Source organism: Macrobrachium rosenbergii, chromosome 42 (genome assembly GCF_040412425.1).
Source record: "Macrobrachium rosenbergii isolate ZJJX-2024 chromosome 42, ASM4041242v1, whole genome shotgun sequence".
NCBI lineage: Eukaryota > Metazoa > Arthropoda > Malacostraca > Decapoda > Palaemonidae > Macrobrachium > Macrobrachium rosenbergii.
In genome coordinates, this window is record NC_089782.1 from 39,024,933 (window position 1) to 39,169,111 (window position 144,179).

Below are 144,179 nucleotides of genomic sequence, written 5' to 3' on the forward strand. Positions count from 1 at the left end.
TTTTTTTCTCCCAGCAGGTAAATTATTTCATTAACTGATTCATGTAAAGTTTTGTTATTTTTTTTTTGTATTATTTTCAAAATTCTACATCGTTTAGGTATTTCATTTTATTAGTCTGTGATGTCTTTCATTATGAACCACTGCTTCGCTGTTAACCAAAAAAAGAAACTATTTTGGCGAGAAAAGATCCTAAAATAAAAGATTGTCTAGTTTTTTTAAGGGATTGATTTAAATTGTCTAAAATCAATTTAAACAAAAAACTAAATTATGAAGAACAGAGATAATTTTTAACTTAAATTGAATATTTCTATGAAAACATACAGATGAGAAAAGATCCTAAAATAATAAGGATTCTGTCTTGGGTTTTTTTAAGGATTGATTTAAATGATCTAAAAGCAATTTAAAAAAAACTATATTTTGAAGAATAAAGATAATTTTTTAGGTAAAACTGAATATTTCTATATAAAACATGCTGGCGACAAAAGATCATAAAATAAAATGGATGGTGTCTCGTTTTTCGAGGATTTATTTAAATTGTCTAAAAGCAATTTAAAAAAAATCTATTTTTGAAGAATAAAGATGATTTTTAAGTAAAACAACATTTCTATAAAAAAAAATATGCTGGTGACGAAAGATCCTAAAATAAAAAAAATTCCGTCCTGTTTTTTTAGGGATTGATTTAAATCGTCTAAAAGCAATCTAACAAAAAAAAAAGACTATATTTTGAAGAATTAATATGATTTTTAAGATAGAATACCTATTCATATAAAAACACGCTATCGAAGAAAGAGTCTAAAATAAGAATAGTCTGCCGTATTGTTTAGGGGCTGCTTCAAATAGTTTAAAAGCAGCATCTGTGATAGAGATGGAAAAAGTGCAACCAGACATCTGTTCCCGAAACAGAAGCGAACTCTCGCAAGTGTTTCTCTACGCGCTGTGTTGTTAACAAGCAATAACTCGTGTAAGCACTTTGAACGAGTTCGAGGTTTTTCAACCTCATTAGAGCACATGTGGGCTGAATGACAGGGGAAAAAATGAAACAACTTCGTTAATGATATACACTGGTTCGAAGGTCTGATTTGATTGTGTGTGTGTGTGTGAGCGTGTGTGTGTCTCTCTTTCTATGATACACACACACACACACACACACACACACACACACACACACACACACACACATATATATATATATATATATATATATATATATATATATATATATATATATATATATATATATATATATATATATATATATAATAATTCACAGACACATCCTTATAAATTGTCCCTGCGAAGGTTCCATGGAGGACGAAACTGTCCGGCTAAACTAAACCTTATCGTTTCTTTTCACACTCCTTTCATGTGCATTAATTGCGCGCGCGCACACACACAAATATATATACTGTACACACACACATATATATACAGTATATATAAACAGTATGTGAAAACTTGGTAATTACAAGGGCACGTATATTTCAATAAATAAATTACTCTTCTGAATTGCAGAAGGTTTAAACTTCCTATAATATATAACAACCCTGCCGGTAACCCCAACCCCAATCCCCCGTTCTTTTGCCCTTCAGTTCCGTCACAATCCCGGAACGGGGTTAGATCCATTTCACCTCAACCCACGCTGTATCAGAACCCGTACTCCGCTATTTACAGGGACAATCTCCAATACATGAAACTGTCAACGAACTAGTTTACAGTTTAAATCACAGTTAAACTCGAATATTGATTGGTTTAGATTAAGCCGGTACTTTTCCTTGCAGTAAGGCAAAGGGGTGCTACTCTGGCTTGTTATCTACGCGTCACTTACTCTGAGGTGCTAGTACTAAACAATATCCGAAGAATACCTTAGCTATTAGTACTAAACATGGCGGAAGCTCCTGGGGATGCCGTGTTTAGCACTAGTCCCTCGGGGATCAAAGTATTATATACACCCATTTCTGTATTGTTTGATCGACAAATTATCATATTAATAAACGATATGTTCGGGCGGCCGTCTACTTCACATTTACCATACGGTGTTTAGTACTAGCACCTCGTATTAGGTGACGAGTTGATAACAAGCCAAAGTAGCATCGGCAAAGGAATCAGATGCTATATAAAGTTGAACAATTTCTAGGGTCATATCCAATGTAAACCAAAAAGTTATGTTATTTGCCATTTAAATGGTCATAGCACTGTACACAATCCATACTTTAAGTTTCTACCTCATATCGAGATCGAACTTAGACCACACATATGAGGGGAAAGGGCACCACCAACTGATCCACACAAGTCAAAAATGAGTTGGACTCATTCAACACGTATTCTTTTAAACCAATGATTAGGCATGTCAGTGTTTAAAGATAGATGATTTCATCTCTCTCTCTCTCTCTCTCTTTCTCGTGAGGGAAAGAAAATTAAGTGAACATACTTCGGTTTCTCTGCGCGATCGAATCAACAACTGACGACTAACAGAACTTGGTTGTACCGTCAATATGAGAGAGAGAGAGAGAGAGAGAGAGAGAGAGAGAGAGAGAGAGAGAGAGAGAGAGAGAGAGAGATTAGAACTGCAAATGTTCACAGCGTAATTGCTTACACCAACTTTCAAACGAAAGCTTCTTCACATCCATCCATATTTTGATTAGATCTGGGATGAAATGTAAAGCAATTTCTTACCATAATAAACAACACTCCTCTTTTCTAGATAAATAAGACTTCCTCTTCAAAAAACTGTCTCAACGAACTTCTGACCAAGAGCGCAAATCATCGAAGTTTTCGTGAGAATATAGGTCTAATCATGGAATACTTTACCAGACTGTTAGGCCTAGCGATGTTTTCACATCTATGAACCTCATCCATAACTGCAATATTTGTTTATTAGTCTCCCAGAATAATAGTCTAAAGGACAGAGAACCAAAAAAAAAAAAACATTTTGGAAGCGAAAAGATTTATTTTTTGTTGTTAATGATGTATTTCTAACAGAAATAGGTAAGGTATGTGGCCTTTAGAATGGCTGCGAGTGACGTGGACTTTTCTAAGGGGCACTCTATTACCTGTACTACCTGTACGTATTGTTATTATCTTTAAAGCCCAGATCCTGTAAAGAAAAATTTGGTAAATTAAATCCCACCATTTTAGCATAATTGTTATTAATACTTAGTTTAGGAGGTAGCAGAATATGAAATCAATAAGGTTTTTAATATTTTATTAACTTGTGTATCAACATGATGAGTCTCAAATTAAAACCATTCTACCCTAATTGTATAATGCAAAAAGAGCAATCATAACAATGAGAAGAGTATGATACCGAAGAAAATAAAGGTATGAAGATAAAAAGATTAACACACACGCACACACACACACACACACACACACACACACACACACACACTATATATATATATATATATATATATATATATATATATATATATATATATATATATATATATATATACTGTATATGTATATCCACCCCTACATGTATATGCACATACGCAAGCTATTATGTTATTCATATTTATACATGAATGCATACAAATGCACAATTTATGCAATTAAAAACTACATGCAAATGAACGTACAATATTGCAAATATATTTATGCATAACTACATGTGGCTCATGAGAGAAAAATACAAATTGTACTCGATCGAGTTCACTTGTGAGATCAGTATACCAAAAATTCTAAAAGAGCAGCGTCGGATTCCTGCCATATTGAAAAAAGGCAATGAATTGAATTTTCTCAAAATATAATATTTTTATAGCTTCATGACAGTTTAGTGTAATTGAAAAAAATTATAATATATATTTAATCGATAAACAATAACTCAGAAGCAAGATGTATATGTATATATTTAGAAGTATTTCACTCTTACTGGGTTCGCGCTATCTGGCACTTTAGCGTAGGTAGTCTCGAACGTTCTTGATTTAGAAATGATGTGTACTTTCAGTGACGTACAGTTCGGCGAGACCGATTAAGAGCTTAGTGTTTATGTACACTTGACAGTCGGTGTTCGTGAGGTTTGATGACCTGTGAAAGTTACCTCTTGCTGTGGACTTGTATTGAAAGTTGAATGAGAATTTTTAACGTTAATCTGAAGGTAAGCCCTGGAAGTTTCCGCAGCCTTTCAAGTCGGCTAAGATAGGATAAAGAGACCTGGCCATGATAAGTAAAACAGTATCCTTGAAGTATTAGGAACTGTGTAGGATTGTGGAGGCGGCTTGTCCACTTATACAAACCGCCCACATCAAAATATAAAAAGGTCATTCAAGCTGACTGCGACGGACCAGCTAACTGTATTCGTCATCAAATTTTAATCAACATAGTTCAAGCAAACTTTTACTGTCTTTCAGTAAGATAATTTCTATCTTACTTTCCACCAGCTCCTAACAATTGTTGCATAGCGCAACTGCGAGTTCTTCCTTCTGTTACCCCCTTTAAAACCTTCTTAACCACCTTCTTTGCTCTCTCTTGCCCTTTATTGACCTCGTAGGTCCCAGCGCTTGAGTTTTGGCCCAAATTGTATATTCCAATTCCAATTCCAATAAGAAAATTGTAGCAAGTTCATTGACTGATTCCACCTGCCGAGCAGAGTCCAGGTTTGTTTGACTGTGAATTAAAGGAGTATCTTAGGCTAGGTTAGCCCAAATCAGATTGTATGGGCTGCCTAAAGGCTTCAGTCCTTTAAGGCTAGTCTGTTATAGCCTACTATATTCCATGTCAGTGTGTGGTATTTCTACGTAACAGCTCTGCACGAATTATTACCTTGGAAATTGACTTTTCCTATACTTTCAGTGTTGCCGATGAAGGAGGTGGTGTTGTTTATTGTCGGTCAACTTTTGTTAACATTCAGCTCTACCCAACAATGTTGGGGACCCTGTGGTAACTCGGGGTTTTGGGTGGTGAAATATGCTAGGAGAAAACCGGACTGTCATGTTGGTCTTATGGAATGGTTCCACACATTCGCAACTCATAAGGGAGTCATACGTTCACGAAGGGAATGGCCAAGGAAATCAATTATAAAAGGAGCCATACTAACCTAATGTACCCTAATCTAACCTCACCTAGTAGGCCATGTTACTTATCAGGGGGGCTCTGCCCCTGGATCCCCAGTGAAGGAAACTCCACTTTTTACGAACTGTCCCCCTATGGCACTGTGCATGTGTGATAGCATTCCAGCCTGGCCAGCATACAATAACATATCAGTTCTGAGGGTAATTACAGGTTAATTACAGTCGACTGACAAAAAATAATGGTAAATTCTTGATACTGGTAAGCAACCAGAATACTATAGGAAAAATAAATTTCCAAGGTAATACAGTACCCCATGTGGAGTTGTTCCATAGTTCTACCCAGTGTGCTATTCAGTATCAGGAATTTTTGAGTGATTTTTATTTTGAAGCATTTTTGGAGTAGCCTAGGCTAGTAGACTTCAGAGAACAGCCTACAATGGCTTTATCGTTCACAAATAGTGTAGAATAATAAAAGCTATTCAGCCTGTGTTAAAGCCTCAAAAAATACAATACCTGGTCAGTTATTCAGAACCAGAGATTTCAATTTTTTTTTCATGACCTGTAATTTTTCTGTTTGTCATTGATGTGAAGGTAGTTCACATCAGTGACAAACAAGACTGCTGTGTTCCAAGTTCTTAATATGCACGACAGATGGCTGACAGGCTGCCAGGATTGCGAGTCAGAGAGAGATTGTTCAGATACATGCATTGGCCTTGGCTTTTATCTCATATAACTCAAAATTATCCTCAAAGATATATTTAAATAGGGATACAGCCACCCCACCCCCACCCAGAGGGGTCTGGATGAGCCAGGTCAAGGTGTGATGAACTAGGAAAGACTAGATTGTGGGAAGGCTAGGATGGGATGCATCCTTGTTGAAATATGTGTTTTTAAGTGCTACGCCTTAGGATAGGTTAGGTTAAGGGAAGGTTAGGGGAGGATGTATTCCTGTTGAAATTTGTCTGTAAAGATAGTTTTCTGGTGCCTGAGAGAGAAGCCAAGGCCAGTGCATGTGTTCGAATGATCCAGAGTAAGTTTCTGTAGAACAGTGGCAAGTCAGAGTGTGTTCATCCTTGTGGAACAGCAGAATAAGTGTCGTTCTGAGAGCTTTTAGCAATATTTCCATTTCTGGGTTAGCTCAGAATTTGAAAAACAATGAAATTAGCTGTTTTTGTTCAGCATAAATACTTAAAATGCAGTGATGTTATTGGTTTTGTTTTGTTTTAAAATGCAATGATATTATTGGTTTAATTTTTTCTTTGGTATTTTAATTTAATACAGGTCCTGATATTGGAGCTTGTATACTTTGCTCATAAGTCTCCTTAATATACTTAATACAAAAATCTTTACAGAATCTTTTGCAGCTTTATGCTTACCAAGATATTTACTGAAGAATGTTGTTATTACCTACTTGGACTGTTTCAAAGTCCAAGTGGAGCAAAGATTCATGGTGTCCTAATTTGATGTGACCTACTCCTTGGGTTTGAAAGAACTGTCTCGAATGCCTCTAAATGCATGAAGGGCCTTCTGGTTCCTGGTTTATACATATATGATATTATTGTAGAGGTTTCTTTTTTATAGGCAGTTAAGTCCTCCAAGAAAATTAGGTGTCTTTGACTTCTAAGACAAGAAACTCTCTCTCTCTCTCCACTTCATGTTGAGCATGGAAGGGTTGCCAGGGTTGCCAGCTCTAACTCCCCTATCTTAGGACTTTTTATGCACCCACGGCTTTCATGATGGGTTGATCCTAGATTCCTACCCACAGTATTCCCTCTGGAGACCAGTCACCTTGTTACCATTCATCATCAACTGTTTCATTAGAATTTGGTATTTTTTTATCAGAATTGTACCTTTATTTTGTCTTGTATTTTATGTTGTAGTGCATATTCATAGGTATCAGCATACTATGCAGTTTATATATATAGCCCAAAGCTTTTTAACAGGGATATGCTGCTTCTGTTGAGTAAGCATAAAACATTGCTGGATTTTTGCACTAGCAGTCATGTTATAAGTTTTCCAAGTTTATATTCACTTGTCCCCTTTATAAAAAGGAAAAGTGCGTAAGAAATCAACCAGTTTCTTGTTGGTAGCCTAGGGTTATTTACCAGTGTGATACAGTACTATCCTATGTAGCCTCAATGATTTTAATGTTTTTCTTTTGTTTTCCCTTTACAGAAATGAATTTGACATTTGTGGTGCTCTTTGCTGCTAGCTTCCTTTGCACATTTGCACATGCCGAGGATTTTTATGAGATGCTTGGCATCACAAAGAATGCAGACCAGAGAGAAATACGTAAAGCTTTCAAAAAGAAGGCTCTAGAACTGCATCCTGACAAAAATACTGTAAGTTTGTATTTCATTGCAAAAGTCCTTCCAAGTGTGAGGAAACTTGTAGTAATGCTCAATAGATTTTTGCATTTTCTTAGTGAAGCTTTTTCTACATTTTGTATACTTTTTTGTTGTGGTAGAGAATGTTGTCTTTTTTCAAAAACGAAATACTTTGACTGGAATATTTCATGACTCATTAAACTAGTTTTTAGTTACTCAATGGAAAGTGTAACTTAATGAAACTTGAAAATACAAATACAACTGTAGAAATTTTTTATCAGAAGCATATATTCTCATAAATAGAAATAACTTGGAATTTCAAGATGTACAATGCATACTGATACTGTAGAAATTTTTATATTTTTAGAAAGCTCTGTGCAATCATTTTTTTGTAGTGGTTTACTGTTTTCGTAAATTTTGGTTTTGTATTTATGCTCAAAGTAAACTTATGCTAACAATAAACATTACCAAAGTCTTCATACAAAAATTACATATTGTTGTGAATATGTTATAGGTAAAGAATCTATGAAGTTTATTATTTAATTGATGAACTTGCTTGATATAAAATACATAATTCATTGCAGGATGACCCAGAAGCTCACAACAAGTTTGTTCGAATGAACCGAGCCTATGAAGTTCTTAAAGATGAAGAATTGAGGAAGAAGTATGACATGTACGGTGAGGAAGGCCTTGAAAGTGACAGGTGGGTTCTTGCCACTTAATTTTTTTTTGGTTTGAAGGAAAAAATAATGTAGGAAATTTGCTTTCATTTCAAGTTTCATGGATTATCATGTCTTGTTTAGGAAGCCCCATGAAATCATGAAGATAGGGGACAGATGACAACATAAACCTAATGGAAGTTCAGGCAGAAAGAACTTAGGACAGAGAAGAGTGGAAAGAACTTGTTTCACTTCTAACCTCTTGAAGGGAAAAGCAATGCAAAGACATTTATGATATGATAATGATGATGATGTGTAAGAATGTGTTTTAAAAATCTGTATACAGTACTCCATCATTTATTGATTAGAATGGGTTTTAGAGATGTTATATAATGTCATAGTCCAGTTAGTACTTTAGAGAAATATGAGTTAATGTTGAAGAGTTGAGCAGAAGTAACATATTTTGTGTAAATGGGGTACATAATTTTTATTTTAAAATATATTCTTATTAGGGCTTATATTCTTACTAGGGCTATAATATCAATGATAAATGTTAACATAATGGCACATTCACTCATATGAGTGATTGTAAGTGATTAAGAGAAACAGAAGTCTCCAGTGATTTCTATGAAATTGTGAAACTAAACTAACAAAATTATACTTACCCAAGTCATTGTTAGCTTTCCATTGGATGTTGGGAGGTGAGGAAGAAAACCTGAAAAACTCACTCTAGATATTTTGATTCAAAACTGGAAAAGCAAGTTGGGAAGAATTGAAACCAAGGTAATCATTTTTCACTGTGGTCTTCATAAAAATGGCATTCTTGTGCTCAATGATTTACATCTGTTAAGAGCTGATATTGTGATGTGAACACTCCTTGTTGCTGGCACAGTCAACCCAAAAGTATTAGCTCTTTTGAAGCCATAATAATGATGATTTTATATTATGGAGGAAATGTTGAACTGTGACCATGTGAAGGGACTTATCGCCACCAAGTGCAACAAACAGAATTTTGAACTTTATCAACACTTTGAACCAAAATGAAAGGTTACCTAAAACAATGGTGTGTTCTTTATAAATACTGTATGTATATGAAAGACTGGATCCTTGTTTGCACATCTGCAAGCATTTCAAGTTTCTTTTAAGATAGGGATGTTTAGCCTTTGATGTACTGATTGGTCTTAAAAGCTTTGGTATTTTCAGTGCATGTCAGAAATGGGACTTTTGGAAAGACAGGCTCCAAATAGCAATTACATTGTTTATTGCTGTTGAACTTTAATTTTTTATGTTGCTAAATCTTTGGACTTAAAATTCATAGGAAGTTTGCTTCACTGTACCTAAGTATGATTATGGATTGATCTAACAAATCTTTGCTCATTTCAGGTCTGGACACCAGTACCATTCTTGGAATTATTACCATGATAATTTTGGCATTTATGATGATGATCCAGAGATCATCACACTTAATAAGGCAGATTTTGGTAAGATAACATTGTTGGAGGTGTTAAAGTTTATAAGATTGTGATTTTAGTTAGTCAGTTAAGATAATTTTTTTCCAGTGGATATGTGATGTATTTTTAATGATGGATAGGTTTTGGATTTATTGTTTACTTCATATATGTAATGATAACTTGGTAAACACATTTAAAATAGAATTTTTGAAATGTTGCTTTTATTCATGAGATGTGTTCATTTGCTGTTGTTCCCTTCAACAGAGCAAAGTGTCACTGGATCTGAAGACATATGGTTTATCAATTTTTACCACCCTATGTGTTCACATTGCCACACTCTGGCTCCAGTGTGGCGTGAAGTTGCCCGTGAGCTTGAAGGCGTTGTTAGAATTGGAGCCGTTAACTGTGATGATGATTACCATTTATGTAATGCACAAGGAATTGGATCTTACCCATCACTTATATCATATCCAGAGGTTAGTATTGGCATAAGTGAGTTATTAATTGTTCAGGTATAATATTAGTACAGGTGTTCCTTATTTCTCGTTTGCTAGTTTCCACAGTTATTCTTTGCATTTTATCTACTATTGATGTCAGTATGGCTTCTGGGCAATTCTACAAAATGTAAAGTTTCATATACAGTAGGCATAAACGTTTAGGAACTAAAATTGTTATTAGATGAAGATTTCGTGACATTCTTGTTATAAGGTAATTTTTCAGTGTTTTGAAAACAATTCTTTTAGAACAGCAGTTTTTCTTATTAATACTAAGTTGTTGTAATAAAAACATTGTGCATATGTGACAAAAACTCCAGATTTGGCATATATGGATGCAAAAGTGTGGAAATTTAATTCATTTAAGGGACCACTTTAGTTTACTGTATGACAGCTATTGCAGCCATTTTCCAAAATGATTCATATATAATCCTCAGCATTTACAAGAGCAAACATTACTTAAGGTCAGCAGAACTTTTTAGTTTGAATAGAGCTAAATTAACATTAAAATGTGCATACATTTTTAAAAGTGATGTATGATGGCTATTTCCTTGTATGAATTATTTGTTAAACAAATAATTCATACACTACAAAGCCAACAGCTTAACGTGATATGAAACATGAGTCCAGCCAAACATAGTAAATATATTGAGCAAGTTAACCATGTTGTATTGATTTACAGTTTACTTTTGTATAGGGCAGTTTTCAATATGAGTCATTTTAGTGAGGAACTGCCTTGACAGATGCAGAGTTGTGTCTATGGCAGTCATACACAAATAGTGCTGTCCATAGAAATTATACATATTTGTATATGCATGACTTGTGCAATGAGCAGGATAGATAACCTCATAGTAGTAGTGTCCAGTATGCCCCATATGTCTCTTACAGTTATAATTCAGTCAAAGTAGGCTGCAGAAGAGAAAGATATAAGGAGACAGTGTAAATGTCTTACCTTACTGTATACCCCCAGTTAGACTATTCTTCTAAAGTGGCTTTGGTTGGTGGAATTGGCTGGCCATTGTTTTTCTGGCCAAAGAGTTTGTGTATGGCGTGGCAGTGTCTGTGCATGTGCTGACTCTGTCGTAGATCAGAAAAGTATATTGTCTAACAGTTATGTTGGGGATTAATAAGTTTAATCAAAAACTGATACATCATCCCCTAATAGATTGTAAATTTACTGAAGGCAGTATTTTAGTGCATCCATACCTTGAAAAGATTAAGAGGATGTAGGTCTCAGTACAGTACAGTATAGGGGCTTTCTTGTAAATACCAAGGTGGTTCTTTCCTTGGGCAGATAGTTCAGTGGCCTCTAATTGTTGCATAAGAGGTTATTTAAAGCTCAAACACAAGGTTTTTCAATTCTTTGCTTATTTCAATATATGGTTGCTTCTCTGAAGTATGATGGGTAAAGCAGAAAAGTTAGAAATATCACTTTCATTAAACAAACTACAACGCCTTTTGTTCAAACTCTTCTGGTAAGTGGTTAGCACCACTTTATAGAAAATGGCTGCTAATCCTGTCTTTGGCTATATTTGAGGTGACTAACAAAATTTCCATGCCACTGACTAGTGCACATGTATGCTAACTTTGAGGGTTGTCACAGTATGTACATTGTTTATGATATTTTTTGCTATGTTGCCCCCACTATGTTATACTGTAAATGCCATTTTGGTATGGTCTTAACTGCACAGATAAGTGAAAAGACTTGTAATTTCAGAGGACGTACTTCAGGCAAGAGAAGACTAAAGAAAACTTGATCAACTACATGCTGCAGAAAGTGCAGTCCAAAACTTTTAAACTGAGCTCTGGCAGTTGGAAAACTGTGATATCAAGAGAAGATACTTCCAAGAAGCCTTGGCTTGTCAATTTTTATGAGTATGCTGACGAAGAAGAGGACTTTTGGATTACACAAACTAAACTTAGTGCTATTTTCGTAAGTACTATATTTATATTTGCTTCTAAAAGTAAGTTCAAGAAAGTTTTTGAATGTTGGAGGTATGATCCTCTGGTGAAGTGTATAAAAAGGGTCACATTTAGTAGCTGGGTATTTGACATGAACTACAAAAAGCATATGTTTGCATATATAGGACCAGGCAAATATTTTTCCTTTGATATTGTGAATGGTTGCTGTTGTGAGATGGTAATGCAGTGCTACGATAAAAATATGTAGACCAATAGGAAGGGGTAAATCACCAGTAAAGTAGCCTGTGATACCCATGTATTCAGGTGTAAACTCACATTGGTAAGTATACAGTGAACCCCCCCGTATTCGCGTTCTCATGATTCGCGGACTCACATATTCGTGGGTTTCTCTGTGGAACATATCTAGCCATCATTCGCAGAAAATTCGCCCATTCGCGGTATTTTTCACTGAGAAATATTCACTAATTACTGCATTTTCATATAATTTTCATGAGTAAATGCACTTTTTTGTGATGAAACTATTAAAAAACTCAGTTATATGCATTTTTACAGGGTTTTTCTGTGTTTAAACTATCAAAATGGGCAGTTCTAAATGTTTTTAGAGGGGCTTTAAGTATTCGCCAATTTTAGCTATTTGCAGGGGGGTGTGGGACGCATCCCCTGCAAATATGGGGGGTTCACTGTATTGTCAATGTTACAATTAAAATATAGTACTGTAATGTATATGAATTTAATTAAGGACTTTTTCATATATGCTGATGCCTTAATGGACAGTTCAGGGGTCTGGCCTCCCTATTAGTAATGGAATCTGTTAAGTAATGAAGATCCAAGACTCAGTAGTATAGATTACACAACACCCCAGATTCAGCATAGCAGTTTTGTGAAAATCAGACCCATTCTTTCTTTCCTTTCTTGCTACACAGCATTATTTTACTGTAAGTTTGTAGGAGGGGCTTGTAAGCTTTAAATTCAGTTATGAATACAACAATGCAAGTAGGATTATAATGTAGTTTAGTATATTCACGTAAAAAATTTAATGAACATTCGTTCAAATCTTCAAAAAAATCTAATGAACACTTGTTCAAATCTTAATGCTTGTGTGGTGGGTTTATAAAAGTTATATTATGGTATTGTTATTTGGTATGGTGTACAAAAATTTACAGGATCCTTAAAATGTCCAAAACCTTTCATAAGTTACTGATTTATTATTATTATTAAGTAGATTAACCAGACCACTGAGCTAATTTATTTAGCTCTCACAGGGCTGGCCCAAAGGATTTGTCTTCATTAGTGATAAAGAGTAGATTTTATTTATAAAATTAAAGTTTTTTAAAAATGCTATAATTGGGTAAATTAAAAATGAGAGATTCTGAAAAATATTTCTGGTTTATTTTTTTCCCAAACTTAACATTTGTTGTGATTATATTTTAGACATTCATGCAGATTTGTTTTGGAAGATGTTTTATGGACAGATGCCTTTCCTGACTCCAACCCTCCTTATCTGGGTTGGGAAAAATAAAAAGCATAATCACTGCTAAGAATAGCAGTCCAAAACTATAAATCACAAACTTAGGGCTAGTCCAGTCCCCGAGGCAAATTTCTGCCTTACACATATAAAACAATTCAGCAAGGCTTCGCAAACCAAATTTCTCACAATCACCTGAGTCTCTTTCATGCCCAAATCCCCCATCCATCACTTTTCTTTTTATTTTTAGAAGCCACGTCAAAGGAAATCCTTGATCCCAGTGCTATTACAGTACAGTACTGTAGAGTATCCCTCAATTTCCTTTTCTTGTTCCTTCTTGGGGTCTCTTATAAGCCTTTATTACTTGTTTAATTTCTCCCCCTAAATGGCCACGTACTCTCTCGTCATGATTTTTTTTGAAGAATCGGTTTCACTTTGTATGGGCATGTGACATCCTTAGTCCTTTGTTCTTTTAGGGCAAGATAATCATATTTTCTTTCCCTCAAGTATTGAGCAGAATTTTTAAAATCTAGGCTGAAGAGTTTAATGTCCTTTGGCCTTTGGCAAATTCATAATATCATTTATGAGTACTGATATTACTTGCTCAGCTTCCAGGGCATGTTTCAGGAGGCCAAAGATACTGATATACATAATTACTTTTATTAGATTTCTGAGGGTTGTAGATGAATATCTGATATTCATGCTAGTGAACTCTAGAAGTCCACTAAAAGTTCTTCTCCTCACAAAACTCAGCTGATATTCCTGTTCCTTACATCAGCAGAATTTTTGTAGAAATGTCCAACACAATCTAATCATTCAACTTTTCTTCCGTATTAAAACTTCTTGTTGTTAACTAAGAAGTACACTGTAAGTTTGAAATTCATTCTTAAAGAAAAGAAACAAAATGGTTGTATGAATGTCTAGTCAATGAATTTTCCCTTGCACTTAACCGGAAATTAAATCTCTTTATAAGGCCAGTGAATAAAAGAATTTATCTTCATGTAAATAAGGATATTATTCATTACTAAACGAACATTAAAAAAGTTTGACTACATATTCAGTCTTACAACAGAGAAAATGTAGCACAACAAAAACACACTTACACCAGACTAAATGAGCCATGCCACTATGCAGGAAATTACACAAGACATAAAAGATAACATTTTAATAAGAAGTGCAGCCTTTTTGCAAGGCAACCAAATGCATGCTAAATGTTCATGTGAGTGGGAAAAAGGTACAGATGAGGTCTTGATGGGTCAGTTACCCTGAAGACAAAGAAGCCACCTTACAATGTTAGACCTGCAGTTATGAGTTGTGTTCATTTTAGCATCCTCTATGTCTCAGTATGCCTGCCAGATTATTCCATTAAAAGTGAAATACAGGTAGTTCTGTTTTTACAGGCTTGGACATATCAGATAAGTAGCAAAATCTGATAAGTTAAAGTCTGACAAGCTAATGTCCCTGTGTACTGGCTAGGTAATTCAGTGACACTGTTAGCAAATACTGTTTCAGTTCTGTTGAGTTATTTTACTCGAGTTAGAAATAAGTAATAGTAATCATACTTTATGGATACATTGCTGTGAAACAGTTTTAATTCTCAATTTCAGATATATTTATTTATTTAGAGGGTAGAAATAGTGTGTTTATGATTGGTCTTTTAAGTTTTCAAAAGTGGACTTCGTGCTACTAAATTTTCCTTTCTTTCAGGATGGATTAGTTAACATTGGTCATGTTATTTGCTCCAAGGACCACAAACTGTGCTCCAAATTTGACATGAAGTCTGGCCTGAAGTTCTTTGATGTTGATAAAATAGAATCTGGTGATGGAAAGCTAATATCTAGTCTCGATGCCCAAGAAATTGCTCGAGAGATACTTGCTCTTCTCCCAGAGATGACCCTTCTGGATGAATCCTCTTACAAAGTAAGTTCTTTTCATGTTTATTGTACTTTTAATAATGAAGCTTAACCCATGGAATTTTTTCTTGTGCATAATACAAGTACACTGTACTCAGTAATGAGTACTTTTCTTTTACCTTGATTTGATTGTAGTAATATCGTGTTTGTTTTATTCTCTTTATGTAGTAGAGAGAATATACTGATATATGTTAGAATATTGTATGCCAGTAAAAAGATGAACTTGGTAATTAACATATTTGCATATATTACTAGGTATATATGTATTAAATGTAAGCTTTGACAATAGAAAGCAGTAAACAGGCATGACAGTGGACAAATTTTGGGGCCAGTAGCAAGAAGCAAGTCATGGAATACTACTTGGAATGTGGGTAATCCCACTTGACTTGTGACTAAGGACAGATGACACTAGTTCCTTGCTTATACAGTTTTAGTTATTTTATCGGATTCCAGCTGGCACTAGAGGATTAGTCCGAATGTTTAGACCTCAGGTTTGTTAGTTATGAAAAATAAAAATTAATTTAATAAATTTGTCATTTTTCATAAATCAGAGAATCAATAGCAAATGTTCAAGATGCAGCTCATGCATTTTCATGTGTGTGAAAGATATAGATACAGAATTTTAGAAGGTTAATCTGAAAAAAATAAGAATAGATTGAACAAAATTTTTTATTCTGAATTAAAACTCTTTTAAAAATATAGTCCCAATCTACGAGAAATTCTGAAATTAAAACCAGGAATAAAGGAATTGTATATCCTTGTAAATAACCCAAACTTTTCTATGTTACTTCACAGAAGAGTTCATAATAGCCAGAGCCCTTTTAATATTTGAAGTGAATGTTGTTTTATCATTACCAGCCTAAAATGCAAGTGGAGGTTGGATATTATACAAAAGGATTGAGTGTTGAGGTGAATTGTGATGAAAACAGACAAACTCATCCATGTGCACATTCTCAAGCTCCTACCCTTTGTTGAAAGTAGAAAGTACAGAGTTGATACTGCATGTAAGGTTTTGAAATATAGGTTTTAGTACAAGAACAGTTTTAATTTTCTTTGTAAATTTTCAATATACTGTATTTTTATTTCACAGAACATAAGGCAAAAGCTGGATTCCAGAGAAGAGAATGTGTCTTGGCTTGTCCAGTTTAGCAGTGGCAATGACGATGATACACTTGAGGTAAGGTAATACTTCTTATAGGAACAGATTGTAAATATTTGTAGTGGGAAATGCTATGTAATATCAGCTGATGTTCCATTGCCACTTTCAAATTCTGCAGTAACTTGGGGTAATAAATGGTGTAACTGGTTGGTGAGACTTATTTTTGGATGGAATATCTCAATGTCACTCACCAACTTAGTTCACCTTTTATGTAGTCTTTAGCAGCAGAAGTTACCTTCTATTTTCAGTTACTTTACACAAATGATAATAAAATTTGAATCCAGCAACTTCTTATGTCAGCATTACTGCTATTGATTTGTCCTCCCTTCTGTTATTTTATTTATACAAATGTTTCATCGCCAGAACACCTATTCATACTTTTGTAAATGACATTCTTAACAATCAAGTCCCTCTCAGAAAACATTTCTGCAAGAGTCCTCCAGTCATATTTACTCCAGGCATTCTGTAACCGTAAGCTATAATGTCAGTCTCTTTCTCTCCTGCCAACTTTTGCACTTAAATCACCTGGATAACCTGCCCTTCTTTTTTTCAAAATCAAGTCAGGAATTAATTCAGAATGTACCGGAAGTTTCCTTTTTCTCTCACTCTCCATTCATGGACCATCTACACTTACCATCACAGTTTTTTTTTCTCCTGCCATACTAGATTTTAACTAGAAAATCTTTGGACTAATGCTTTTGTGCTGTTTCACCAGTCCCTACAGTCTTCCTGACAACAAAAAATGCTTCTCCTTTCTTTTGGCGTGCATCTCTTAGTACTTCCAGTCCTGTGCACTCACCACTATCTCATCAAGTGCCATAATATGCAGATTTTTTTTATTTGACGTTATGATTAATATTGGGAACTTGGATTTCCTCCCCAAAGTACTTCTTGAGGCAGCAGTGTCCAGGTAGTCTTACTTACTCACACTGTAGTAGCAGTCAGTTTTGAGTTAACTGATTGGACATGCCTGAGATGTGATGATAATAATGAATAATTGGACTAGGTTTGGTTTTGATGTGGAATGATTAATCCTGAACTAAATTGATAAATGAAATGACCTGAAAATTTATCATCAGTTTCAAAGCTAAACACCTTGAAATTTGCATAAATGCTTCAGGTAACTGTTTCTTAATTGTATTTACAGATCCGCAAATTACCCGCCCTTCTTCCCTCTCTTAATCTGGGGCGGATTGATTGCTCTACCATGAAAGTGCAGTGTGATGATCTTTACATTGCAAAGACTCCAACGTTTATTCTGTTTAAACCTGGCGGAGGCTATGAATTACACCATGTAAGAAATATTTGATTTCTTTTTGGGATTTTTTCTAAAGTTTTAGTATTAATGATTTTTCATGTATGTTATATAATGTTAGTAGTACAGTACATTGTAGTACATTGTAAACATATATTTAATGATGTTAACTTTGCAAGCCTTGCACATACATGGCAAATACTTCCCTTTTGAATCATACTCTCACATTCCAAAATTTGTATTTTTCTTTTATAATAATAATTGAATATTTTCTCTAAGATTAATTTTATTTTTCTTGGTAAATTATGGAAATAAAAAAATGTCAAGTCCAAACAGGAGTGTCTTCACTTTTAGGGGCGCTTATTGGCTCATGACATAGCTGTGTTTGCAAGGGAAGGGGCCTCCTCCACCAAGTTCCAGATCCTCACTCCTCAAGAATTTCCCAAAGTACTTCAGGATGGCTCAACATGGTTCGTGGATTTTTATGCTCCGTGGTGCCCACCCTGTATGAAGTTGCTTCCTGAGTTTAGGAAAGCCAGTAGACTTGTTGCCACTCCTGTTAACTTTGGTTAGTGTTTTGTGTGTGTTTGGAAGAACCCTTTTCATTTAACCCTGCAGAGGTTTGCCTCCTTTATCCTTTAATTAGGTGCTAAATCTAATCAATATTAAGTGCTCCCTTTTATAGTTACAGACTTTTAGAATACAACAAGCTATTTTACATTCTCTAGAGTATGGTTTTCACAAAGTACAGAATTATTACATAACTGTATAATTATTTTATTTATATTTCAAAAACAGGAACAAACCTTACAAAAGCCTAAACTACTAAGTTGTGCAGAGATGCTCATAGAATTAAAATTATGTTTACAGGGAGTATTGATTGCACAATGCATCAGGATTTATGCACAAAGTTCAACATTCGCCAGTACCCAACAACAATCCTCTACAATCAAAGTGTGCCGCATGAATACACAGGCCATCACAGTGCAACTCATCTTGTTGAATTTGTCAATGATACACTGAATCCTGTTGGTACGTAACTCTGCTATTATCGTAGTAAGTCCTTTTTTTAATGCTATTTTTGTAGCAATGGAAAGGGTTGAAGGTGAGCTCCACCTTTTCTTTTTCATATTGTGTACTTTTATTTTCTTCCAGTTCATTTGACAGGTTATTAGTTGTAACATGCTCTTTACTTAATAGTTTATTGCTTGTAGTTGATAGTTTAAAGATTCAGACAAAATGTACAATATACTGTATTGTGTTAATGGTTTTAGTTACAACGTTGACTTTTACTAAATTGAGGGAATTGTATAAGTCTTGTGTTTCTGATGTAACCGCCCCTGGTCCTTTCATTGAGATATTTGATAACATCCATGGTTTTGTTCCTCCACAGAAATTTCTAAACATCATTGATTTTTTCTTTTTATACATTTAATTTTCTGTATTCTATATTTTGATATTATATGCAATTGTTTATTTGACAGAACAATATGGTACACTAGTTTGTTAATAAAACATTTTTATAAATACTTTTAACTGTATAATGTTATAAAACCATTAGAAGTCCAGTGAAGCATAGCCTAGCTTGACTTTTTCAAAATTTTTTGAGTACTTGAAAGTTAATCTAATGGAACTGCCATTTTATTTAATCTAATGGAATTGCAATTTTATTTTTTTCAGTGGTAAGCCTTGACCCAGACAAGTTTTCAAAATTTGTCGCAAGCAAACCACAAGGTGAGGTTTGGGTAGTGGACTATTTTGCTAATTGGTGTGGGCCTTGTTTAAGCATGGCTCCTGAATATAGAAGATTTGCTCGCTTAGTTGCTGATATTCCTGAGGTCCATGTTGCTTCCCTTGACTGTGCTGTATATGGCGATGTTTGCAGAAGACAGGGCATTAACAGCTACCCAAGTGTTGTGCTATATCCATCTGAAAGTTATGGAACGCGCAGAACTGTGTAAGTGCTGCTTATGGGCTTCTTTTCTGTTTTTAATTAGTAGTTGTTGTGACATGACTGCTGAAGCTGATTTTCTACTCAATGGTCAATTCCTCTTCACAGAAAATTCAGTGGATGGTCACGAGATGCAGACTCATTTCGGCAGTGGTTGTATTCAAACCTCCCTTCACGTGTAACAGAATTAGATGACAGCTCATTCGAGGAGGCCCTTCGAAGTAATGTGCCATGGATTATAGATTTTTATGCTCCATGGTGTGGACATTGTCAAGTGTTTGCTCCTAATTTTGAAGACATTGCTAGAGTAAGTATTGATGTGCTTGAGCAAAACCAACAGATTAATGATACATTATGTTGTCCATGACTGTCTTAGGGGGAACTAGTGTGTAGTCACTGGTTCTAACAAAACCAGTGCTCAAAAATTGAAGTTTACAGTTGATCCTTTTTATCCTTGAGGGTTAGGTTCTCAGCTCCCTCTCATCTTAAAAAAATATTAATAATTGCACACAGAATACTGACTACTTAAAAATTTGCAAAGTTATAAATTTAATTTATCTGCTAGTTTATGGTAGCCTTGAAATTCATGGTATGCATGTTCAATATAACTTTGCAAATGCTGACAGTATGTGTAAGTAGTCAGTATTCTGTGTGCAATTGTTAATATTTTTTAATGAATCCAAAAAACAGAATACTTTGGCAAAATAGCCTGCAATCATCCAAACCAGTGGCTGTATCTTAGAAATTTACATAGAATGGTAGAAAATGTGTTCATGAAACAATAAGTAATTTCCCTTACAAAATAGGAAGCAAAAGATGATAAACACCAATCCTCCCCTACCTTTATAATTCTTAAAAGTAAGATAAGTTTCTTTTAGTATGTTTACATAAAGGTAAACCCCTGCTTCTTGTTCCTGATCTTAAATATATTGCTTTTCAAGTGTAAATACATTGATAAACTTTACACTGAAGAGCACATCTGAAACCACCTGTTACATTCAGTCTCAGTATTGCTTTCGTCACTGTTCATTCACAGCATCTGTATGGCTGATTATGAGACAGCACCTTCAATTAATTTTCTGTCTTCATTTTCATTACAATGATTTTCAGTTCTCTCCTCCCCATTCCACTCTACCATCCTGTAGAAATTTCTAAGACAGTCTTGAAGTGATTGATGCATTCAGGCTGTAATTTATGCCTTGTGGCATTTGGCAGCGAAGGCTGGATTTTCCTTATAAATAATGGTGACTGGCCACAGTTTAGTATATATTATCAGTAAAACAGAAATAAAATAAGATCTCTATTTCAGGAATTAAAGGGAACCGCCAAGTTTGGAAAGCTGAACTGCGAGAGGTACGTACATACTTGTAGAGGAGCTAATGTTAGAGCATACCCAACAGTGCGACTGTATACTGGGTCGCTTGATGGGAGTCGCCAGAATGTCAATGGTATCACTTTTCCAAAGCTCCAAAAAGAGGATATAATTGCCCGTGTTCCAGGGTATTTGCCATTGAGAAAAATTAGCAAGCACGATGAATTATGATGAGACAGTGTGCTGTAATTCATGCATTTAGTTTTTATTTTGAAAGTAGTTTGTGGATACTCTGCCCTCCTGAGGAGATAAATGCAGCTGTTAATGATATCATTAAAATTTGACCAGTCCTTGTGGGTGATTTATTAGCGTGTCTAGTCAGAGTATGACAAAGCAAATCTAAATCAGGGGTTTGAATTTTTTTTACTAGTCCTTCATAGATTGTTAATACTGTAATCTTAGTCCTGTACTCTAATTTCGTACGAATTGATCAGGTAAAAGTTAAATTAGCCTTTGGATTGAATTTCTCAAGTGCCATGTAGTGCATAAATTTTTGAAATGTTTGACTACAATCTGTTATTTGCTTAATGTTTTTTTGAGCACTTCCATGTATCGCATAACATGAACAATTAGGTTATATTTTTATACTCAAGAGCATTGCAAATGCGTTTATGTATGTTTTTCTGAATCTCAGTATTTTATATAAATCATATTTTTATAGTGCTGGGACCTCATGCTTTACAAGTTACTTGAGACATTTGAAGAAGTTGAACAATTTCTGTGCTATGTTGGTAATAGCCCATAAAAGAAATTGTGGTGCTGAAGCACTATTTATGTATAGGAATTTACGTATAGGTTTACTTAAGAATTTAAGTTCCTTGATAATTATTTTGAATGAAAGGTGATTGTAAAGATTTCTGAGAATAATTGATTAAACTAAAGTGTATTTTCACTTACAGTACATTTATTGGCTTCAGAAAGAGCTTAGCTCAAGAAATTGACTTAGATTGGCCTAGTGTAAGCAAAATAATCTTATTAAAACATCTTCAAAATATTAATTGTTGGTATTTTTGAGGAACAGTTGGTCAGTAAAGCAATAAATATGGAAGTAGCAGAACTAGGAATATGCAGGAAATCGTGGAGAAAGGGGAATAGATGATGGCCTAGACCTAATGGGAATTAAGGCAGAAAGAGCACAGTAAAGAGAAGAGTGGAGGCAGCTCATTTCAACACCAGCCCTTAAAGGAAAAAGCTGACATAAAAATATTCATGATAATAGTGATTTATGGGGTAGGCATAAATGAAACAGTCACTTCATCATAACTTTAAAAGTAAGAAACTTATCAGACATACAGTAATTTAGGTTGAATGCTAAATTAGAATGTGAAGTGTATCAGACATTCTACTTAACAGATATAGGAAAATGAATGATGGTGAAAGGCTTGGTAAGATTGTTTTCCAATAATTAAAGAAACATTGTGATGCAAAAGGATTGTTATTAGTATGCAGTTTTACTGTTCCCAGATGTCAACATGGAAATGTGATGTTTATTATTTTACATTTGTGTTAAGTTAAAAATATTTGAATTGAATTTACTTGGTGATAATTGTAACGAATTTTCCAAATGCTTCAAATTGTTTATATCCCAGGAATTTAGTATCAATATTTGAACTGTATTGAGTTTTTTGTTTTGTAAGTATTGCGTGGCCTTATCTATCAGTATAATGAGCCCCTAATTTCACTTGAGCTTTTCAGCTTGGATGGTGTGGTACTAGTTGTGAATAGGTATTGGCTAGGGAAGTTAGTCTTGCTTTATGTCCAGCAAGGATCCCTCAATAAAGGATGCCCCACACTCACAGAATTACTTTATAAGTGTTTTCCACTAATTAAAGAGAGATTGTGATACAAGAGGATTGTTGTTTGTACAGGATGCAGTTTTACTGTTTCCAGACATAGATCTGGAAATGTGATATTTTTTGTTTTACATATGAGTGTTAACAAGTGTTAAAAATGTTTGAACTTGGAATTTACAGCCTGATAAATTTTCCACATGCATCAAAATGTTTTATATCCCAGGAATTTGGTAATAATTCTTATCCCAAATTGGATTTTTCATTGTGCAACTCTTAAATGACCTTATCGTGTTGGTTTTTAATTTCATAGGTTTTCAGCCTTTAGTTATGAAAATCATGCAGACAGTTTTCCCCAAACAATGTAATGAGTCCCTGTTTAGGTTGGATGGTGTGGTGTTAGTTGTGAATAGTTGTTGGCTACGGAAGTTGGTGTTGCATTAGTTTGCAGCTTCGCTGTTCCCAGACATCGATCTGGAAGTGTGATATTTTTTATTTTTCACTTGAGTCTTAGCAAGTGTTAAATATATGCAAAATTGGAATTTACTGTCTGATAATCATAACAAATTTTCCATGTGCTTCAGTGTTTATATCCTAGGAATTTAGAAGTAAGCCTTATACCGTATTGGATTTTTTGTTTGTAACTTGTATGGCCTTATGGTTGTTGGTTTTAAATTTTATGGTTCTTGCAGCCTTTAGTTGTGAAAATCGTGGAAACAAATTTGTCAGAGTAATGTAATGAGCCTGTATTTCACTTGAGCTGTTCAGTTGGATGGCATGGTGTTAGTTGTGAATATTTATAGGCTAGGGAAATTAGTTTTGCATTATGTCCACTGGGTATCCCTCAACATAAGAGACCCCCCTTAATCACATAATCAGTAGAATTAGCAGAAAGATATTTTCAAGTTTGTGGTATTTGTTACCAACTTGATCAGTCCCAGTCAGATAAGAAAAGTGAAAGGGTTTAAAGTTGCCCACTTGATCAAAATCATAGAATCACCACTAACCTGTACTTAATTTATTTATCAGATCTACAGTGATGTTTGTATTGGTATTAATAATGATTCATTTAAAATAGTTAATCACCTGAATATAAACCTCTTTGTTTTACCATCATCTGAGCCTCACAGAAATGCTTCTCTCTTGCAGCTATTGTTACTTGCCATGACAGCTAATGATAATTTTGATGTCCCAAATAGGGCCACTCCTCGGTTGAAGAGTGCTCGTCTGAGAAGAAGGCTCATGGTATCTTTCTTTGGTTGATATCTTTATTCTTGTCTAACACCCCACCATACTATTTATTAAAGCTAGAGTAAAAGAATAAAAAATAATATAGATTTGGTGGGGATTGATTGGATTTACACTAATTGTAGATAAACAAAAGTCATGAGGTCGTTGGTATCAAAAAATTTCATGCCAGTTGTACACAGTTCTTATTTCTGTGATAGAAAGATATGGAATTTATAGCAGAAGCCAGTTATTGGCAACAATTATACTTCTACAGCTAGTTTCAGAACTGGCTGCACGTGTAACCTATCAGTTAAAGGAGTATACACTCCTCAAAGTCATAACTCTGCTTGGATATTCATATCCTGCTTTTTACATTTTCTGTTCTTTATTATAAGCGACCAGCACTGTACCATTTAATTTTTGAAAAGCCCCCATTTGAGACGACTAAATATTTTCTCAGGATATATTACTGTATGAACATATACTATACATTAGAGTATATACTACACAGGAGAATAATTTTAAAGTGAAAAAACTTTATATCACATCTAGTGTGATATTCTAGCAGAAGGTAATAACTTTTCAATTAATAATATCATTCTCTTCTTAAACAAAATTAAATTGATAAGTAAAATATAATCTTCCCCCTTTTTTCCCTCCATTTTTTTTTTCTTTCCCTCTTGATTTTTTTTTAAGTCCCCCCTTTTTTTATTATTTAATTTAACTAAATTTTTTATGTACTCTTTCCCCCCTTTTTTTTCCCAGCCCGAGAAGAACCCTAAAAGAGTTCAGAGGTCTGGTTAAACAAATCATTTATAACTAACTAGTGTGTTGGATTAAAATGGTTACTTGTTATTGTGCTAAAATATCATTCTAGAAATTGTTCAGAAAATGTATAATGCTTTGAGTTAGCAGTATGTGATCATCACCATTATACATACAATACTGGTCAACTTTTATATGTACTGTATATCCGTTAAGGGATGAATTATGGTACCTGGTAATTTATACTTAATCCAGAAAATGGAAAGATCCTGATAGATTTTACAACCAGTTACCCATCCCCCCCCAAAAAAAAATTTAAAAGCAATGTTTTAAGTACAATTATGTATATGAATTGACCCTTAAATGGGGTTTAAGTGGAGTGAGTAATGTAATATTCTGACCTAACTCAAGCCAAAAGAAGAATAATGGAAATAGTCTCAGAGAAGGGCTAATGCAAAGTAAGTTATAAACCCAGTACCCATGACACAGCAGTTAGGTGAAAAACTAAAGGACATCAGGGAAAGGGATAAATCTTTACATTAATAGCGTGGTTGACAGGGTCGGACCCTGCCGAGGTGGAAGTTATCTAAAGCACGTCCCTAAGTTCCAGTGAAGGATGACCAAAATAATTATATACAAATTATACACATGTTTAGTCTTGTATAAATTCTGTAGTTTCTTTAGATCTTCTATATGAATTGCTTATGTTCTCCCAAGTTCTAACCATATTGTGCCTTCTGAAGGTTTTTATCGTTTTTATTTTTCCTCTGGTAATAGTGTTCAGTACCATATTTTATAAGCTCCTGTTATTTATTACTTAAAAGCTTTTTATTTATCAGTGGTTTGGTACACAAGTGCTATATTGCAAAACCCATAAAAGCTTAAATAGAAGTTTTTAAAAAATTATCCGTTAAGAGAAAATCTTATTTGTGAATTAGGATTGACAGCTTGGTGCGTTTTATCACTGGATGAAATTAATCTATAAATAGCTTTAGTGCTTCTTTGTCTTCCATTAAGTTTTGTGGATGCACTCTTCTAATGCCATTGTAAAGGACTTAGGAAACAATTACTCAGTAGTTTCATGAAACAATGTATGAAAAGTATCAGTTAGTCTGCAAATTTGTTTCATTACAGTACTGTATTTTGTTGACACTGCTCTGTTGCTTTTTGTAAGGCAGAGGCACAATAATGTTCTGTAAGCTCTGTTGGTTATATATATTCCAGTTTCCATTAATTACTAAAATGTTTAAGACATTTTGATGAATCTTCATGCAGATGAGTACCAGTGTTAGTCTTAATATTGTAATTATGGTGTTGCTAGTGTTTGAATCAGTACAGTATTGTAGAATATGGTGTCCATTGGCTAGAAGTTGCGCTGGTAGCCAAAAAATGAAGCAGCTTTAATTAGGGTAAAAAGTACTAACAACTTTGAGACAAAACACTTTAAGAGGGAATCTAATGTACAAAAAGAAAGCTGTATGTATTTAAAGAGATTTTTATGCAGTTATTAGATGCACTAAAGCTGTGGTTAAGACAGTGGTAGGTAATGAGAAGAATGTGAGGTAAATTATTTGTGCCCATCAAAGATCAGTGCTGAGCCCATTCCTGTTTATAATAGTAATGGAGGAAGCTTTTAATGAGTGCAGAAAACGAGGCCTTTGAGAACTGCAATGTGCAGATGACCTAGTGTTAACAGCAGAATATAAAGAAATACTCAAAAAAGTGGAAGAATTGGAAAGAGCAGAGGACTGAAAATAAACTTAAATAAAATAAATCTTACAGTAACTGTACTAGAATTAAAAGGCAAAAGTACAGTCAGAAAAGTTGTGTGCTGCTCTTATGATAAAGATGTTGATTGACCTCATTACTATGTACCAAACATAAGAGGTGATATCACAAGAGGTAAAGGTTACAAAATATAGGTATGGTGTAAGAGGTTTTCAGTGCCTGAAATGTGTGACAGAGCAAATGGGAAGGGAAGGAAGTGGAGAATGTTGCTGTGATGAGCAACAAGCTTGAAAAAAGTGAAGCATTTTAGTTCTCTTGGGGACACACACATTCGACTATGAAGCAAGAACTGAGAAGGCAGTAAGAAAAAATAGTTGCAGCATGTATGAAATTGATAAAGTAATACTGCAGGTAAATAAAAAATGTCCCACTGGTACAGTAAGCAAAAATGTGGGCAGAGACAAGGATTAAGGAGATTTTGGAAAAGTGTGATTATAGAATGATAAGATTCGTGGTCAGAGTATGGTGGGGAGATCGTCTTATGAATGAGGAAGTGGTATGGAGTTGTGGTGTCCAGAGACTGAAAAATACGTAGATATCAAAGATTGAGGTTATTTTACTTGTGATGAGAAAGGATGAGGAATAGTTACTCAGAAAAACAGCAGATCTGGAAGTAGCACGACGAAGACTTAGGAAGGTGGACATGGATAGATGAAGACTTAGGTGTGGTGAAGTTCAGACAAAAAGAACACAGAGGAAAGTGGAAAGAACTAATTACACCTCCTAATCCCATAAAGTAAAAATCTGACAAAACTATTATAATTGACTATATGTTTTATAGCATTATCACCTAAAATGTTAATAATGAAAAATTAAAGGTATCAGTCAAGATTGCAGATTTTTCAGGGGCTTGGTTTAAGCTTTGCTTTTCATTCTAAGCGCACTTAAAGCACACAGGAAGTAACAGGTATGTTGAGAATTTTACGTTGTATAATAATTTTGAGAACCTTAAAAGAATTTCCCAGTACATACAATATTGGGAATGTTGAGGAGAAATCAAATTTTTATCAATTTTATCATTTATAAAATATTTGGTGACTTTTTACAGGTGTTTTGTACATGAAAATTATATCAGTATATTTTTTAATGGTACAGTATATGATTCAGAATATAAGTTATTTATTGTACTCAAGCACTTTTAGTTTGCAGCTAGACAACCACGAACAAAGTAGAAAAAATATGCTTAATTTTATACAGAATTTTAGTGTTTGTTTGCATTTATTTCATTAAGTATCTTCGAGTTTTACATAAAAATGTACAGTACTCATTGAGAACATAACACTTTTCATTAAAAGTGGACGTTATGATAAGTGCGTGTGGTTATGAGTAGATAACTAAGAAAAAGAAACCCCTTGATTTTGCCGATTCTTACGTATAATTCTCTTATCATTAGAATTTTATGACATAAATCCCCTTCTTAAAGGTTTTACTGAACAGTTCAGCACAACTTTTGGGTTTATTGTACTAATGAATGTCTACATATTGATGATAAAGTTGTACAGAATTATCAACACTAAGGATTTTCTTTTTCTCATAAGAGCAAAATGCTTTGGCCAACTCTACCACCAATGAAGTAATTTCCAGAGTTCTTTATTGCATTATGTTTGGTCATTCCAAGAATTTTGTTTTCCTCTGTTATTTAAAGTGCACATCATCTTAACCATGTAATTGAAACAAAGGAAAATGACCATGGAAAAGTTGAGAAAGAAGCACTTTTTGTGGAGAAAATTTTCTCCATGTTCATTAAGTTTAAGACATTTTACCCAAAATCCTGTTTTATAGGTGCTGTTGAAATGTATTTGGTTATGGAAGACATTGTCTTGAAATCTCAGGCATTTTAATGTCGATAATGTTAATGGATGAGATGGAGGGAAGCAGTTTTTATCCTTAATTTTAAGGTAATTTATCAAACTACATTGCCTAAAAGTTGCTTTTTTTCTCTATGAACCGTCTTGCTGCCATGGCTGTGTGTTTAGAAATTTTCTGGACGACTGAGTTTCCATAGGATATTACACAGTAATGCTACCTGCAATATTTTTCATAGTTTACTGGGACAATTAACTCTTTAAGTATTAAAGTTATAACCTATCTGCCAATTGCTGACCTGTGATCTCATTTGATATGATAAACAGGTTGATTTGGTCAGTCAGGAGTTAATTTTTGGGAGAGGTCTCTTTTAAACCTTAGATTTGTCCACAAAAAAAATCCAGTGGTTATGTTGGGAGAGTATGAATTTGAATGTATCAGGAAACATCTAGTCTGATGGAATTGGATCCTTCATAGACATGATTGATACTGAAATCTGTCTCAGAATTAGCTGCTTTAGTGAAGGATTTTATGTTGTGTGTGTAGGACAGACATGGTGACTTTATAATCAGTTAAAACATACTGAATTGTCTGTAGACCATTACTCAACTTGGTGAGATGAGCAGAGAAAAACTTTGTAGATGTCTTGACCTGTACTGATTACTGGCATTTCTGTAGATGTCTTGACCTGTACTGATTACTGGCATTTCTGTACTAATTTGATGAGTGAAGATAAGGACCAATTTCGGCATAGGCTTGCAAGTAGGACTGTATGTACTCAGATGTCATAGATTTGTTATCTTCAGCTATTCTGGTAAGAGAAGAAAGTGATTTTCTTGGTTTAGCCCTGAAGAGAGACTACACTAAGGTTTACGTTAGTCCTTTGACACTCCGAAAATACATCCACTAGTATCTTACATATACAAGCATCTTGGCTAGCAAAACATGATACAAATATGGATTTATGTCATAAATGATACTACCTGACCTTTGTGTGTATTAGAAACAATCCAAGTATGTATTTTGGTGGTGAAAAATTTGGAAGTATTGTACTCATTTCCAGCTAGTTAAAGTCACAGCCTCCTGTTTTTGGCATCAAAGTTAATCAAGATGGCATGTACTGGGTACAGCATGATATCTATAAAAATAAATGTTACTTTTAATGCAGTGTGTAATGAGAATAATCCTATCAGGTCATGGTAATACGTATATGGGAAGGGCATTACCCCTTTTCCCTTAGTGACTGGATGAATATATGTTTGCTTGGCTCACCATTTATGTACCATATATATCTGTTTTTGTCACACTGTTACTGCCATTGGCCACCGTTCTTCATCTGCCAACTATGCTGCTCCAATCTACTTATAACAGTTAGGAGAAAATATATTTTGCTAGTCACCTTGGGAATGTAGAGCTCTTACTATGTGTATTACCTTTAACTGCCAGGGTTTTTCTAATTAAACCCTGGAAGTGCAGCTGTATATCTCCAGAGATATCAGCCTTAACCTACTAAGAGTTTTTGATGCCTCTGATAATTATGGACTTTGGCTCAAGGTTATTGTAACAAAATAGGGAAGGTACTCAAAATTCAATTAGATCCATGATATCCAAAGTTAGGTATATTTATTGTATACAAAATAATGGCCATAATTTTATGACATTTTTGCTAGCAAGATACCAGTGGCTTTAGACTTCTTTGCTAAGCTTCAGTGTTCTATGATTAGAGAAGTATAATGATGGTGCATCTCTAACTTTAAAACCAACATTTGTGCAGTCTTTCTCTTGAGCCAACTTGTTTTTAGTACTACAATTTATTAATAATGACAAATTTAGAAGTATTTAGTATGTAAAGATTCTATTTTCAGGTGTTTATGGAATAATATTGTTCTTTCTCATGAAGTCGGTGCAAGAATGGTGAACTGTAGGTCCAGACATGCCATGATGTTCATGTGGTCTTTGGTTATGTCACCAAGTTTTTGCTTAAGTTGATTACTCTGTCAATCTACAGACCAGCTGCAGCATTATTTTGTAGATCAGTAAAGAACATGAATGTAATTGTGGAGAAATTAACCATCAAACTGATGTACAAGGCAAGAGTATTTTGGAAATTCACAGTTGCAAACATCATAGACATAGCACACTGAAGAATGTCCTGGCAGAAGCTAAAGTTGCTAGTATCAATTCATGTGTATAGTTGTTTGGTATGAACACAAACATCTTACTGAGAATACTTTCCTTTTACCATTCTAGATGGTACATAAACTGTGCTTACATATGGTGATAAGTGAAAAATGCAGTAGGTAATGCAAAAGCCTTTCCATTACAGCTGGTTTTGCCTTGCAAGTTCATTCTCTGATGTGGAAAAGTAAAACTCAGTGCTTGTGAGTGAATTTAAGAATTTTCATTGGTTTTAAGAAACCTGAACCATTTCTTTCCTTCTGCATTTCTAATTGTATCAATGAACACTCCTTTAATCATGACACTACCCAACTGTTTATTGACATAACTAGTGTGGGTTTAAACTGTTCTCCCTATTTTCTGTATTCTCACTGGGGTTTGTTATTCAGATTCCTTTCATGGTCAGCCTGTTACAGTTGGTTCCATTGTAAGAGCAACTGTGCAAGAGACATGACACTTAGCCCTGACTGAGAGAAGCACTCCACTTCCACAAAAGTGTGCATAAAAAGAGATTTTCGATGTTCCCTCTCTGAAGTTCACTGTACAGTGAAATAATTAAGAGACCAAGAAGTGTAATGCCTCTTTAGCATTAAGAAAAGGATCCCAGGTTTCCTCTTGTCCACTGGTATAAGTTGAACAAGCATTCAAGCGACTTCCTTTCACCACAGCTGAAAAATAAGAACTTATTGTAATTTTAAGCTTATTCATTCAACTGAATTATTCTGTATTGTCAGAAACAAATTCAAAATTAGGCTCAAGGAGAATTAATGTTTAAAGCTTCTGCATTACATTTGGAACAGATGTAGAATGGCAAAACTGGAGATGTAATATAAACTGTTATAAACTGTGTACTCGTGATCAAGAAGTATATAACTAAAACCAATGCAAATGTTACTTACATGTGGTGTGCTTTCTATTTTCACCATATTTTAGTTTCATAGACATTACAGTATTTAGATGGAATCATTTAACTGTGATATGTTTTAGAATAATAAAAGCTACATAACATAATTGTGTTTCACTTTCTTCCCCAACAGGTGTTTCATTGTTACAGTGCTTGAAAGCTACTTAAGGAAGTTTAAATATAATATACTATTTAATGTTGTAATGGCCAGAACATGTTCATACTCAGTTATGGTTCACTGAAATTATTCTTAGAGTTTCATACATATTAAAGATTTTCTGAGAATCCACTGACTGTCAGTTTTAATGTAAAGGTAAATACAATATTCATACAGCTAACATTAGCTTTATACAAGCTGAAAGATTTAAAAATTTATGTTGAAATTATGAACTATGTACAAAAACTTGACCTGTACAAGTCTGAACTAAAGGAAAAACAAGTACTTTGTTCAAAGCAAACCCATCAATCTTTCCGAGCCAAAATCATGGTCACAAAGTCCCTAGATACGCAAATTCTGAAGTCTGAAGGAGAAAAATAGTGGGACAACTGAGTGACCACTACACATGTGCATCAGTCAGTAGAAGCTACCCAGCTCCAACTATGGGGTGTCTCACTACTGTATGCTTCAGCTGTTGGAAATCTAATCATGCACTGTAATTTTTGTTCGATGTCCTTTTCTGTGTTTTTACTCTATTCATACATAAACCTAATTCTGTTAATTTGCCCTTTCAGGTTAGCTTTTACTAGTAAGCTAGATGTCTTGCTGGCTCCCTTTGAATGAGTGAATTTTCCCCCCTTTTTTTTTTGCAATTCAGTGAAGAAGTTCTGCTCTAGTTAGATGATATTTTGATTATTGTCATACAGCAGTTTTTTGGTACTTTGTAAACTTGACTGTTGGTCTGGTCTAACAACAGTTAACAGCAATGGACAGGTTTGAAGGCAGGTCATTTCTGCATTTTTTTTCCTACACTAAATGCTGGTGTTTGCCTTTTGCTGATTTGTGTTGGATTTGAAATGCTGCATTCATTTTTTGTTCTGGATATCTGTTATACTTTGTACTGCTGGCTGTAATTTATAATTGCATAAATGACTTTTCCTTTTCAGTTATAAAAATGGAAGTAGTGTTATGCTTACAGTTCCTTTCTCTATTTGTTAATTCAGTCAGCTGAGTAATGCTGTGTAATGTTTCTAAAGTGACGGGTTTGTACCCGGTTTAAAGGAGCTGTATAAATTTTCCATATTTGCAAGTCAGTGAACTTTGAAACTAAAGGATTTGAAATTGGTTCTGTATGTTTCACAAAATCCTTAAATATACTTACATTGTTTCAGTGTACTGGCAAAGAACAACTTCAAAAACTAAGCATAGAAACCGTACACAAAGGTACTCAAAGTAAGGCAGATGATACAATTGATGTTAATCACCCTGTGAAAAAAAATATATACATTAAAAGTTTATTCATAATATCTTTCCACCTCAGTTTAAGTAAATTTGTACATAACTTGGTAGTTGTAGTACAGGTATTGCCAGTTTTGTTTTTTTTTTCTTTTTTTTTCTTGTCAGGTTTTTTCTTGTCAAAATACATTTTATATCTTATATGTTAATGCTAAAATAATTCTATGGTATAAATTCAACAAAGGACAGTGGTTAATACCTTAGATATCAAAAGATTAAATTTTTTAACTTGAACAACCCCAACATAATCTAGAAAAAAAATTAAATGAGCCATAATAAATGCCATGTAGTACAAATATTTAAGCTTGAAAATCATTTTATTACAAAGCATATTATAATAAACAGGATTAAATTCATTATAAAATAATTTCATGTCATTTAAAAGTTTGATGTTAAAATTTCCCTCAACTCTGCACCATATACCAGAATTTCCATACAGTCAGGGATCAAAAATTTTGCCATTTTTTCAACATTTTCTGAAATTCTTAGTGGTCCTTGTCCTGCTATTTCCATAAATTTGATATTTCCATTTTCCAGATTCTGGATCTTGAGAGCTCAGTCTTTTTTCTAGCTTCATGCCCAAAACATCTCAGATGAGGACTGACTATTTTCCAGCTTTATGTCCAGCCACCTGAATCCTTCAGAAGTCAAGACAATTTTCCAGCTTTATGTTTATGTGTACTACTGTAATCTTTAAGATCGTCAATTTCCCATCATGACCAAAGTGTTAATCTTTGAGCTGTCTATATTGTCCAGCATCTGGGCATTAAATCTCTCAGGAGCATCATCAGTAGCATTTTCCCAGTGCAATCCAGGTATGGTCATGTTTCAGTATTTCAGCAGTCGTAGCCCCGCAGTCTTCAGTTTTTTGCAACAAATGCCCATGTCACTGCTCTGCATCAGCTACTAGCTCTGTTTCATAATGAAATACTCTATATTCACAAGTAGTTCAATGTAGTATAGTCCTTTTGTTTACATATTCACCCTATGAACTATGAAATCAAATTAAATCTGTTAAAAGCTATAACAGAAGGCATCTATACCAGGACTTCCCATAAAAAACAGTACTGTACAGCACTGCTAATGTCCTTGAAAGGCCTTTGGTTTATATATAACATAATAGTGTTTCTGAGCAAAAAGCTGAATTCTGTTTACATGTTTTTTCAACTCTCCCTTTCTCCCAAAAACCATTTTCTGTTTGATGGGCCTTTTTTTTCTCGGTACTTTTAGTAGGTTTTTTTCCTGTTCAGACTTCTCTTTCACACCATTCCATTTCAACATTACTATGGTTATAGTATTAAACAGTAGGTTTTTTTCCTGTTCAGGTTTCTCTTTCACACCATCCATTTCAGCATTACTATGAGTATAGTATTAAACAGTACTTTTTTTCCTGTCCAGATTTCTCTTTCACACCATTCCATTTCAGCATTACTATGGTTATAGTATTAAACCCTAAAAAGAAAAAAGTCTGGAAACACCTTGGACTGTGGTCTCTCTTCCTCCCTGATCTTTTTGAAGTGATGTTGAGGACAGGTAATCAAATGTTTTATCTAAGATCTGCTTTTCCCTGTACAGGGTTAAATACAAAATGAATTCTCTCCATTGTCTTCCATCCTTTGCACCTTCTGCCTGATTCCAACTCCTATTAGGTCCATCTCTGGTCCTGGTAGTACTATTAGGTCCATCTGGTAGTAAGTCCCAAAGAGGTTCAACTTACCCATTTGTGAAAATCCTACCCAGGCTTTTGCAAATATTGTGCCTTTTATTCTGCATAGTTGCTTCTCAGAGTAAATATGTATCACAAATAATTTTACTGTACACTGTTCCCTCACCCTTTCCCATCAGAACAATAGTGCTATGTGTATAGAGCGGCAATCAGCAAAGTAGAGTCCCAGGCAAAGTGTCCCTCCAACACTATAATGCTGCTTTGTTACAGCTAGTAGTTGCCCAACCACAAATTTGACTGGTCTAACTCTTCTACAGAATGGTGGTTGAAATCCTTCAAAGATAAGACTCAGACTGTCTAATGATAGCACTTCTCTTCAGATGAACATGAAATTAGAATTTTGCTTCCACAAATGCATTGTTTCATAAGCTAGAAGCAGAATTTCATTGGTTTTGAATGAACAGTATACAGTACAGTAAAGTAATACTGAAGAAGGAATATACAGTATAGCAATACTGTCACGTTAATGGTTTCTGCGGGAACTGCTGGTTCCCCCTCGTTCCCTTTTGTGGATTGCTGCCTCCTTACCTTCAAGTTTTTTTGTTTTGATGTTCTCGTTGAGCTGCCGTTTTTCTTTCGCCAGTCGGGTCTGGTAGGGCAGCGGGGTAGCGGCAGTGGCAACAGCAGCAGGCAGTTTTGGAGTCGGCGTTGGTCGAGTTTTTGAGCAACAAATTGGAGCACGCCTCTAGCACGTCGTAGAGGTGGAGTGTGACCATGGTAGTCGTGTGACCACGAGCTGCTCATCTTTGTTGACAGCGTGAGGCTGTCCTGACGTCTCCATCGGGGTAGTCTGGTTTGTGGGGTCTTGTCCTGTTGTGCAGCTGAGGGCTGTCTTGGTGACCCGATGGAGGACGTATTTTTGGTATTTTTTCTGCCTGCTGTTGTTTATTTTTGCCTTTTTTTTAAAGCTACCTTTTTTGTTTATTTTGACTTGCTTTTGTTTTGTGGTGCCTTTTGGCTTATTTCTTGTATTTATGGTTTTTTTATCTTTTTACCAGACCTGACTCACTTGTAAATATTTGTAAAAATAAATTAATATTAAGCTTATTTTATTGTTTTTGTTGTTTTCTCCTCCTTTGTTTGTTGCTTCTGCCGTCAGTCATGACAGCCCCGTCCTGAGTATGTTAAGAACCTGCATAACGGCCCACTCGGTCGTTACAATGGCGACCGTGACAGGACGGCTCTGTTTTGGCTGGCGGGGTTGTTACGGCATTGGAGGATCATGAAGTGTAAAAAAAAAAAAATAATCTTTTTTTTTTTTTAGGTGGGAGGTGTCACGTTAAGTGATGGTTTTGCGGGAACTGCTGGTTCCCGCTTCGTTCCCCTTTGTGGATTGCTGCCTCCTTACCTTCAAGTTTTTGTGTTTGATGTTCTCGTCGGTGAGCTGCCGTTTTTCTTTCGCCAGTCGGGTCTGGTAGGGCAGCGAGGTAGCGGCAGTGGCAGCAGCAGCAGGCAGTTTTTGGAGTCGACGTTGGTCGAGTTTTTGAGCAACAAATTGGAGCACGCCTATTGGAAGGGTGGAGTGTGACCATGAGTAGTCGTGTGACCACGAGCTGCTCATCTTTGTTGACAGCGTGAGGCTGTCCTGACGTCTCCATCGGGGTAGTCTGGTTTGTGGGGTCTTGTCCCTGTTGTGCAGCTGAGGGCTGTCTTGGTGACCCGATGGAGGACGTATTTTTGGTATTTTTTTTTCTGCCTGCTGTTGTTTATTTTTGCCTTTTTTTTAAAGCTACCTTTTTTTGTTTATTTTGACTTGCTTTTGTTTTGTGGTGCCTTTTGGCTTATTTCTTGTATTTATGGTTTTTTTATCTTTTTACCAGACCTGACTCACTTGTAAATATTTGTAAAAATAAATTAATATTAAGCTTATTTTATTGTTTTTGTTGTTTTCTCCTCCTTTGTTTGTTGCTTCTGCCGTCAGTCATGACAGCCCCGTCCTGAGTATGTTAAAGAACCTGCATAACGGCCCACTCGGGTCGTTACAAATACACAAAACTCTTACTTCTTCCAGAATGGAGGTTCCCTTAGGAAATGTGCGGCAGCAGCTGCTTGCTGTTCTTCGGTTCTTTTAAATTTATCTACACTACTGGTTCCTGCATTAACAATGGCAACTACAGTACTTGTATCTGTAGACGATCCTGACAAAAGAGGGCCAGAGTTAAATGTCATCTATTATCCATTATCTTACAATAAGTTGGGCAAGTTAATGAAACTGGTGCAAAGTACTGCACAATAGTCTGCTGTAAATCTTGATAAAAGCTAAACGGTTGAACAGATTATGATTTACTGCTATGCTGCCCGTAGCCATCATATTAAAGTAATTAACAGTAGTGTGCCAAGGCAGTGCATGTGCTGTAATTTAAATATAGTGATAAATCTATTAAGATTATTACATCAGAGAACAAAAATATAAAAAAACTTCTAATAAAGAAAAATGCTCTTAATTCTTCCCAAAGCAAACAAACTTGAATAAAAGTTTGTGGAGGAGGGAATTACCTGGGTTTGGTCACAGAAGTCTCATGACTAAATAAAAAAAAATATTTTTAAGGTTTAATTAGCATTTTAATGAAAATAAAAAATCAGAATTAATACCGTATTCTCATAACTGAATGACACTGAGCTTGAGCATTATACCCGAGTACAAACCACAGATTCATTTCGAAGCATTAAAAAAATGTATTATTATTATTATTAATGTTAGTGGACCCCCACCTATTCACGGTTCTGGATTCGCGGATTTCTCTGTGGAACATATTTACACATTCTTCATGGAAAATTCACCTATTCGCAATATTTTTCATAGAGAAATATTCACAATTTACTGTATTTTCATATTTTCATGATTAAATGCACTTTTTGTGATAAAACTATGAAAATATTCAGGTATGAGAATTTTTTGAGAGTTTTTTGGTGTTTTGAAGTATCAAAATAGGCAGTTATAAGCATTTTTAGAGGGGTTTTTAAGTATTCACGGATTTGAGCTATACAAAGGGGGTAGTGGTACGCATCCCCTGTGAATACCGGGGGTCGACTATTAGGTACTATTATTATTATAATTATTATTTAGCTGAAACCACTATTGGGGTAAACTCCACAACTTTATATGGATTCATCAGGGTTTCACCTGTTGGTAGAAAAAATTATACCTTAACAGATAACAGCTTTATGAAACTTTAAAAATAGAAAAATTGGTAATAAAAGCAAAACTGAAATTACCTTCAGTTAGCTGAATATCATTTGTAGAACTATGCTCTATGTTTTCCGTCCTATTTAATCCTGAGCTCTTCCCAATGGGACGTCTTACCCGAGGATCATATCGACTAGAAAAAGTCAGGCGATACAGCTGTAAACAAATTACAAACATTAAACCATTTACCATACTTTCTCACAACTACATCGAGCTCTGTACAGATGTGTTTGCATGGTCAATAGAACTGAATAAATTACACAAAGGGAATAAAATTAAACATACCCTACACAGTACAGTATTCACCTAAGAATTCATGCTCAGGCACCCATTCTATTATTATGTAGTCTTAGATTTATCAACCAGTCCTTGTACCACCTGCATCATCGCATCAAAGAATGTTCAGTCTGTTGCATGTATGGAAAACTGAATTCTTTTTCCAATGTTCCCTTAACAGTAACTCTCCTTCAGTCTTACTATATAAAAAATTCAGCTGCATATTTTCAGTACAGTGTGTTGTTTACAAGGTCGTTTCAATCAACTAAGTAACTTGAAGAAAAACTTATAACTGATTGTGGCAGCTGAATCCTCTTAGTGGTGTAAGACTAAAGAAATACTACTGCTGAAGGAATGTCAATAGAATACCAGCATAACTTGTTAATTTTGTAATTTAACATCTTAATTTTGCATGTTTAAAGAAGCAAAACTATCCTCTAAGAATTTATCTCTATGTGCCCAAATACCTCTCTCTTTCAGGAATGAAATCCAGCAATGTGTTGTTTTAACTTACTCTCCCTCATTACTTACGCATTCATCTGGGATGGGTTCTGTCGTGATGGAAACGCAGAAGGCCGTAACAGCAGTAACAATCCAACACAAAAAACAAAAATGAAGGTAATGCACACCACCAATTACATTCTTCACTAATTCTGGTCTAGGGTCAGGATCACCTGAAAATAAATGTGTGATTAGTATTCTCATACAGCACATGTAACTGAAGTGCTGTATACAAATGGTATTCTTTCAAAGCTCTCAGGTCAACTGGAAGTAGTATACTGTACTACAGTCAACTGGAAGTAGCGTACTATAGTGTGAAATAAAAAGATGCTTCACTCTACACCAATGAAAGATTAAAACTCCATTTATAATTCTTTGCATCTGACCAAGGCAACATTAACATATAACACCTTGTAAACTGATACCATAAATAAGGATTACAGTATACTTCAGTTGACTGTAGGAGACGATTTCTAAACTATCATTATGTAGAGTGCAAAAGGGATAATTCTGCAGTTTAATTCTTATATAGAGCACAAATACTATAATGATTACAGTGAATCTGCAATTCTACTTTTCATTAATTTTGTATAAGATTATATGGGGGGGTTACTGTCATTGTGTCTGCTGTTAAGCAGCAAGTATTTTCTTAATACAAGCCTATTCAGGTTCAATTCCAAAGCTCATGATCTTAGACGGTGGCCACTTACATTATTTTCATTACATGAATTTCGAGGACCTTACTAATGTTCAGGGTGGAATTCTCCCCTAGTTTTCAACGTCTCTATTTAAAGTCTTTAATAGCATAAGAATGATATTTATTTCTCTGTTATTATTTCACCCCGGCTGACATGGGTCCCCGATCCAGAAAAAATATATTTTGACAAAGGAAAAATCTATTTCTGAGGAGGGGCCCGAATCTGATGACCCACCTGTTTTCATTCTCTCCCTCCCATGGTAAACATCATTCTAGTGGGGTGGGTGCTAACATGGAATGCGACTAGTGTTGCCTTGTGTACAGTCCGCGAGTAGTGCATGGGCTTGTATCGGCACCTCTCTCGTTGGGACTTTTGACATTGGGAATCTTTATAGGGCAGGGTCCGTGATTGTGACAATCTCACCCTTTACCATATAATAACTCCATTTCTTGGAGCTCGCTCTGGGGGTAGTAACCCCAGCTTTACATTTAGCTTTTCTCTGGTATCTAGCAACGGAATTACCTAGAAATAAGTGCTGAATGGATTATTTCACCGGGTGACACGGGCCCTCCCAGAAATAGATTTTTCCTTTGTCAAAATCCTTTTTGTAGTCAACTTGAAATATCCTCAGGTGTCTTGTAACCAAGGATTACAATAACAAAAATGTGTTAAAAGCCTTGTAACAGGTAAGCCTAGAACTATCTGGTAAATGTGTTAAATACTGAATAATTTAATGAAATGAAATATGGTTTAACAGTAAACTGAAACATGAAGATACTTTGCATTCAAGATAAAAGTACCTGTACATGAAATGTATCGTTTTACATATAATATGGCAAATAATTAAAATGTTTTTAATATGAAAAATGGACAGAATATTTAAAAATACAGTAGTGAAGAGTGTAGGGTTATTACTTAATACAAAAGGGTTACATTTATTTATAAAGAAAAAAAAAAAAAATTTAAAGACAGCCAAAATTGATTCTAATGGTCAACAGCTTAACAAACTTTTGAAATAGTACAAAACAACTGAAACAGAAATTGGTGAAATAAATATATATCACTGAATTAACATTAAAATTATTGTAATGAAACATCGATAGAGCAGAAGTCAAAGGACAGTAAGCAGAAAAAGTATTGAGCATACTAAAAGTTTTTAATCTGCATTTGGAGTAATGAAACCGATTCAGTTAATGTTCACAAGCGAATTCTTATGACCAAAGTACTGACTATAATTATAGACAAAATTTTAAGAGATGTGATATGGGTAAAATGAAAGAATCTGAACTAAGATAACATTAGGAAAGGTTACCTAAAATACAATTAAAACAAAGGAGTATCAACAAAGCATTATCTGAAACCCAGTCATTTGAAAAAACTGAGGATTTTAAGAACCAAGCTTAGACTAATGGAATGTATTTCTAAATGTTGAGCACAGAGAAGCAATAGTATATTAAGTCCAAAAGTATCTGATATAGATCAAATCATAGCTGGGGAATTTCGAGAAAGGATCAGTGAATTTAAAGACAATATATCTTGAAATCCTTTCTTATTAACGATGCCTAAATAACACTGTTAAGTTGAACATGCAGAGTAGGCCTATTGTACTCGAAGATATACCGAACAAGTACCGTATATAAGGACTATGATGTAAACCAGTTAGTAATAGTGATTTTCTTTTGAAACAGCACCTTAGCTCACTTTAGTTTGCCCATGCTTTTGCTTGTCTAAAGTTTGTTTATTCTTACAAAAGATGTTTACCTGAACCACAAGCAGGGACGTCATATGCAAATTCAGCAACAAATCGGACGATTCCCATAAGTAAGCCAACCATAAGTCCCCAAAACGCTCCCTGTAGAAGGCAAAATACCCAATGGGTTATGAAGACTCTGGTACAAGGATTGTAATAGATTCTTAGTAAAAGCTATAAAAGCATATCAATGCAAGCTTTTTTTTTTTTATTTAATCATCGAATAAATGAGGAAGTGTATTTTATGTAGAAGTCTGCAAGCAGATTCTTTAAAAAGGTACACATACATCTGATCAGCAGGGTAATATAACTATCTCCATAATCTTTAATAAAACTGTCTCCATAACTTAACTGAATAACTAATTGTCTAATCATGAGACTGACCAATTTCAAGGATATTTGATTAATAATTCTACTATATGCTGTAAAGTGCAATGGGTATCCATATATTCTGGTTCTGTTTTGTATGTAACACAGACCGTCAATAAGTAATGAACTGAATGCTTACCTTCATAAAATCTTATAAAGAAGAACCTATTAAAGAACATAGTATTTTACACTATATACCATAATGTAAAATACAATGCGAGTGCAAAATTACTTGAATAAAAGCCCCAAGCCTATCACTTACTCACTGAAACTAGTACAAATTGTTAGTGCTCCTATTTAGTGCACCACAGTAAGTCTTATGAACATTTAATAAAAATATCCCAGATAGCAATTTCTCCTCATAGTCAGAAAACAAATTCAGACAGTAAATCGTCCAGTAATTTCCTTTATTGCTCATATGTACTGTAACTATAAAAGGGAATCTATTCACCATCAACTGTGAGGTCAGGTATATTTCTGATTCTTCTAGCATTTTAAAGTAGTCACCAATGCTTTTGTGCTTGAGCCCATCATGAGCCACAAAACATGTTATTTGCAGCTTGAATATATCCAGTGATGTTTCCTTTCATATTACACCTTTTTTTAATTATTAAGCTCACACATGTATTGAAGAATCCATCTCCTCTTTTGCATGACTATGTGTTTTCACACATTAGGCTATAAAGTATTGCCTGATGCCAAGGTTCCCTATCTCCTCCTCCTCCTCTCTAATTGGATGCAGCCACATCAATCTAAGCAAAGCTCAAACTGAATAGGGTGGGTTGAAGTTATTGACCATTAACCCCCATGGAGGGGACTCACTATCTTTTGAATATAAAAAGCACCTATTTGTCAAATTCTTAACCAGATGTTTCTCTCTCACCCATGTAGCACACTAGTAAACCAACAGTTTTATCTGCAAAATCTGAATTTTAGTCATTTTTTGCATTTACTTTGCTGGATTTTTTAGTTCTTGAATAAAACTACCAAAACTGATTAGTTAGGGTTTCTAACCTATCCATTTTTCTTCGTTTATCAGAACCCACAAGAGTATTTGCCACTACAGTTTTGAAAAGATGCACCACTTTTCACAGGGTGTTATGACCTACCTTTTCATTAATTCTTTTGCAAGCAAGACCAATGACATAAATAGCACAGATTGGGGATGCCAAGAATGATATCACCATGTTGATGTAATCGAAGAGCTGTGACTTGCCAGTGTTCCTACAATTATAAATTAAAATTAAAAATTAAAACTAAAAATTTTTCTGTCTCTGAACAAGTTTACTTATGGAAAATTCTTCTGCAATATTTATGAAAACCAAAGAAGCTTTTTCTGCATCGTAAACAATAACATGGACGCTAAGCACCAAAAAATCCCTGGAATATCCACTCATACAACCTTACCAGGTTTTGTAAATGGCAGCTATCACAAGAAAAAATTAAAGTTAGTTCAAAGCAATTCCAGACAACTCGGCAGATAGTATAACCAAATTGAAAACTAGGAATATCTGATTATTATTCTTATTTAATGTTGAATGGTACAGGTAATACTATAATGAATTATCATTTGCAACAAAATTACAAAAGTAGGAATGATGGAGTTGCTTTTACAATAATATTGATAATGAAGTGACTGATTAGACTGTCCATGCCCAGAACCTTGATTGAAATTTAACAAAGAAAATTCCTAATATTAATGTTGCCTTCTTCATACTGTAATGTAAAAATGCGTAAAGTGCTAATTATGATGAAATAAAAATTAATTTAACTATGTTCAAAAAAGATTAAAAAAAAATCAAGCAATCATCAGTTTTCAACAAAAAAGAGGTATGTAGTTCACATTCATAATGTGTTTGAAGAGTATGATTATGATCATCATAATGTGTGAATAAATGACTTGATTATCCAGAATTCCAGATTATAACTAATGTTTTTGACAAATAAGAAGCTACATTCAAAGAATACTTACTGTATTATGGGAATCCATAGAACAGAGGCAATGACCATTAAAATAACAAAGAGACGTCCAACAATGATTAGTTCTTTTTCTGTTGGCTTTGAATTCCCAAACTTATTCAGGCAAATCTTCTTCCTCAACAATGTCCAGAGGTCAATTGTGAAGATGGTAGAGGCTGAATTGAAAACTGATGTTAGGGATGACATGAGGGCAGCCATCATTACAGCCACCATTAGACCTCTGAAGCCTAAATGAAAAATAATGATCATTAACTTCTTCAAACATTTTAAGGATTGGTAAATTTTCATAAACATTTTGTGTAAGAAATAATTCCATGGTATTCAGATCACTGGTTTCCTTTCCCTGTAGTGACTTTCCCCTCACATATGGCATTTGGAGGTCTTGTCCTGATCAGTACTACTGTATAAACAAACGAAAAAAACCCATTTGAATGGCAAAATGTGAGAATGGCCAGTCAGAAGCTTTAGCAAGGGAGGTGGTATCATAAGGAAATAACAAGCAAACAAACACACACAAACTTGCATCTACACAAAAAGGCAGAGAAGCAGAGTGCCATATCACAAATTACAAATGAAACTTACAGTTTCCACTCCAGGTATGACTTCTACCTCCGATTCTAGTGGGCTCCCATCTACTGTTTAAATCTATTAGGCATAAACTGACTGTGTTTCCTATCTTTGTTCTTGGTCAAGATTGTGAACCTATTCTCCCTGTCCTTGGTCTGTTCTTGATTGTCTGTAGCCTAAGTCTCCTATATGTTCAAGGTTTTAGTTCAGCTTCTTCTACCTACAAGTGGTTCCCTTCACTCCTCACATGTTATTATGATGTCTAAAATTAGACTGTAACAAAGACCTCTGGTACAGCTACCATCTTTTCCTACCTCCCACCTCCTCCATGTACCGTATATAAACTACTGTTATGTTTTGTCCTTCTATGTATCATGGCCTTCTTATTCCATAACATTCTCATTCGACATCTATCCGTGTAGATTCAGCCAAGAGTCCTCTTGCTTGCAGGGGAAAGGAATCTCAGAGTCACAGACTGACGTGATGGAGTGGAGCTTTACTTTGATCATTACCTCTTCTTCCTGTTATAGCTTCCTGTTTTATAACTATCCCATTTCTGTCCAGACCAAATGACACACTCAAAGCAGTCATTCTGTACTTTGTGCCTAGAGAAGCTAAAGAGTCCCAGCTATTATTTCCATCTATCAATTGAAACATGTTAATAATACCTTTAGCAATAAATTAGATGTAATATAACCTTATACCATACTCTAGTGTACCTTCTAGCAGAAGGCATATTTAGTAAATGGCACTTAATTCTATGGTATTATCAGTGGTTGACGAACAATTTCTCCAATACAAATGCAGTGAATGAATTCTAATAACATACCCACAGGCAGGAGATTCAGCACCAGTTCAGCATATGCAGAGTTTGTGCATCCCTTGGGACTGCCACATATGGCCAGGCACTGCTCAGGATCTGCACAGGCAACGCGGTCAGTAAACAATATCCGTGCTGCCATGCCAGGAAACACCATCACCCACAAAGGTAGGAACTTCAAATACGCAGCCAAAATTGTTCCTCCCTTCGCATGCAAAACACTTCTGCTTGCCAAGGTTCGTTGAACAATCACCTTTCAAATTAAGAAGAAAATAGTAGTAACAGCTAGTTAGTTACATACAAAATTTGCTAAATAGTTACACAGAAAGGTATCCTATGTAGTTTTAAGACTTGTTTGCTTTTTCATAGCAGTAGTGAGCTGATGGTAGTTGCATAACAAATTGGAATACTGTATACTGATAATTGATTTTAATTTAGCTCCTTTATATCTCTATAGTCACGACAAATGACAAAAAACTGTTTTGTAATGGCAACAACCTTTAACAGGGATCGTTCTGAGAAGTACTCAATATGAGGAGATCCTCTTCTTACATGAAAATACTAGATTTCCTTCATTAAACGACATATTAACATAGCCTAATTGCAACAAAATAAACAGATTTAAAAAAAAAAAACATTATTCCTTCTGCTGTATATGCAAATTCCTGGATCAAGTGTGTATTCTTTGAAAAATCTTTTAATGCTACTATTTGAAATGGCTTTTATACCATAATTTGCCATTCTGTTACTAATTCTGGGTTATGCAGTACATTACAGTATATGTGATATGTTTTATACTTTTGCTGAAATCTCCCATATTTCTAATAGTATTTCCTTTTCAGCTACTTTAGTAGTAATTTTCTCATAGTTTGACCTTTATGTTTTAGAAAATTAACTCAGAAAAGTAATGTTTTCTGCTGCAATAAATATTCCCTTTACAATCAACATGCCTTTGAATGTTCACATACTGTGAATTTTTACTTTCATACAGAACATTATCTTTAAAAACTCAGAATTACATTACAAAAAAATTAAAACCAAATTCCAGTTAAACATAACCAGTTTAGGTCACTGACAATGTCTGATATTTGGCTTTGAGAAGCAAAAATTACATCCATTTAGTCTACCTGTTCAGTACACCAATACCAAACTTGTATGATAGCCAGCCCAAAAGTCATGCCAGTCCAAGGATATTCACTCTTCATGGGGTCAGTTGTCCTCAACAGGCTCATGAAATCTTCAGGGGGCTCCCCACAACTTCTGTTAAAGGCATCTTTGCCCCTGATGGAAGCCACAGCATAAGGGTACTTCTCCACCAGTCCACTGTAGCCTCCAACAGCATTGAAGGCTATGGCCATTCAGTGTTAAATCAATTCATTATTTATACAATCAGTTATAAAGACTTTGCACTCAAATCTCTTATGATTATGGTATATTACCTAGTGTCAAGTTTCTAACCAGATTCAACAGTATTTTCAGGCATTTAATATCAACAGACCAAAAGATGAAACTACATACGAGTATAGCATATTCCACAATTCATTTCATAATTAAAATTAAAAGAAGAGAAGATCTAATTAATTGCTTTAATTGAAAGTTCATTTAACCTTCTTTATATGATAGAAGCAGAATCATTTCACAAACTTAGAACATACACTGTACATAAAAAAAAAATTTACAGATGTTTGTACATACTTACAAATGATCATCAGAATCAGAGACCCACAGACCATAAGGACAGTCTGAACAAGATCTGTGTAGACAACAGTTGTGAGACCTCCAACAATTGTGAAAACAGCAGCAACAACTAACAAAAGTAGTACACATATGTACAGCCACAGGCCTGAGTTCTTGTTTAGTGAAAGTTGGATGAAAAGTGCACCAGCATACAAGTCAGCCTGTTTAGAAGACACCAGGAAGATGAGGACATATTAATTTTCATTATCTGGAGTTAAAGCTTGGGAATGACAGACATAGGGCAAATGTGATTACTGAAAATCAGGTGTAGTTTGTTTGGCAGACATCCTTAACAGATAATACTGAGCTCCTTAGGTCGTTAGTTTCAGCTGTCAGTTTGGATACATCAATAAATATTACACAGCCTATGAAAGATGTACAAACTTACAAATTATCAATATAAATATGAGTGTTGAAAATATCTGACCGTTTCACCTCAATTTCTTCTTTGCAATCCTTTGCATCTTAATGCATTGTTGTTTGTATTGGTTATTGACCTTTGCTCTATCTTTACTTACACCTACTAGGCCTACTAATATAAATTTTTCTTCTGTGTTCCTTTTGTCATTTCACTTAATTTGCATTAATTTACATATATGGTAGTCAAGAAAGCTTTCAAATAATTAAATAATATTCACAAAATAAATTAATTTAATGCTAAACCCATTTGATGTTACAAGAATCACAATGTGCATATCAGTTCCTTTAAAAAAAAAAAATAGTCCACAATACTTACAGCAATTTTAGTAAATATGGAGAGTGCAAGGGATAAGCAAGACAGGTAGACTCTGGATTCTCTGTCCACCAAATCGAAATCTGAGGTACTCTGGCATTGTATAAACTTCAGAGGCTAGGTACACAGGTACAAAAAACCACCCCAGGAGCACTAGTCCATATATAGCCTAGGAAGGGGAGCAAAAGAGAAACTTAACCTGTGCAAAAACTGTCTCACCATCTATAGCCTGTGAAGAGGAGCAAAAGAGGAACTTAACCTGTGCAAAACTAGGTCTTTTTGTTTTGCCTGGCAATGGACCAACTCTACTCTAGTATGTAACTGCAAGACTCCAGGTATACTTATATCATCTATTCTATTAAAACCATGTTGGAGAGGCCATTACTCCTTTTCTCCTTACAAATGAGAGATTTATGAGTGCCTGAAAAAATGTGCTATTTCACTGTACATTTGAACTGAAACTTAAACTTCATGCTCTGGAAAATGGCTAATTAGAAATACAGTTACCCCTTGTTCATATCCATGGGCAGCAATTCCTGAAGCTGCTCCTGCCCCAGCCAGTCCTATGAAGTGCCCTGATCCGATATTGCTTGCAAACAAGGACGTCCCCACCTGTTGAGAAAGAAAAGATAAAAGAAATTTAAACAAAAAATAATTACAACGAACAAGAGAAAAAATATTCCTTGGTTAGTGCAGTTATACTGGATCTAAAACTGGTCGAGAGCAAAGAGAAACGTGTTTTTCAAAATGTTTATGTATCAAAAAACATCTTTCTATGATTGAAACATTTAGCATTCAAACTCCAGCTAGATAAATGTTCAGATACACTCCGTCTATAGTTATTCTATTATTTAATCAAGAATTATCTTGATGGATATCAATAAAAAAAAAAAACAGATTATTAATACAGAATGGTACTTGAATGGTTTTACTACTAACATGGAAGAATTTCGATAATTTCATAATAAAAAAAACTTTGACATCTAACATTCTATGACCTCGTCACCCTACTAAGAAACGAGTCACTGAGAAAAAAAAAACACCCTGGGTTTATGTCGCATCGCTCTTTTTTTTTTTTTTACTTTATTTTATACAGACGAGCATAAAATCTCCGAAAGGTATTGTCCGTTACATTTACTTTCACTGACGTAAAAGAACTCCAAAACTCCAGCTCAAAATAATATAAACCAATCAACAACATTCACTACCTCAAAATAATGCAAGCCAACCAACAACATTCGCTAACTCAAAAATGAAAGGCAAACAACAACAATCACTACCACGAGTGCCAAGACCTACCATCGCTGTTCATTGTCGAGTTACAGGAGAAAATGGTTATAAAATAGGAAGTCAACAATAAAAATAAGATATGCATAATCCCTTTAATGACTTTCCTACAGCAGTATTAAAATAACATATCATAAATCCGCAAATCTTTTAGGCTATGAGGTGATTCCCTAGTATATCATTAAACTGCTAAACTCTTAAACCTTTCATCAGGAAAACAATCGAACAACAATAACTAGTCTCAATTGGTTCCTAGTCTCATCTCAAACCAACCAGGATGGCTCCATGCCGGAAACACTTACGGCGCCTGCGCTAATTACTCTAACAGAAACAGTTTTCACACTGTTTTTAAGATGGAAGCTTTGGCATTTTTATGACCATTTCCCATCATAACCATCAGTAATACTGATGTTTTCCAATGTTCATTTATGAAAAGGTATTTTCAGAGCTTTCCGTAAAAACAAAAAAAACTTGCAAGTCAAAGACACACAAACAAGATTCTGAACATAATATGGATCGTTCATATTGACAAGAGTCACAAGAACATTGGTTTAAGATACTCGAAACAGCTGCCTAAGAAAGGCATCACTATCACTGTTCACCTCACAGTCCTGTGACAAAAGTACTTTATGAAAAAGTGAAGAATGCCTTTGGTCTTCCGTATCATGCCAATCATGAAGTTTCTTCTTCAGCATATGGCAGACAGTACAAGCACTAATTCACTTTAAACATAAACTCAAAATTAAAATTCTCTGTATTCCCTAATTATTCCCTTTTTTTGTTAAATCGTCTCTCTCTCCCCCTCTCTCTCTCTCTCTCTCTCTCACACACACACAACAACAACAACAACAACAATGTTTCTACCGATTTGCCCTGAGTCCACAACCTCTTTGACAAAAATATTAATTTTTTAGGCGGGGGGGGGTGGCTAGGTTAGGAATACATCCACATAACACGCATGTAATGTCAAGATAATTAAAAGGTTAAAAATCTCTGGTTAACATTATGCAATTTGACCCTATACGGAAAGCATTTAGAAAACGCCTCCGGCTGGGAAAGTATGACCAAAAACTTTCCAGTGATGAAACCTGGAAAAATGACAACTACGTTGATGTTATAACCTGACTCCATTCAACCGATGATGACCTAAGAAAGAATGTTGTTCAGACAACCATATAACTAACAATTTTCATAGTTACATTTGTGATTTCCACTGAAACCTTTTGCGTGGAACGGCGTTGCAGGAGAAAATGGTGGTTACGATAAAAACTCAGAAATCTTAGAAATGGTTTTACTGGTACAACTCAGATATCCGATGTCATCAAACGACTTTGTCATAACGTATCTAGTAATTCTCGTTGATCTTGATTAATCGAGGGAGAAATTACAGCATAATTCAAAACGGATGAAATTTCTTCGTGATGGCCATATTCTTTTTTTGTTAATCAAGCTTTTAAGGGTTGAAGCCTGCTGAGCGGTACATATATTTACAACAGTCTTGTACTTCCATACAGACTCTGTAAGCGTTAGTTAATTTGCTTAATAGGAATATCTTAATTAAATTATACTCACTGGAATCCATCCCATATTCCGAGAGGCAAGGAAATACCCAGACACACTGCCTTTCTTGCTCCATCGAGAGGACTGCAAAGAAAAAAACAAGATTAATAATAAGCACACGCAGAGGAGAGAGAGAGAGAGAGAGAGAGAGAGAGAGAGAGAGAGAGAGAGAGAGAGAGAGAGAGAGAGAGATTCGCTACAACAAAGTAAAACAAAATCAACTGTGAGCTAAACTACCCTAGTACGAAATTCCAGCCTTTATCTCTGTTTCTTGTTTTGAATAAATGTTTGAGAAAGCCTTCGCCGTTCATTGCAAGTACAGTACTTTTAATTAAGACAAAAAATATGTCCAAACGCCCACAGACAAAAGTCAGGCATTGAACTTATTTCCTGAATAACAGGAGGATTTATTATTACTCCCAGAGAAATGACTTGAAGTAACTGGCTGTTGACACAAAAAAAATCCAGTTTACAAAGTAATACGTTCAGTTATTACTAATAATTTAAAATGATAGTTTAACGAGTTCTGGAACAAGCATTTCAACCCTCTCGTAACAAATTTTGTAATTGATGTTCACAGTTTGCTCTAAGATCCTTCCATATTATATTCGACACACGGCATCTAGAATAAAATTACTTTATTACTTTAATCACTAAAATTATAACTTTTACTCACGGAATTACAAAATAACAACCAATCACAATTTTTTCCCTTAATTTGTTTATATAATGAAACAGCCACTTTATATATCCATTTTTTGAATAATCATTCAAGTTTGTACTACTACTTAACATCAAATTAAAAGAGCGTTGTCTGCTAAAAGGAAAACTATATAACTACAACATAATCTATTAACATGATGGGGCATATTCAAGTTTTTAGTTTATAAACTCGATTAAACAATTGTCTATATAATTAGTTTTGCCAAATATGCAAAAATAAAAGGACAAGTTTCCTTCTTCCCAGTTCACAGAACTCTATTTATTAATATTCTTCCTATAAGTCTATCTTTGGTTGCTAATAATTCATGCACATACTGTATATTCATAAAGTCTCCCTCTATCGTAAGGATAGCTAAATTGACCGTTTAGCTATTTTCATATACAATTCCAGTAAAACAAGGTGTAAATTCTTTCGGCAGAACACAAATATATAACATTTCATATTTTCGCAGTTTTCGTTTTATGACGCGAATCATGGCTGTTCCCTTTTAGCATGGAAAAAATAGCTCTTGATTCGCCTTGAATGCTAACTACTGTGTACCGTAACTGCCATGCCATTGCGGTAAATAAAGGTCCCTTGTGGTTGGTGGCTCCCATTCCACAACTAATTGAAGATGCATCTCATCAGTCATTTTTCAGTTTCTTCATTCATAGGGGAAACGTGTAAAATATACCAACGTTCTGACAAAACTTTTGAATTGTGAATGATTGTTCCCTGGAATAAAGTCACTTTTCGTAACACAAAAGACCAACTAAGCTTGCAACATCGTCCCCAATCTTCTCCATTTCCAGTACTTCGATTATTCGTGTTCATCTTGTGTAACTAGAGCTTTCACTTACATATCAAGATTTAACACAATGGCAGGATTAGATATTTTCATAAATTATCTAATTTCATTTTCCTTGTTCCATTCAAGGTTTAGGATTAGACCTCTAATTTCATTTTGCATTCCATTCAAAAAAAACTACCGGATGCCAGAAAATATTGTTTATTAAAAAAAAAAAAGACGCCTGTTAAAGGAGTAACTAATACATGCCTACAGTCTTGCCCACTCAGTCTCGCCTCCTAGGCAAATCGCCTCAGGGCACAGTTTTCACAGTCAAGCATTCTGCGTCGGTTGTGATTAATCTTTTACTAAATGCCACAAAAATCGCATATTAATTGTTCATCACATCAATTTTATGACCAAGTCATATTCACGCACTTATCAGGGCGAGTATATATTCCACACTTTCTTACTTACTGAGAAAACTGACAAAATATAATGAAAACGACAATATAAATTTGTTTACAATATCGGCTTCTTCTTCTTCCCGAAGATTTTAACTATTCTTTCAGCAAGGTGAAGTCTTGTTTCCATATCGTTTCTCGGTTGATTAGGTGAGTTCAGAGGTCAGTTAACACTTTATCACACCTATGGATTGCCTTTGGTTAAGAGTTCGCACTTGGCATAAGGCCGGCTCAGCCTAAACAAACCAGACTTTTAGATTACATATTAGATTATATTTTGCTTATCGACGAAAGCCAGAAGCACTTTGATTATGTTTCAAGGTTGTATAATTATTGTGATATAATTATTATTGTAATTATCATCATTATAATTACTGTATAATTATGTAAAGATAAGGAATGGCATGAGTGTCGTAATCCTGGCTCGTTATATTTCAGATTTACTTGAATACGTCACATATTTCTGATCGCTTTGACCCATACGTGCAAATATCAGAGGCGATGGGCTGAACGTAGTCGTTAAATTTAAAACTTAAAAAAACTGTGTGTGTGTGTGTGTGTGTGTGTGTGTGAGAGAGTGAGAGAGAGAGAGAGAGAGAGAGAGAGAGAGAGAGAGAGAGAGAGAGATGCATTCCAGCATTACGACCTGTGAATCCATTTACCTTTTGAAATAAGTTTAGTAACTCTTCGGCCTAATTCCTGCTGTTCAGTTGTGTTAGCTGTCGTAGAACTAAAAGATTCTTGAATGGTTCTATATAAAGTCTCGTTGCAAGAGCAGATTTACTTGACATTTTAAACCCCAGAAAACAATCAAGAATCATCACTTTGAAGGTAACTCCATTCAAATTAGTGATACATTACAACTTCAATCAAACATTTAATGAAAACTTTCGTAGTAAAGAAACTGAAAGTAAGACAACTTTTATTTAATTTTCTTTGTGATACAATTCACAATGGCATGTGTGCAGAACAACAAGCGTACACTTTAACAAGCGCGCCGCACATGCGCACACACCTGACGCGCAGGCGGCCGCCCCCATCCACCTCCCCACACACACACACACACTGGTAAGAGAAGGGAACCGGTAGTGGACACTTACTGTAGTTAAAAATCATAATAAGTATATAATCAGTATTTAGTGAATTTGAAAATGTTCGTATATGTATATATATATATATATATATATATATATATATATATATATATATATATATATATATATATATATATATATATATATATATATGTGTGTGTGTGTTTCATTCGTGTCTGGACGTTCACAATAAATAAATAGCAAATATAAGAACTTGGTTTTGTATCTCGTTCTGGGGAGGCTAAATCGCTATGTTACAGTTAATTCTAGGAACAAATTTACAAACAATAAAAGAGATTTCAACAGTTGGTTAAATTAATCTTAAACTGGCGAAAAAGCTTATGATGAACATCCCGATAACAAACATAGATAAAACAGTAAGATGCAATTTATTTAAAAATGTTTATCATGTCAAACAGACGTAAATTCAGACACATAAGTGAACGTCAACTAATCTTTATGCTTTGCGCGTCACGGTCTGGACCAAGGTCTAAGAAAGAGAGTCAAGGTCTGGACATTCTCGTTCGTTTAATCGCAACGGACCAGAAGTTTAAATCTGTTTTATTCCCTTCGAATCTCTTCTTCCATAGCCAAAGCTCTCTTTTAGTTTGCATTCTTCCATAGACTATACGCATACCATAAAAAAACAAGACGAAAAACATTCGCTCAGCTGAACCTGTTAGCAGCACTACTAAAAGTTTTCCTAGAGTCTAGCCCGAGGCAGAGCAGGTTGATTCCCGAAGTAGGAAGAAAGGTACAGCAAAACGGTTCGCATCCTTATATTACGCTATGTTTTGTGGTTGCTCAGCCACAGGGCAGCGTCACATTCTTGGAGTGGTTAGATAATTTTAATGTCTTCGGCCTTAGGCGTATTGACAGAGGAATATACACTGATTTAACGCATTCCTGTGTGCTTTTAACTGTATGAGCAGAACTTGCATGTCTTATTTTTTGGTAAAGTAAAAATCGATATGGTTAAATGGAATATATATATATATATATATATATATATATATATATATATATATATATATATATATATATATATATATATTATATATACAGATATAAATCTGCTGGGCAAATTTCAAAGGTCTGAAGGAGTCACTCAAATAAATTTTATTTGCAACTGCTCAGAATAAACTTACTCAGTTATATAGTTGATATATATATATATATATATATATATATATATATATATATATATATATATATATATATAGAGATAGAGAGAGAGAGAGAGAGAGAGAGAGAGAGAGAGAGAGAGAGAGATGCAGTTTTTACCTACTAGTGTTATTACACCATAGATATAGATATATATATATATATATATATATTATATATATATATATATATAGACTATATAACCGAGTAAGCTGATTCTGAGTGGTTGCAAATGAAATGTGCTTTCATGAATCTCAAGTGGATGGAAATGAAGTATATGAAATTAAAATGCTATAAGACTGACTGCTGATTGTAGGAAAATGGATGATTTTACGTGACTTCCCAAAACCTTTGAAAATCTGCCCAGCAAATTTTAGCAGAGGATATTAAAAACATTCGTATTTAGTGATTGCTCCACCGCCAAAAATAGTATTTGTAATACTTGCAGAATAAATCAAAATGATTTTTCAGATGCAGCCCCATAGAGACTTTTTCAAACAAACAAACTAACCACCTAAAGGGTAACGTGGGATTCCCTAGTTAATTTTCTCAGTGCATTTTGTTTAAAAAAATAATTTTCCACTTTATCGGTTTAAAATGTTAGAAAATACTTGCAGATCTTATGCTACTTATGTGTGAGACTATATAGGCTTAACTTGCGTCATCCTTTATGGTCTTCAAGCAGTCCATATGTTACCTATATGACAATTTTTGTTCAGAATTGCTTGAAGCTGAAAAGAGATCCTCATGTGATAATGTCTACGAAAGTTAAGTTTACGATCAACTTACATGTCAGGAAGAAAGATTTTCTTATATTTAACACCTAAAACGTATGGCATTTTTTAGTATAAATATAAAAAAAGCAAATAAAATTATTTCGTGGTTTATGTGTCGCTTTTTGCACTATGATTCGTTTAACCGCATCAGATTCGTTTTGAGATATAAGAAATATAAACCAAATAAAAACAAGATGAGTACAGGAGTTTTTGATTCGCTTTGATAAAGTAATAGTACTCTTAGACAGAGAGCCTAACACCATGTAAGAGAAATAATAGTTGCATGACAAAACACTAAGTCAATGCAAGAACTCACAAAACGCCTTGTAGTTAACTTACCCAGAGCCCCACTGCGAGCACAAATACGAAATACAGTGCAATCACTAGTACATCCACCCAGGTAAGTCTCGTTCCTCCGAGGAATTCCATGATTTTTGTTTGAAAAGATGAAATATTATGCGGCGAATTTCTTTTTCCAGAATCTAATACTTAAACCGCGGGACTTCGACTGAGAGGCGTTTCCTACTTCCAGGTTGGAGTCTCAACACTCCGGGAGCAACTTGACAACTGCAAGAAGCGGGGAAGAAGCCTTATGTAACCGGTAGGTCGCAACCTAGAGTTGCCATATTATAAGTGACGACGGACGTAGGAACGAAGGTAGAAACGGTTGAAGGCAAAATGACAAGTAATTAAACTAAAATATCAAAGGAAAAATAGGCGACTTTTTAGTACAAAAAGAACGAGAAAAGTTTATTTATTTGCTTTTATAGTAAAGAAGCAGTGTGTATATTGCAATTCTTACAGTGCCATTTCGTCATTAGATGCCAATTAGGGCAGAAGAGTGGATCACTTGATTGACATTAGGAAGAATTGATAGTTATAGATTAACTCTGCAAAGATGTCAAAATTTTGCATCCATCTTTCTATTATATTCACAAGGATGGTTCAGTATCCATAATATAAATTTATAAGTTTATATATCTTTTGTAAGTTGGTAGTTCACTATCCTTCATTTTACGCTCTTTTATGAAATTTATAGTTTACAGTCGGCAATACATTATGCAACTTGTCCTCATGACGATTGCTGACCTCATTCCTATATCCGAATAACTCTGGCCAGACTCAGCTGCCATCTCGTTATTTAACTTGGGAAATCATTTTAACACCGACCTTTGGCGCTACCATGAAATTCTATGGTTTAAAGAATAAGAATTTAGCTATTTATTGTAAGTATGAAAATCCCTGCCTCTGCACAGACTTCATTTATTTATTCATTTACAGGCTTAATTTTTTTCCAGATGTCAAATAGTCTCAAATTTCAGTGGAGTTTAAGAACAATTACGTCTAACTGCCAGTTAAGAAACATTTTTAAACAGATATATATCAAAACAAATCCTATGAAAGTCATGAAAATACTACCCATTCAAATCCTTATGTATATTGTAATTGTTGCGCACTTGAGCGCCCCCTCTCACTCACATGCGCACAGCTTTTAGCAAAAGAGTAAATGATCATCAGGCAACTCCATTGAATCTTTTCGTCCACTTGTTAGCTTTCCGGTTTTCAGAAGCAAGATGGCGACGGTCAGCTGTCAAAGTCTAGTGACTGTAATTAAGTATGAAAGTCGAGTATTTCCGGTAAGATTTGAACGTCGTAGATTTAACAGTAAGCCTAGTCAATGCAAATCCAATTTTGTTAAAGAAATGACTTAATTTGAGGTTCAAGTAGTGAAGTTGGAGAAGCCAGCAGACACTAGCTAGAACCTACCCTACTGTTAGCATATAGGCCGCTTGTACATTTATTTGTTAGCCGAGTTTATTGTAAACATGAGCTTTACTAATATAGCCAGTGTCTGTCTCTTTTGGGTTTAAAATTGGTTAAAAATTTCTCATAATGGTAGGAGTGGTCAGTTCCCTTGGCCAGGTCAAGGCACGGAACCAAAAGTCGGGCACGGTGCCCCAAATCAAGTCAGGAAGGTAATTTGATTAGGTCAGGATACAGCATCCTAGTTAAGTTAGTAGCCAAGGCTTCTTGCACTGCCCAGGTCATTGTTTTGAATGGAATTACCTAAATTATAGTTTTTGGCTGCATATCAAAATTGGTAATTCTAAGCCGGCTGTCCGCGGTGAGCTAGACTATGGCAATTAACGTTTTCCGATGTTATTTTACCTGAATTTATAATATTTTGTCGCTCATTTGAAGACTACGACGTGTCAGGTATTACCTCCATAGCTATAACGAAAATTGAACTAATCACCCCTTTGTACCTAGAGCTGTTTACTGGTTTTTTTGCCTTATTAGCTGCTTATCAAAAATTCATGTACCTTCAAAGGTCAATATTTTTGTCGTCTAGTCGAGCTGGCTTAGAATTACCCAAAAATGTTATTTTTGTTGGTCAGCTATAATTGACCTGTAATTAACCTCAGATCTGATTATATTTTTGCTGTTATGCATGCGCAGTTTTGTAGGGGAACTTTTGGTAAAAAGTGGAGTTTCCTTCACTATGGCACGGCCTACTAGGTTAGATTAGGTATGGTACGTTAGGTTAGTATGGTTCCTATTATAATAGATTTACTTAGCCAATCCCTTCTTGAACATAGATTTCCTTAGCCAATCCCTTCTTGAACATATGACTCCATAATGTGTCTTGTATACGCGGAACCATTCCATACAGTCTGTGCGCAGCTAATACTTAGAAATACCATTTTTTGTAGGATGAATTGCACACTATTCTATTAAGCTATAAATATCCTTTGCCTTAGGCCTATTCCATGTTTGACAACATCCTATGGAGCGCAACCTGTCCTAAGGAGCTGTGACTCCCCTCGCCCACCTGTGTTCATTGAAGGTGGGAATGGCTGTCAATTTCATTATGTCTGTTTGGTAAATGTTGAGGAAACTGCCCTTATGAAGATGCTGAATATTATTTTTTAACTGAACTTAGAAACAGATGTACAGTAGCCTATATAGGCTAGGATAGCCTAGGCCCAGCCTAATGCAGTACAGGTGGGATAATTTGAGAAAGTTTGTGAGATGCTGAGAAATTCATTGTCTTTTGCGTTTTTACTTTTATTCCTGAGGAGGCTAAACAAAGCAAGCTGTAGGACTGAACATAAAAGATGGTAAATTTGTTATTATCTAGGTAGATTTCTCAGTTTATCTTGCCTGTGTTGCATTAGGCTTTGTAGGCTATGCAAAAAAATAATAATAAATGAAATCATGTGACTCTCCTTTACACATAGCCTACTGTCAATTCTGTTAATTTTGGACATTCATAAGTAACTGAATAATTATAGGGTTAAGAAACAAATAGCCTAGGCTAAGTGCATGGTGGTCTGTTGAAACTGGTCCTGGTCGTTTCGGCCGTGTCATGTAGGCCTTAACATCCAAAACAATGTTAGATGGTATGTTTATGGTATTTACAGTCATTATTTTGTTTTATGTATATCCCCAAGGGATATACATAAAAGGACCCCATTTTGCATGTAAACGTGCTTACGGCCTAAATGACTTAGGGCTAAAATGACCATAACCCATTGAAATAAAGACAATGGCGCTCTAATATTCAGGTGAAAAATTAAAAACATCGGTAATATGAACTTGATCTGATATCAACAAATGATTAGTAGTAGCTCCTGTGCAGCGCCATTTTCAGGTGTTTGCAGCATCCTGTAAGCCATTTACCCCTGTCCCAGTTTTCTCATTCTTGCTGTGCAGCCTCTCTTTAAGTAGTACTTCTTGGTGCATCTGTGAAGTCCTCTCCCAGTTCCATCTTGTATCTTTTACCATGCTGTCCAACTACTCCAACTCCATCTTTTCAGTCTCAACCTCTGGGTTGAAATTGCCTCAGTGCTTGGCTTGACAGCCTAAATTTCATTATTGCATAAAATGTTATGTCAAAACATCCAAAATGGGTAGTTCGAGAAACACGTTCAAAGGCAGAATATGCATGTGTACATTTGTGGGTAAATTTTTACTTGAAACCATAGGCTAGGTAATTGTATTGTGAAGTTGAAAACCATAGGCTAGGTAATTGTATTGTGAAGTTGAAAACATGGTTTTATTATGTGTTTGGTGCATTTTGAAAGTTTCGTACATTTGTTTTTGTTGCAAATTAGTAGTTTTGGAAATGTTGGACCTCCCCCCCCTCCCGCCTTTATACCGTATACTTATGGGAGACCACATTGGGAACAGGATTGTGGGTCAGGTAGGAAACAAAGTGACTGAAGTATGGGGTGTATTCCAACTTAACTTGACCAAGGATGCTGGGACCTTGTGTAGCTGATGGGCCTTAGACAACCTTCCCCAACCTAGCATCACCTACAGGTCAGGAAATTAGATTAAATATCCATTTGGGTTGCAGCATAACTTTGGATATCAGGGACTTATCTTAGCAGGACTTCACCCCTCTTGTAACTCCTCCTTCCCCCCATACACAGTATAATCTAGCTTACAATGTCCTTACTTACCCATTGTGCTGAGTCACTTTGAAATTGTTCAGTATGTCCCTACCTCAAGGAAATTTAGAAATTGCAGATGAGTTAAGGGAAAGATAGAATACTTGCTGCAATTCTCTCATTTAAATTTCCCCTACCCAAAAACCCTATTTCCCTCAGTGATCACCCATAAATATAGGAAATAATTAATCTGGATTCCAGTTTCCAAAATCTCACTTCATTGGCAAAACATAGAAAAAAGAACCATCAGGTTTGTGCATTGTCCACACCTACATACCAAGGTGGATAAAACAATCTTCCAACCAGCCATCCATACCCACAAAGAAATGATAGGGAGTTCACTTGCATGAATGTTTAAAGAAAACTTACAACAAATTCCATTGATTAACAGTAACTATTTATTTGTAAAAATTCTAGTTTTTCATGTAAGAGGTAATTTGATGTAACTGGAGCCCTGTTGTTTATAAAAAATAATGTAATGAGCCATATTGTCAATAGAAAAAGATTGTTAGTATTGTGCTTGGTTGTAATTGCTTTTTTTTTTTTTTCAGATGGTATGTATGTGTGCCATTATGGAATATTTTATGTTCATGGAGCATGAAGTGAGAATTTGACATGGAGATCAGTGTTTAAACCAACTGATATGATTTTCAATAGTGTCATACATAAAGCTAGCCAATCAGTATTGGTGGTCCCCAGGGAGGCATGGAATTGGTTTATGCTAACCTATATTTATCAATATTCAAACATTTTTTTTTTTAAGTCCTTCTGTGTCTCCTGGTTGGTGGTTTCTGCATGTGGAAACCTGGTGGTGGTACATATTAAAGGATTAAGTTATCCTTAATGTAACTGTAGCATGCAGCACCATTACTGATGTAGTTTTCACTCACTTGTACATGCATAAGTAATTCCTTTACTAGATGCGACTTCCTATTACATAGTGTGTAGTTCATCCACACCTTTCCACAATCTTCACATGGTTTGTTCTTCAACTAGGGCAAGAGCTTGCACCCATCAGTTCAAGTTCTGTAAGTACCATCCAACTTTGTATACTTTGACATGTCAAAGAAAGAAGGAAAGTATGATTGTATTTGTGCAGACACAAGGAACAAGGAAGATAGGAAAACGTATGGTTTGTCACAGTGGCAAAATACATGGTTAAGATCATATAAATATTTATGCTATGACAAGATAAACTGTAAAAGTTCATATTTATTACTAAGTAGTTTAACTTTTATTGTTTGGGATAACAAAGAGTTAGTATTTATTCATTTTTTATACTAAATGAAAACTATATTCATTACTTGGAATGAATATTGCCTACTGTTAAAGTTAGCTTTATCTTTGCTCTGTTTGGTGCCATCGGCATTTAAAAACAAAAACATAATATGCTTGGCTAACTGGCTGGGACCATCTTTGCATTCACCTGTTTACCAGCAGATGGTGCTGGAATGTTTACGTTCTGTCATATTTCTTCATGCACTTGTGTTAAACACACGGTCGTGATCTTCTATGGACTTTATTTTGATGATTTCTGGCTAATTTCTCTTGTATGGTATCGTGATTTTCTGTTTTTGCTTTGTTATCTACAACAGTCAGAGATGAAAGCATTAGGCTTTATAGGAAAGAGGTTGTGAAAACCAGATGTTTAGGTTTTGCCGATAACAACTTGGCCTATGTTAGCAGCCATGTTACTAGCTGCCCAGGCTTGAGTGTGGTTTTCTTGATATTTAGATTGACTGTTTGATGAGAGGATGTGTAAATTTTTGTGAAGTATCAGAAGATGTTAGAAGTCAATAGTTTACCTAGACACTTAGGGCACACCAGCAGCCTAGTACTCAGTTTTTTTCCTTTTGTCTTCCAGTCGTGCCTGATAGCCTAGGTTAATTCCTCTCTCTCTCATTCTGCTGTGCCTTCTTTTGCTCCCTAGGTGGTTCAGGAGAAATAAAAATAGACATATATTCTTTTATTAGTTAGCTTTTGATTGAAATATTAGCCCCAAAATCACCCTCCCCAAAGTTTTTGACCTTTTACGATTTCCCACATGAGAGGGAAGTTGTTGGAGCCTTGGCTTCTGTCTGTAGCCCACCCTCTGGACTGCCCTGCATCATTTGATTGACTGACGGAACCAAGGCATGTCTCGGGACCAAGGCTCTGTGCTTTTCGACTGCTCGCTCTCTCTGTTTTTTCCAGTTTGGTTTTGGCACTGAGCTGCCTCAGCTGCTCCAGCTCTGGTTAGACTAGCAGGGATGGGTTGCATGATTTGACTACCTGAAATCTGCTGAACATAGTGGTTTCATATAAGTAACTGACAAAGTAAGTACATAGCTATAGTTTCTACTAAAAAAATCGAGGTAGCACTTCAATAGTTTAATGTAGGTGACAAGCCCTGCCCACTAATGGAAGTACTGGAAACAACTTTGCAGAAAACCTCATTCTGTTTCTGACACCTCTTGAGTAACATCGGGGGTTTTAAAGCTGCAGTTTTTGTTTACTGGTTTTCAGTTGTTTGGCTGGATTTCAGTGAAGTATTATCGTTGAGTAGCCTTCAAGCTTTAATGGCTTTCAGGAACATTTTTTTAGTTCTTTGGTTATTATGTCTGAAGATTAAAGTTCACCTAGTTTCGCTATTGTGGCGAAAGTTGCAAAAACCAGATTAATCATCTTCATATGATTCTCATACAATTTCTAGTAAATTTGGTGGGCAGAAATATAGTAGTGAGAAAAATTTATGCTAAATGTAATGATCAGCAAGAGTAGAAGGTACTTAATCTTAGTTAAACAAGTTAAGAGAGGGATAGAAAAAGGAAAGTGGCCTCTAGAGCATAAGAACGAGCTTCCCTTAACCTAGCATTCTACCCTAGCCTAGGTTAGAAAAAAACTATGCTATTCCTTCTTCCCGTTTCCGAGTTTTTGTCCAGGTACTAACCCTCCTACTTCTAATCCATCTACTCCTGTGCCTTGCTCCCTCGCTTCAAACCCGATGCCATTGCCAGTCTAGAGTCTGGGTTTCACAAGAAAATTATCCTACTAGTGAATACTGGTAGTGCTTGATTTAGGATAATTTGCCTCATGATAATTTGGTTTTGCGATGGGGTTAGCAATTAACACTGATGTGACAATATTTAGAAAATATTTTTAGATTTCCCACTGGAGCAGGCAGCAACGTACAATCAGGCAGCCAGAGACAACTTCATTTTCTCCATATCTTTATCCCATCTTCTAGTTAAAAAAGCAAAAGAGAATGATAAAAGTATTGTTAGTAATGTTATACTCTTGCGTAAATGCGTACAGCTATAAACAACCGAACAAGAAACTGCTGTTTTGCTAATAACTGAATCTGATAACAACAGCTGCTTTGTTTGTATTTCAACCATCATACAGTAGTACAAAATTACTGTAGTTGTGTTACAAATGATGTTAAGTAGACTAGGACTGATAAATTGTTACATTACAGTAAACTCCCCGTATTTGCGTTTTCATGATTCGACGGATTCACGCATTCGCGGATTTCTCTGGGAACGTATCTACCCATTAATTGTGGAAAATTCGCCCATTCGCAGTATTTTTCACTGAGAAATATTCACTAATTACTGTATTTTCATATTTTCATGAGTAAATGCACTTTTTGTGATAAAACTATTAAAATATTCAGGTATAAGCATTTTTAGAGGGTTTTTCTTGTGTTTAAACTATCAAAATAGGCAGTTTAAGTGTTTTTAGAGGGGGTTTTAAGTATTTGCAGATATCAGCTATTTGTGGGGGTTGCGGTACGCATCCTCCACGAATACGGCCTTACTGTACACCCTTTTTCGCTATGGAGAAAAGATGGGCAAGGAAAGATACTGCAAAATTTAAGCTGCAAGTTGCAGCTGAAGCTGAGAAAATGTTCAAGCCGCTATTGACTATAAAATATCTTGCATCAGCAACATGGGTGAAACTCGACCGTAAATATAATTGGAGGAAAAAGTATTTTAATCAAAACTACTGGGCATGAAAGAACAGACAGTACTGCTGTTTTCACGCCGATATAAAATAAATACGTAAAGCTCATAGTATGATGAAATCAAGTGAAAACAGCAAACAGAATCTTGATTTTTTTACACAAAACAAACTTGCCCCAGTGGTCAATTAATTTCATGGTGAGACGTATTTGTTATATTTTGACTTGAAAACACCTTGTCCCATATTAATAAAGTATCTAGAGATTCATTTACGCTAACTAGAAGCAAGAAAAGTGCTCTGAACTGAGTTAAATATAGCAAAATAAACTTACGGCGTAATCGATATCCGAACCAAAATATTGACCGCTATGATCTATTTTATAATACAAAAGCAATATGAAAATACATACAATATTGTTGGACATGGGAAAGTAAAGCATAACTTTAAAAGATCTATGGAAAAGATGCATATTCGTTATGTTGTGTTTGTATAATACTAATATTAATATGTGAATATAAAGTGCAGTACAATGTGGGCTAGGCAGTTCCTCAGACGAGTCAGTAGAGTTCTCGGCTAGCACTCTGCTAGGCCCGAGTTCGAGTCTCTGGCTGGCCAGTGAAGAATTAGAGGAATCTGTTTCTGGTGATAGAAATTCATTTCTTGGTATAATGTGGTTTGGATTCCACAATAAGCTGTAGGTCCCACTGCTAGGTAACCAATTGGTTCTAAGCCACGTAAAATAAGTCTAATCCTTTTTTTTTGTAGGCTAGGCTACCGTATATGTATATGATATACCATAGTGTAGGCTAAGCTAATTCTTGTTTGTTTTATTCAGTGTCTCTTTGTACTGAGTTAGAAGTCAGTCTGCATGAACCTCCAGAATTAGCCAATATTGGTAATTACTATACCATATATGTATAGAGTATACTTTATAGTGTAGGCTAGGCTACCATATATGTATAGATGGCACTGAATACCCTGGTGTAGGCTAGGCTATATTTGAGATATGTTTTTCCAACAAACAATGGGTTTTTTGGAACCTAAACCCATTGTAAATATGATAATACCTGTACATTGATTAAAAAATACTGTAAAAGACAACCGTATTGGAGTCAGATGGCGTGGTGAGAGATGACACTAAAATTACATATGTTGATGAGTTATTGGTAAAGAGTGGAAGACAAACCACAGGAAAGATAAAGAGTGACAGATTTACCAAGGCCCTTTGCACCATGTTGAAAGTGGTGTTAGTGATGCCATTCAAGTACCAAATGCAGTTTACTACTCTTCCCCATAATTATATTGAAAACTTAATGAATGAAAGCCTGAAGATTTATCATGTCTATAAGTATTTTATTCCTACATTGTAAGGGAGCACTCATATGTCTTATTTTATGCTGGTTCTAGCTGTTTTTCTAACAGGGACAGGTGAATTTCAAGTGTGTCAAGGTCACAAAATGCAGGTATGTTAGCATACCTGCACAAAAGGGTTTTGGGACCTAACACCCATTGAAGGGTTCAAGTATACAGTAACATTAATCATTTATCATTTACGTACTGATATATCTACTCTTCCATTTTCATTGCTGATCAGTATTTTCTAGTTCAATTTATTAAATTTTTTAATATGCTTTATAATAAAATTTTTAAGGATCCTTTGAACATTGCTTTCTTTCAGAGTGCTGTTGCAGTTAGCTATTTTATGAGATACCATTTGATGTCAGCCATGAGTGAACATACAACACCCAAAACCAGGCCTCAGACAAACCAGCGTAATGAAGGTACAGTATGCCTTGACAGGTATGACTAGCCTTGGAGACTCATTTTAGTTCTTTGTGCTTATTTAAGAGTTCTTTGTCATATATATTGTATAGCAAAATCCATGGCCCTTTGCAGCTAAGCCACGCCCACTTCCACGCCAGTGATTGGCTAGCTCTCTAAAGGGGAATGAAGTCATAGTTCACAGTCCAAATGATTGCCAGTATGGATTTGACTCTGGTACTATTGAGCTCTGTGCATGAACGATGACACCACAGATTTGAGATACCGGATTTGTGAAGTATGCATTTTATATCTCCGATAAAAGATATATTAAGTTATATAATTATCATTATGAAGATCTTGGATGATTCTGTGTGAATCTGTTTTTTTATTTTGATCATGCACAGCCTAACTACACAAGCATCTTGCTATTTTTTCTTTTGGTGTTGGCCCACATGAGCGATTTCACATTCACCACAGTAATTGAAGTTATATACCATTATGAAGATCTTGGATCATTCTGTCTGTGCGTCTTTTTTTTTTTTTTTTTTATCATGCGCAGCCTAAGTACACAAGCATCTTGCTTTTTTTTTTTTTTGGTCTGCATAAGCAATACTGCATGCACCATATTAGTTGAAATGAAGCATTGACTTGTGCAGCCAGTTCTGATATTAGGGTATTAATTCATCATAATCCTGCATGTCAGACCTTAATATCATTGTGAGATTAGGCTACATATCAAATTCTTATATTTTGAGGCAATGACAGGGCATAGGCCTATATGTCAGTTTCTTACATTTTGAGACAATACGTAACGGCATAGGCGTACACATCAATTTCTTATATTTTGAGGCAATGAGAAGGCATAACCCTACACCTAATTTTTATATTTTGAGGCATTGACAAGTTATAGGACTCCATGTCAATTTCTTATATTTTGAGGCAATAACAGGGCATAGGCCTACACATCAATTTCTTGTGTTGAGGCAATGATTTGGCATAGGCCTCCACAAATTCTTATATTTTGAGACAATGACAGGAATGGGCCTACATGTCAGTTTCTTATTGCAGATAGTTTTCTACCCATATCTGTTGGAAATAGTAGCTTTTAATTAACATAGTAGCTCCGACCCCACAATATATACAGTAAACCCCCCGTATTCGCGGTTTCACTATTCATGGACTTGCGTATTTGTAGATTTCTACGTGGAACATATCTACCTATTATTCGCGGAAAACTCGCCCATTCACGGTACTTTTCACTGAGAAATATTCACTACTTACTGTATTTTCATATTTTCATGACTAAATGCACTTTTTGTGATAAAACTATTAAAATACTCAGGTATAAGCATTTTTAAGGGATTTTTTTGTGTTTAAACTATCAAAATAGGCAGTTCTGAGTATTTTAAGAGTGGTTTTAAGTACCTGAGGATTTTAACTATTCACAGAGGGGGGAGGGTTTGCGGTACGCATCCTCCACAAATACGGGATGTTTACTGTAATGTATATGCATACAGTGAACTGTACATGTATAAGCATGTGCATATACACATAGATGCATGCTTGCATTGATGGCCATAGTAAATGTAACCCCACTTATAGCACAGAAATTAAGAATAAAATTTGTGGGCATGTAGCCAATGGCGCGCGCACACCAACCATATGATGTCTCGGCCTTATACACAACTATCGAACTGCTCTTAGTGAATCATATTGAATATATATTTACAAAAGGGATAACCAATTATATTACTTTGATGAGTAAATATAAGAATGCTGTAGCATTTCTATGAAAATGAAGGCTATGGTAGGAAGGCATCATAAGATACTTAACGAAATAAGAAAAAGATGAATATCTGAAAAAGTTATGTATGAGATGATCCAAACCAGTCTGCCGGTAGCCCATGAATCATTTGATTTTGGGGGCATTCTTATAGATTACCCTGTTGGACAACAGGATCTAAGCTCTCTAAATTCTCTCTCTCTCTCTCTCTCTCTCTCTCTATTCTAGTGTAGACTATATTCATAAATATCTCATTTACTGTTAAAACAAATGACTAAATTTCAATTAACAATAGTAGGCAGATAATTCTTTACACAATTATTTTATGAATAGGTGTATGTTAATTTCACAATGTTAGGTTACCATATGAAAAATTTTTGAAGATGCAAGAAGCACCATAGCATCAGCAACAAAAACAGAGTAAGCACAACAAGAACCACAATAAAACGCCTGAATATAAGGTAGGCCTACAATCCAAACGTCATAAGCTGCGTAAACCTACAAAAAGTCATAGGATATTATAGGTCTACATCATTTTTTATGGTTCTGTTATTTCGAAAGGAGATGATGTCCTGAAGAAAATTCTTGGCAAATTATATTCAATATGGCTTGTATAGCCTAGCATACTGTAAATTTAGTTAAACATAGGCATATTCTGGTTTTGTAGAGTGCAGTCATTGCTTATCATCCCACCGAATGTGGAAACAAGTGCAATGAAATCAATTTTATGACTGCAGTATTAAAATGTAGTAAAATTTCCTAAAACAAATATGAAATACTAGTCTGCATAGCTTGAGAAAGTCTTGTGTTGAAATTTAGAATGGTGAACTTGCCTGACAATATCAGATGGTAATTATCATTGTCCTGTAATTCCAGTTCACCAGTTCGAATGCAGACATTCCGCGTCATATTTGTATTTAGTATTCAGGTGAACGTCATTTATGAAAAACAACATTGCTGCATCGCGGAACACTACTGACTTCATACATATTTTCCTAATTTTTTCCCCATTTTTAGCGATATGTGTAAAATCAAGGGATAATATAACGTTTCCTTTTGATAATCAGCAAAACTTATTTTAGTTCAGTAAAACTACCACTACAAAATTAAGGAAGATGAAAAGAACCACAAAGTAACCATCTTTTCAAAACCATCTCTAGCCAGTCAGCTTCAAGGAATGGTTGTGACGTAAGCAGTGGGCAAGGCTTAGTTGCAAAGAGTGGTGAATTTTGCTATAGGTTGCGAGTGCTTACTAGTTCATGCTGTGCTTTATTTCAGACCAGATTCCATTGCTGAATAATGTTCTTTGAATTGAGTATGTAGAATTTGTAATGTTGAACTAAGTTTTTAGTTTTGATTGCAGAAACATCTTGCTGTACATGGGTAATTTGTTCCAAGACTACTGTAGTGCTAAAAAATGAAAAATAATATAAGCAAACTCTTAAAAAATGGACTGAAACATCCTACAAGCAACCAGTAACATGGCTAATGCAATACAGTAAATTCAGTAGTTCAGCATTTTTACATTTTCAGTAAATTTACTGTAGACATTGTAATGAATGCTGATGGAAAGAAAAACCAAATAAAATTTGGTCTGATGTGTAACATTTGTGTCCTGCACCATAAGTGATTATTGATACTCTTGTCTAACTCAAGTCAAAAGTATGAGCTATGGTGGCAAACTTTTCGTGGTGTATTTCATTGTTAGGTGTGAGAAGTGGATTGTAAGCTGTCAATTTAGTAATGGATGCAACAAAATACATATAGGAATAATAATAAATAAACTGCTGTATTCACTTCATGTCTCATGCCTGTTGATTGTAAACAGCAAGTAGCCACAGTTTTGTAAACAGCAAGTAGCCACAGTTTTGTACTGCAGTTTGGTATATCCACATTCAAAATTCAGTAAACCTTCTCTGCAGGGCTATGTATTGCAACATCATTGTGTTTATTATGGCATGTCATTCGCTAGTTGAACATAAGTTATAGTTTATCATTGGTTGAAACTGGGTAGTTTTAATGCCCCATTTCGACTGATAATTGTATTAATCACATTTTATCGAGGGATATTAACTTTGTAAAACTTTGAGTAAAAAAAAAAATAAACATTACAAGAGAAGAGGAGTGAACAAACCTTCATTCATATGGTTCCATTATTACACTAGTGAAAATCAATAATTTACATTTAATTAGTCGTGGTTCATTTGTTGATTACATATAAATTTCACTACTGTAAGCAGTTGTTTGAATGCCTTTGTTTATTCACTATATATCACTAGTATTTTTTACTGGTTTTGATAATAACATCCTGTATCCTTGATCGTATACAGTTAATATAATTGAGCACAACAGGAGATAGAGTACAGCAAATCACGTTTACAAGAGTAAAAAATCACCAGACAACATTTTAACACTTCAAAAAGAAGCAAAACCATCAAATACATGGTTCATGCATGCAGACCTTGATTTCTGGATAGGTTGTGAATTAAAAGCCTATTACTAATGCTCAACCTTTTCTTTACTGTGTGAGAAGTAAAAAATTTCAGTTATAAAGTAAAATTTCCCAGATTAAAGGATGCTGGGAAATTTGACTTTCTAACTGAAATTTTTACTAACTGTTAAATTCACAATGGCCTTGTTCTACTACTTATATCTTCTTGACTTGCTCCACTTTATTACACATTCAACATGAAGGTTGAATATTAGTACCAGGCTTTTAATTCAAAACCTATCCATCATTCCATTGATCAAATCAAATGTTGAAATCTGCATGCATGACCACTGAATAGAATTTAGTGTACCTGTTCTCTTGTTAATTGTTACTGGTGGTTTTGTTTCTTTTCGAAGTGTTAAAATGTCTGGTGATTAATGACTTGTAAATGTGATTTTGCTGATTTTCCTTGACTTGCTCCACTTTATTACACATTCCAACATATACTTGGCAAAACTTGAATGTGAATCAGACTGCTTTTTATAAACAGTACAATAACAATGTTCTTACCCATTCGTTGTAAATATTTACTGTACTCTTGTTTACAAGTAGGACACATTGCCATCATTCCATTGATTGATCCCTTTTCACTTGATCCAGATTGTTGCTGTTCTCTCTCTCTCTCTCTCTATACAGTCAGTTATGAATGTTGAAATATGTTGGGTCCTTGCACAGTAGGCATCAAGGGTAAGTTGCAATCACTATGAATAAAATTTAGTGTACCTGTTCTTGTCAATAATGTGTTACTGTCACAAAGATCCATCATCTCTAGTAAATGAAGGGGATAGCAGAATAATGAATTCAACTAAAAAATTATAGCATTAAACCAACTTGTGGTCGTCTTCACTCCTAAAACATACCACAGTGAAGTATGTAATGCCATCTTTGGATTGGTCCCAATCATCGGGTATGTGGGTATTTTATGAATAACCCACTCAACTCAGTCCCTGAATATAGAGAATTGAGAATAACACAATTACACATTTTTTGTTGGTCATTTGACATCGCATTATTCACATTTATGCATCTCGTTTTCCATTATTGAGTTGGAAATGGGATTAGTTTCCCATATTTTGTAGATCTGTGAATTTTTTAATGCAGTACAAATTCCATACAGACCCATTTTCCATGCTTCAGACACTTCCCTGACTTGGTCATCTCTGGCTAACCTCACTCTTTCAAAGTTCTTACGAGTCTTGATAAGAGATGGTTTATGGCAAACTGTTTGTTTATTTTGTAACACTGGAACCACTTTGTGAAATGCCTGTCATGGCAGACTGTTGATATATTTTGTTACACTGGAGCCACTTTGTGAAATGCCTATGTAAGACTGGTAATGCTGTCTTGAGATGCCCACGAATTGAAAATTTTCACTGTTATAGATAGCTTTTAAGGTTTGTTGATTTCTATGTTTTGTGACTGAGGTATGGTATATTGCAAAAGTGAAGAGGAAAATTTTGTCAAAGGTTGCCTGTAATCCTTTTATACCAAGTGTGTTTGACCCAGATTTAGGTTACTTCACTTAATTTCACAGTGCACATTCTGAAATGGGGAAAATGTAGTACAATTCATAGAATACAAAATCATGCAAATACTTAACGTTATGTAAGTGTCCAAACCCAGCCTGCAGTGAATATCAAATTCATGAACTACTGTAATCAGTTACATATAGGAATTGTCAGAGTCTGCATGATTTTTGTTCTCTATTTGCTTGGTAATGGAAGAAATTTACATTTTATCAGGAATGACTGCTGTCACAAGACCACCACCCTCAATTTGGTGCAAACTAGGTGAATCACTTACTTTGCACCTAGAAACTTCTCAAATTATGGTAATGTTGATTTATTAAGGCCAAATATCAGTACCTACATTCTTGGCTTATGAATGGTTTCAGCTGTTTTTACATACACCAGTGAGAAGGCATAATGTAGAGTGATATAGATTTGCATGTAAGGAGCTTATAAACTTTATGCAATCTCCCTCTTTTTCCCATGGGGAGTTCTTTCTTGGGCGAGTCGGTAGAGTTGTGGCCTTGCACTTGCTAGGCCCGAGTTTGCCTCTCCGGCCGGCTAATGAAGAGTTAGAGGAATTCATTTCTGGCTATAATGTTGTTCAGATTCCACAATAAGCTGTAGGTCCCATTGCTAAGTAACCAATTGGTGCTTAGCCACGTTAAGTAAGTCTACTCCTTCGGGCCAGCCCTAGGAGAGCTGTTAATCAGCTCAGTGGTCTGGTAAAACTAAGGTATACTTAACTTTTTCCCATGGGGGGTTGGTTGAGCAGAGCAAGCCTTAATGCACTCTGCGGCCCCCAGCTGCAACCTTTTGTTGCTTTTACTGTACTGCCAGTCATATTTTTTCTCCATCTTACTTTCCACCCTTTCCCAACAAATGTTTCATAGTGAAACTGCGAGGTTTTCCTCCTGATACACCTTTAAAACCTTTACTCTTGGATTTCCCTTTCACCGGTGAATGACATTGGCTCCAGTGCTTGGCCTAAATTTTATATTCCATTCCATTGCAGAGTTTGTGTGTGGGTGTGTGCATGCATGTTCGGGTGAGGTAACTTTTATACGAGTGGTTTGATTAGTGTGGTTGTCTGAACATTTTAGCCTTAAGCACTTTGAAGTGTTTATTGCTTGGAACTGTGTGCAATATCTTGTCTGTTGGCTATCCGAGTCATTGGTAATACAGATGGTGTTGCCTCTTAAATGCAAAATTTTGTTTTTACCATAGCTTTCCCCAGTCTTGATGATGACAGCCTCCAGGGACTTGTTTCATCTAGAAAATGTGGTTTGTATTATCATAGACATTGTAATATTAATTTAACCTATAAAGGTTCCCTGACTGGCTCTTTGGAATCAGTTTTACTTCATTAGTGTTTTCATCTTTGGTGCCATTTGGAGCCAGTTTTACTTCATTAGTGTAGTGTTTTCATGTTTGGTGCCTGCTTGTCTCCATACCTCGATGTAGAATATTCCACTCCTTTATGTTTAAGAGCATTAGACATATGTAGTTTGCAGGAGTTGGCATGTTATGCCACAAATATATAGGGCTTCAATCTTAGAGCAAGTCAGATTGTGGAATATTCCAAGTACTGTAGTTAACCAAATTGTTTCCAGCATAAGAGTTTGCCATTGTTGTCAATCTTGCTTTCTTCTTAATAGAATATACAACACAACCCATTTCTAATCACAACAGCAGTGGTATAATTCCTTGATTTGTAGCTTCAGGTCTCTTTTGGAAGCTTGTATTGTAGTGTGTAGTCTTTGAGAGGGGGAGTAGTTAGGGGTCAGTGTATAGAACTTATTATCCCTTTGGGGGTTATTACCATCAGTGCACTGTAGGCATTACTTAGGTTTTTTTCAGTGTCCCTTCTTTCTCTAGCTACAACTTTTATTTCACTATGTGTAACCTCCAATCATATTCTCTTTCTTCCCTCTTACTTTCCACCCTCTCTTGACAAATGTTTCATAGTGTCACTGAGAGGTTTTCCTCCTGTTAAACCTTTGAAACATTTTTACTGTCAGTTTCCTTTTCAACGATGAATGACCTCATAAGTCCCAGCACTTGGCCTACATTCTATATAACTTATTCAGACTAGCAGTGGTCTATTTTGTGAATGCTGCTCTTGTGTAAAAAAATATTCTACTTTGCAATGTTGGTTCTGCCTTTGGGAAATATAAGCTGTCTCTTAAAGGTTTGAGTTTTCTGTTAAGTACTGTAGAAATAATTTAATCATAAGTTCCAAAGTCAACACTGTTTACTGCCTGGCGGCTATTCCTGCAGTATTCTTTAAACATTTCATTTAATCTTTTACAGTAGTGGTGGGAAAGTCAGATTCAACTCTACCTTGCCAAGTAACATTCACCATCACAGGCCAAGTCTCTGCATATCTACCAGCACTAGTTACCTATGTAGGCTTGAATATCCTCTCCAGTCTCAGCTCAAGGCCACTTGGGTATTTCATACACTGATTCAGTTGTTTGACACGTTTTGGTGGTCAACCAAGTTATCATTTTCATTATAACCAAAATGGAATGGCAGTTATGGTGTACTATAGAGTAAGGCTTCCCTCAGTTACGTGGAACTGGAGAAAAAAAAAAAAAATGCCTAACTGCTCAGTAACCACCGAAAATGGAGGGAAAATGTACATATCACTGTAATTAGGCTAAACTTAATTATTTTTTCTTTAATGGTATGCTTTACCCGTACAAGTTTCATGTATACTGAATAAAAACTGTGTACAACTAATTTTAATTACCCCAAATTACTATAAAAAAAAAACCACCACAGACTCCACTTTGCAGTGAAGCAATGGTTATTGGAGACTTTTGATGTCAGTTTAACAAATCAAAATTGCTCTAGGTGTTTTTTGGTTAAACATCTATTTCTGTTGTCTATGACTGGTAAAAATTTATCCACGAGTCTTTTTACAAAATGCCTTGACTTTTTTTTTTTTACTAACCCCTCCCTTATTGCTTTCCAGATGTTTCAGCTTGGCTGCTAAAAATTTACCAACGAAAACCAGTCGCAGGTTTGGATCAGAAAGTATAGCCTGATTGTTCTTTAATAGATGAATAGTACTGTTTTCGCTGCTCTACACAAGAAAACTGGTCGTGGGATGTAAAACGCACTGCCAATAAAACCAAACTAAAAGCTATGTTTTTTTTTTTTTTTTAACATATCTTACACCTCAATTTTAACGGATATATTCCCATTTGACTAACAATTGTGCAGGGTGCTTAATTTTGAAATTTTGCCATTTTCTTTAAACATTAGCCTTCTCTTAAATAGTGCTTTTCTATAGTTACATTTTCTCTAAATGTTGCACAATATTTTAAGGAGAGCGAGCCGTGCAAGGGCCAATAAAGAACAATGGCGTTAATCCAAATTAATTAGGGCAATAAGAGCGCTGGCGTTAAAAAAACAAATTTTTTTTACAATAGTCACCCGTTCAATTGGGCCTTTGTGGGTATTCCCGTTCTCTAAATTGTATCAAAGAAGACTGATAGAATGTGGTTTCCAAGCTCTTACTTTTGCTGTCCTTTGTTTCCCGTGACTGCTAAATATTACTTTATAAAAAAAAATTACTTAAAAAAGTGTAGGGGGTTATGTACTGTATATAAAATCCTTGCCTCTAATAGGGGCTCCATTATACTTTCCCGGTACATATACTAGCCAAGTCAACGACACATGGAACATAAAATACGTAGTGCTATATAAATATCCCTGTTAATGATACATTGGATAATCCACATTGTTTAGGACAGAAAATACCTATTTTCGTCACTACTCACAAGGCAAAGTTTCCGGTAAGTTTTGTAATAGAAAACGAGAGCTTATAGTCACCATAGAAAACTGAATGACAATTAGCACAGGGTAGACTATGTTAAATTTAAAACTTTGTTCAAACGACAATCTTTCGTGCTTTTTTAAACCAAGCAGTAACCGCACTTGTAAAAAACCTACCATATGGAATTAAATTTCCAATTGCTGCTATAAGGACTTTATAATGCTAGTCTAATGGGCTAGCATTTGGTTATAATTATTCTGGATTCGACACCAACAAAACCTTTCAATTCAGATTTGCGGCCTACATAGAAATGAATTCTTTATCATTAAAAGAAAATGACTCCACACTGACATTTTCGATGGAAAACCTCCACTTTCTAGAATTCTGAGTAAGTCAATAAATTAAAAGACTTCTATTCTAGAGTAAGTCAAATTAAAAGACTTCTGAAGCACAATACCCGTTTTCTGGGTAGAAACCATGGCATTCTAGCTGTTTTTAAATCATAAACCCTTACATAACACACTATTAGGATAATAAAAAAACCATAATAAATATTGCTAGGCCAAAAACAAAAAATGCACATACACTTTGTAAGCAAAAACCCCAAACCAATAAACTTGGAACGAAAATAACTCCCAATACTAACAGTAGCTTCCAAAACTAATGCACTTTTCTCCATACAAAAACATCCTTAAATAACACACTTTAATGAAAACTAGCATCAAAATACTTCTTAGACAGAGCTATCACAATTCTGCACCTTCCACAGAAAAAAAAACACACCAGCACAATTTCTTAAACAACATTCGGTGTTACAAGACATTCTCAGCCAATAAAAAAATCCCAAAATATACAAAATGTCCTGTCAAAGGAAGCATAAACCAACTTTTTAGCAACACTGTAAGCACAAAAAACCATAGCAGACTTATGCTAAAGGATAAACACTTCTAGCCAAAACAGTTACTATGAGATTTCTAAGCAAAAGATCACAAACTAACAGGCTTTCTATGCAAAAACCTCAAATTCAGACATCTTCAATGCAAAGGCACCAAAGACAACTAAAACTGTAGGGCAAAATGCAACAAATGTAACAAATGCACACACCAACTGAGAGCAGAACCATTAATAAAACAATTTCCTTAGGGCAAAGCCAGCACAACTAACATAAACGAAAATATACTACAAAGTAACAGAATTTCATTACAGAGAATATCACACGCTAAGTACATTAGGGGCATATCAAAACCAATGCACTTCCTGAATGCAATGACATGAAAGGAAAAGGAAAAAACCCAACCTTCTGAAAACTAAGCACCATAATTTTAAGTTTATAAATGCCAGTGTTACAATAAACCCCTTAAAGCAAAACATCTGCAGAAACTTCCCAAAATATTAAATACCATAAACTAAGACTTCTATTGTAGATCTACCAAAATTTTTTATGTACTGTAATTTGTTTTTCTTGGGTATAACCTGCAGCCTTCCATATAGGGAGCACCTTCAGGCTCATGCCCTGGACTGGCCGATGCACTAACTAATACAGGGGATACCAAAGGAGGTGGAGGATAGGATATGCTCCTTCAAACAGACTTTCCCAATTGAGCTTCTGGTCGCAGGATATTCAACACTGGCATAAGCAGTGAGGCAGAGGCAGGTTCCCTCCAATATGGAAGGTTATGATTTGTATACCAAGGAAAAATAGAAATTACTCGAAAAGGATGTATTTATTCCTTCAGGCACCTTTCATATATGGAGACTCATTTACTGGGAGGGTGGTATTGCCAGAACAGGGGGCAAGTGCCCTTGTGTGTCTGGATGTGGCATATTAGGCTGAGTAGAGGTATGCCTGTGGCCATTTGGCAACCCCCTAACAACAACTGACAAGTTACCCATTCTGTCCTGGCCTCTGTGTCAGGAGGCAGTAGTAACTAAGCTGCTGCTCAGTTTGCCTGGACTCCAGTGTGAGGAGGTATCCCCTTGTAAAGTGTCAAATTCCAAAATATCAAGAGCAGAGACTCCATTCAAAAACCAAAAACAGGCTCCATTCAAAAACCAAAAAACCTCCATCATGAAAGACATCTTTATCCCCAAAATAGGAAAACTCAGACTTCCACAGTGGAATGTGCTCCTTGTGCTCTACAATTTCACCAAAGTGCTATATGAACCTCAAGCTTTTAACTGAATTCAGTTCAGCCGTTCTGAATTACTGTACATTACCTTACATATATAAGAAGTATAAAATTCAACTTGTCTACGCTGAACTTCTGAATGCCAAATTATATTAGGAGAGTATATTTCAATTTTTCTAAACTCCAAAAAACCAAAACTTTGATTGGATTGCAATATATAATTTAAGCCAAAGGCAAAGCAGTAGAAACCCCCAAACAAACCCACTGACATCTTGAACGTTACAATTCATTCCACAGATCCCAGAAAATTCACAACATACAGTACACCTTCATCCCTGACATAAAGCAAGTTATCCCAGATCAATTACATCTGTAAAATACATCTTTCCAGTGATTTCTTTAGCTGTAAGTCTTGGCAGAGCCTATCAACACAACTTTGTAGCACTTGAAAGGCTATACCAGCTTATGTTAAAACACCACCTTGACAGCTGAAAAATCTAATCCCATATAACATTCTCTGTTAGCCACAAAATTCAAAACAATACCATTTTATGCATAAATCTTCCCATCAGGGACATGCAGTATTTTCTACTTCTAACCTATTCATGCATGACACCAACACCACCTAACAACATACCATCTCCTCATCAGACGATCTAACAATCATATCAATACATGCAGACAAAAACGTATGCTCCACACAAGTGCAGACTTACATAACACAACAAAACTGGCTCACAAAAACAGATTACAATAATCCACAAGAAACTCACTAGTCACAACAAAGAACATCAGTTGACCCAAAACCTGAACAACACCACAATTCCACACACACACGAAACAAAAATCCTTCACATACAACACTTCAGTGTCATTTGCTCCACATGTCAGTAACATCATCAAGAAATGCAGACCTTAAATGCACTAAGATCACTAACAGGCACAACATTTGGACAACAAAAGAAACGATCAATTATATAAACAATTCCACTCCATAATAAACTACGCCAAGCCTGGCACCCTAAACACAACTAAACAAACTACAGATAAAAAAACACAGCTCTGAGAATCATCCTCCACAATCCACACCAATAGAACACTTACACGCCGAAACCAGATTCTCACCATCAGGCAACACTTAGACATTGAGGCAACAATTCTTGGCATTCTAAAAACACAAACAGCCCATGCTTTACCTTACCACCCTCCAACACACAGGCAAATCTGACACTATACAGATATCTTGAATTCTATACACCACCCACAAACAGAACAAAAAAAAAAGCACATCCATAACACCTCACCAGACAAGCACTTTACTAGGCACCCCCACCCAACATAAGCAGTATCTCAAGATTGGAGAGAGTACACCTGATGTGGTCATCACCAATCACTAAACACCTACAAACACCGCCACCCAAACAGACATATGTCCACTCTGCCAAGTTAGTCCCCACACAATTACACATCTCTTAAGACCCTTATCAACAACACAACATCCACACTACCACACAGTTATGGTGTATTAGCGTGGTGTCCTTCTTGCGCGGTGCAGGCTTCCTGGCATAACAGAGTCTGGGCAATTTCAATGTCAACACCAACTTAACAATAACCACTTTCACTGCCAACATAATGCTTGATGAAACCTGCAAACACCTTAAATCAACTACAACTGATTCAATCATCACGTTATAAAATCCTGTAAAGGTAAATAACTTTACCATAGCTTACATTTGTTTACAGTTTTACCCAGTATTTCATGGGGATCAATTGTATAAATTGGGTCTACAATAAAAAATGTAACCTAAAAACAAGGGCAGTTTCCTCCACCACTTAAATGACATTGATAATTCTTGTTCTAAAAATAAGCTGTTATCAGTTAAATCTGGGTATCACACAGAACCACAAAAATCCTAACACGCCTTTTTGGCAATAATTTTTAGTCCTTGCCTTTTGATATAAAAATTACCTAAACTTTATCAAATTTTCTAAAGAATTTCAATCTGGATAACTTCCTATTTTGTTAAATTCATATGTTTCAATAACTAAAAGTAAAATTAAACATCTAAGCCCCAAGCTGATAACGACTTTTGTTAAACATTCAGGCATAGGAATAACTTTTGTCCTTGTTTTGATATAAACCTAATCTATAAATTCTAAGACATCTGGAACTTCATATATTCTGTTCAAGAAGAAGAAGAAGAAACACTTGATACAATCAAACCTGATCTGGCAAAAATAGCACATTCTGTTCAAGAAAATAAGCTCTCTGTTCTTAGTAATGATTCTCTTCTGACTTTCCCATATTAATAGGGCTCATCTTGGGAATAATAATAATGGTAATTTCACCAGCATCTTCAGCCTCTCCTTTGTTGGTGAAATAGTATCAATAATTTTGGCTATACAAAATATTTGTATGCTGAACCATGTACTTTTCTTTTCTTTCTTTCTTCAAATCTTTGGCTGAAAACCCTTATGGGCAGTCATCAGACTATGAACCCAAGAGGAATCCAAAAGGAAATCAGCCTGCACAGACAGGAAAATTATAGAAAAAGGTGATAAATGCATAAATATGAAGGAATAGTAGATAAAACCAACACACCTGAATTTAGTTGTCAGCAGAGAGCACGGATGAATTTGCTCATTTAAACATTTGGAAATCACAAGATTCCACAAGTGAACTACGTAAAATATTCCACATTTTAGTGGCAGCCAAGATAAAACTCCTAACAAACTGAACAGTTTTAAACCCGATACTAAAAACACTGTTTCCAGCAGCAGCCTGCCTAGTGTTGTGAGTAAAAACAGCTTTGTCAGGTAAAAAAAAGAGTCCAGAGGATGTTAGTTGTTATAGTACATTTTGTGCAACAAACAAAGAACTTACTTTACGTTAACGCTACAAGTCAAGATTACGAGTAGGCAAAATAAACTTGATTAATGACAAACTCTACCAAAGATACCAACTTTTTGAGAAACATGATAAAGCATATATTCACACAAAACATTTTTTCTATAAGCTTCTTTTGAAAACATGTCAATTTCTTATTAAATGTTACACCTAAAATCTTAAAAGAGTCACTGTCATTTAAAAATGTACCCTTTAAATGTAACTCAGGATCCAAAGGCAAGTGTTCTGGATTGACTAGCTATCAAACTAAGTTTTAGAAGAGTTAAGCTTCAAGCCCCAAAGCCTACTCCACTCATGCCATATCTCCAATCAAGGATTCTAAAATCACAGACCTAAGGTGAAGAAGGAAACAGATGGTCGAGTAGCATCATTAGCATATATGCAGTTGGTTTGTTCTCCAGAACTTAACATATGTCACTAGTACAGATAAACAGCCAAAGCCCAAGAACACTAAATTGAAAAACACCTGAAAGACATTACTGAAGCTACTATACCGGCCATCAACACAGACCCTTTGGGTTCTGGCAATTAAAAATTCATTTAACACATTAACAAAGATACACTAACTCCCAATGAACTTAGCTTGTAGATAAGTGCTTCATGACTCACCAGTCAAAGGCTGCACTAAAATCTAAATTGACCATGCGTGCCTCTACAACTCATCAAAAGCATTCTGCAAGACAGTAGATATTGACAAGAGTGCATCACAGGTACCAAGACTGTTATGAAACCGAAACTGTAATACTGGTCGCAGGTTATCTTCAACAAAACTACAAAGATGCCTTTGAGGTCATCTTCCCTAAAACCACCTGATGTTAAAATGTTACAACAAATAAACATCCTAGATTACACATACAAACTATAACCTGATGGTTGATGTTACACTGATAGAATACTATATTTAGATAATGAACTATATGTGAAATGTACTAAGCCAGCAATGGCTGATATTCAATAAATATTTAAACAAATTACATATCCTAAGTATGTTCACCTGATGGCTGATATTCAATTATAGGATACACTTAACAAAATCCACTAAGTAACAAACCAAGACCTGTATCCCACTCTTTTTTTCTTCTCATGCTACACAGCATTTTATTGTGAGGTTTAAGGAGGGTTTTTCAAGCTGTTAAATTCAGTGATGAATGCAACAATACAGGTATGAAGAAAATAATATATATACTGATCTTATATATGAGGAAGTACCATTTTGTATTCCATAATAAACATTTCACCTAAAGCTTCATATGCCTGTGTACAGGGCTTACAAAAATAAATTACAAAAATATTGTTATTTACTATGGCATACGAAATTTTACCAAATACTTATACTGTACAAAACGTGTAGCAAGATACATGAGCTTAGGTTACCACACATGACGGATTGAACCTTGGGTACATATGGAATGGAATGGAATAAAATTCTGGCCAAAGGCCATGTGTTGGAACCTATGAGGTCATTCAGCAATGAAAGGGAAATTGAGAGTAAAAAGGTTTTAAAGGTGTAACAGGAGGAAAACCTTGCAGTGGCACAATAAAACAACTGTTAGGAGAGGTTGGAAAATAAGCTGAAAGAGGATATGAATAGGTACAGTAAAAAGAATGAAAGGGGTTGCAGCTGGGGACCAAAGGGATGCTGCAAAAAAAAAACCTCAGTAATGCTTCCAGTGTATCATGTGAGGTGCACTGATGGTGCAATCCCCCTATGGGGTGGTAACAAGTAATACACTGTACAAGGTATTTACTCATCTACAGGGAGGGATATGGGTGAGGTGGGATGGGGGGAAAGATGATGCAAGGAATAGGAACAGATGGAGAAAGTTGATTCGAGTGGCCGTCCCTGCTATACAGTGGGATTAACCAGGTCGGAAGACAAATAAATCACATTTTATTAGGAAATATATCAAATTCCACAAAACCTGGAGTAAAATAAAATACATAACACAAGAGAGAAAGAGGGAATAAAAACAGACAGACATTCATATAATAGTTTATCGAAGCTACAATGTACTTGTTTTTGAATGATGAACTGGGAATGGAGTAAGTGATTTTCACCTAAGTATTGATGATACCATATACATTGTATATATCATTATTATAATGAAAATCAATGTCTAAACATTCTAAGATCATCTGTCAATTATATGTAAGCAATCATAAGAATATTTGTCTTCTCTTACTCCTTCTCTTGTGCTGTGTACTGTTATTGTACTCGAAGCTTTAATAAAATTATTATCTCTTGATAAAATGTCATTAACAGCTTCCCATACTATCCCATGTATACTTGCAAATAAAAATTGTGCAATCAGTAAATTTTGTGCATTGCATAATAAACCAATGTTTCAAACAATGATATATGATAGTCTAAGTTCAAGTAGCTCATGTATCGTGGATGGTATACATATTTTCATAAATTTTTATATGCCATGCCTGTAATACATCTTTAATAAGCCTCCACTCATACAGACGCACACATTTGGATATTTTCACTAAAGTTTGAATGTGGAGATACAATATTCCAGGTACAATACAGTACTAACTGAAGCTACTCTCTGTTTAAAATCAGTAGACAAATGCATATACAAGCTCATATGCAACAGTAATGTTTTATTATTTACTTCGTCTCTATGTATTGTTGAATTTGCTACCGTATTCAAGACCCTCTCAAAAATTGTTACTATTGGTACATCCCTAAATAGAAGAGTAATTATCATGAAAATTACGGTTTTAAAAGTGGCAGGATCAACAAAACTCAAAACAGCATACCTTACCTCCCTCTCCCGTATATAAACTTTAAAAGGTATTGTACAAATTGTGAATTCTACACACTCCTCATAAGATGCAGTGTCTAATTTCTCAACATTCATCATTTAAGCTAGCCATACAAAATTTATGATCAAAATAAGATGCACATATACTACATGTCTAGCAGTAGAGAACTCTCAGGTGATGGGTCAAATAATGCTGTAAAAAAATGTTGATAAGCAGACTTTTACGTATTCTATTACTGTATTGTATTACATTATATTCTAATATTCAAAGAATGTTTTTTGTATAGAATAAATTAATCATTCTATTATAAACAAAACACTGAAATGGATATTATGCTCAAGTTGGGGTCAGTCACTAACTGTTGCATTTACATTAAGATCTATACTTTACAGTATTTGTATGCGTGTGTTATTTACTGCTGACTAAGAACTGCAGTACTCTAAGTAGAAAATTAATTCTGAAATAAAATGTGTGCATGGACATTAGATGAAAAACCTACTGATAGAAATCCAAATCATTAACTTTCTTTACAAAGTTTACATGTAAATAATTGCTCTATACTGTATATATATTGATGATTGTCATTATTAAACAAACTTGACAACAGGTTGATTACAGAGTTATTCATATAAAAGAGAAAATGTAGCACAGCCAGAACACACCCAAAGAATAGTTCAGCGAAAACACTCCTACAGTACACCAACTTGGCCAAGTCATCATGTAACGAATTATGCTACACATTAAGTATGCATTTTGATACGAAGTGTTGGCTCTTTACAAGGGAGGCAAGCCATGCTCACAAGGTAAAGAAAGGCAAGTATCAGTCATGTTTGTTTCAGCATCTGCTACATAAAGCTCACTTACAGGGATATTCTGTTAAGAAATATGTCCCTGATAGGCATGACACCTGAACATCTGATAAGCACACTACCACCTTATACCCCACTAAAATAGGAATATTAACTACAATCTATATATCCTGAAACATAGCAAGCCACTTCATAGCTACTATTAAGCTGATGAAAAATTTAAGGTAAAATAACTATATAGATTTATCTTGAAAGAAACTTAGCAACCTAATAGCTGATAATTTACAGTGTCTTCACTTACACTGGTAATTATTACATCAATAAAAGATATTAAGTCTGAAAAAAAAAAAACTGAGGCTGCTGCTGCTAAAGAATGTTTGTTGCAACAGAATCTTCCAGTATTCCATGGGATGCTATGATGTTTCAACTGCAAACTCCAGATACTCTGAAAGAATGAGGAACAGGTTACTTGGACAACCGAGAACTTTGGGTTTATACAGTATTAAAAGGATTATATCAGTACCTATGATCAGATCCTGAGAATCCTATAACCAGGATAAGACAAGTACTTTTGGCTCATTGTTTAGGTCTATATTTTGCTAAGGACACCTTGCTGAAACCCTATTTAGTTACAGCTACAGTAACTGATAATTAAAATTTGAATTGTAACACAAAGTTTGCTGAACATTTGCAGTAGTTTCTTGGTGGAAATTTCTACCAGCAAATTATGATGTTATGTATGTTTTTGAGTGAATTAATGTATCATTGTTGTTGTTGTTATTATTATTATTCTTACTATGGACTACCTGCAGACTGGAGGCCATAAGCTATCTAAAACGTAGACAAAAACATAGAGAAACTCTACAGGGAACAATTTGTTTGTAACAGTACTACTGTAAATTAATAATGTAATTTTTAACTACAATGAGCAATGAATGGGGGGGGTTTACTACAAAAGAATAGCTCCACATTTGTTGCTCTGCTATTCCCATAATTTCCAGTTTAAGGTCACGTTAAAGGAAGATTAGGTTTGTCTGTATCCCAGGGAAATTCTTTATTACTGTACATGGAAGGCACAGCAAGGCAACAGGTTCAATCAACAATAAGCTGGTCTACATATGCTGTTGTACAGTACTTTATTCAGTAATAACTGTTGCTCAGTGTTCATTTTAACCTTTTTAATTTCTTTGCTACATTTTACTAACAAAATGTATACATGTACTTATTATATATTTTTTTTAATAAAAACTTATCACCCATAATTAGGGTATGGTCCCTTACTGGTCACATCTAATTTATTCAAGACCATTTCAAGAATTTCGCAGATTTCGTTAAAAGTTATTAGCACCAAAAATGGATAAAATTCGTTTATTGATTCTTCCCTATATGATTTCTTAAATTCATTATAGACAGTAACCTTCTATCAAGTAACAAAAAAATGAGGAACTTAATTACTTCGTATAACTCTATCGATGTGACTGTAAAATACTGTACAAGATTTTAGATAATGCATAATACCCAAACCATAGTTATCAGAGAAACGTACACAAAACCAATTTTTAAGTCTATCTATCCTAAAAATCTATATTTTGATGGTTCATATTCCTAATGCAATTGCTGATGCTTCTACAACTTTCCTAACATTACTGCCAGTACTTTAATCATTTTCCTAAAGTAATTACTTGGTACTTCCTGAAAGTCTTTCATTTTAACTAATTTCCAACCTTCATAACAGGTCATTAACTGAACTTCTGGCTACATGAAACAAGAATTTATATCCCATTTCCTGTTCAGTAAACTTCTACCTAACTAGCTTTCAATTCTTACTTTTCAACTGATAACTAGGTAAATTTTGCCAAGTTATTTTCAAATATCTGGCCTTCAGTCTTCAGAAGCACCATCCAATCTTCACTCAAAACCATCTAATTGGCTTTGGCATTAAACCAAACTTTCGTTATATTTCCTAGCTAAATCCTTGATCTGAAACAAGACTTTCCTTCGATATTCATTCACATACCAGTGAATACAAAATCTCACCATTCAATATTCCTAAAATACCTAACGTTACCCCCAAGGGCTTTCTTGCAACTAATTTTACACATCCTATTTGTCGATCACCAAAATCTACCTTGTGACAGATTCCAGAGGTTGGATACTTAGCTACTTATTCCTAAAAATCCATCAATACCAAATTGGGATACAATAACTTAGGCTTTCAAACCTACTGTCAAGTTATTGAGAGTGATAGCAACAGTCAATGTCTTATTAATATGTCTTCCCTAGCTAAGATCAAATGTGATTATCATTATTATTAATTAAAAGTCTCATACCCATCAGCAAAACCATACCCATTTGCTCATTGGTAGCGAACCAGGACCAAAATGCTATAACACTACGTATTTCAAAGAGCCAAGATGAAGATTCACAAGTCCTTAGCATACTGACCTTCATAAACACAATTCACTTTTCAAAGCTTACTACATTTTACTGCATGCATTCTGAGACCCTGCAAATGAGTCACTCATGTAAGTAACATAGAATAGTTAAGATGTATTTCAAAGGTGCAAATTGTCCTTACCGTCACACAAACAAACAAATCATGATTTAAACATTCTAAGGGCCTATAGTGAAGCAATGCTTAAAAATTCCTGCATTTACTCCACAAAAAAATCTCAATACTTTACATAAATTATTTCTCTGGAACCGAGGATGGGATTTTTCTTGCAGTTTTCAGGAATAATCTTGAAGAATTACCTTTTCCAAATATGCTGTTCATATGAGATGGTGCTGGATCAGTTCTTGTAAAAATCTGAAATAAATGGGTCAAGGAAGCAGTCCAACTTCATCCTACATAATCGAAAAACTGAAAATAATTTTTCAAAAAAAACAAAGTTCATCAATGAAGATAAAACATGACTGAGATGGGGAAAAATGGAGTGAGAAAAATGAGCTTAGTCTTACTTACTTTAAGCCAGAAGTATTCTACCCAATACTAGAGATAGCAATTATGTGATTACAATAAATGAAAGGAGAGTTCTTTGGTACAGCCCACTCCACTACATTAATTGAAGGTTTATTTGGCTTTTCATCTGATGTTAGTTTGTGATAATTCCAATGATCAAATTGCAACAACTGTAATCAACTGTCTAATAAAGTATAAACAAGATAATTTCAAGGCATGTGCTCAAATCATTTGGAAAGCAACAGTGACAAACTGAAAAATTAAACTCCTTCAGACTTCCATATTTAAGCAGACTTAACTTCAGTTTCACACATGCAACCTTCCTGTCAAAAGGGATATCCGCGACCTTATTGTCTGAAACAGAATTTGGTCTTTCAAGAAATCCCATAGGTTATTAAAGGTTTTAATCTAACCAACCATGACAAAACTGTAGTGGTGAATATTTTGAGGTTAATACTGTTGTGTAATAGACACTCCTCTACAAACAACCATGATCGTAAATTAAAATTTGTTTGGAGAGCCCGTCCACCACCTGTACGTTCAAATTTTGTGTTGCATGCCTTGGCTTAGCTACAATTTCTGCTGCCACCCAAGCTGAACAGTACTGTAGCAGATGCCAATGTGCCAGTACAGTACACTGTCCCAGACTCCCGAGCCTATGCAAGTGGTTAAGGCATCATCTCTTGTGCTCTGATTCATTCTAGTCAACTCTCTGTATTAGATATACAGTACCTGTATATTTTACACCAGTTTCTCACAACACTATTATAACAAGCATGCTGATCATCTGCAAATGATTTTACAGACTTTCTTTTTATTTAAGTGCTCCACCAGCTTCATCCACACCAGTAAGAGATGTCACCCATTTATAACTTCATCCATACAAAATGAATAGAATATAGCATTTCGGCCAAAGGCCAAGTGCTGGGACCTAGGAGGTCATTCAGTGCTGAAAGGGAAATTAACAGTACGAAGGTTTGAAGGTCGTATCAAGAGGAAAGCCTCACAAGTGCACTTGGAAAATTTTTTTTTAGAGAGGGTGGAAAGTCAGATGGAAAAGAGAAAATATGAACGGAGGTACAGTATAAGAAATGAGAGAGGCTGCAGCCAGGGGCCGAAGGGATGCTACAAAGACCCTTAAATAAAGCCTAAAGTGCACCACGTGAGGTGCACTGATGGCAATGCCTTACAGGGTACCCATACAGCATCTTGCACACAATACACTTGCAATCCAAAAGGGAAACCTATACTAAAAATTTAAAAATAAAGACTAATTGGACTCTATCGTAAAAAAAGCTACTTGAAGAAAATTCTCAGAACCACGCAACTACTACACCAGATTGTTCAAACTGTTGCACCAGAAACTTGAATGAAAAGATCTGAAAACTAGATTGACAATCAACAAGACATAACTGTTATCCTCATACACAGCTATAATCTAAACCCTGAAGTTATCCACAAACTATAACCAGCTGATATAAAAGGGATTCTCCTGATGGACTACATGAGAGCTGATACGAAGTCTTCTGAAAACTGACAAGAAAGACTGAAGACTGAATGGTTAACTAAGATACGGTTTTGTATGTCAATAAGACTAAAATGACTCACAAACTGCCCCATGCTGACTCATGCAAACAAGACTAAAACCTGTATTACTTTCGTATAATCATAAGCAAATGATGAGATTGGATACCTATACAGTAACGTATCAGCAACTTATGGATTACTGTCATGTTGTAAAACCATAAAACCCAAAGCAAATAAAGTACAGTATGATTTACCTAAAAGCTGCCAAGTAGAGCAAGTATGGAAAGAGGAACTAAGGAGACTGCTTATTATCAACATGTAGTAATTCACCCACCCGACTTTTCTTGGCAACGACTTCAATGAAAGTGAGTACTTTCAACACAAAATAGTTTGGTATATTGACACAGAAATTTATGCACTCTCTTTCTTAAAGCAATGAAATGACACAGCTATTGGACTGCACAATGATTATTCCTATAGACAAATTGTTAAAACTACTGAGATGCAACAAACTACAATGTACTAAAATTTCATATACATACTAACACTAACATCATATTCTGAACTAGGATCTAATCCTGAAAATTACAGCTGGTTTTTATCATTATCTTGAAGACCTCGCATGAACTAACATCTCAATTTTTGCATCTCTGTAGACCATTTATGGACACTTCAATCATAAAAAAAGCATTCCTTTTGCCTTTAAATTCAGTCAACAGTCTGGATAAACTACTAAATAGTAATAACCTAGGTTTAACAAACATTTTCTGCCAACTTTTATAACAACTATTTGCAAATCAAACGTATAAGAAAACTGCTGGAAAATATTCTCGTATTTTCACGAGACAAAAAACTCAAAAAAATTTTTTTGTTTTTGTTTTGTCTAGTTAAGCCCCAAAATTTTTTAGTCCAAAGTAAACAGATTAAACCCTAGTGCAGCACATTATCAGGCTCCAAATACCTGCACTTCAAAAACCCTACAACTGACTTTGTAAGGTCTGTTCTTTTGCACTGAACTGTTCACTCCACATTTGCAATATATGTCGTTAGAAAACCAAGGTTTTTATGAAAATCAAAGGCAGTTCTTAAAAGGTCACACAGTTACTCTATGTTATAAACAAGTCATACTTTTGTTATTGCCTTACCTTTAAAAGCTGTAGATACAGGCAACAAACAGACCTTGCTCACCTTTGACTTGCAGTGAATAGGCCTTGACAGGCCTTTACTCCTTTCAATTCCCTGGTTGGTCTGTCTTTATTACACTGATCAACCTAAATTAAAGATATTAATTTGATCCTGATATGAATCGTTCAAGCTAACACCATCAAAGTACAATACCAAGACATTTCCCTTCTAAGCATCATTATTATTCTTAAACAAACCATATTGTAAAGGGTTATACTTCTGCTAAAAAGACTTGCTGAAAGTGTACTGGGTTATTTGAAGTAAAGAGTTTTTATGAGTACCTTGAAGTGAATCATCACAGTAAATATTCATTACTAACTGGCTCTAGTTATCAACAGACTTAGGGTTCATGATACTTATTTGGGTTTTTTCCCCAAGATTATGGAAATAAAAACCAAGTTCAAAATTCATATACTTACCAGTTCCACTTTAGCTCACTATTAGTTAATACAAAATTAGGCACCTGTTATCTTTCTGCAGCTGTCCCAAGTACAGGATATAAATGTAAACCAAATTTCTTGAAACGTAACATTCCAGTACTGAAGAAGTCCTATGAAAACAAATCAGCATTTAGAGAAAAAAAATCCCATGGTACAAATATTGAAGACATGTCTGGGATTAAAAAAAAAAAAAAAACCAGGGGAAATGAAAATAACTTCTAATAGTCCATAATACAGTGTTTCATTTCACTTCTACAAGCCATCCAATAACAGGCACATTAACTTCCTGTTGCCATGTAACGAATGGAAAATATCCTACAATTCCCTTTAGTCATCCTCAGTGCACCTGACAAACACTACTGTTACCTATTTCAGATATAAAACTCAACCTAGAAGCACAAGATCTGTACATACGATTAACCATGTCCTAACAGAATGGGGAGGTAAAGACTGTATTGTACATATATTTCTCAAATCTCTACCTCTTTGTTCTCACAGCAATGCAACACAACACTGAGCTTTTCCCTTATATCACAAAACCAAGCATTCAATAATTTCCTTGTTGCACTGTAAAACCAAGCCTTTGATAATTTCCTTTTTGTAAAACCAGGCCTTTGATATTTTCCTTTTTAAGTCACCCAAACCATATACCTCATTTGCTCGGGTATGTACTTCCTTACCATACGCTGGTTTCTTTGACTTGGAGCAGTACAAAGAAACCACGGGTCCTTAAGGATGTCCTTAGTTTTAAGACATTTCATCTCCCAATGTCAAGTGAGGTGATGGAGGTAGCCAAGAGACCGAGTACTAATGTTACATTGAAAAGCCTTGTGTCTGGCTCTTTTCCTAGGACTGACTGTGACAATTACTGGTCCCTCCTCTCCTTCCCCTGAGCAATCAAAGCTACGGATGCCATTCAAGGTATTTGCTTCCAGTTTTTATTTTGCTGTCTTCCAAACTTTTATTGTTACTTCTTACTTTTTTATTGCTCAAAAAAGTCTTGCATTTTAATTTCTGATCATTCAGTCTGCCAATACTCCTAAGACCTAATTTTCATTATACTGTACTAGTTATCACTGACATACATCACCATTTGGTATAATACCTGTACAATTTAGACTGCCCCCATCCAAACTAATATAATAACCTGCAGATATTCTGTGTTTCTCCTTCCTCAATCTTCTGATGTATCCTTTGTAAATAATGCATATTTTTTTTTATATTTCTCCTCCTTTATTTGATGAAAATTAAATATGTAAATGTGCCATGAAAATTCAAAATGTGAGATAAAAGAGAATTAAAATGTTTCATTGTGACAACTCTGCAAGCTTCAGGAGCAGCATAGGCTAAGTACAACCACTTGAAAAGAATGGGTATAACCCAATTGTGTTAAAGCAACTTTGGGTCTGTGGGGAACCACATGTAGACCTGGTGCAACATTCACACGCAAACAAATCATCCCAGCTTAAGTATGTAATAGGAAACCTGTCGCATGCAAATCCTATCTGTATGTGCACAGTCCAAGGACGCACTGCAAGAGCAGGTTGAGCTTTCCCCCTGCCTGTGATACAGTGCACAACCTGCATGCATAAGGTAACAATGACTACCATGTATGGGTGATGAGTCTACTCTTGTACACATTCGCAAAAAAGTGCTGTCCAACCAACAACAATTGCTGACTGGTCACCAGCAGGTGTCCAAGAGCTACTGCCCCCCAGAGTCTGGGAAGAACACTCACTGGAAGCCTCATGGGACTTCTTGTGAGAGTACCTCTCGGACTTCCCCTTTTTCTTCCCATGAAGGAAGAGGAGGAGGAAGAAGGACAGCACATGTGCTTCCTCCCTTTCCTAGCTTGAGTCTTGCTCTCTTCACCTTTGAGGCAGGAAGTCATTGCTGCTGCAGCTGAAAAAGGAACAAGGATATCTATAATGGAAGCAACACTGCCAAATAAGGGTAAACTACCTCAGTAGTTAAAAGCTGCAGTAGAACAACTCTCCTAAGTGGTCAAGAAATGCTGGCAAAGAGACTTCAAAGGATGTTTAAAAGACTACAATTTCTGTAGGTAACTGAGTAATGATGACAGCACACATGGAACATTAAGAGTCAACAGGAGTTATTAACAGAATGCAGGGTACCTGGTTCAAGATCCTGTTAGGGGAAAGCAGGGAATGCCTGGCCACAGTACCCAACCTTTTGTCTGAAAACAGCATGTGGCAAACACCATCCATCGTCTTCTTCACATACCAGGCCATGCCCAGACCAAGGAGAAAGGCATACAAAGGTAAAAGAAAGGAACTGCAGGGACACAAATAAAAGTACTGGAAGGATTCCGGGGATTAGTCCTTTCCAAGGAGACTGGCGAATGCTCCCTATTGCTTTTCCTCCTCCTTAACTTCTCACATTAACAAGGAGACCAACCAATGCATCCTTTACAGGATGAGAGGCATAAAACACACACATGGGACAAGAAGTGGCCACACAAACAATCCTGCCCTCACAATCCGTTTCATTAGTTTTACTTCATAATGAGAGGAACCAGCAAAAACAATCATCAACAGAGAAATGCTCAATCTTAACAGACAGCCCTGAGGTGAGTGAAGAAAGTCATTTTTATTATGTTATGGCCAAAGTCAAAGTGCTTACATGGCAGCATGTGAACAAGGGGTATACATCCCCTCACCTCGCATAACCAACAGCTGAAATATGGTTTCTGCTAAAAAAATTTCCATAAAACCAATCCAGTACATAATAACATAACGTATTCTTAGCCTAACATTACTTAAGGCATCATGCTCCGACCAGGATGGGGAGAGACAGGGGTCCAGATCTAGTGTTTTATAAAGATTTTTGGTATTCTCTGACATTTCTGAGATAGTTTACAACCTCTGTCTACAGTCAGCTCTTATCATTCGTTTTGTTAACTATTCTTTACAATGAATTTCATTACCAAGACCTACAAGATTTGCTTCCACCACAATATAACCTGGTGTCTATCCTTGACCACTATAATAACATCCTGTTATGCCTATTCTGAAAAATTTGGTTAGCTTATACTCTTGATTCTTGGCCCCAAGCCATCATAATAAATGCTCTGCGGGGCTGCAACTCACACAGCAATTCATGTTAGTTTATTTCTACACTTGAGTGTCCTGGTTTTCATTATTTTCTGAATAAACTCCCTTGCCTTAATCAATATAATGCTGTTCCTTCTAGCCTAATCTGGATAACCATACTGTATATTTAATCACAGCCCACAGTGGGTGATCTGATGACAAATTCATATTAGCTGAATTATTATTAGCCTACCATGGAGCCTCGATGGCTCAGTCGGTTACAGCAGCAGCCTTGGACTTCGTAGAGGTCTGTGGCGCGGGTTCAAACCCGCAGCCGACTGATCAGAGAGGCAGACACTTTGCTATCCGCGTAGACATCCCGGGATTATATATATAATCAACGGATAGGTTTGCTTAAAAAGCAAATGGGTGTTACAGACTAAATACACACACAAAACAAAGCCATTACAACACCTTCTAAAAAAAAACATAAACATCTCACACGTCTCGAACTCTCGCCCTACCCGCGCAACAACTTCTCGCTGCTGGGAAGAAAGGGCGTTGGGTCGGGTATGATACATGAAACATACGCTACCGGGGTCTAAGCGATGTCAGGCAGGGCAGCCGATCGAGACTACAGGTCTACCCCAAAGCCAAATCAAAAGTCCTTCAAAAGAAGGCATCGTGCTTACCCCATACAAAAATGGGAAGAAAGCATGTTAAAAGAAGAAGAATTATTAGCCTACCATGACTCCACTGACCACTGCCTATAGTTTGCATGCAACTTTACCATTACCATACCGTGCCTTCTTCATCAACATCACAGGGGCACTCCCTAACCTTCTGTTACCAGAGGCGTCATTAGGCCTAGTCCTGCTACTTTCAGCACTGAAAATATTGGCTTAAAAAAATTTTATGCATAAACCTTAACCTACTTTATGTTATTTACTTTACCTTCAAAGCCTTAAGGCGAAATTATTTGTAAGTAAGAGGAAGCCTCTTGAAACCTCACACTCTCCCATTACTTAACCTAGGCCTAATGCATATTTCCTTCTGCTTTGGGACTCAGTTTCACTGACATTCTTAGTGGGCGTTGGATATAAATAAATGTTTAAAGTGCAGTGGATTGTCTCGACTCACCTCACGCTCATTTCTGCGGTTCCTGGACCAACAAATATGTCCAAACCTCCTAAGAGGACTGCACTCACTAGGCCTAGGCCTACCTCATGTCCAAATAATTTTGTACTCACTTCCACAAACCTTAACTCGTTACTCCCAAGATATTATACCCGTTTTGTGTAACAATTAAAACAGCATCAGTACGATAGGCTAGCCTAAAAGAATGAAATACCCGCTTGGCTATCTAGGCCTATGCATAGTGGCTAAGCCCCTGCCTGCAAACCTTTGGCTACGATATAGGCCTACGAGCTTCACATACCGTTAACTACTTACGCCTTAGCTAGACGCCAGCTTCGTATGAATGACTAATCTCTGTAAGACACTTCAAATAGTACGTACGCCTACAATAAAGACAACTGGAACAGGACGAGGCACCACAAAAGTCGGCGTCTCCATTACACTTGGCCATATCCTCATACAACTGTTTGCAGATTACGCGTCTGTACCTCTCTGATCTACTTATTATGCATATAAATGAATTTTTACTGTACTTACATGCAATAATAATGGCGGACTGCCACGTTGCCACTAAAAAATATCGCACAGACGAAGGAGAACCGACAGTTGGCAAAGAGACATCTCTCGCATACAAGTCGAGTCACGTGACTAAGTGAGTAAGTGGTTCCAAATTCCAATTCCAATAATGTCTTGGCAGATTTGAAAACTATTTCATATAGTTTCTCGTCTGTCTTAATACTTTTAAAATGTAGCACTAAAAGACCTGATGGCATAAAAACTTGCGTAAACACAGTAAGGTCGTATTTATCGTCATTTCTATGATTGGCTTCAATAAGATGTATTGGTTCGTATATCGACACATTAACTGAAAACCCTTCCCTGTTGAGACCGGCTATTGTCAGCACAGAAGAGCAAACTTTTTTTATATAGACTTTTCGGTCACCTTGCAGAAATTCATAATGAATATTTACATAAATATTCAGCACATATAAGTTTAAATTTACCGACAACGTTTATCTTCGAGTTTTTTTTTCTTTGTTAATCTAGAGCCTGCCATTCAGAGAGGATCATGTGAAACCGATGAAATAAAATTATTATTACAAGATATTATAATTTCAAAGTATTAATAAGAACATACTAATTATTCAAACTATTTATTGTTTTTATAAAATTTATGACTTTAATTTTAGGCCTGTTATCCTTTCAAAATTTTGAACACCAATGTTATGGACACATATTGACAACTGAAGTAACTAATTTTAAATTTTCAACAAGAACGTACCAATTATTTAAACTATTTATTGGTTTTATGAAATTTATGACTATAATTTTAGGCCTGTTATCCATTCAACAATTTCGAACACCGATGCTATGGACATCTATTGACAATTTAAGTAACTATAGAATAAATTCTGCCAGTAAATACTAACTGATAACTATGTATGTTTATGCCGAAGATGTAACCTTCGATTTCACATAAGATGTACAAAATTTTCTCAAAGTAATATAACATCTATATTTAAAAGTAAATTCTTATTTGTTTCCAGTCAAAAAAGTAATTGTTCCCTTAATTAAAATGGTTGAGATAAATATATTTTAAAAATTAACTAGCAACTATGCTAGGCAGGTCTTTTTCTAAAAATAACTATCCTCTAAGCTTTCAATACCAAAAATATAAAAATATATTTTCTTTTTAAATAATAAAAAAATAAAATAATGGTAAGCAAATTAATTATCTTGTACTATCAAGTGTGAATAATGGTATGCTTTAATTTGAAATGTAAAATATTGATGCTCTATTGCCAAGTGTGTTTGGTAAAACAGGCAGTAAGGCACATTTACAAACTTGAAACACTGTTGAAAGTAAAACTAAAAATAAATTGTTAAAAAATTGTCAGAGATAGTTTGGAGAAAATAAACTGAATAAAGATGAAAAAATTTCAACAATAAACGCTGCGAAAGTTATGTTTTACCGACAAAATTGAATTTTTTCCCAGTTTGTGATAAGTCGTTCAGTAAAACAAGATAGACATCATTCTAAAGGAAAATCGGAACTAAAAATAAATACCTTAACAGTATTATCATCATATAAATAAGCAGCAGCCTTGTTTTAAATAAGAGAATAATATTTCTAAAGAGTTTTTTTTTATTAATTCAATAAAATGTCGACTCAGAACTAGGTCATTTCAAAGTAATAATAACATGGTAAATGGCAACTTAAAACAACTACGTCTATTATTTTAAAAGTGCTGTGTGAAAGATCTCTCTGCCCAATATAGAACATTGATTTTGAAATAAATAATGATTCATCACTTATCATAGCTAGTTAGTAAAAGCTGCATAAATTACTTAGAAAATTAGCAAGTAAAATAGTGTCTGACAACTTTTGGTAACTTGCTTCCTTGAATACATGCGATGTAAAATATCTGATTTACAAAATAAATGTAACTATCCAAGCGAAGATATGCGTAAAATGTATAAAAATGGCGATATCACACTTAAAAATGTATGGCTTTTGCCGGTTGTATCTCAGTATCATGTTCATTTTTAGGTCTGTTCCCTACAAAAAAATCGTCTGCTCTGTAGTTTCAGCTGATCAGTTCTACAAAAAGACTAATGTTTCTACTTCTGAAGGACTTTATAAAATTTTTTTACCTCCTAAAATTTCATAATGATTATAAAATTTACTTTAAAATATTAATTTTGCTGCTAAAAATTTATAATTTGGTCTAAAAAATTAGTAATCCTTGAGGCTTTCTGCTAAAACATTTTTGGCTACACCAACGAAGCAGACGACTTGCTGAAAAGGATAACATGAACACTCAACTTTTTAAAATCCACAGAATTAGAAAGGAGTGCATGCAATATTGTTAAATCAAACAATTAGATGTACATACACATATACATATGGCCATTAAAATTAAGCAATATTGGGTTGAACAGGCAACTGTATAGGTGACTACTTAGAATTATCAAAGGACACAATGGATATTGTGGAAAACAGGACCAGAGATATAACTGTTCATTTAAACTGTCAGTCAACTGGTATGGGTTGTAGCTGAGGTGAAGAAAGTGAGACAGAAGAGTTGAGTTTTCAGGACGCCATCAAAATATTTGTAATTTTATCATAATTATAAACAGCAGCATGGCCCTACCGATAACATAAATCTCACTTATTTTTCCACAAAAAAACCAGAATTTGCAAGAGTTTAGGCTTTCCCAGATTTCTTTTTATCAAAAAGAGAGAAGTCTTCGGTTTTTCGAGATAGTTAATATAATAAAGGACAACTCTGTCTCTCTGTCTCTCTCTCTCTCTCTCTCTCTCTCTCTCTCTCTCTCTCTCTCTCTCTCTCTCAGACACACACACACAGCACCAGAACGAAAATCAGTTTAGGGAAAGTACAGAATTTTGGAGTTAAAGCAGCGGTGAGATGTGGACGGAAAAAAAAAAGAGACAAGTCGACACCTCTTATCAAACAAATGAGGATGTTTTGACGTGAATGAACACTCGCTGTAAAGGGTAAAGTGCAAAGAAGTCAACGGTTTCTTTCCAGATCCATTGGTTGGATTACTGATAAGCTACCTATGTGCTAAATTACCTATATGACACATCCCTCAGAACGTGGAAGTAACGAAATTGTTGATAAAGCTGTTTCTGGAAGAAATGATTACAAAGTAGTTATAAAAGCATTCAAAATTAAACTTTAAGATGACATAAAATGGTGAGTGGGGGTCTTGGAAAAATACACACTTCTCAGGTTTCCAAACATACCAGCCATCTGTCATTTCCTCATCAACTGTAACATCATTAATCTAACCAGTTTTGTTTGCAGAATAATTCAGGGAAATCTTATGCAACATGATTAATTCGGCGATATCTTTCCTGGCGCGTAATTGTAATTGCTATGAAACTGAACAATTATTATTAATTATTATCATTATAAAAGCTTCCCTGTTTCTGTGAAGCCAGCTGCGTCATCCAATAGTGCATATATAGGTGTAGGAGGTGGGATTTGTTTGGGGGGGGCCAGCACCAAGTATGCCCAAATTTCAGAAACCCCCAGCTTTTTCAAATTGCCATATATCTTTGTAATAAACACCAAACAGCTGTTAAATTATGTACAGTGGGTACGAATTTAAAGATGTTAGGAAAACCATGTAGCTACTATTCTATTCTTCCCCCGAATGCCCGAATTTTAGCAGATTTCCGAATCCAGTGGGGCAGTTGCCCCCGGCTGCACCCCACCCCCTACGCCTGTGCAACCGTGAATAGCACAGTTTTAGCAGATAAAATATGTATCTGTCATACAATTAACTTCCGGAATAGTCGCCTTCACTGTATATGATCAAAGTATTTATAATTCCACAGGATATTTTGTGGAATAATGGACTCTCATTTTAAACATTATGCAATCATGATTATAATTAAAAGCGTAGTCATCATCAAATAATAATATGGTAAGCTATTTTCCTCTTGGTGAGGAGCGAATGACCGAGTAAAAAAAAAATGATAAAAACTTAAGGACAGGAAATGCAAAAAGCGGAGAGCAAAACGAACGGAGACCAGAGAGAGAACGGTGTATAAACCAGGGAAGACAGACAGACGACAGGAATCCGAATATTTTTGGAACCGAGCGATCACCTGAGAAATGGAGCACCCGCTTCCCAAACCGCGTAGGGGGCCCGTGTTTGTGAATCAATATAGCCGCAGGTTTTCTTCCTTTTTCCGTCTCCTTGCCTGAACCAGCTACGATACGCTGGTCGGGAGAGGAGAAAGAAGAATCGCGAACTGAGAAAAAAAGAATTTCAATAAAGGAAGGAAAAGGGACAATTCAGGAAGAATTTAAAAAAGATGACATCAACAAAGATGGACGCATCATTCTCGTCAGCGTGCTCTCTTCACAAATCCGACTGCAGTAATAAAGTAATCCTCATTCTTACGACTCGGTTCTCAGATAAGCCCATACCTTGGTCAACATCTGTCCCTATACTTTAACAAGAACGAGCTTCCTTCTTTCCTTAATACTACAATTTATCTACTAATGCTCCTGTCAATCAACAGTTTTTAATGTGCTTTGTCCTACCTTCTCTGTCTTTATATCGCAGGAGAGATTCCCAAACACGTTAGGCAGAAGCAAACGTCAGTCATTAAACTGAACAAGGCATAAAGACAGAGGCAGTCTCAGACTCTCAGTCGCCTGTGGGGAGATTAACGCCCCTATTCCCCACCCCCCACTATGATTATCCTTTCAACCTTTAGGGCAAAAACACTAGCTATGGCCGACCTTCAACATTCAGCCCTCAAAACAGGGGTTTATAGAAGCCCGAGAGAAGTTTGGATAATAATATTGATAATAATAACTGTGACTGTATTGTAATAATAATGAATAATTGTCATTGTCATTCAAAATGTCCAAAGATTCATAGGGATCGAGTCTGCATTGTTATGAACAGCCTGCAAATAGAAGGATCCGCATAGCAGAGTTGACCAGAGGAAAGGTTGCGATAACGAACGAGAAGAGATTATTTAACTCATGACAGTGTGTGTAAGGTGAGAGAGAGAGAGAGAGAGAGAGAGAGAGAGAGAGAGAGAGAGAGAGAGAGAGAGAATTCTGGTGGTGTGACCGTGTGAGGTTTACCTTGCCAAGGCCGTCTCAAAGACTATTTGTACGCATATGACGCAGTACTGCTCTCTCTCTCTCTCTCTCTCTCTCTCTCTCTCTCTCTCTCTCTCTCTCTCTCTCTCTCTCACCTTACACACACTGTCATGAGTTAAATAATCTCTTCTCGTTGCGCAGAAACCGTGTACTTAATTCATTTATTTCTTGGGACGATAAAAGCATACTGTTTACTTCTGATAATTATTACCTTTACTGATTAGATAGAAATCATTACACGCGAGAGTAAGGTTATGATTGCTTACCTGTCAAACGCTTATAGTTAAAGATTTTATAATTAAAATATTTGAAAGTTTCAAGGTATTTATATTAATCATGTACATTTCAGTCAAGATTCTGTGTTATGTTTGTGATGTTACCAGCATAGAAAGGCCTTTTGAAATTACATTGCATAATGCCTTTGACATTTATATTCGATAAGTATATCCCGTCGATTATTTGAATACTCAGCGAAACCCCAATACACACAGACGAGAGAGAGAGAGAGAGAGAGAGAGAGAGAGAGAGAGAGAGAGAGAGAGAGAGAAAGTCCATCTTCTTAAAATTGTCAAATTCCAGGGGAGCTAAATTTTTCACTATAAAATTCTATAAAATAGATTATTATTATTATTATTATTATTATTATTATTATTATTATTATTATTATTATTATTATTATTATTATTATTATTATTATTATTCACCCGTTTGTATTGAGAAGCAATTTGAAATATTAATGATCACACACAGAGGACAGTGTTGATTCCGTACCAAATACAAGGGGCATCTAGACAAAATTAAACACGTCCAAGGATGCACAGAAGATACAAAAGAAAGTCACAGAAACTTGGACCTTTACCTTAATTATTTATTCCTTTGGTTGTCAAAGATTCCGACGAATTAGAACACAACGAAAACCTGTTGGTGGCTTCCTCGTAGCACTAAAGTGGCCCGGAAACTGCCATCCGAAACTGACTCTTTCTACAAGAAGCCAAGCGGGCCGAAGATTGTTTTTGCATTTTTGTTTTTGTGATAATTCGCCAGTTCCTTCTGAACTGACGTAATAGTAACTTACTGGGAAGCATTTTAGGCTCATTATATTGCGAGGAATTTTGATAACGGGGTTTCTATAATTTCTACTCTTTCAATCATAGTTTCCTATTGTTTTTGCCATCTGAGGAAGAATCTTTCGTAATACTCTGCTCTCTTGGGGACAGAAAACATTTAGAACCAGAGCTCATCTTATCAAATGAAGCCAGTATCTCTTCGTTTCCAAAGCTAAGACAATCCCTCGTTGAAAAAAGATTTATATTTTAGCACAACACTGCGATGGCAACACGACGGAAGCAAAGCCAAAGCGAACGAGTATTGACTATCAGAAAGGGTTAACATCTATAAGATACTATGCAAAATGAATGAAATAATAATTGAATAAAAGAAATAAGGATACCTATTGTACTGTCAGACCAATATTAAGTACGTGTGAAACATGTTAACAAAAGTATAACAAGTAAAAATTGCGCTGAAGTTTCTTCGGCGCAATCGAGTTTTCTGTACAGTCGCTACAACGTATAATCAAGACTACCGACAACAGATCTATCTTTCGGTGGCCTCAGTACAGTGCTGTATGAGCCGCGACCCATGAACCTTTAACCACGGCCCGGTGGTGGCCAATCCTGTATCGCCACCTGACGCACGATTATGGCTACAACGTTAACCTTAAATAAAATAAAAATTACTGATGCTAGAGGGCTGCAATTTGGTATGTTTGATGATTGGAAGGTGGATGATCAACATACCAATTTGCAGCCCTCTAGCCTCAGTGGTTTTAAAGATCTGAGGGCGGACAGAAAAGTGCGGACAGAAAAAAGTGCGGACGGACAGACAAAGCCGGCACAATAATTTTCTTTTAAACTAAAAACTGATGCTAAGAACGTCACAAATACGTCCGGCACCGGAAGACAGGGAACTGCAGTTCCGCACCTTTTATGGTCCCATCCACCAATGAGAACACAAATAAAAATTCAGATTCTGGAATCAATCCGAGTAAATACTTATACTGAAAGGAAAAGCATTAGTCTTCAGATCGAAAGTTCAAATGGAATGCAAACGGGAAGGAATGTTGTAAATAAAGTTCTTAGATAAGAAAGCGATAAAACCACTCGATACCTCTCCCAATACCATCAAGTAAGATACTGTATAATGATAGTAAAGGTTATTATTATAGTGAGAATTTATATAAGAAAGCCAGTGTTTTCAGTTTGCGTATAAAATTTTTTTATTTTCTGCAATGTATGGTGCAATTTTGTATTTTCTTTGTTGCCATGTGAAGTAAAATTATAATATATTTGAAAGGACCATTAGCTTCTTTAAGACTGACATTGGTATATATATATATATATACATATATATATATATATATATATATATATATATTATTTTATATATATATATATATATATATATATATATATATATATATATATATATATATATATATGTATATATATATATATATATATATTAAGAATATCCAAGATATTAAAGAATCGAGTAGTTTTGCTCTTTAAGGTCCACAGTAAAATATCTGACTGTAACAGTTTTAAAACTGTATAAAACTATATAAAAGCTTTCGAACCCTTCCCTGGGTTCATCTTCTGTTTCTCGAGTAGTAATATTTTTGTTCTTGAGGATTAAATTAAGTCTCGAGCCTGTTTAATTAATATGCTCCTTACCTGGAGATTTTTAATTAAAAAGCTGTAGACAATCAGCGATTATCCTTCAAGCAAGTTGCATGAGTAAAACTATTTATAATATGGAAATTATTGGGTGCACTACTAGGTTAGAATTAATTAGACCTGTTGTATCATGAAAGCAATAAATTATACCCTTTATTATTTACTGATAATGAGAACACAAAAAAATTCTGAGAGAAATACTGTAGAACGCACAGAATTTTTAGTAGTTTATCCATTTGTTCATTAATATTTCGTGTCTTTCAGTTTATCGGTTTTAAGATGCCTTAGGAATTGTCTCCCACGAGTTTCTTGCACAAAGGTCTTTAGCCAACGCCGAACTCCAAGTTGACAGGTCCGTTTTCTTTAAACTAGAATATATGAATTTAAAGAAAACGTCTCATTTATTGGGTAACTATTACACTCGTTCTAATTTCCCCCTACCCTTTACGAGATATAGATTATGTTTAATATCCACATCATTCTTGAAATTATAGGATGAAATTGGAGGGTTGCCCACTATATTTCGCTGTTAAATGTTTTTAAAGCATGTGTAAATAAGGAAAACATACCACAGACGATACAGATTAAATATAATGAAAGATTTGTGAAAAAGAAATTTCGTTCAATTTTTAATAGAACCTTAAAACCTCGCTGATATTTAAAGACAGATTTAGCAATAAAATTACTGATGGAAACATTCCAAAGAGTTCATATGTATTTTTACACAGGTCTAATATTCTTCAATACATAAAGGAAAATCTGGTGCCATCGATAAAAACAAAAATCACTCCCCTAAGAAACATTTTTTGTGATAAGGTTATGTTACTGAAAATGTTCACGATTGTACGAGTATTATTGTATTTTATTTTAAGCTAAGGGAACGCTACAGGGAGCACATAGGATGGCAGAGAGTTTCACATTCTAGTAGTGAATGTCACGAAGAGCTAATTAATTAGTAGAGATTTGCGTCTGAACTGTAGCCTAATTTTGTATTTTTGTTATATGATGAGAAAAGAAACGTTCTGCAATTCCGCATTATAGATCCTTGTTTACTTTATACTGACACACACACACACACACACACACACACACACACACACACACACACACACACATATATATATATATATATATATATATATATATATATATATATATATATATATATATAAAATGTGTATGTGTGAGTGATAAAGTGAAAATTCTCACAATATATGGAGATTTATGAAAGCTGGTCACGTCTGACAGTCAGGAAGAAAAACTAGAACAGGTTTTGGATGCCTTCTAAGGACAATGCAAGACTAGCTCTGATTTCTGATTATTTAGGATTTAATTATGTTACTTGACGCAGCTATCTAACATTCCAGTAGCCGATTAATTTGGTGAAACTTAGATTACAGGCACAAAAATGTAATCTTAATCTAGTTACGCATAAAGTCCAAGATAATTTGTTAGGTTTACTTATAAAATGAATTTACCGTTCATTTACCAGAAAGAAAAAGAATTTGACTCAGAAACACTGACCCTCAAAGAAGCTTGGTAATTTCGATGAGGTGAGTGAGTTGTGAGCCTGAATAATATTAACTTATTATATAAAGAATATTAGTAAAAAAATGTATTTTTTTAAATTAAGATATGCAGAAATATGCAGCGAAGACATATTATGACGAGAACCTTCTACCTTTGGCTGTTTTGATCCACTTTTAACAAACTCTGTCAGTTTTATTTACTTTCTGATTAAGCTTCCTTCTGTGCGTATTTTAATAACTCATGACCTTTTTATAGAGGGTAAGTTTTTTAGCGTAATATATGCACATTATAAATAATAAATATGAGGCAGATTGCTGGGAGAATGCCGCGAGCTATGAAAAAATCGGCGCACTGCCAAAACTACCTGCCGGAGATAATGGTGCAGTGCCTGGCTACTCGACCGTTCACATTGATCGCCAAAGAGATGATGGATATCACAGACCGCTTAAACCTTCACCCCCATCGTTAGAAGTAACCTTTCAAGGGACTTCGAATCACGCCGTGTGCAAAGAACTTGGTTCTTTCCACTGATCCTTCATTCAAACTGGTCAGAAGACAATTTGGATTCAGAGACTGGATTGGGAACTTCAGATTCAGTTTCAACCTAGAAAATTTAAATTACTGGGTTTTGAATTCAGTGCTGGGTGATAAATTTTCGCCTAGTTTCCTCTTCCTGTTCTCTTCGAGCCTGGGCCAGAAAAAACAGTACGTTGTTGTCCAACTGGCGTCTTCTTTTCAAAATGCTTGCCGCGAGCAGTGGCCCTTAACTGCGAGAGGAAATTTAGCTTATCCCCTGGCTTAACTTCCTGATTGACGGTCTGTAAGTACATATTTGAGCAGAGGACAAACAGCCATTGCCTGATACTGGACTAGAATAAAAACCGCTTTTATGTAACTACACGGCAGCTTCAGATAACAGGCAGATGTTAATGACCTTGATGGTTGCCCCCCTGCTGTTGGGCTCGGTCCTTGAGTTCTTGGAAAAATGCTTTCTTGGAAAAGGGCAGTTGAAATACCTTCATGTGGTTATATAACTACTGTATGTACTTTTTTTTTCTCTCTCCTCTTCGCCAATTCAGGTATCCTGCTTTTTTCTTTTCCTGCCCTCGTGTGCAACTATTTATCATATTTTATATCACCAACGCCTTTCCTATTTTTTCTCCCGATTTTTATTTAAACTCTTTTCGCTTTTTTCCCCACATAAACGCTTGCTAATTTTCCACAAAGCCATTTTATTAATTTATTATGATTTAACGCATCGTAAGTTACATCTTTAGTTAACATCTTTATTTTAAAATATTAACACTTTGTGCGTCAGCACGCTTATGAAATTATTTTTATTTGTTTTTGTTATTTACGACTAATCAACAATTCATGTAAGAATTTCATCACTCACTGTATCTATGCAAATGTGTTTATTCAGACATGAATTATATGTATGTATGTATGTATGTATGTATGTATGTATGTATGTATGTATGTATGTATGAATGTATGTATATATATATATGTATGTATATATATATATATATATATATATATATATATATATATATATATATATATATATATATATATAAATATATATATATAAACCATCGATGAAACATAACTTTATCTTCAATCAACTCACACACCAACCAGTCACTTTCTTACCTATGTACCTGGATATACCTTATATCCTCAACACCCTCCACATTATCTCTCCAACATTTCTGACCCAAGTTTTTCCTAGGTCCACATTTTCCAATACAAGCTTCTTCCCTTTACTTTCAAACTAATCACGCATCTGTTTCATAACCAACACTTGGCCCACACGCCCTATTCCTCGTCTAAACCCACACAGTTCTTCACCTATCAATCTTTGTGTCTTCTGTCTTACTTTTTAAATCAGAATCTAACCATGCATCTTACCCTGTATACTAAGTAACATCGCGCCAGTAATTTCTACAGCTGCCTCTACCACAGTTACCTTAATACAGTGGAACAGATAATTCTCTCACTCATTATTTTGGGATCTTTCACTCCTACAGACATGCCGTAAAGGCCTGGTCAACGTCTCAGTACCTCACTTTTAATTCAATAGCTTCTAGTGTTTTCCTAGGTTTAACCTTTTGAATGCCCTTCTTACATCCTCATCAGTCACTTCCACAAGCATTCTCACACTTATCCTAACCTTTTCAAGTCTTGCATCATTCAGTTCTGCCCTTGTTTTATCGTCCACGATGAACACATCTTCAGAATTCTATCGGTCTAGGATTACATTCGCTTCAGACAGCTTCCTCTCTATTTGCATCTTTTATTCCAACATCCATTTGTTCAATAACCTTTTTTTCTCTGTCTTTACTTCTACGTGTAACCACTTATTTTCTCCCTATTCGTTGTTACTCGCCTTCTTTTCTCTCTCTCTTTCTTGTGTACTATCCTACCAGTCCTCCTGTATAACTGTTCAAGATCTTTTCGTCATGCAATTGCACCTCAAACAATATATATAACTTCACTAAACTTCTCATTTCTTCATTCCACTACTTACATATCGTTTTTATTTATCTTCCCACCTCCCAACACCCAAAAACACTCCTTGTTGATTTTCTAACCCATATCTTCATCCACTTCGTTCGTGCCCTCGACTTTGACCTTTGCCCATATTTTGTTCATTTTATACTACTGTTTTCTTATTATTTTATCTCCATTTTGTAACCTCACATGTCTTATTTACTTTTATAGCCACAGTTACACTCCTTCCTATCTAACTTGAACTGAACTCCACCTCGACTTTTGCTTCAACTAAATGATGATCAGTTATATCTCCAACCCCTCCTCTTCTTACCATCAACTTGCTCCTGCATCTACTCTGCACTAACACTTAATGTCCCTAACTCTTTTCCTCACCAAGCTCATGAATATTCTGCTTTGGAAGGCATGTAACAAAGCTCCTTTCCAAACACATTACAACAAAACTCTCCATTTGCCCAAGGAATTCCATACCTACCATCAAAGCCATCTCTTTCCGTCACCTACTTTTACGATTATATTCTCCAGACCAAGCAGGTACGGAATCAGACTCTCTAAGGATACCTTCACTCTCATCCATTTCCTTTCGTGAACTATATATACTTACTGCTACATCTTTTTCTCCTGCTTCAGTCAGTCTTTCCCATGCAATCCTCAAGCAAACACATTTATACTCTTTCACCCATTCCCAGAATAATACTGACAGCTCATGAGCTGTACAACACCATGCTTCGTCCTTCATCTAGCACAGTCCCAATCACTCTATATCTTTCACATTATCATATAAACTGCCGTTTCAACCTCGTCTCCCTAAGAGCCAAACCACCACGTTTTCTCTCCTTTCTCTGACCAGCTGTCATAAATTTTTTATCTTTACCACACCCATGCAGATTTACAACCCTAAGACTTGGTATTTTAGCCTACCTTTTTCTTTATGTTGCAATATCTGTACAGGGAACTAGGCCGCAAACCCTGTACCCCCTCATTTGGTGACTCACATTACACATAACAGCAAGAGTACTTTTTTTTTTTTTCTCTGCAGAATCTCACTTAAGCGAAAAGTGTTTCTTGGCCTCCTGAAAATAAACTCAAAATTTAATACCATTTAGAGCTCATTTCCTCCCGCTGCGGGATCTACTGTACAGCACAGCGCGCTTCTACCTTGAGTTGCATTGTATCATTATCCTACATTATCAGCACTCCCAAAGTGCTACAACTTCCAGGCTGTACTTCCTTTGACTAGGGTAGTGGCAGGCCTCCATAAACAAACCTGAAGTACTTGATTGCCATTGGCTTTTTGTCTGGGAACGGGTCATATTCTGGGTCTCGTAAGTCTTGAGATGGTTCTGCTAGCCCAGGCTCTCTCAACCTTGATGCAAAGCCAGCCACAGTCAACCGCCTGTCAAGTACCTAACTTATTGCTTAGGTCTACAGAGAACACAGTGGGATTTAAGATACAAATAAAAAAGCTAATTTCCCGCGTCGTGCTTTATCTATTTGTTTATTTGCTTTTGCTCTACCTATAATTTTCATAATAACTGATTCTGTGCCATTATTTCCGTCTGTTATTTCTGATATGAGGTGCCCGAGACACGACAATTTATGAACTTAGGCCTAACTAGAGCGGGTAGAGTGTAAGCTGTCGATACACTGAGGTGCAACATTCCAGACCAATTTGATCAGGCTTCAAATAAAGACATTTATTCTTTTTTTTTTATTGGAATGTTCTCTCTTAACAAATCCAAGTTTTTGATTGCGTTATCTATTTAATTATCTGTCCTAACGAGATTATAACAGTAAAATCAGTTTTGTGGTGGTTTGGCTTAACTACGGTTTTATATCTTTATGCGTGGTGGTGAAAGAGGTTTATGAAGGAACTGACGAAGCTGAGGGCCTCAGAGATAAGAGGAAAGTGCATGAAGAAAAGACGCAATATCTGCTGTCCGTCGATGGTACGATTTAGTCAGTCGGAGAAAGTCGCAGACACCTGTAAAAAAAAGTGTGCTTTTACAGTCAAGACAGATTCAGGTAGACTTTAAACAAGATGAAAATTACACTATATCGAACATATAACAGGGACTTTGGTAACAAGACATGAAGAGAAACTTCACTGATCTGTGGCGCCATAGGTCAGCGGGGAGTTTTTAAGTCTTGAGCAAGAAGTGGAAAATCATCCTAAGGGTTGTTTCAAAGTTTTTTTTTTTTTTTTTGTGGTAAGATATTTCTGAGCAATAGAGATGAAGCACGAGACGTGGGTATTTTGTATAGTGTCGTAATACCTGATTTTGATGTAAAAGGAAAAGTCAGAAAAATTGCTTCTGACTACGTATTTTGGGGAAATGTTTTTCTAACAAATACACTCATACACACACCACACACAAATACACACACACACACATATACATACACGCACACACACACACACACACACACACACATATATATATATATATATATATATATATATATATATATATATATATATATACACACACACACAGATATTCACTTACTCGCCTACATAAAAGCTTTTTGGCAGCCTGTAAATCACATCGTTTCAAGCCCTTGGGTTTTTGTAAGAAATCCTGCCTCCTGCCCGTTAAATCTTAAACTCACCCCTTAATCATCTTATATCTTTATTGCTCTTATCTCCGTTTCCTTTATTCTCTCCTTTATTACGAGTGTTGATTGGCAAAGACTTCTATTCCTTTAATTAGCTATCTCAAATTCACGGTTTTAAAAGCCGGAGCTGGTGAAACGAGTTAATAAATATAAAGTGATCCTGGCGGGAGTGGGACGATGAGAGAGAGAGAGAGAGAGAGAGAGAAGTAACCAATAAGGTGTCTTCAAGGGGAACCTGTTTGCCTCTCAGGGGTTAGGGATCCTTTTTGTGGGGAAGGGGGCGTTGGTTGGTGCGTGAGAGAGACAAACATAATTTCGGCTTTCTTTTCCTGCTGCTGTCACTCTTTGTGGAGTCCTAGATTCCTGCCGTTTTTCTTGCTGGATTTTTTGCCGTATTTGTTGTCCTCAACGCTTAAAAACATATGTACCATCTAATGACGACGATATCTTCGAAAAATGCATCCCTACTTCCCGGCAATCCCTAAGCGCACGCTGGTTAAGTCTTTATCCAACGGCGCACAGAGTAAGGCGAATTTCTTACAAATATTCGCTTGCTGCCCATGAGGGATTATGTATTTTGGTGCTGGCTGTCTAAATGTGCGTGTATGTTGGTGCTTACTGTCCGTGTGTGCATAAACGTTTGTGCTTACTGTCTATACGAGCGTGTATGTTGGTGGTTACCGTCTATATGAGAGTGTTGTGAGGTGCTTTATCAAGGCCAAGAAGAGAAATCTTTTTGGACGTTGGTGCTTAGCGGCCATTCATGCATGTATTGTTCGTGCTACCGTCTATTTTATATATACATATATACATACAATATACATGCATATATACACACACACACACACACACACACATATATATATATATATATATATATATATATATATATATATATATATATATATATATATATATATATATATATATATATATATATATATATATATATATACAGTATATTGACTTTGCCATGGTGCTTAACACCAATGTGAAAATATAGTATAGGCACTTACCGTCTTTATGAACATGTGAATGGATTCTTACTGCCTATTCGAGCATATTTTTCAGTGCTATCTTTTGTAAACATTTCTATCGGTGGAATACCTTTAAGCAGCACCGATATATACTCATCATTGGGAATGAATATTGGTAAGAAATAAGACGTACCACGTAGTTAGAATATGAGAGAGAGAGAGAGAGAGAGAGAGAGAGAGAGAGAGAGAGAGAGAGAGAGAGAGAGAGAGAGAGAGAGCGTTAAAAGCCCTGCGGAGAAAAATCAATATTGATTTAGAGCCCACGACCCTTTGAGAACACATTTCAAGATTTTCAGTGCCTGTCATCTTTCAAAGAACCTTATATAAAATTATCTGTATTAAAATATCCTGTATATGTTATAGATTATCATTATAATAATAATAATAATAATAATAATAATAATAATAATAATAATAATAATAATAATAAAAACCTTAAGTCGTCACGTTTTGTACAAAAAAAAAAAAACATTCTTAACCTGAAAGATAAAGAACACGACCTCGTGAAGGGAAAGTTTGATGAAAACGAACGATAAAGTGTAAAAAATTGAAATGTAAATAAAAAAAACCAGCCGACAAGAGGAAAAAGGCAATAAATGTGTAAAAAAAAAGCTAGCTTTTTTTTTTTTAACTCTTGAATCGTGCATAACTATACCAGGCACATAAGTGCATGCAACTGCACGGAGCAATGTTGATTTACCGTTAACTATCTCTCTCTCTCTTTGTTCTGTCGAATATTCCTGCACACTGACTGACAATACGTTGTTTTGTGTGCCTGTGATCGATTGAAGCAAATGTCATCTTTGGCACTTCGTATAGGAAGGAGATTCCTGCCTCTGTAACAGGTGCTGTAGAATGCTACGAAATCTTGCCATGCGATTTCACATTAAAATTCTTATATCATTGCCGTCACCAGTGTGGTTCAATGATTTTATATCTACGGACACAATCACACACAAAAAACAAAGTCGGTTAGAACATTCTTTGTAAAAAAACTGCTTAAGAAACTTTACACTTCGTGAACATGTAGAATAGAAATATTTTTTTTTGAGGTTTGACTCTGGAATTTTTAGATTGATATCATAATTCACCAGGAGAAAAAAAATATAAGGACAGACAATCGTGGAAAAGCTTTTTCTTAGATAACACGTGACCTTCCAATAGAAAACACGAAACTAAGGGGCAAAAAAAAAAAAAAAAAAATGAAGCCAGCACAATTTATAGTCGTGATAAAGCTCGCTTGCAGATGAAAAGGGAATTTGCAGAATAAATTCTGAATTTACTGAAATACGAAAGTAAACCAATTTCTAGTTTTGGAAAAGGTCTCCTCTACATAAGAGGTGACTTTCCATAGTAAAATTTCAATCTGATGTGCCAAAAGGAAACCGATGTCTAGTCATGATAAAAGCTCTTCCTTAGGTAAAAAGTGACTTTCCATAATTTGTTATGAATTTAATTGGCCAACAGATATTAAGAAACTAACTTATAATCGTGAAAAAGCTCTTTTGGCAGATACACAGTGGCTTTCCTGAACAAAATCTAATTTTTACAGGACGGAAATAAATGAGATGACTTTCTAGCGAAAAGCTCTCCCATGGATAAAAAAAAAATGAGTTTTCAAATTAAATCTGAATTTATCGAGACAAAAAAAAAAAAAAATCCAGAAGAAACTAAAATCTACTCAAGAAAAAGCTCCTTTGCAGAAAAGAAAATTACTTTCCAAAATTAAATCTAGATTGAACGGAAAAAAAAAAATTTATTCGTGATAAAATTCATTTTCAGAATGATACCTGACTTTCTTGGGAATACGAACGGAAAGAAATTAATCTCAAGCCGTAAAAAAATCTTTCTTGTAAACAGAAAGTGACTTTCCAGAACAAAACCCATACTTGATAGGATAAAAAAAAAAAAAAAAAAAAAAAAAAAAACAATTTCTAACTGGGAGAAAGTTCTTCTGTAGATAGAAAGTGAGTTTCTAGAGTAAAAGCTGTATTTACTGGTACAAGAAGAACAAGCAACCAATATCCAGTCGTAAAAAAAAAAAAAAAAAAAAAAAACGCGGTTGTTGATAGCTGACTTTCCAAAATAAAATCTGGGTTTGAAGGGATAAAAATCTGAGAAAAGCAATTTCTAGGCATGAAATAGGTCTCCTTTAAATAAAAGTTACTTTCCATGATAAAATCGAAATTTATTGGAAAAAACTTTAGTTAGACAAAGGCTCTCCTGTAAGCAGAAAATGAATTTCGACGTCCCCCCCCACCTCCCCTACCCTTCAAACAAAAAGAAGAAGAAAGCTTAGCTGTCATGTTACTGTTCGGACAGTCTATAGAAGTTCAGGACACAACGAGACTTCTAAATGCGCAAAAGTATCTTTTGCAAATCTGCAAAGGCTGTCTTAATGCCAGTTCCATAGAAGTTGGATTTCCAGTGGGATGAATGTGGTTTCAAGGACCTACTTCTAAAAGTTGTCTTTATTCAGTGCAAGTAATGTTTCTAAAGCAGTAATGTTTCTAAGTAGTAAACGAAATCATTATTTTATATTCCGTTTGCAGCTGGTTGGGTGAAATTAAGCGTTCCTTTTCAGCTACAAGGAAATAAATTAGCTAAGCTTTACCTGGGGAAAATAAGTGTCATCATAAATGAATCTGATATGGAGAAGGATACAGTTGTGCAAAGAAGCAACTCTTATTGTAATTGTTATCAATATTATAATAAGACCCGATTTTAGAGCTCCTTTTCCGGCTAAAGTTCATTCAAAACTCGTCCCCTCAACCTGTTTTCGCAATGCAGTTCCAAGAATCATCAGTCCTCAGACCTCTAAGAATTTCTCTCTCTCCCTGTATACACACATACGCACACACACTGACACACACACACATACACACATGTATGTATGTACTATATGCATGTATGTAGAACCATACACCTCTTCTCCTTCGAGGGATGGATGGCTCCAGAGGTTGTTAACCTTCCGGTTACAAACGAGTTGTTTTGGCAGGGTTTTAAGCCTTATGACACTCTCTTCCCTAGCTTACAACCCACTACAGGAGGTTAATTAACCTGATCCAACAGGTGCAATGGATTCTTCAGAAAATGGGGCCAAAGACGATTTCCGTCTGGTGCTATAGATAAAATGATGGTCTCCAAGGTCCTTGATGGTCTCATCTTGATGAAGCGATGTCGTTAATTAATGAGAGAGGGACTATATATATATATATATATATATATATATATATATATATATATATATATATATATATATATATATATATATATATATATATATATATATTTATTTATTTATATACTGTATACATATATATATATATATGTATAAAATGCAAAGGACGACAAATAGTACGCAAAACATTATTCTCTTTTATTAGCAAACGTTCCTAGACGCATCCTATTTTCAAGGTTAAAGAATAAAACGGACTTAAAAAGTAACACATGGATATGAGTCAGGGTTAAAAAAAATGTACGAAATTCTCAAAAGACATAAAACACTTGAAGAAAATATTCTGTAAGAAAACTAAAAAAAACTGACGTCTTTAAAAAAAAAAGCTATAGATGCGGAAGTTGAAGAAGAAATTTATGAAAATAATGGGTTAAAGAAACTTGGAATTAGCAAATAAATAAAATCAGGCCAACTAAGGTGACCGACCTATCAGCAACAGGTGAGAAGAAAGTGACCATAGATAAGAAAGTAGTTTAATGACAATTCAGAAATAACCGGTTTAGGCTATAAAATGGGGCACAGAGGAAAATAAGTTGTTGGGCACTGGTGCCCGTTGCTTCATTTAAAGAGTTTCTAAAAGCACTAGAGGCGAGATATGTGGTGCTTGTTCATTCATTTTAAAGTTTTTTTTTTACCTATATGATATACATAGTCGTTTATCGCCTTATGATATACATAGTCAGTTTATCTAAGACTAATACCAGGTGTAAGTAGTATATATATATATATATATATATATATATATATATATATATATATATATATATATATATATATATATATATATATATATATATATATATATATATATGTGTGTGTGTATATTTGTGTGTGTATATCATACTTCGAGAAAATTTTTTAAACACCTAACAAAATCCAGAGATACAAGGTTGCATGGTAACCAAATTTTCCATTGAATAGCTTAACTTATGGCACTTGGTCCTTATTGACCAGAAGGGCACACAGGGTCACTGCCCAGCCTCACTTTCCCCAACCTAACTTAACCCAGGATGCTAGGTGCTACCTGGCTAGTGGACACCCCTCCCAACACCTACCACCAAACCTAACCTAACATAGGCCACTTTAAATCATAAGGGTGCATCCTGCATTAACCTAACTTAGCACACTGCATCACTTTGAAAAACTCTCTAAAGCATCTTTTATGCCCCAGGGCTAGGCCTATAAGACTTACCTTAATCAGTATCCGAAATTCGAGCTGGATCATTCATTTCTCAATGTGGGACCCAGGTGTTCTTAGACGTGAGGGCGAGAGCCCTCAGTCTATAGAACTACTTATTTCGGATGCCAATGAAAGTCGAAATCTTTTCAAACGTACCCAGAGACATATAAAAACAAGACTTTTAACTTCGAACAGCAGTACCGATAAAAGTGAATTACACTTCTGTAACAATAACATTCTAATATACAGACGTCTCGTCTCAGTTTTCGAATTTGGTACAACTTGGTTGGGAACTCACCTGTGAGATCTGCAGCAGCTATTACGAGGAAATGAAGCTGATTTCGTGGGACAATGCGTGATTTCACAAAGTAAAGTTACCAAACAATTGAGGAAAAGTGAATAGCGGACGAACCATGTAGGGTTTAGAACTGGACCCACAATGCAACACGCAAGACAAAATCCGACCAGGGACTCTTAGATCGTCCCCAAGGAACTAATAATAAAAAAATCGGATAAGTTTTCAAATGTATATCGATAAATATCTCGGAAATGGCAGACTTCCGAGTGATTTTAATATAACTTTCCTGTTGAGTATATCAAGAAGTCTAAGTATCAAAGCAAAAAAAAAAAAAAAAGAAAGATAATATTCCGACCTTTCCGTTTCTAAAATTATATACTGTATATATATATATATATATATATATATATATATATATATATATATATATATATATATATATATATATACAATTTTATTTTACAAAAATAAAGCCAACAATGATCCATTAATATAAAATTTTCTGTACTTTAGAAGTAATTCACACTTACAGGGAATTGCATACTCGATAAGGGTAAATAACCTGCATTAGGTTTACAATCCAATATATATATATATATATATATATATATATATATATATATATATATATATATATATATATATATATATATATATATATATATATATATATATATATATATATATATATATATATATATATATATATATCCTAGATAAACATAGTATGTGTAAGTAGATGCAGGAATGCGGCAAGAACCCAAAGTTCGTGTATTGCTTGCATATGAGATCCTTCTACGAGACGAAGGCTCCTTGAATTTCAATGAAGCGCTTAACTTTGAGATATTTTACGGGCGAATTCTCCACTCCGAAGGGAGGACGTCACTGGAGGGTAACGCCTTCTAAAGGTTGAGCCAAGAATTGGCATGAAGAGGGGAAGCAACTATCTATCTCTCTGCTTCACGTTCTTCTTAAGGAGCAGAGGTAGTTTTTGAAAACCTAGTATTAGTAATAAGAAAACTAGTCGTAATTATTATTATTATTATTATTATTATTATTATTATTATTATTATTATTATTATTATTATTATTATTTAGAGGATGATCCCTGTTCATAAGGAACAGGCTCACAGAGAAAATTGACTTGAAGTTCAAGCTCCCAAAAAATATGGTGTTTCATTTGAAAGAAGTAACAGAAGGTAATAGGAAATAAGGAGAAAAGATCAGTAATAATAATAATAATAATAATAATAATAATAATAATAATAATAATAATAATAATAATAATGATAGTGATAATAATAATAATAATAATAATAATAATAATAATAATAATAATAATAATAATAATAATAATAAAATAAACTACTCATTACAGTAACCATGATACTGAAGATCATAATGACAGAGGCATTTGAGCTAGTAAGTCTCGACTTCACCACATATATAAGGAAATAGGTTTAAGGTAGAAAAAAAAAATGGAAGGCACAAGGAAGAGAATAAGACGTAATTTTTTCCCCTCAACGTTATGGCATAAATCTTGGATTCCTGTAACAAGGCTTACGACAATCGCTTGGAAGCCGCCGTAAAAATACCGCCATTCTTTGAAAATGATCATAGATTTTGTCTAACTCGAAACAGTCAATGATAAGAAATGACACGGTTCAAATCCATCATTAGGATAAAGGAAGCACGCCTTTAAACAAAAAAAAATAGGCCTATGCGGTGAAAGGAATCTTTCAGACATGAAACTGATAAGAAATGACAAGCTTTAATCCATCACTAATATAAAAGGAGCCTAACTACAAACAAGGAATAGGCCTATGTGGTTGAAGTATCTTTCAACCACGATACAGCAGGAAAAAGGTCTTCCACTCCGAGATCATTTTACAGGTTTCTAAAAGAATTGTAGATTTTTTCTCCATTTTATGCCCCAACTGATATATTGGGAATGGGTTAAGGTCTTTTCAGTTCTTATCAGTTATTTGCCGTAGCCTTCGGAGATTTTTCTTTCAGCTCTGGTCCCATAACAATGAGCTTTCCATTATCATAAAAGCACTTCAAACCTTGAAAACAAGGGAATGATAAAAGGGATTTAGGAAAGGTCGTCCATGATTTCCTACCCTATCCAACATTGTCTGAAGTCTTGGCTGCTTGTGGTTCGAAAAGGAAGAATCTATGTCCTGTAGACACAATCGTCTGATTGTGGAACTGTGACGAATTTTCAAAAGTCGAGGCCGCTCGTCTTGAAGACTGCCCGGCAAAAGGCAACTGATTATAGAGAGAAATCTTAGATACCGGTCTCATATCTTTCAGTCTGACGTTCCTGTTACGCCTCCTTCCTTCCGTCTGTCTGTCTCTCTTTCAGACGCATACTGACACAGGCAAAATCTTGGCGGTAGCAGCAGTAATGAAGAAAATTCGCTAGTGCCCTTCGGTGGCTTACGTCTCTTGTTCACGTAAAAACTAACAGAACGTTTTCTGACAAACCAAATGACCTAAAAATTAAACTCATTTTCCGGTTTAATACAAAAATGGAAAATGGTTGAGAACCCACCATAAAGTCTTCTACTTGAGGCCTTCTCAGTTCCTTCCTGCAATGTTCTGAATACGAATTCGAATCGCTACTGAAAATGTGATCCACGGCCCGCGATATTTTGAAATCTTTTTAACACACAGTAAGACGGGGAAAAAGGGTCAAGCCGAGGAAGGTGATTATACTGTACTTTTGACGAGTCACTGCATCAAAATACGGGATTCAGACGTTGTAAAGTAGGAATTCTTTTTTTCTGTTTTTATTTAATATTTTTTTCGTGTCCTTCTCCCTCACTATTTTAGGATGTTAGGATATTTTGGGGCTTTAATATCAGAGAGAGAGAGAGAGAGAGAGAGAGAGAGAGAGAGAGAGAGAGAGAGAGAGAGAGAGAGAAATGCTAGTCTGCTCAGTTTACGAAGCATGTTATCGAGTTCAGTTACGAAGCAAATTAGAAACCTATTGATTATTGATTTATGAGTCTCATGCTAACAAACCACTAATCCAGAGATATGAGTTTTTAATTGAGCCTGCAGGGGCCAGCTTTAAACAGCGGTGGCGTTATTCTGCTCTATGCCAGTCATTTTGCGAAATAATGATGAATAAGCAACTTCTATCGCTACCTGGCAGAAAGAAGTACAGATTTTAAAGGTCTTACTCTATTCAAGAGCGTTGCGCAATTCGTATGCATTGTGTTGCAGAGTCTGGCAAATGGCCTTGGTGTTAAAAATAGCAGTAAAAACCATTAGTTAAAATCAAGAGGCACATTTGAACACTTTTGCCTGGTAACGCCGTCTGGAAGGTTGGGTCCCCAAAAACTAGCCACACTGCTTCCAGTTACGCTGAAGCAAATAAACTTAACACGTCTTTAACATCAAGATACCTAGTAAAAACATAGACATCGGTATTAAGGAGAGAGAGAGAAAGAGGGAGAGAGAAAGAGAGAGAGAAATTGTTGCCAGCTTGTACATCAACCTTTGTGTAATGAATAGGTAGATAATTGCCGTGGAATATAGACAAGATAAATAATTGCCGTGGAATGTAGACAAGATAAATAATTGCCGTGGAATATAGACAATTTCGAAATTACAAAATCCACAAGGAAATCTTATAGTGGGTAAATCCTCAGCGCCACTAGCGGATCCAGAAAAATTTCAAGGGGTGGGCACCAATTTTCATATTATACACACACACACACACACACACATATTATTTCTTTAATTGATTACTTTATTTTTTTTCCACTTTTATACTTATTTATGTTATTATTATCTAAATCTTCAATATTATTATTTTATCATTATTTTTCATGGGGGGGAGCACGTGCCCAGTGGTCATTAGAACGAGAGGAATTAAAGACACAAATAAGAGGCATAACTCGTTTACGCCTTTGAAGATAATTATAACAAGAGTCCGGAGATCACTCTGAGAGAGCATGGCATGCCTCCAGCGGCTCCAAAGGAATTTGTCATTAAGAAGAAAAAAATCATGTTTTTAGGTCTAAGGCTTGGCAAAGTGATATGGCAGAAATGGGTGATAAGATTCAGGGAATTGCCACCTCGTTCGATGTCTTATGGAAAGACCTTTTAATCTTATAAAGACCCAAAAATGCTTTTAAATGTTTAGTAAGCTTCGAAGGGACAGTTATATAAAATGCTACTCAAACAAATTACAAGAAAATATTGAATCTGTTTTGACTGAAGACTTCCATTTTCAGTCTGACCCTGTCAATAATGGCACTTCAATTAATATGTGGATGTGTTTGCTATTAAAGCTGTTTTACAAAAAAGTTTGAAAATAGTGAAAATAGTACATATATACTCGTATATATATATATATATATATATATATATATATATATATATATATATATATATTTTGAAAAAAAAATATGGATACACAGATACACAGACATTATATATACATGTGTGTGTGTGTGTGTGTGTGTGTGTGTGTCATAAAAACGACAAGGACTCTAACTCTAAATTAATCATTATGACTCTTGGAAAATCATGGCCACAGACGTTAGTATTTAGCTGATAGACGAAACGTAATTACCACCCCCAAAAAAAAAATAATAATAATAATAAAAAAAAAAAAAAAAAAAAAAATATATATATATATATATATATATATATATATATATATATATATATATATATATATATATATATATAAAGGCAACACGAGAAATTAAAACGTTCCCTGCTCACCACTGAAATTGTCATCAACTAAAAGAAACGAATTGCTTTTGAAAGAATCTCCCGCATTTCCACGAGAAAATGAAACGGGGGTTGGGGGTGGATTTGAGCATGCGCCATCTTGGAATAGGATGCATTGCCCTCTGCCAACAAGAGATATCGAAAAACGCCATCTGTGGCCATCTGTGGAACCACAGTAACGAAAACAAAATGGCAACGACGAGTAACAAAACTTTTTTCCTTGACAGGTAATTTATGGGGTCAGCAAGACGAAGATTGAGTCTTGACAGCTTAATCACCAACAAACTTAAAACCCCAGATATCTGAGATATCATAATACCCCTTAGCATAATATTATACATATCTATATAAACATATTACTTTGAATAACGTCTGCGTCTTAAAAAAAATGTTTTTTTCGTTCCCATCACTAGTCTTTTATGCGCCAAGACTTCAAGAAACAAGGACACAAACAGCTGAATTCAGACGCAATATCGAGGCAGCGTACAGAAAGCGACAAAAACATTATGGCGTCTTTAAAAAATGTTTTTTTTTTTTTTCATTTTGTATCACTAGTCTTTTATGCGCTAAAACTTCAAGAAACAAGGAAACAAACCAACTGAATTCAAACGAAACAGCGCGACAGAGTATAGAAGGCGACAAAAAAAATTTTGGCGTCTTTAAAAATTCAGTATTTTTTATTCCTATTAACAGAGTATAGAAATGCAACAAAATAATTCTGACGTCTTTAAAAAATCAGTTTTTTTATTCCTGTCAACACAGTACAGAAAGTAAAAAAAAAAAAAAAAATTCTGGCGTCTTTAAAAATTCAGTTTTTTTTTATTCCTATCAACAGAGTATAGAAATGCAACAAAAAAACATGCATGCGTGTTTAAAAGTAGAGTTTTTTTTTTTTTATTATTCCTATCATTACCCTTCCATGCGCCAAGACTTCAAGAAACAAGGACATAAACCAACTGATTTAAATCGAAACAGCGGGACAACCTATATAAAGGCACAAAAAAAAAAAAAAAAATTTATGGAAACGCTAATGAGACGAGACATCTCTCGCCGACCAGTCGTGTTACCTGTTATGCATTATCAAAGGAGACTCACTTAAAAGGTATCCGAGCCCGCCCCAGGCTTTTGTATTCTCCGAACTCTCTCCTCTTATCTTCTTATCTGGTCAACACAATCAATTTCACCATAAACCTAACCTAACAACTTCTCTCTTTTTATGACGCCATGTCAAACAAGGCTTCTCTCTCTCTCTCTCTCTCTCTCTCTCTCTCTCTCTCTCTCTCTCTCTCTCATAGATTTTTATCGTTGTAATGCATCAGCAATGGTATTTACAAAGTCTTTTCCTCCAAGAGAGGCTTCTCTCTCTCTCTCTCTCTCTCTCTCTTTCTCTCTTTCTCTCTCTCTCTCTCTCTCTCTCTCTCTCTCTCTCTCTCTCTCTCTCTCTCATAGATTTTATCGTTGTATAATGCATCACCAATGGTATTTACAAAAGCCTTTTCCTTTAAGAAATATTGGGATGTGGAGAGAGAGAGAGAGAGAGAGAGAGAGAGAGAGAGAGAGAGAGAGAGAGAGGAGGAGGAGGAGAAAAGGAGGAAAGAAGGACTGAAAAACCAAATTGAATGAGGGGGTTACCGCTACCGTCATTGCGGACAAAGATTTTGCGACGCAAATCGGCAATCACTATGGGGACTTAATCGTAGGATAAGTAAACAAACGGCGGATAATTTTCGTCTCTTTTTCCTGGAAGATAATGATCAGCGTGACCCAAAGGATGACTAGCACACCTCCCGAGCAGTGTTGCCACTCCGATGGGCCGTCATAAAGGACTCCGCCACCTGCTAGGGACGAAATCCTACGTCATGTTACATTTTCCTCTTGGAGAGGGGTCAATCATGCGCACACGCAATGTGTACCAGGCACCTCTGCTTTTATGAGGAAGTATTAGAAATATAAATGATAATAAGAGCCTACCTTTATAGCAACATGTTAGGCTCAGCGAGGCTTCCAAGGCCGCACGTTCAAGACATCATATGTTTTGGTCTGTCTCTTTTCCCTTTTAATTTTCGTAAAATCAAGGAAACCGGTAGAGGTGACAGAGATATTGCACAAACGTACTTTCTCCAAACCAGTGGTCAGTAAAGTTTTGACTTTATTTTTAAAGGGCTGTTGCCAATTCCGACCCCAGGTAACTTTCCAGAAATTCTAATTATCTATCTATCTACAAGAACGAGATACTCTGAACTCTGTGGTAGTACGACCTGTTATTACTTCCACTAAAGCAAAAAAGAGGACCCTTTTATCTTTCTGTTTTCCTCCTTCACCCGAGTAGGACTAGTCCCAGGCCATGAGTCCTCCCCCGCCCCTCTACTTCTCTCCTTAAGTTCCTTCCTTGTCACGCCCACTCTTTTAGCTCGACTGCCCATATCCAGATTAAATGACCACCTGACAGTCCTGTCAGGTAAGGTATCTAAGGGGGTTGGGTAAGGGGGGCCTGTAAACCTGGCATCCATGTTAGTTAATAGGGCTATACCTGTCGATCATGAATGACTGAATGTATGTGTGTATGTGTGTGTGCGTTTGCTGGTTTTGTGCGTGCATGAAATCTGTCTGGCCGAATTTACAGATAAATGAATGATGATTTTTTTCCTCTCTCGTATTACTAAATGCATATAAGCTGCTGTGAGAGACGATACAAAGACAATAGGAATTCTTATCGAAATTTTCTTCTGGAAGGGAGTTCTTATGTGTGTTTTTTTATTTCTCTAAATTATTGCTAACATCTTATACCTCGTTATTTTGCCAGTTTAGAACCTTCCGTGTTCAGGCCTCTTCTCATATTCGTGGGCACGCAGTATACTGAATCCATGGCTAGGCATATGTACATCATGAAAGGGGCAGCCCTTATTCGTGCTTGACTCCAAATAGTGACCGATATAGCATCTGTGGAGATGGCATAGATGGTGGATTTGGGATGCTGGAAAACTTCAATTGCGTGACCAAAGGAGTTTCTGCTTCTGAGTTCAGTAAACCCGAACACCCATTCAGAGGCTGGTCGTGAGTAAGCCCCAGTTCAACTTTTATTGGGAGTTCGGCGCTATTGCAGTATGACAAATATACATTTGTCACTGATTTAACATGGCAGGGGAGGAGAATATTTTTATTTTCGGCACCAGTCACTGGATGTGTGATTAGTCTGATCACTGACGTCTGCTTGGAGCTGATGAAAGGATATTAATTTTCGCTTCTGAGATTACCTCTAAGCTGCGCTCGGCAAAGCGACTCATGCAAGCAGATAGATCGTTAAGCCTACGATGAATCTCTCGCTATAATCTGACTTTCGAGAGATTTACTGTCTAAAATTTGTCATGCTTAAATTTGCTAGGAACTCATAATAAGAAAGAAATAATGACACACAAATCCTAGTTTTTCCCAAAATGTTGTTTCAAAATTAGTTTGAAAGTTTTCACAACCAAGTGTACAGTAGTTCAAAATATGGCGTAAGTTGGTTAGGAAAATAACGCAAGGTATCTCCACTGAGAATTATAACATGAAATCCTTTCTTAAAAAAAAAAAGCGGCCTAATTTGCTAATGCTAAAACATCTACATCTATAAAATTTTAGTCATGCATGAAAACTGCTTTCCCATATGCACACACAACACACACAGACACATATGCATATGATTGCATGCGCGCGCGGTGTATTTACATCATCAAACTCATTCCTCTTTCGGCATTTACCTTTAACCTTGAAGAAATCGGGTTCTTATTTTTCCTCCCACTTTTCCTTGTAAGTCTTCGCACCAAGATTCTCACGAGGTACCCTCAAGTTTTTCATCTAAAACACGAACTCCTCTGTAAAGCCACATTTACTTATAATCCAATGCAAGGAGCACCTCACTGAACTGTCTCACAATGGCCTAGAGAACGAACTGACACTCACGATCAGCGTCCCAGCCCACTCACAGGAGGACAACAGTCGAAAAAATGAGCTCATTACAGTTCGTTTAACGAGTGCAGTTGTTCACGACAATCCTCATATTCCCTTGGACACCTTACTTTAACATTTGCCTTTGAGTAGGAAACCGTGTTTGTATATGGCTGATTTAATCTAAAGCAACCACCACCTGCTGGATAATTTCCCGGAGTAGGATATAATTTTTTTTTTTTTAGTATATTGCAGACTGTCAGCATCATACCGTGGATACTATTTTTTGGTAGAAAAAAATTACATTTTGTGGATATCAAATAATCGTTCGTAATTTATTTAAAGTGCCTTGAACTTGACACGTATCAGAATTTTCATTCAGTTCATTATTTTTCCTTAGACCAACACCCGTTAGGGGTGTTAAGGAAATCCACTGCCGGTTTTGAGCTTTGATTTCGAAGGAACGCATGAACAAAGTTTCAGGGACCGTGTGAGAGGATAATGTCGTGTAATATTCAAAACAACCTTTCGTATTCCTTATAAAAACTCAGGGCTTGATAAAGATCCATCATTATCTTAAAACCCGTTACATTTGCAGGTGAAAATGAAACAAAAGCTTAACACTGAAAACGTATTTATTAATAACATAACGTGAAAGTTGGGTGCCCCACCTCACTTACCTTCACACAAACACAAACCATAAATGAGTTGAAAGGCAAAAGTTTCTGAACCGTTGTTCTCAAAGTCAACGCTCCCAGTAGCGCTCTCTTGAGGCCGGGTGACTTTCTAATGAAGGCGGTGATATCTCATTGGCTGCTGGACGTTTTTCTTTTTTTCTTTTATTAGGAAGAACAGACTGGTGGTGTGATTTTCTAACTTTGGCTGCAGTCAGTAGATGGCAGGAAGTCTGCTAGAGTGGAAAAACATTTGTTAGCTGGTGGTTAACATATTCATCTTACATATATATATACATATATACATACATACATATTTATAGATAGATAAACAGATAGTTCAATGGTAACTTTGCCACATTAATACTTATATACAAGAGCCAAAAGGACTTGTTAACATCTGGACTTCAATGCACCTTTCGGATGCGCTTATCACTATAAACCATGAATCCAGTGATACATATATATATATATATATATATATATATATATATATATATATATATATGTATATATATATATATATATATATATGTGTGTGTGTGTGTGTGTGTGTGTGTGTGTGTGTGTGTGTGTGTGTGTGAAATATTTTCTGTTAAAGAGAATTCCATCAAATATAAGGAGCCCATAGAGATGCCAAAATGTGGAAAATAAAGTCTTCATTTCAGAGACCAAACTGTCTCTCTCTGAGGAGAGAGACAGTTTGGTCTCTGAAATATAGCCTTTATTTTCCACATTTTGGCGTTTCTATGGGCTCCCTTATATTTGATATATGTATGTATATATACAATATATATATATATATAGACAGATATATAGGTGTATGTAAACTTGATATTTGTATACTTGCAAATATGGCTCTTATGGTCAGTACTATACCTAATCTCTATAAGCGATCTCATTCATTATTCCCACTATGGAATACTAATACTTATCATTTCGCTGACAGCCATATTAAATTCCAATTTCTCCCGAGCATGTAGCTCTAAAAGGACTTACTGAATTGGCAGGCAAGACTGATAACATTAGCACATGTCAAAAAAAAAAAAAGATAAGCCTTTGACAAACCATGGCCAACTGTTACAGTAATTGTTGGTTGGTAAGAATCCTGAGGTCTTCACCAGGCCCCACTCTCTTTCCCACATTACCGAGCTGACACGAGACCACCCTAGTCTAGACCAGCCAGCAGTCTCCTAAGTGCATCCCTCTAACCAGCAATCTCCCAACTGCAACCCCCTCTGAGAGTGAGGAGTGAGAAGGGAGAACGGCCAAGGTTTCACCTGTGAGAGACTATGAAGCCAGGGGAGGGAGCAAAAGGCTGATGGAGTGAAATCAATGATTCTTCATTTTGCTTAAGGGATACTTAGAGAAAGCAGCTTACGAAGAAGGTTAAACTATCAGACCGGGTTTGGAAACAGCGTAACTAAAATGGTCTGTTCAGCGGCAAAGCAAGTTAAATAAACGCCAACTCATTCTAACAGAGAAAGCGGGAAGTGACTGGATGTAAATTTGAAAGAGACATCGAAGTCTACAAGGAATTTTTAAAGAATTAGGTTTCAATTATGGGTTATCACAGACCTCAAGTTTCTGGAAAAATTTTAAAAACCAGCGTGAGGTTGACAGCGAAACACGCAATTTGGAGATTAATTTTCCTCAGAGTTCAAGGACCGCCTCCGTCTTGGAATGCAAGGTCACAGCGTGTTCATTTCGTGCTTTCAAAGACATTTCTCATAAACTCCAAGAACGAGATTACGCCTGTGGCCCTGGATTTACAGATTCTTATCTCCTTTTGAACTGCATTATGAATGATTTAAAATCCACGCTAGACACACATTTATTAGGTTTTGAGTGTAAACAAGTTTTTCTTGCTATCTTATTCTCATCGACATTCATCTCAAAAGTGCAGGTATGAGTACATGAAAAACCATGAAAACATCTAAGGCTCGGGAAACAAACAGCCGAAAGGTCATCGTGAACCAGTCATCCAACCCATCAAAGACCAGAATGCAAATTCTTTCACATGCTGCATTTGAGAAATTTTGGACATAAGGAGAAAGTCGCCCTGTAAGTGGACGGAGGTCGTGAAGCGATGGTCTAGTTTTACTGCGTGCTTTTTGGAAAGGCGGTCTTTGGGCAAAGTTTTTCCTCTCCCGATACACTTGAAAAGCAATTAATTTTCATATTTAAGCGTTCTCTTTTCAAGAGGAATATTCATGGTACTCGGCGTCTTGTTTTGCGATTCTAAAATGAAATACATCTCTTTAGAAACGGGTGGGGAAATAACTACTTTGAGTTCGTCCCATCTTACCGAATGTAGGAGAATTCAGCTGCATAGTTTCATTTCCATGGCTTTGCCATTTGATTTTATATTTATCTTACATATGACTTGAACATTTACCTTCGTGGGCTAGACCGGTTTTCCTCCCAGTGACAGTAGCGCAAAAGATCGAAATAAAACTTTGGATAATTCTCAGGTTCTTTTACCATGAACTCTTCACTGAAAGTCAGACTTCAACAGCTGGGAGAGGTTTGCGTTTAAAAAACCTCAAAACTGGTTCTGTTGAAATCGATTAGATGAAAACCTTCATGGGTATTTGAACAATTCGATGATAGTTACTATAATAATTCATAGAATCAGGTCTTTCATCATAATTGCGGTAGTAGTTATCATTGGAGACGATTTTCTGTTCTTGATTCGCAACACCAGGTTGTCTAAAAATGGCTCGAGGAGGCTGAAAAAACTTATTGACTTCAGTTTCACGACGTTTACTGAAAGCTAACACTTATCTAACTTATGAGAGATTGCTACTGTTTCCTTTAAAATTACCCTTTCGACCGCTAAACCGAACACATCATAGCGCACATTATTTTCTTGTGATCACTCCACTCAATGTCCCTTGTAACTAGGAGACAAACACCCTTTCTCTCACTTGTTATCCATCTACTGATAATTAAGATCTTTTACAATCAAATCCAGGTTCTGCATCAACAGTCAAGTGTCGAAAAAGACTCCAAAATGCGGGAAGACTCGTATCCAAAGAAAGCTTACGAGAGATAAGTTGAGGTCATCTGGAACTGGAGAGCAGAGGCCTTCTTTTGCGGCAACAGTCGGAGGAACTGCTGCTTATATACCCAATTGAAGGCTTGGGTAACAACGCCACCACTTTTGCAAACAAACCTCATCTTGTCAAGTTCTAGACATCCACTACCTCGACAAGGCTTTTGAAAATGTGACTACGTGCATATTTGTCATTGTAAATCGTAATTACAAGAACTTCCATCACTTGGAAATGCACTGGAAACAATGGACTTTTTACTGCATTCGTCCAGCATGCTCATTGTTGCACCATCTTTTCTTTTGCATATTATCGTCAAGATCGAACTCTTTATCTTTCGAAGGCCTTCTTGGAGGAACAGCCTACACTTTTCACGTCACAGGCTTACAAACAAATCAATTTCTGCCGTGCATGTGTGGAAAGATATCCAAATCAAATTGCATGGTGCTGCATCTCTTGCAAGCTCCGCCCCTGGAGGGACAGAATTGACGTCGAGTATAAAAGTCAGAGGCCTCAAAGGGTATTTGCCATTACGAAGGGAGGACTAGAAGTAAATATTCATCTTTCAAGTCGAAAACACTTTCATGATCATGCTGGGGTCTCTAGCATTCGTGGTGTCCCGGGAACTTATGACATTCCTAAAGATAAACAACTGCTTTTAAATTCTCCTTAAAGTTAGACTTGGTCTCCAAACAAAGAAACAAAGTGTGTCAGTAACTTTGTCTGATTTGAATGGAATGAAAGACTATCCACTGATACTACAATATTATATAAATGGTTCTGCGTGCTGCTGTCATTTCACTAGAAAAATGACTAGTGTCTTATTTATTTCAAAGGCTTTCAAAACTATATCTGGAGGGTAATTTTGTTATATGATAAAAAGTTGAATTGCATTCAGGACTCACTGGGTGATGATACACATTTGCTGTATTCACTGTTGGATAATAATAATAATAATAATAATAATAATAATAATAATAATAATAATAATAATAATAATAGAAGCTTGAAGACGTGATGTGACACTAGCAATCTCTTTTGATGTCAATGCGCAGAAGGTTTCAGATGATTAGTATACTTGTATACTTCAGTGGATTAATATATTAAAAGACGATGAGAGAGAGAGAGAGAGAGAGAGAGAGAGAGAGAGAGAGAGAGAGAGAGAGAGAGAGGGATGAGAAATGGCTTCATGAGCACTACATGTCGCATCAGAGAGAGAGAGAGAGAGAGAGAGAGAGAGAGAGAGAGAGAGAGAGAGGATGGGGGAAGTAAGGAACTGCTTCTTAGAGAAGGGAAAAGAAAGCAAACACTAAATTTTTGAGCTTTCAGTCAATCCAGCCTTACCTGGGTATCTGGGCCAATTGGAAACAATTCTGCAATATTCCCAAAGAAGGATTTCCTTGGTAATTTCAAGGCGACAAAACAAATAAAGACGACATTTATTTTCCTTACCATTACACTCTTGCGTGATTTTTCTCTCCCCACTTTTATCTGAAAGGAATCCTCGCCTCTTTATCCATACTAGCAGCAAAACAGCACCTCGCAAGTATTTGTCTAGTATAAATAAATGCCCTTTTCCCATTCATGGGCTTCACGTTTGAGAACAAGGACACCAGCTTTGAGGTTTGCGAACTTGACCAAACCATTGGTTTTCCTACTAGACAGTCTCAAGGTCCAAGCCATGAACGCAGACAAAATAAACTATTCGTTGGGACCCGGGAATGCACAAAAGACTTAGGGGAGGGAGAGGGACTAAGTCATTAGCGTAAACATAACAAGTCAGAACGAAAACGAAGGAAGTTCAGCCGAAATAACTTGGGATTCTTTTTATCAACATTTTTCCCACACACCAGCCTGCCTCCCCCGGGTCATTTAGATAAAATTACGTCAGCGCGTTCTGTTCAGAAAGTCATCTGGGGTTCGTTACTGCACGCCATTTTCTTGTCTGAAATATGTGAGGCACGAAAAATGAACTTTTTCTGCTTTTATTTTTGAGCTACTCGCATTTTACCACAAAAAAAAAATCTTTAAATTCTAATCAGTAGTGAAGAGCTTAAGCTACCAAACCACTTACTCTGATAAAAGTATTCGACGAGGAAAATATAACCCAATATTCACTCAAGGCTTTGTAGGAGTGCGATACCTAAAAGTTTTTTATTTTGAGTTATGTTTCTCAATTTCATTTCTTCAAACAGCCAAATGAATCCCGGGAAATTTTCAAAAGGTGAATCAAACAATAATTGAATTGTACAGTACGGTCAGTTCATGTAAAACTGATAATAAAAGGAATAACCAATACTTCAACTTTTATTTTGCGAAAATTATATACGCCTTTCTCGTCCTGGACATTACTTATCAGGTCACAGGAAATCTACTGGTCAATATACTAATGTCAAGTATCTTGTGCTCATTTAAAAATAATCTATACTATTAAAAAAATTGTCATCAAGGAATGAAATGAAACCACAAATATCTGCGAAGTTCAACTATCATTTGATTGTCTGATTACATGTGTATATGATGGCAAGAAAGAATATAAAAATAAATGCAGAAGGAGATGGATATATAGATACTTTAAAGAAAGATGAGAACCTTGTATCAAGAATACCATCTGTTTAACTAAGAATAATAATCGTTCACCGCAGTTGTATAAACAAAATATACCGTCAAGGATTTGCGAAATGCGAGTCAAGCTGATCTCTGCCAGTCACTGAGGATATGGAACATTAATCTTCGTTAAAAGAAGTACCGAGGGGACCTCATCTGCTGCGCCCAGTTTCTCATACAGAAGGGAAGTACCCCTTGATATCTCAGAAAATTTCCTCGTATCCCCATCCAACATAAATCCAATACAAGCATATGATAAATATACAGTGAATATAAAGTGCCATTGCACTGGCTATCACGTCTCGAACCCCTAGGTTTAAGATTTCCTACCCCTTGGGGGTACAGGTGCCCCAGGTTAAGAACCACTTCAGTAGGGGCTAACTCGGGATGTTTGTCGTCTTGATTAGGAAGTTTCAAGCATCTGACATTTCCAGACGCGCAGTAAAAAAACAGTGAGATGCGTTCCAGTCTCTGTGATGGTCAGTGGTGCCCGTAAGATGAAAAATGGCTGAATTTTGATGTCTGTATATTTTACCAGCTGTTCGTGCTTAATTTGTTTTTGAGAGAGTGAGTTTTTTTTTAGTAAGTCCCTCTTCGGAGAATCATGAGCATGCCAGCATTTTTTTGGAAAAAATTATAATGAAAAAATGCAGTCCTAACTAATGATTTTTATTTAAGTAAATGCAAAACTTAACGATTATTTCTTACGGTAAAGTAATCGTTTAGATACTATCAAGACATGTGATATCAATATATATATATATATATATATATATATATATATATATATATATATATATAATAAATATATATATTAATATATACATATATATATATATATATATATAAATATATATATTAATATATATATATATATATATATATATATATATATATATATATATATATATATATATATATATATATATATATATACATATACATGTACATATATACATACATACACACATACATTACATATATATATATTATACATATATATATATATATATATATATATATATATATATATATATATATATATATATATATATATATATATCTTAGGATGCATGGAAGGAAATTGTGTTTTATCAACAGGTTCACGAGAGCATTTTACCCATCATTTCAAGGTACTCAAACCCCTCCCCCCCAAAAAAAAAAAAATTGGCCTCAGCTAGTATATCCTATCTGTTTTGAACTTACATAATTTACAACGTTTTATTATTTAAAACACCAATAAAAAAATTAATGCTTCTCTGATTTTCTATCATACTTCAGATCATGAAGGCCCTAAAAAATTACTCAATTATAGAGAGGGACAACTGAAGTCTCCAAAATTAAATTCTGAAAATTAAAGTAACACCAAATTGAATTGCTGCATTTTCTATTACTTATCTTCATTTACAAGGAGGAATTCATTTTAAATCATAATGACAACATTTTCTGTTTTGAAAAGTTAAAAAACACCATATACGTGTTTGGGTAACAAAGTTTGTTTGAACATCAAATAAAGTAAGTGATTTATTCATCCATAAAAACGGGTTCACGTCAACATTATGTACGGGAAAACAAAATTTCTGAGTGAATGAATTTTACATTACAAGCAATGGAGGTGCTAGTTTGTTTAGTGTTTTTGTAATATGTACAGTATATCTGAACGGTGATTTGTATCATCTCTACGAATACAAGAACGCCAAGGAAAAGAAACTTATATTCTATTTTTTCCTATTTAAATCTTTTAGAATGGACTTAACTATAAATCAGGTCTACCAATCTTCCAAAAAGCTCATTGTTCCCTTTTCCTGAGTGAAAATAACAGAGCGTAAATTTCCTGTCTTTAAAGAGCTAGACAACTTCTCAATTATAGTTTTTTTTTTAAATCCATTCATAAATTACTTAAGAAAACAAGGAATCCTCTGAGGCTCCAGTCCTTAGTTTTGATATTTAGTAAAAACGTACTACTGAATGATACTGATTTTTTAATAGAAAAGGGTCTAATTTTTACTCTGGCGAACTTCACGATTAAATTAAAAGCTATGTCTCTACTTTACATAACATCTACCCTTATCTGACTGTATAGGTCCGGGCTATATTTCCAATACAATTAAGCAAGGGATGCCTGCTGACCATTCAGATAAGTATGAACGCATCGTTCCGCTGGTAGCAAACATTAGCCCAGGAGAGTTCCCTCTTCCCTACATATCTCAAGAGTCCCATAAAACAGATTGAAAGTGACATAATCCTTGTTAGCACGCTATAAACGGTATCGCTGATGCGCATATCCATTTCTTATCAAGACATTGAGGTTAAAGCCAATGACTTAACTGATATGATGCCATTTTTCGAGCTCGTATGGCGTCCAGTTTTTGTGGACGAAGCTGTCATCTCTTTTGAAGACCAATCTTTATCGACCTTTGCTGTCCATCGTGGTTAGTAAAGATTCTTCACTCCTCTAGACACAGGATACTTTCCATTATGTTTTATGATGTCCCCTTCTCTCCCTGATAATGGGGACTCACACAAAGTAGTTAAAGTTTTCAAATTAAATAGAATAATGATAACAGTTAACTTTTCAATATGACAGACTTTCGAAAAGGAAAAATAATGAAGCATCCTACGTTGAATGGGGAAAATTTCTAGTGTCAGTCTTTCTGTGAAAATGCAGTGAATACTTTGTTAAAAAGCAGACGCTCTTTACAACAACGAAACTCGGATCATTCTGCAGTTTGTGGAACTGGAAATAGTTACACCTCATTGCCACGTCAAGGAAGGGAAAAAGGGTCATGCGATGAATTCAAGAACGCCTAAATTGTATAGATAAATGACTAAAGAATGAGACGGGTATTTCAAGAAGTTCTTAGGACTAGAAGATTGTCTGATTGCAAGTGTGTGTCATGTGTGCTGATAAACCAATTCAAGAGATCGGCAAAAAACTGAGAGGGCAAATAGTTGCAATAATTTTGCCAAGTATATTCGACTTCTCCCTCTTTTCTTCTTCGCAGAAAAAGATGTCACTTGGGATCCATATTCTGCACACATATCTTTTCTTCTCTTCTACATAATTCACTACATTTAAAGTCAACTACCAGTGCATTACACCCAATTCTATTCTTCCACAATCAAATGCCAACACTCAATAAACTTCTTCCTGGTATAACATTCAATTTCAGCTCTCTTCTCTAACCAGCATTTTCAAATTCTTTCTTTAGTCTCCTCAGCTTCTCATTAGCATCCATGAACATTGTATCACGCTTCAGAATTAACCGTCCCAGACTGTTTTCAAGTCCTCTTTTCTTGTCATAAGTTCTTATTATTACAGTACTGAAACCTTTATTGAAATACTGTCTAAATATTGCTATCCTAGGAAACGTCAGTGGGTTAAGATACTACTGCACTGTTTCCAGGACACAGGAGCTCGTCAAGGAAGGTTGCGGACCCCCTGACGAATAAAAATTGCCTGCAGGCCACAGCGAAGTAAAACAAAATAGCATTCTCTACTGAGCTTGGGTGAAAATCAGCAAATGACTAAAGGCATCGGGTCTTCAGTCTCATACCCCACTTTATTCTTGAAAAACGTGTAACTGGTTACATACATACATATTCTTCGTTAATATACACTTAGTTCTTTATATAATCCTATTCCTCATGAGAAAACAGATACTATCCTTCAGCTTTTTTTTGTTATTTTATGGCCTCAGCTTATAATGTTTGGCGCATTTCTCATTTTACTTTCCATCAGTACCTTGAAATAATTAGATTACTTTGCAGAGAGACGAAAAAGAGCTGTTACGCTCATAGGAGTTATTGTGTTTCGTTGAGGTTATACGAAAATCAGGACCAGCAATGTAATCCAGAACTACTTAAGGCCAGTGTAAGAGAAGGAAAGTATTAATGGGATGTCACACCTGCGTATTAGAATGATAGTTTTAAGATTCAGGTAAAGAAGTATTTTCCAATAAGATAACAAAGCAAAGGAAAACTATTGTATTTTATTTTAACACAATGTGCTTATTATATAATGCCAGAAATCTACTTGATGGAAACCAAAGACAAATTAGAAAATTGAAAAAGGTGATCCTACGGGAGATAGTTCATTCCACGGTGAAACATAACATTATTCGGTCTCGTTAAAAGACTTTGAAATTTAAATCAGACTAGGTGAAGATGAATATTTCATGCAGGTACGACTGAGTTCATCACAGATGAAGCTGAATTGCTTAAAGAAGACACTCTTGCCTCAAGCAAGTGGCTTACTCCTCTCCCCATGATATTAAGAGTAAGAAGAATTATAATTATTACTATTATTATTGTCATTCAAAATATCCGTACATTCTCAAGAAACAAGGCAGAAGACGATGGAGTGTGTCGCAAGCTTTTAGAGAATTCTCATTTATCCAAAGGAAACATGAGAACCAAGAATGAATGATTAAATAAATAGGTAACGAAGCAAGCTAGGTATTAAATGTATAAAGGGAAGAAAGGTAAGCTTCAGTGAACCCTGGAAGCAAAGAAACTCGTACCCGAGACTATGGAAGGCATTGGTACATGTCTTTGGTATTACCGGGCATCAGATGAGCTAAGCGATAGGGAAGGATTGAACACGTCTGATCGCTTACTTGGGAGTGGAAAGGGTAAGGCCATACTTATGGGGTGCAGTAGTACCCACTGTGATTCCATGATAATGCAGGTGGATGTCTTGTTCCCTTCTTTTTTATGCCACTGTGGATATGTGGATAAAGTGCTAGCCACACGTTTCACTGGTGGGCCGTTCAAATCTCTTAGGAGGAGGAAGTTATTGTTAATATATATATATATATATATATATATATATATATATATATATATATATATATATATATATATATATATATATATATATATATACATATTCGTCATTAAGGCGTTCCACTACAAGGGAGTCGCTCTTTGAGAACAGAAAAGACGATGCTCACTAACACACACAATTAAATTACTCAATTGTGAATCGTTCATGCACCTATTTAGAAAACCTTTATAACATTAGCTGTTCCATAACTAACGCAGGAACAATTCCCAGGCCATTTGGTAACTTCCACACCACGCAGGGAGGCGATGAGTTTTTTCCAGGAATTTTACAGGAGTGAGACTATGATTGCCAGTTGCCTCATAGGAAGAAGCTTATCCGTTTTTAAACGACAAATTCCCCCCACAAAGGGGTTCACAACCCTTCCTTAGGCGCTCCACTACCTATAAATGAACACCGAAACAGTGCCACTTTCTAGGACATGCAGGTCGCAGTCCACATATTTATGTATCCAGGCTCCCAATGTAGAAATTGTAAAGTTGGTATAGGTGACAAACTGACAAATCAAAACACACTAGAAGTTCACGTTGGCGTTGAGAAGACATTTTGATCAAAGTTATTATAGCTGCTTACGACGTAAAGTACCGTTAGACCATTGTTTCAGTTCTCTTGCTTGAAGCAGCTTATGTATAGGCTTAAACCCAGTGAGTGAGCCTTTGTTGACGTACTGTACACAGCGAATTAGGTACCTGAAAATTAGAAGGCTGTGGTATGACTAGCAGCCAGGGCAGAAGAAGGCATAGAGCCAGAAACTTGAAAATGAATGCCTCCTTCTAAAGCGAATGCCACGAAAAGTCGGGCACACACACACACACACGCAGAGGTTAATAGGAAAAAGTTTCTGGCTTTATGCCTTCTTCTACCCTGGCTACTGGTCATACCACAGCCGTCTAATTTTCAGGTACCTAATTCACTGTGTACAGTACGTCAACAGAGGCTCACTCGAGGATCGAAATCCTGGACCTTTCACTGGCGAGGCGAACGTCTTAGTCACTGGGTTTAAGCCTATATATAAGCTGCTTCAAGCAAGAGAACTGAAACAATGGTCTAACGGTATTTTACGTCGTAAGCAGCGTATAATAACTTGATCAAAATGTCTTCTGAACTCAAACGTGAACTTCTAGTGTGTTTTGATGTGTCAGTTTGTCACCTGTACCAACTTTACAATTTCTACGTTGGGAGCCTGGATACCAACTTACTACTCTAGAAGATATACGTGCAACAGTCAACGTGCTGGAAGGTCAAACGTAGAAAACTCTCTCTCTCTCTCTCTCTCTCTCTCTCTCTCTCTCTCTCTCTCTCTCTCTCTCTCTCTCTCTCATAATAAGAAATGTTCAACGGGGGAAATATTTGTCAGAAACAAATCTGGATTGAATAAAAATTTGTACAGAAACATGTCAGGAGTAAGCAGTCGGAGAACATTATTAAAGTAATTTGATTTCATGATGAAGAATACGATATTGCAGAAATGTTTTCAATCAGAAGCTTAAGTAAACAGTTTCTCAGCACGAACGTCAAGCAATGACTGCAAATAGCAATCAAAGGATAAACAGCAATGATCTCTACGCCGCCTCTAAGATCAATGCTTTCGAGAACCTGAACCCTGACTCATGTCTTTAATCTCTCTCTCTCTCTCTCTCTCTCTCTCTCTCTCTCTCTCTCTCTCTCTCTCCACATCTTCTGTCTGCCTGTCTGTCTCTCTCCCCCCCTCTGTTTATCTGGCTACCCCCTCTCTCTCTCTCTCTCTCTCTCTGTTTATTTGGCTAACCTCCCTCTCTCTCTCTCTCTCTCTCTCTCTCTCTCTCTCTCTCTCTCCACATCTTCTGTCTGCCTGTCTGTCTCTCTCCCCCTCTGTTTATCTGGCTGCCCCCTCCTCTCTCTCTCTCTCTCTGTTTATTTGGCTAACCTCCCTCTCTCTCTCTCTCTCTCTCTCTCTCTCTCTCTCTCTCTCTCTCTCTCTCTCTCTCCAATACATCCCTCCGTCTGCGTATCTGGCTCACCTACCTCTCTCTCTCTCTCTCTCTCCCCCCTTTCTGTCCCTCATTTGTGCTCGCCCGAGAAGAATTGTTACCACGCAGGCCTTGAGAAATTCTTGGAACCGGCTCCCCGGTTGATTTTCGCATCTTCTTTCCTGCTACGGGACACCCACCAAACTTTTACGGGCGGATTATCACGGAGACTCACCCAAAGACCATCAGTGACGAACTGAAGGGGGATTTGGTAATGTCAGCGGCAAACCTCACGATCTTTAACGAGGGAATAACACTGAGCAGAACCTGAAAAGAATTTCTAATGTTCTTGTAAACGTTCTAAATGGTTAGACCGTGACCGGCAACGGCTCAAGATATTTTTGTTTTGATTAGTGGTAATGCCTTTGAAACTTGACTCATCACAATTTATTAATTGCATGCTTTCAGAGTTAAGCTTTACTTACGTCAATAACGCCTAATATTATACCTATTAATCTATCTATCTATTTATATGTATATATACGTATATGTATACACTCACATACATAAAACATACATACATACATATATATATATATATATATATATATATATATATATATATATATATAAAAGGAACCTCTCAGTTTCATTCATGCAAGAGGAAAAGTCTTTATTTATATATTCATCACCTTCCTTATTTTTGTGATTCAGTTATATATATATATATATATATATATATATATATATATATATATATATATATATAATAAATGTCAATTAGTAGTAATCTTCTTGCATTCTGGTGTTAACTTTACTCAGTTTTACACATTGCTGGTAAGTTCGGATTCATTGGGTTCATTGCCTTAAGTTCCGGAGAAGAAAAAAAAAGTCGCCTTGATTAGACAGGTCGTCTCACACAGCATCCTGACAAATGAAAGAATGGGGTGGCAGACAGCATGAGTCATTTACACAGGTTTCCATGTTGATATTTTTAGTCTGAATTTTTTTTAAAAGCCAAAGGCAATATTGCTTTTGCTGATAATTATGTCAAACCCGGTGTTTGCCTCAGAGGGATTATATGATACTTGGTCATTATCCTGTTTTCAGGAATTCGCCTCTTATTTCGAGATTACTTTCATCACCTCCTGCTGAAGACATTCATTCATACACTTAACATTTCATTTCTTCAGTCACTGTGCAAAGAGTTGATGTCCTTTCATCCTCCAACATTGATTTCATATTGTTGTTAATATTTATTATAAATCTGAACCAGCTGTGCGCTCTGACTCCAGTTCCAATACACCTTCATTTTTTTTTTTTATTTTGGTTCCGGTCGATAGTTCAGTGCCCATTTCACTTTTCCATTTCCTTCAATAATGAATAAACTATTGATCATGATTCATGCTCCACCATTTCTTCGTTCCTTCAGGCACGAGACAGGCTATTAGTTCAAACTTAGGGCTCAGCGTAACTTTCTACTAAATTCAGAAACTCACTTTGTATGTATATACATACTCACACATATATATATATATAATATATATATATATATATATATATATATACATATATATATAATATGTATACATATATAGACAGATAGATAGATAGATAGATAGACAGACAGATATTTAGGTATGAGAGAGAGAGAGAGAGAGAGAGAGAGAGAGAGAGAGAGAGAGAGAATCATTGCACGTTTTATTTGAAAAATGAGTCAACAAAAAATAAAAACAAATGGAGGAAGTTGACAAAATAATTTTCATTCTCTTTTCCTTATGCCATGTAAGGGAATCCTTGAACGTACATGTAAAGTTCTTTGTTGCTTACAGTGCTTGGCCTCTGCGCAGCTTCAAATCTGTGACCCTGGGCGTATCCAAGGTCTCAATTATGCAGTGAGACAGACAAAGAGAGAGAGAGAGAGAGAGAGAGAGAGAGAGAGAGAGAGAGAGAGAGAGAGATTTATGGAGTATTCATATCATAAGAAAATTATACATTTGAACTGGAGTTGTTTCAATTGAGAACTAAGTGATAAAATATCATATGCATATTGGGGATATGAAACAAATGCAGCTCTTTTTCTCTTTTTCTTTCCTACACAGCTCTCTTGCTCCCTGTAATCTAACTTCATTACAAGACTATTCAGACAGGCACATTGTTATTAGAGCACCCATAGAATGTCAATCACTATGCTAATCTGAAAGAAGGTCCCAGCAGCAAGTGCCGTCGCCAGCCCGGACCAAGTAGGTTGCCTGCCTTCTGCCTATCTATATATGGACCTAGAGTGTACACAATTATTATTTGAACTAAGAAAATGTGCGGGAACGCGTAGTGTTTTAAAAAGAAAGAACATTTCTTGCATGTGTGCTTATGTGTCATTCGTTAAATAATGCTGGTCTTTTGTCAGTAGAAATTTACAACGATTTAAGTAAACCATAAGTTAGTGGGTTCAATAACCTTTTCAGAACCGGTTTTTGAGAGTTCCCCCTTTTATACGGACGATTCTGCAGGAAAGATCCGAAGAATTATATTCTTTAGATCTTGTACGAGATGTCCCAGTTCCGTTTCTAAAACGCAAAGTCAGCCTTTCTCCTGTTACGAATCTAATAACAGCGTAAAAAAATGTCTCGTGAGATGATATGCTGTATTCCTGTTACTTTAAGAAACTAGAACTTCAAATGTAGAAGCTGACTGTTCTGTAAGAGACACCAGGTATCTTATTAAGAGAAAGCCGACAGACTCGGCAAATAACTCTTCACATCTAACCGTTAGCACACACATACACACACACACATACACACAAACATACACATACACACACACACACAAACACACACTCTCACACACACACACAGGGAGAGAGAGAGAGAGAGAGAGAGAGAGAGAGAGAGAGAGAGAGAGAGAGAGAGAGAGAGAGAGGAAATGTAGGTACTAGTGTTTACCTGTATACTAACCTACTGCATCAGTTCATTATTTGAAAGTGTTTTCAATTATTTTATTTGTATCTTTGGACCTTTTTTAAGAGAGCGTTTCGACAGCAAATTAAGGTTTCTCAGACTCGCTGAATGTCAAAACATACCATTTTTTTTTCAGCATTTTTGCATATTAATCAAGAAGTTCTTTCAAAAGAGAATCGGAGAGGTCGGGAATACTCAATCTTGGACATTCTTTCTACACTTATTTTCCTGATATATTTTTTATTGTCTTATAATACTGCTCTCAAGTTCCACCACATGACAAGCGCTTTTTTTATATTTTTATAAACCAGTTTCAACATGCAATGTGACATAATAATCCAGGTGCATATTATGCTTAGCAATAGTGTTTATAAGAGGTTAATAATAACGAAGTGTAATGAGAAAGCGTAATACTTCATTGTTCAATGAAAGGAAAAATATGTAAAACATGCAATGCAAAACATAATGGGAGAGGGGCTCCAATTTTCATTACATTATTCGCTGTTTTTAAGATCGTAATTAACAACATACGTTTTCGAGAAAAGGAAAATATTTCTGGGCGACGATTAGAATTAGGCTTGTATAAGAGAAACATAACTGGAAGAATGCATTCTGAAACTGACTGCCAGAAAGGCAAATGTAAAATTACTTGGGCAAGAGCCAATATTTTTTCTAGTCACAAGAAATATGAGCGGAAAAACTGCATCATTCTGTGATCTTTTGCAAAAAAAATGCTCCGGCGTCCTAACGCCCGGTGCTGATTTTCCTTGAATTGAAAACGGGTAATTTTTTCATTAGTCTACCGTCCTTTACAGGAATTTGATTAATACCAAAACATTCCCCAAAATGTGAGTTTTATTTTTAGTAGTGAAAAACCGAGCTGAGCTAAATTAACTGTATCTTCCAGTCAACAACTGATACAGTCATAAATTTGCAGTTCTAATTTTGAAACCACCTGAATGAGCTGTGATCGTATGCCTAATGTTGAAGTAATGAAGCTATTCTGGGTCGAGATAAAAATGATCGGATAAAGTACTATAAATTCCTTTCTACGTTCAAATTTGAGCGAAAGCCTTATCCTTCCATACCTCAGTCTAACCATTAATGTAACTGATTCCGCACAGTATCCAATTAACAAATTTTGCAGGTATATGGTACTTTTGCGTTTCCAACCTGGAATCTCATTTCTCGAAGATTTAGTAAAGTCAAATTTTATACACCTGCTACAAAATGGTTTAATTGTGTGTTGGTTTGCGCATTGTTATAGCCTTTTGATAGTCGATTCCTAGGGAACTGTGATTGCGTGAGTAATTTCAATGCGTAGATAGTGATCCTACTCTACGCGTAAGGGATAAAAAAATATGCAACTAGAGATTTTGCCACAGTGTGTTGGGTTCTTAACTAAGAAAACTTTGAAAATTAGGGTCTTATATCTGCTACAATTAAACTGATCAGTTGTTATATATGTAAGTATTTCGCCTTTAAAGATATTTCTTTTAATTCAACTGAACTTTGATAGTGCGCAATTTCCCCGAGCAACAATCTCTTTTTACCCTCCTCTCGTCCTTTAAAACAGTACCAACCATTATTGTCTCCCACCCCTGAACCCCCTCCCCCCACTCACCCCCCCCCTCACTCTCCCCCTCATCTGTTTATACAGAAACCAAATCTAAATTACACTGTGAGCCAACTCTCTCTTTGTAAGTAAACTAGTCTGTAGAAAGATAAAATATAAACAGAAGGAAAGATAAATAGACAGTTAGATGAAATTGCATTAGAAATACACAGATAGACAGGTAAGCAGAATTTGTACAACTGCAGTCACATTAGAGATACCTAAATGGATAGAAAGGAAGAGACTTTTCAATGCGTGGGAATGACCATGGCGCCTGAACGAAGCTTCAAAATCATAAACTGACAGACGTCTCATAAAATGATGTGACCCGAATGGCAACTGGAGTGCTTGAAAATGAAAAGGCAAACTGATTACTATACTTACAGTTGCAAACCAGTTTGGCAGATCTTTGCTTCGATGCGTTCTCTGACAGCCACTCCTTTAAAAAAGAAAAAGATGAGAAAATTAAAAAAAGTGGCAGAAAATATTTTTGGCATTAAGTTTTCCTTGTATGAACTCGATAGTGCAGGGGTTTACTGACAGTAAAATAGATAGACAGATAGACAGATAGATAGACAGATAGATAGATAGACATATTGATAGACAATAAGAAATGTGTGCTTTATAATTTATAGCATGTCTTTAGTGTTCCCTTTGATTTGCTGACTCCATTAGATTCTCTCTCTCTCTCTCTCTCTCTCTCTCTCTCTCTCTCTCTCTCTCTCTCTCTCTCTCTCTCTATATATATATATATATATATATATATATATATATATATATATACATATACACATACATACATATATATAATATATATAAACATTTATATATAATGATATATATATAATATATATATATATATATATATATATATATATATATATATATATATATATATATATATATATATATATATATATATATATATATATATATTTATATACATATATATCAGCAATAATCAGTACAACGCTAAGGTACGATGGTACTGATGGATCTAATGAACTCTTAGGAGCATGGCGAAATAGTGCGTTCTCGCTGGAATCTCTGTGCATTGGTTCGAATCCTGCCATGGAAAGTGAAAATGTCCCTTTATTTTCAGGTTGGATACGGTTTGCAAGCTGTCAAAATGCGCGCTCATAAATATTCATTTGTATGTGTATATGTGTGAATATATATATATATATATATATATATATATATATATATATATATATATATATATATATATATATATATATATATATATATATATATATATTTATATATATAGTATATGTTTATGAAAATATATGTTTTTTCGAAAGTCAAATCCTTCAGTCACTTTCAGTTAAGAAGTTCCTATCCCAGTGCTTATGGAAACCAACTCTGGTAAATATAATCTACCTTGAGGCTATCTTGAGGTCGATTAACATTCCTTATGGGTTATACTCTTGCCGTATCCACGACTAATTGATTTTATTGTGTATCTTTTGGATTACGATAAGCTTGTGAATTAAAAAATGCCTGATATATATATATATATATATATATATATATATATATATATATATATATATATATATATATATATATATATATATATATATATATATATATATATATATAATATGTGTGTGTGTGTATGTGTGACGACTCCAACCTCCTGCAAACGTAAACAAACCAATAAGCAACACATGAATGTCTTCTCAACAAAACATACAAACGCAGAGGTAATAAATTATCCCTTTTTGTGTGTGTTAGAAAGTCCTCGAGAATACGCGATTGACTGATAGCCATTAAAAGAATAAAGTAAATAAAAAACCGGTTCCTTTTTAATGACAGCAGGAAAACTCGGCAAAAATTGAGCGCGAATTTTGTGTGTGTTATCTTCCTTAGCTGGAGAAATGACGGGTGTTCTTTTTCGTTGTAGAGAGAAATGTAGCGTTAGGAATCAACAGTAGCAATAGGACGTGAGAGATGCTAATGCGGAAATATATATTTCGTTTATATACTGTAGATTCCTAGGTAATTATTTGATGCTTTATTTTTTTAAACTTCTTAACTTTTACTCTAAAAATTCTTCGTTACATTTTGTCGTTGTCACTTCATTAATATTACTTCTTAGTATGATTAAAACACTTTCGTATTTATTGCAATGTGTATTATTTGAGGTCTTCAGAAACAATAATTTTATATTTTCTTCTGGAAAACGTTACGCTCCAGTTGGACTAGTCTACTAATTTTTTTTTTTTTATCTCGGTGTTCCTTTTTTGCATTTATTAATTCACTTCTTTTCCACTTACTATCAGCCGTTTGTTTTCTTGCTTTAGTCGGCACTCGGACGCTGCTATCGAGTCCTTTTAATACTTTTTACCAATGAAGATCATTATTATTATTCTGTCCTCGCAGCTTGAATATACTGGGAAAGTAGAAATCTTTGGCTCGCCTTATCTTTTGACCCCAATACTGGTGTTCTTTTCAAGGCCGGTTATTAATTTTTAGACCGCAATGCTGATCACGTCTGCATCAACCCTTTTTTTTTTGCAGTACTAAATATATGATAATGTTCTATAACTTATATATCACACCACTAAGACTTTGAAATTAACTGGAAATTTCGAAAATACTTCTTGCTCCTTCAAGATCAATTACAATATGATTTAAAGAAACGTGGCAACCAAAACCTCTGTAAAAATGCTTAACTTCTGCCTATTTTATCTCCCTCGGCACAAGTGTTCAAGGGTTGATTATGAGATATCCCTAATGTTTGTCAATTATATATATTAGCTTCTAGTTTTAGCCACTGAAAAAATAGGCTAAAGTATTTTCCATGATTGTGGCACAGCTATTGTTGCATGCAAATGATAAATACCAGCTTAGCATCATTGTCATAATCACCACTAAGATGACATCTGTTATAATAAGCTAACAAAGAGGCTTTTATTAGCAACAAACCTGACAGCTATCCTAACTTTGCCAACATTGGGCTAACATTTACGGTGTTTTGAAATGCTAATTATATTATTGCTTTTGGAAATAAGGGTCTAATAATATATCTGTATCTTTGCGATCAGTAAAAATGAACTCACTCTGAGAAATTAAAGAATACTCTATAGAAGAGAATACCAGTAGAGAGGTGAAGAAGAAGAAGAAGAAGAAGAAGAAGAAGAAGAAGACGGCAATGAGACGCAGGTACGGGTGCCTAAAGCATTCATCACCAGTACCTTTCAAACAAGTTTTGCTTGCATTTGTAGGTCTGCGAT

At 35.5% G+C, this 144,179-nt stretch overlaps 1 protein-coding gene, 3 long non-coding RNA genes and 1 pseudogene across 11 annotated transcripts; 2 read left to right on the top strand and 3 right to left on the bottom strand.

Moving 5' to 3' along the window:
* The first annotated feature begins 3,913 nt into the window (after positions 1 to 3,913).
* LOC136828287 (dnaJ homolog subfamily C member 10-like) lies at positions 3,914 to 24,617 on the top strand. Its single transcript, XM_067086163.1, has 14 exons — positions 3,914 to 4,099; positions 7,188 to 7,354; positions 7,924 to 8,042; positions 9,382 to 9,479; positions 9,714 to 9,925; positions 11,661 to 11,876; positions 15,039 to 15,251; positions 16,335 to 16,421; positions 17,551 to 17,697; positions 18,013 to 18,226; positions 18,529 to 18,690; positions 19,339 to 19,615; positions 19,718 to 19,916; positions 20,919 to 24,617. Exons 2-14 carry the CDS (start codon positions 7,190 to 7,192, stop codon positions 21,150 to 21,152), a joined length of 2,343 nt encoding a protein of 780 aa, XP_066942264.1. The 5' UTR covers positions 3,914 to 4,099; positions 7,188 to 7,189; the 3' UTR covers positions 21,153 to 24,617.
* Positions 24,618 to 29,966: 5,349 nt separating this feature from the next.
* LOC136828288 (sodium/mannose cotransporter SLC5A10-like) lies at positions 29,967 to 55,636 on the bottom strand (annotated as a pseudogene).
* Positions 55,637 to 56,574: 938 nt separating this feature from the next.
* Positions 56,575 to 73,473, top strand: LOC136828289 (uncharacterized). 2 transcript variants are annotated; one of them, XR_010849980.1, is made up of 3 exons: positions 56,575 to 56,711; positions 65,155 to 65,257; positions 73,336 to 73,473. It is a non-coding gene; the product is annotated as an uncharacterized lncRNA (long non-coding RNA). The 2 variants fall into 2 exon arrangements; XR_010849981.1 differs by lacking the exon at positions 73,336 to 73,473 and adding an exon at positions 68,387 to 69,142.
* A 6,987-nt stretch (positions 73,474 to 80,460) lies between these two features.
* On the bottom strand, positions 80,461 to 94,612 carry LOC136828310 (uncharacterized). Of its 7 annotated transcripts, none has more exons than XR_010849985.1 (5): positions 94,272 to 94,612; positions 89,524 to 89,654; positions 89,108 to 89,190; positions 86,115 to 86,239; positions 80,461 to 83,875 (listed from the first exon to the last, which is right to left on the bottom strand). It is a non-coding gene; the product is annotated as an uncharacterized lncRNA (long non-coding RNA). The 7 variants fall into 7 exon arrangements; XR_010849986.1 differs by having other exon boundaries at positions 89,065 to 89,190; XR_010849984.1 differs by having other exon boundaries at positions 81,358 to 83,875; positions 86,185 to 86,239.
* Positions 94,613 to 123,847: 29,235 nt separating this feature from the next.
* Positions 123,848 to 127,355, bottom strand: LOC136828303 (uncharacterized). The gene is made up of 2 exons (XR_010849983.1): positions 126,954 to 127,355; positions 123,848 to 124,137 (listed from the first exon to the last, which is right to left on the bottom strand). It is a non-coding gene; the product is annotated as an uncharacterized lncRNA (long non-coding RNA).
* Positions 127,356 to 144,179: the final 16,824 nt, after the last annotated feature.

Excerpts from the sequence above, each read along its gene's own strand:
- LOC136828287 (XM_067086163.1), top strand. The coding sequence starts at position 7,190 with ATGAATTTGACATTTGTGGTGCTCTTTGCTGCTAGCTTCCTTTGCACA. Across the intron at positions 18,227-18,528 it reads TGCCACTCCTGTTAACTTTG|GGAGTATTGATTGCACAATG; the intron begins GTTAGTGTTTTG and ends TTATGTTTACAG. Across the intron at positions 19,616-19,717 it reads TATGGAACGCGCAGAACTGT|AAAATTCAGTGGATGGTCAC; the intron begins GTAAGTGCTGCT and ends TCCTCTTCACAG.